This window comes from Tauraco erythrolophus, chromosome 22, assembly GCF_009769465.1.
Source record: "Tauraco erythrolophus isolate bTauEry1 chromosome 22, bTauEry1.pri, whole genome shotgun sequence".
In the NCBI taxonomy this organism is placed as follows: Eukaryota; Metazoa; Chordata; class Aves; order Musophagiformes; family Musophagidae; genus Tauraco; species Tauraco erythrolophus.
This window is the reverse complement of record NC_141486.1, coordinates 2,193,814-2,317,864: the sequence shown is the minus strand read 5'-3', so window position 1 is coordinate 2,317,864 and position 124,051 is coordinate 2,193,814. Positions and strand designations below refer to the sequence as shown.

The 124,051-nt window shown below is 49.1% G+C and overlaps 1 protein-coding gene across 2 annotated transcripts; it reads right to left on the bottom strand.

Annotated features, from left to right (window-relative positions):
- Nucleotides 1-8,098: 8,098 nt before the first annotated feature.
- On the bottom strand, nt 8,099-87,347 carry EHMT1 (euchromatic histone lysine methyltransferase 1). Of its 2 annotated transcripts, XM_086625460.1 has the most exons (29): nt 87,255-87,347; nt 73,622-73,633; nt 70,937-71,024; nt 58,427-58,983; nt 55,792-55,833; nt 48,333-48,510; nt 46,790-46,926; nt 45,693-45,881; nt 44,940-45,020; nt 42,789-42,909; nt 40,993-41,124; nt 39,018-39,163; nt 36,161-36,304; nt 34,369-34,595; nt 33,090-33,254; nt 32,531-32,613; nt 31,122-31,228; nt 29,130-29,252; nt 26,612-26,713; nt 25,726-25,830; nt 23,154-23,308; nt 22,162-22,329; nt 21,630-21,774; nt 20,580-20,657; nt 19,309-19,424; nt 16,868-16,954; nt 11,992-12,070; nt 9,040-9,215; nt 8,099-8,282 (listed from the first exon to the last, which is right to left on the bottom strand). In XM_086625460.1, exons 1-29 carry the CDS (start codon nt 87,345-87,347, stop codon nt 8,099-8,101), a joined length of 4,020 nt encoding a protein of 1,339 aa, XP_086481586.1. The 2 variants fall into 2 exon arrangements, with proteins under 2 accessions (XP_086481586.1, XP_086481587.1); XM_086625461.1 differs by lacking the exons at nt 73,622-73,633; nt 87,255-87,347 and adding an exon at nt 80,925-80,987.
- Between the last annotated feature and the right edge of the window lie 36,704 nt (nt 87,348-124,051).

The following is a 124,051-nucleotide window of genomic DNA, read 5'->3' as shown; positions in this document are numbered from 1 at the left end:
AGCCCTTCAGCAGCAGATACATTGCATGGAGAGACAAGGATGGAAAGTCTACAGGTCATTGGATATTCTCTTCTCTTCCCTGCAACAGGTTAATGAAGTTGGCAATAGTACTTTCACAGAAAAAAACCAACCAACCAACCAAACAACCTGAAAGTATATATCTACCTAAAAAATTGAGTACGTTTTCCAGAAGAAACTTGATTCTCTTAAAAACCAATGTTATATCAGACTCTCTCTTTATCGTCCCCAACATCTTTGCAAGTTTGGCCCCAGATCTCTTTCTACTCTATTTGTCTTCATAGGAGAGCAGGAGGGTCTCCTCTCAGACACGTGCAGCACCCAGCTCAGCAGCACCCTCAGTAGCTGTTGATGACACAGGGTGAGGTTTCCAAATGCCTGTAGGCAAGTCAGGAGCACAGAGGACCACACAATCCATTTTACTGATGGGAAACAGAGGCAAAGAGGTATTCTCCAGCTACTGAGAAGATGTGCTATGTGGATGGTTGGGAGGAGGATCCATGCCACTACTTAAAACATTCAAACTCCTTAAAATGTCCAAAGCCTTCACATGGGAGGAGGAAGAGGTGAGGTGGGGGATTGCTCATCCCCCACCAAACAAAGCCCACCCCAGGCAGAACAGGGCACGGTCATGTCTCAGAGCTGAGCAGTTCAGCAGCACTCGAGTTCAAGAAGAGCATTTACACCCCAACAAAACTCAGGGATCATCACGTATCTGCCCACTGAGTCATCAGCTCCTGCCCTTTCTCTGCCCCGTGGTGCAAAACTCCAGCAGCCCACTGGGTACCCCGCTCAACCCACCCTCAAAGCAGCTCCCTGCCCCAACGGGAGGGAAAACACAGACCATCACCAGCAAAACAACATGCTGTCGCGCCACAAAAGTTCCCAAACTTCTTCCAACCCGAGCCTGTGGCGAAGGGATGATCATGACATAAATGAGAATATTCTCCCCAACCCTTTTTTACTCATTTATAAGGTCACTTTGTTAACGCTGCAGCCCATGTTTGCTGTTTACAGATTCCAGAACAATATATTCCAGTTATTTTCCTCCAACAGCTGCACAACTAGAGAGAAATTCTCTTCCCAGCACAGGCAGAAGAAAAGGATATTTGTCTTATTATGTCTGGGTAAAGCTTATCTGCTTATTTGCTGCTTGGAATTATATTTACAGAGCACAACAAAGACAAAGCCAAGTGCACTAATTGCTGTTGCTCAGGTGGAATATTTTCTGCCCACCCTGAGCCGCGCATCAGTGGGGCTTTATACTTTATCTAGCAGGAGGAAGCCACGCAGACGGCGTTTGTTGTTTACCCATCACTGCTATTTCATTGCTGCTACACTTTCTGAAAGAAGGAAGAAAACCCTCAATGATTTCTCACAGGCTCTGCTTTTCAAACAAGGATTGCTGATTATTATTTTTTTAAAGCTTATTACACATCACAGACAAATACATCACCATTTAAATCAACCTCACTCTGAAGACGCAGATGGAGGCTCCTTCCAAGGACAGGGGAAGCTCTCAACAATCAGGTGCTTCACATCCTCAACACAGTGGGCTCCAGACACCCACCTTCCTGGGTTCCCAAGGGATGAGCACAATGCAGAAAGCAACTTCCCAGCAGAGAAGACTTCTAGCCACAAAATCTTTGTATTTTTTCCACCTTATCATCACCACAAATCCTTACCTCACCTCTGCTCCAGCTTCTTCAGCTACAGATCCCACCAAGCCCCTGTTCACAGAGCAAAGCTCAGCTCAGGCACCAGCACAGAGCTCCCCAGCATGAGTGCTTTAAAGGATCCCCTGGCAGGGTGGCAGCAGTGTGGAATGGGCATTAATTTGTCTGTAAGGAGGGTCAGGTGGCCACACTCTCCCTTTCTCCCCTTTCATCAAGGAAGGGAAAAACATCCCAAATGCAAAATGCAGCTGTGGATCCTTTGATGTCCTCATGGCCACCTGTCCCTGCTCTGCTCCTCAGCCACCTCCTTCAAATTAAGTCAGCCCAAAAGGCACTTGGCTCTGCCTGGGCTTCGAGGTGGTTTATGCCTTTTGTAAACCCACCCTCAGTGGTTTACGGGGCACGCAGGATCTGTGTGTGTCCAACGCTTTCTATTCCTGCAGCAGCATTAAAGACTTCTGCAGCCAGGAACGCTGGCTAATGGATCCCTCTTAAAACAGCCAGCCCTTTTCCTGATGGAATCACTTGTCGTCTTGTTAGATAGCAGAGTTCCAAGTATTTAAACAAAGTCTTGGCTTACTGTGCTGGTGCCCTGCTCCGACCAGGTCAGCTGTAAGGATGAATTTAATCTCAGCCAAACATCAGGCTGTGGTTTAATGATGGCATTGGCAGCCTTGTGCATAAACCCCCTGGTCCCAGCAGGTCTAGGGAGGGGCAATGGCAGGGGCAGGGGCAGGGGCAGGGGCAGGGGCAAGGGCAAGGGCAAGGGCAAGGGCAAGGGCAAGGACCTTCACCTTAGGTACCAGCAAATCCTTCAGGCCTCCAAGAGGATGGATGGCAAAGAGCTGCTTGACAAACCCCGGGTGTTTTGGCCACCTTTGCTGGTCCTGAGCACATGCTGATGAGGGTGTAACGTGGTCAGGACTCTCTTGTTGCCTGAATTTCCTTCTTTCCACTTCCCCATCCATCCCAGAGGAGCTGGGGGGTATTTATTCATTGTAAATACAAATTTTCCAGGCACAGGGCTATTTCCTTGCAGCAGGGGCTGCTGAGGTCCCTTTGCTGCTGCGGAGAAGAGGTGAGCCGGGGGTTCAGCTCTGCCCGAGGCTCGCCCGGCTGGGCACGGGGCGCTGGGCAGCCGGGGCCGGGGCTCGGCGGAGCCCCAGTCAGGTGCTGAGTCCTTTTTAATGGCTCTCACACTGGTTCAACAGAAATTACAGGGCAGAATCGAGTGGCAAAACTCAGGTGTGAGGCTGACCTTGACCAACCCCCCCCCACCCCCCCCGATTATAATGGCAGCATCGCATCCCCGCTCGCAGGCAGCATTAGGGAATATTTGCTTTTTCTGGGCATTTTTCTAGGCATTTGCTCCATTGGTGCTATTGCCTAGGGAAGGGACTGGGGGTGCTGAGCCCGACCTTCCCCTGGCATCAACACCTCTCCCCTCGCCTGCTTCTTCGCTCCTGTCCTGTCCACAGACTTCTGGCTCGAACCCCAGCCCCACGCGAGGCTCCGGGAGCCGGCGGCCGGAGCACCAAGGCCTTTCCCTGCCGACAGCGCCGACGCCGTTTCTGTTTCCTGCCTCTTGCCTGAGCTTAGACACAAAGTGATCCAGATGTGGTCTTATAAGAGCCAGACAGAGGGAAACAGTCACTTTCCTGGACCTTTTTGGCTATGGTCTTGCTAAGGCAGCCCAGGAGGTGGTTGACCTTCTTTGCAGCAAGGGCGTGTTGCCCTTGTTGCCCACCAGATCCTTTTATGCACGGCTGTTTCCCAGACAAGCAGCTCTCAGACTGTCCTGCGTCCATCCCAGGTGAAAGGTTTCCTTTTACTGAACTTTATGAGGTTTTTGTTGGCTCATTTCTCCAGCCTGTCCAGGTTCCCCTGAATGGTGGCCCTGCTCTTGACTGTACTGACTGCTCCCCCCAATTTGGTGTCACGCACATGCTTGCTGAAAGCGCGCTCTGACCCATCATCCAGATCGTTAATGAAGACGTGAAGAAACAGTACTGGTCCCAGTACTGCTCCTTTAGGGACCCCAGTAGCTACTGGCCTCTCACTGGCTCCCTCAGTTACCGGGGGAGCGCCAGCGCCGCATCCCGCCCCGCGGCACTAGGAAGGAAATTAAAAGGATAAAGCGATAAAGCGGCTCTCGCGGCAGACGAGGGAATATTCCGTGCTATCGGCGAGATAAAATACTGTTTCTTCCAGCTCTGGCAGAGGCTCGGGAATGAGCACCTTTCCTATGAGGACAGGCTGAAAGAGTTGGGGCTGTTCAGCCTGGAGAAGAGGAGGCTCCGGGGTGACCTTATAGCGGTCTTCCAGTACCTCAAGGGGGCCTACAGGAAAGATGGGGAGAGGCTGTTCAGGAGGGCCAGTTATGATAGGACAAGGGGTAATGGTTTTAAAATAGAGGGAGGTAGGTTCAGGTTGGATATTAGGAAAAAATTTTTTACTATGAGAGTGGTAGAACACTGGAACAGGTTGCCCAGAGAGGTGGTGGATGCTCCATCCCTGGAGACGTTCAAGGCCAGGTTGGATGAGGCCCTGAGCAACCTGATCTAGTTGGAGATATCCCTGTTCCTTGCAGGGGGGTTGGACTAGATGACCTTTGAAGGTCCCTTCCAGCCCTAACCATTCTATGATTCTATGATTCTATGAGCCACGGGGTGAAACTGCACATTTGTGGAGGTTTTGTAACGCCGAGCTGCCGCTCCCGGGCTGCGGGATAACCATCGTCCTCGCTCGCGTTTCCCCAGGGAGAGCAGGAGAGATGGAGGCTGCAAGGAGGAGAAGCCAGCTCAGCTCCAGTATTTCAGGGTCATTTTATGGCTTCGCTGGGCTGGTTCAGCTGCAGGGTCACGGCCGGTGTTTTCGGGTGCCTTTCTCACCCCCTCCATGCCCAGCAGCCCCTGGAGACAAGAACCAGCATGAGCGTGATCACCAGCTCCACCACCTGCTCGGTGCACAGAGGGTTTGCACGGGGAAACGCCTTGCGATCCCGTGCAGCTGGATTTGGTCCACCCACGTCTTGTCCCCTGGCCCCGGAGCAGGAGCCGGGCCCCTGTACGATGCTCCCCTATAGCTATAGGGGGGCTGATGCCCGCCGGGAGCGGGGTGCAGGAGGGAGGGGTGCGTGAAGGAGCCCAGCTCAGCACCACGGCCACGTTTGGAGATTACATTTCTCGGGGGGTTTTCCTCTTCTCACCTTAATTAAAGCACATTATTTTCATTATAATGTTTAATTATACAGTATTGAATGTACTATTGTAATGAGCATTAGGCCATGGTCTTGATGTGCAAGAGCATGTGAGTGTCTTCAAGGGTCCTGCTGGTTTTCCCCACCAGCTCTGGCTATTCCTATGGGCACCCTTTGCAATTCCAGCAGCAAAACCCACCAGTTCTCCTCAAACAAACCCAACCCAACCCACAGCCATCGTGTTTTCTTGACCAACTGCCCTCAGGCCACCCGACTCAGCTGGTCTGGGGGATCTTACCTGCTCCACAACCAAAGCACCCGGTGAAAGGAGGATGATGGTGAGCCTGGAGCCCAGCTCGGGCCGGGATGGCGCCGGGTGAGGCTGAAGCCAGCAGGAACATCCCCAACATTTTGGTGTGACACAGGTTAAAATCAGCTGGGAGCTCCCAAAGCTGCCGGCAGGATGGGGATGGGAATGGTGACAGGGATGAGGACGGGGACAAGGATGGGGACAGCCAATCCATGCAGCTCCCAGCCACAGGGCTGCGGAGTTGGAAGCTGGGAGCAGGGTTTGGGAGCAGCCGCTCTGCCCCAAAGGGACCCACAGATGAGGATGATGAAGGCACCGCCGGGGCTCTGCAGGCAACGAAGGCTCCTGCCGGGTGGGCAAGAGGTGGGCAAGGCTGCGGCCAGAGCCCTCCCCGCTCCTCCCAGCCCCGGCCGACATCGGGCTGGGATTTTTCTACCATTTATGAATATTTTTACGAGCGATCGACTGGCGGTGACTCAGTTCCTCGTTTTCCCGACGTGGCGGGTTGATGGCAGGGGCCGTGCTTAGTCACGCAGCCTCGGCAGCCCCCACCTGGGACCTGGCACCCTGGGGCTGGGGGGGACCCCCTGGCACCGTTCCCCTGGGACCTGCCCCCGCGCCCAGCCCCTGCCCAGCCAAAAACCCGCAGAGCCTCACGGTTCATCCCACCACCTCCTCCCGCCGCAGGGAGCATCCCGGGGGTTTGCCAGCAAGTGGGAGGTTCTCCCCCTCGCCCCTTTCCTTGGCCTTTTTTATCTAATTATATTTAATTACCTGCACGCAGGTGCCAGGGAGCCAACCCGGCTCCTTCGGGGCACTGCCCACCCCGCAGCGACCTTCCAGGCTCCCAAACAGGACGATTTTAAGGTTGAAAAATCAGGCAAAATTGAAAAACCAAACTCAACCTCCCCATCCCAACAAAAGCAAACCATCGGGCTGCTTTCTCCTTGCCTGAAAGTACGTGGGCTTGGGTATTTTTTTGCTTTCTGAATTTTCCTTTCAAGCCAAAGGATGAGAAGCTCAACCCCAGCTGGAGGTCCCAGTCCGGCCCCCCCTGCCCCAGCCCCGCACGGTGCCAGCCCAGCAGACAAACAGACCAAACTCTTTTTAAAGCACTTTTTTTTTTTCTTTTTTTTTTTTTATTGATTTCTTTGAAAACAGAACAAGAAAATGATCAGAGCCAAAAGACTGCTCCTTTAAAACTGTCAAAAACATTAACAGAAAAAAAATAATAATAATAAACATGACGGCATTATGAATGTTCTAGAAGAGATGAACAAAAAAAACCTGTTACTGCACTAATTACAGTATTTAAAGATATATGCAAAAAGAAAATATTAAGATAATGACCTGCCCAGCCACCACACAAAAGGTGATGGCGAATTTATTCACACTACAATACTAACAATTTAAAAAAAGTTTTGTGTTTTTTTCCTGCGTTTTTATACTAAAATCACTTTGTTCTTTTTATACAATTGATAGTTTATATTCACGTGGTGAGCAAAAATCACACCAGAATCAGCACCGTTTTGTTTTGTGGTTTCTTTTTGTTGTTGTTTTGTCGTTTTTTGATTTTTTTTTTGTGGTTTTGTGGTTTTTTGTGTTTTTTTTTTTTTTTAATGCTAGTCCCCAATGTTTCAGTAATGGTAAAAAATAAATCAGTTTATTGAAACCTCATAGCGTGTGGCTTAAAAATTAATCGAAGGTGCCCAGCGTTGAGAAAAGTGATGGGAACAGACGAGCTGGTGGCATCTGAGATCTTCTCGCCGTGACATGTCCTGTCCGCTGTTCGCCCCAGCCGGCGGACGCGAGTCGAGGTTCTCTATAATATATATATCATTCGCTTTATTTTTTTTTGTTTAAAAAAAGAGAAAAACTGTTTTTTCTTAAGAAGTTAGTGTCTTGTACGATCCCCTTCAACCTTCCCTCTCTAAAACCACTAAGGCGACGGGGAGAGGGACATCCTTCCACGGACGAACCGAACACTGAGACAGTAACGGGGCCAAGCGGCGCCGCCGAGCGCTGGTTTGTAACGGAGAACGGCCGGGAGGGAGCGGGAGCTGAGGGGAAGTGTCTCCGGTCGGCTCGGGAGAGAGCCAGGGACCAAAGGGATCGGAAGGACTGCGGGTTTCTTCTCCTCGGAAGAGAAAAAAGCCGGTGGATTTGGTAACAAGGAGGGTGTTTGTTAGAAACGCCCTCCAGCTCCCAGGGAAAGGCCCCACCGCAACGTCCTGCGAGATGCGGGAGAAATTCATGATTAAACAAATAAAAAATAAAAAAAAACAACCAAAAAAACCCAAACAAACCAACAAAAACCAACCAGCAAACCTGCCCCGGGGCTGTGCCGAGCACACCCAAAGGCCAGCACCTCCCTCCCCCTCCCCACTCCCGCCGGCTTTCGGAAAGAAAGTCCCATCAAGTATTCAGAGTTTATTACAAGCGAACTGGAGATGCCTTGGCATGAGTGATCCATTCAATAACAAGATTCGGAGGACGGGCGGCTCTCCCTTGGCTCTGACAACACTTAGCACATTAAGAGACGGAGGCCGGGACAGCTCGCATGGGAACAAAAAAAAAACCAAAACCAAACGCAACAGCCACCCCTTCACACGCAACTGTGAAAACCAGCAGCTTTCCAGGAGCAGGGAGGGGAGAACAACATCTCACGGAGGTGGGATTCGCTTCCACTTATTCCTCAAGTAACAGTCGGTGGCACAGCCCTAAGTGTCACGAACCCTTGGCTTTCCTTGAGCGGGTTTTTTTTTTTCGTTTTTTTTTTCTTTTTTTTTTTTTTTCCAGTTTTTTTTTTTGTTTGTTTTTTTCTCTTTAAATGGAAATTCAGACAGTATGTGAATCTATAGGGTTAAAACAAGTCAGTCTCTGGGGAGCGGAGCCTCAAAAGGGGCCGGCTGCTGTGGCAGAGCTGGTGTCGGGGAGCCCGTTTTCCGGCGTGTCCTGGGACGAGGTGCTCGCCTGCCGCTGGGCCAGCGCTGAGCTCGAGTGTTTGCACTTGGGTGAACCGCACTGACAGCTGAAGTATTTGCCTTTGATGTCCCAGAACCTGTCTCCGTAGTCAAAGCTGCAAGAGAGAGACAGAGACGGGGCTGACGGCAAAGCGGCACGCGGCGGCCAAGGGGGCCGCGAACCGGCGCCAGACGCCGCCGCGGTCGGCGCTTCGTACCGCTGCCACCGTCCGGGGTTTTGCAAAGCTTCAGCGGGTGGTGGGTGTTTGTGGGATCCCCAGGGGACCCTGGGGACAGGGCGCAGGGAGTAAATCATAGAAACACAGAATCGTAGAATGGTTTTGAGTTGGAAGCGACCTTAAAGATCATCTAGTTCCAACCCCCCTGCCATGGGCAGGGACACCTTCCACTACACCAGGTTGCTCAAAGCCTCTTCCAACCTGGCCTTGAACACTGCCAGGGATGGGGCAGCCACAACTTCTCTGGGCAACCTGTTCCAGTGCCTCCCCACCCTCAGAGGGAAGAATTTCTTCCTTACATCGAATTGAAATCTCTCCTCTGTCAGTTTAAAGCCATTGCCCCTTGTCCTGTCACTATACACCCTTGTCCAAGGCCCCTTTCCAGCTTTCTTGTAGCCCCTTTAGGCACTGGAAGGCTGCTAGAAGGTCTCCCCGGAGCCTTCTGTTCTCCAGGCTGAACAGCCTCAACTCTCTCAGCCTGTCTCCATAGCAGAGGTGCTCCAGCCCCTCCCTTGACCTGCTGGCTGCGGATGGAGTGAACCAGCTCAGGAGCAGCAGAGCTTTTGTCCCTCTCCACCCAGGCCTTCCCACAGTGGCTCCCTGTGGGAAAAGCAGCCCTGGGGACAGCACGTACCCGATTTCTTCTCCAGCTTCTATATGCCTCGTGCTGAAGAAGGCGATCCTGGGAAAGCGGAGGTCCTGATGCGACATGAAGACTCGCACCGGGATGAGGTTTGGCTCGCAGAGGTGGTTTATAAAGCGGCTGATGTTGCCATAGAAACGGGCATCTATGCAGTACACCTCTCCATCCTGGAGGAGAAACATTGCATCTTTCATTAGATGAAGTTGGATTTAGTATTATTACTGCTACTTGTTGAAACAAAATAAATGACCAAACTATTGGTCATTCCACTACAACTCTGGAGAGCTTCAAGAAGAACAACAACCAGGACATTTTAAAACACTGCCGGTGCTGGCGGGCACCCTGGTTCTCCCCAGCCCTGCTCAGCCAAAGCACCAGTTTGGCGTAGTGGCATTGATGTTTGGTGCAAACACCTTATGGGTAAAAGCCACTGGACAGGGGCATGGGCATCTGTTCTGTCCTCTAATTGAACATGACAGCTGGGAAACACAAAGCCAGAGCCTCAAGAAAACAGTTTTTTGCAGATAAAAGTGAAAGTGAGAACACAGAAATTCCCTTTCCAGAGAGCAGTAGAATTTTGTTTTCCTTGAAAAGAAAAGAACCCCCCTCAGGGCTTTTTTATTCCAGCAGAGAATGACTGTGCAAAGCAGAGACTTTAATTACAGAAGCTAATTTCAGTTGCAAAGAGGCCAAAAGCAAAAGCATCCATTAGCAGTGCTCAAAGTCCCTTTTGGGCAAGCACCTCGCCATCGTTAATGGACGGGCTGTGCCAGATCACAGGCCCCACCGGTGCAGGAGCTCAGGGAAGATGTCCCACCGACCTGGTGAAGTGTCACCCCACATGGGCCCACATCACACACAGCCTCACCGGCTCTAATTACAAGTTTAAGTAATTCCCATCACCCTCTCGCTTCTATCCATGGAAACGCCGTGGTTGGTGAGGACAGCACCCACTACCACGTCTAGTGACCGTCTGGAACCATCCAAGCTCTCCACCACGCAAGTCAAGATGTGTTTCTCAGGAAAGGAGCTGCTGCCTTGACCAACACAGGCAGCGTCCTCATTGTAAAGCTGCTGCTGAGAACAAGGCCCAGAGCTTGTCCCAAACCTGCTTCCCACCTTGCCACGAGGGGATCGGGAGCCAAGAGTCACACAGTGGCAAGCAGAGAAGAAGAGGAGAAACCATGAACCTGCTCTGGGGTGAGAGGAGGCTCCTTCTCAAGAGCGGGAAGGCACCAGGGTTTCTCAAAAGGGAGGATGCTCAGAGAAAGCCCCTCCTGCCTGCGGGCAGGCAGAGGCCACACGGAGAGAGCAGGGGCCAGCCCCAACTGCCGCCTCCCGCCGACGGAGCGGAGCAGGGCCAAGGGCGCGAGCAAGGACTGCAGAGGATGGGCAGAGGGTGGCTTAACATGAACAGAAAACCATAGCTAAAACTCATCCTCGAATTTCCCAGAAACAGTGTGTTTTTTCCAGCTCTCCAGTACAGAGACAAGGAAACCATCCCGTTAACCAGTGGAAACCCAGAGAGCATCTGCTGTGCCACGTCTCCCTCCCCGGAACCCCAGCAATGGCAGCAAGTTCTGGCTGCTCGATGTTCAGACGCGGGACGGGATGTGGCTGCAGGACCTGGCACGCTGAACGATGCACCACGCACGTGGCCTTGAGTGACAACTCAAGGTACAGCCACATCACAAACGACGTCCTCACCACTTTCTTTCACTGCAACGCGAGTCCATGCGAGCCACTCCTTCAACACACAGCAGGACCCCAAGGCTGCCCCTCCCAGGGTTGGGGTGCACACCCTCAATCATTTCCCATCGCTCAGGAGGCCGCGGGACCCGGCTGGCTCTGCCCTGCCCTCCGCCACCATCCCGATGGGCTCCTCTGAACGAGCGCTCAACGACTTGGTGCCTGCTTTTCTACAGATGCACCACTTTGAAGATTCCATGAAAACAGATGACGTGCTTGTGCTTGTACTGAGGTCTCCCTCCTTGCTCCACTGAGGGCTTCAGAAGAGCAAACGCAGAGGTTCTCCCTCAAAGTAGCCAGCCAGGGGCTAACTTAGAGGCAAGGCAAGGCCCAGGCAGGCTCTTGCTCATAAACACACAAACCAGGTGGAAGTCCCTGCTGCTTTTCAACTTCTTAACTAGAGTTTGACCCCTCTGTTTTCAGCCCGACTACAAGACTCATTACTTGTCTTTTTTTCAGTTGCTGTATGTGTGTTGTTTTAAAAAGAAAATAAAAAAAGGCACAAAAATAAAGCAAAGCTTCTTGCTGATGACAGAACCAAGACAGAGACTGTTTTACAGCTTTCCTTGGAAGCTACCCCACTTCTCCGAGTCCCCAGCTCACCTTTCTCCTCTTCTCCTCCCTCAAGGAAAGCCTGAAGTGATGGTCTTGCTTAAAAGCTTTAGATTGCACTTTTCAAAGCAAGATTTCTGCTCCCAGACAGCCCTTCGCAGAGCAGCGCGGGGTAACTACCAGCAGAACGAGCCTCAGGTCCCTGCCAGGGTGTCTGATGGATCCCTTTGCAAGTGAACAGGGTTTTTTCAGTCTTCCAGCTCATGTTTTTATGAAGAACTTACAGAGCTGCCCATCAGCGCAGCCACAAGCCTGCACATGCACACCTGAGCATCAAAAACTGAACACCTGAACTCGGGATGCCCAAAGGGTTTTGCCAGAAGAGCATCTCGCATCGGCACTGGTGTGGGCAGCACGAGCCGTTGTGGCCCAGCGCTGCTGGGCTCTGCTGCCCTTTTAACAAGCCCTAAAGCCTGACCTCCACCACTCTGTATTTGGATTAAAACGCAGCGAGGACGCGGTCCTCCTCTTTGCAGGCTTTCAGACCGTGCTGTACGTCAAGACGGAGACAAATATTCCCTCGGCTCACTTGGAGAAGCAAGGCCTTGGGTTTGTCTCATTAGACCCCTTCGGATACGGTACCTTGTTGTCAAGGTCGAAGAGGTAGGAGTCCTCTTCACGGACGTCGGCCTCAGAATCGGATATCAGCTCACCGACGTACCTGCAGACAAAGAGGAAAGGCAGAAATAAGATGCTCGTGCAACCACAAGCTGGGGGGTTAAACAGGTCTTTCTGGGAAGAGGGGAAAGAAAGGGATAGAGCCGAGCTACAGACGGCAACCCACAGCTTTGGCCGTGCGGAGCCACCCGGGCAAACCGCGCTTTGCCAGCTCACAGCAGCCAAAATCTGGCCCCAAACTCAGTCTTTTCAGGGCAGTACTGTTCACATGAAAAACGGAGTCTTACTTCCAACAAAATTTACTTTTCCCGAGGACTATGTTTCTTTTTGCAAATCTCTTTGTTGGCCAAGACCAACGCATTAATCCAATTCTCCTTATGTTCATGGAGCAGACTCAGCCACGTCCTGGCTCTCCTCTACACCACTGCAACGCTTGTGCTGTTTACAACCCAATGCAAAATGTTTGCTTCTGTCCTTCCTATATTTTCCAGGGTACTTCGATCGGTTACATATCTTAAAAAGTTTTGTTTCAAAAGTCTTAGGTCTAACCTAACCTGGCAGGATCCCTGGCAGGATCCAAGTTTCTTTGCCAATCCCTCTCGAACCAGAATAAATCAGAGCCGTGACCCGCGTAACAGCCACCTTGTTGCAAAACCTGGTGTGAGGCACATTACCAGGTCCTCCAAGCACTGTGAAGCACGTGCTGCTCAGTGCCTGGACTAAATACAGGCACCACCCTTCACACTCCAGGCAGATGCTGGTTTTGATGCAAACCACCTTGTTGCAGGCATCCTGCTGCACTGGTGCCCCTGTCTCTGCCTTAAGCAGTTCTAGATCGTCAAGGTTCAATGTTTCCTGCCCTGAGATGCTTGCAATCAAAAGGACACAAGAGGAGAGGTACTGAGCCAGAGGGAAGATATGAGAAAGAAGCAACAGCGCAGTAGATGTCGGTATGTAAGTCTTCCCAGCCTTTAGAGCAATGCTAATTAATTATAAGCAAAGGATTCACAATACAAAAAAATATTCTTTGCAGCATCAACAGACTTCCACGACCAGCAGCCGTTACAACAGCATTCCCCTGCAGCTCTCCAGGCCTCTTCAACGTGTGAACCAACAGTATCCATTTCCCCTGTGGCTCAAGGCAGCATTTGACTCCAGGGCTGAGGAAGAGGAGAGTCACGAAACGTTAACCTGGAGAGGACCCACGCGCTCCGTGACGCGGGATCGTTTGGCTGCAGCTCCCCAATCCAAGCGATGTGGCCAAGTGGCTCTGCCAGAGCAGGAGGCTGCCGCCGCGGGCGACCCTCCTGTGTGCCCCCACCGCACCTTGTTACTTATTGAGCGCTCCCGTAAGACTGCGGCGTTACTGGAAATCACACGCTCGTTGGTGACCTAAAGCAAGAGGAAGATGATGGCCAGAGAGGGAGAGAAATCGCTGTAGCACGGCACAGCAGCCAGCAGCAGCTGAGAAACGGCTGAATAACGCTGCACGGAGAAGCACTCTGCTCAGGGACAGCCACTTCGGGTTTACCACTCAGCGAAACAAAAAACCACAATCTAATTACAAATGGTTGTTTTGATGTTCCTTTAAAGACTATTCCTGTAACTCATCTTCTTTTCAGGACTGCTTACCGAAACAAATGGTTCCCTGATTTCCCAGATCCAAAGTTAGGGAAGGATGTGCAAGAGGTGCATTTTCCTACCCAAAAAAGAGCAGGAGCATCAGCCCCTTCATTTAAGGACTCCTGAAGCCAAGCCAGTATCTTTCTTCTCAGCGAGATGCTCAGCACCCTGATGGCAGGTAACCACATCTCAGAGCTTCACACTGCCACTCATCACTGCAAGATCCGAGCATGCTCCATGCAAAAATCAGGAGCAACAAGAAGTCCCCAGCACAGGCTCCAGTGTTTTCCACAGGGTGTGGGAGACGGGATGCCTGGGGCTTGCCCAGCTAAAGGTGTGGCTAGAATACCTGGCTCGCTGCAGATGGCATCTGACTAGAGCATCACTGTTTTGTACAGCAATGAAATATTTGGCAACCACAAAATAGACATGCACCGAAAGGAACAGACCAGATCCTCACGAACCTCTGGTTTCTGCTTCCCACTAACTCACAGCCTCTCCAATAAAAGCCCTTAACCAGCTGTGCCATTTCCAGAACGAGCAGATACACCATCTACCAACCAAGCACGGAACGAGGAGCTTCAGAACAACCCACAGCAACGTCAGCACAGGGCGAGCAACCCCAACTTCGGAGCAGCGACGAATTCGGAGGCCAGGGAGAAACCTGCACACGAGCACACTCCTGAGCATCCGCGAGTGGAAGAGCCTAAAAACTGCGTGGGAGCCCAGTGGGGCAGGGAGGGTGACACTGCTGCATCTCCCCTCACTAAGCTGCAGCTGCCAGAACGGCGCTGAAGGTACCGGAGGCCGTTAGTGGGAGGGTTGGGAGCAGCTGAAGGGTCGGGAGCCACTGGGGTGTGGGGAGCTGTGGGGACCATGGTGGGAGGGCTGGCTGGCCACCGTGCTGGCAGAGCCTCGCTCCCAGCTGCCAAACTGCTCGGAGCGCTGCTAAACGCTCCCTGCAGAAGCTGCTGCGGGCTGCCAGAGGGACAGTCTGCAAGCAGAAATGGAAAGGGAAAACAGTTTTGGAGCGATTACAGGGAAAAGTTGAAAGGTATCTGAAGTGACGGAGCAGGCTGAAAAGCAGCACGGGTGTAAGAAAGGCACTTACACCCAGAAACAGTCAGGACCAGCCGAGTTTTGCAACATGAAAGTGGTGCTGAGAACTATTCCAGGTTTGCCCCCCACGCAGGCATGAGTGAAAAATTATGGAATAAAAGTCATCCTTACACCAAAACAATTATCATCCTTCCAAAGCAGAGTAATAACCGCCGTACAAAGTGACACCTGCTCAGGGCTCTAATCCAGATGTTTAATGGATCAATTTTGGAAAAAATGCAAAATGCTCTTCCACAAGAGCCAATCCCGGGAGCTGCTATGTGCCAGCAGCCCCCGAGCACCGCTGGCACCGGGGCTTCTTTGCCAGAAATGAGGAAAAGAAGAAACCAAATCTACAGGTTGCCCATAATAAAATCACGGGAAGGACATCGGTGCAGATGGCTTGAGGAGAGGAGGACTGCGAGTTGGTGAGCTGAGTAAACATCATGTGCGTGTGTGAGTGATGGAGACAAGGAGGAACATGCACGGGCAAGACATCAATCAGCTCAGCTTTTTAGTACACAGCCCATTTAGATAATGAAGATCGTGCCTACCACGGAAACCACGTCAGCAGCGCCTGGCGAGGGCGAGGGGAAGAGTCAAGCACGGCTGTGGTATCTGCACATGCTCTGCTACGTGCCTGCGTGAATTACACCATCGTGCAGGGCTGCCTGGTCACCACTGCTTATTCCTCTCACATGTTAGTGTTCCAGTAGGATTTGGTGAAGCCAGTGCCTTTTTGCTTTGGGAGCAGTTTACTCGCGGGCACTGGCTCATCCCTGGGTGCTGAACCAGGACACGGGACCTTCGGTACTTCACCGAAAGCCCCACCTGAATCATAGAATCATAGAATGGTTAGGGCTGGAAGGGACCTTCAAAGGTCATCTAGTCCAACCCCCCTGCAAGGAACAGGGATATCTCCAACTAGATCAGGTTGCTCAGGGCCTCGTCCAACCTGGCCTTGAATGTCTCCAGGGATGGAGCATCCACCACCTCTCTGGGCAACCTGTTCCAGTGTTCTAAAACTCTCACGGTAAAAAATTTTTTCCTAATATCCAATCTGAATCTACCTCCCTCTATTTTAAAACCATTACCCCTTGTCCTATCACAACAGGCCCTCCTGGACAGCCTCTCCCCATCTTTCTTGTAAGCCCCCTTGAGGTACTGGAAGACCGCTATAAGGTCACCCCAGAGCCTCCAGAAGCCTCCTGCCACCTGAAGGCAGACTTGAGACGCTCCCCACAAACAGCAGTTCTAAGCTTCACCTCTGAAAACATTTTATCATCTGGCAGCTCCTAACATGGAAGAAATACTTGGCTGATTCACTGCAGATTTTTCTTTTCCTTCTTTTTTTTTTTTTCTTTTTAAATTCTGCAATAACCTTCCTCAATCCCCCACCCCAATTCTATAAAACTTCAATAATCAGTTCTAAAAAACCTGAGCACCTATTTCCATGAAGGGCATGAGTTCAGCCTTCTTTGGAAGGTCTTAACTTACTGTAGTATTGTGATGAAGAAAACACTTTCCGAAATATTTAATGAAGTACATATACCACTTTAAAGCCTAAAACCTGTGGGGTTTGACAGCAGTTTTTTCACCTGACATAAATCTGAACATTTTTGTTCTTAAGTACTTTATTGAATCAGGGCCGAAACATGTGCTTAACGCCAAGGGCTTTACCATTTTGCTGAATCAGACCAAAGCCAGAGCTGTGACACTGGAAAACCTCTTGAGAAGTCAGTATTGAAAAAGATTCAATACGAAAAAGTTGTTCCAAATTGCCTTGGCCTTAAGTGTCCCACATCCAGGGCGAACACGTGAGTTGAGCGCATTTGCAGCACAACCCAAACGTGTTTTTCTCCCATTGCTTGGTGTTTCAGAGGGGTAGCAGAGCTGAGCAGATCCCAGCGAGACGGAGAGGGGTGGAGAAAGCTCCACGCTATGAGGAAAAGGACAAACAGAACAGGAAGTGGAGTCAGGAAACCTCGGACTAAGGGCAAGCAGCTCGGCTCGATGCCAATTTCATTTGCATGAAAACCTCCCCATGAAGAGGAGCAAACCATGGTGGCCCTGGGGAAGCGATGCGTTTGTGTGAGCTAACGAAAGCTGAAGAACTTACTCGCACACAAAGGTTCCCAGTGGAATGTCTTGCATTGTTCGCACACCCCAGCCCATCTTTTGTGTCCGATAAAGCTGCAATCGAGTCCTGGAAAAGAGGAAATGAAGCCACGTTAGTTGCAGCAACTCCACAGAAAGAAAACACATTTTCGTAGAGAGATGAGCAAAAAATCCAGCAACCTTCCATCAGCACAAACTCAAAAATGATTTCAACAGTCAGCCCCCCTGAGTTCTCACTCTGGCACCACTGTGGGTACGCTCCACTCTCGCTGCTGCTCTGAGCGTGCAGGCAGATGCTCAGGTGGGACCTGCCTGGGGACAAGGGACGGGCACCCATCAACCCCTTCTCCCTGCCCAGCAGCACCTGGCACACCCAGGCGCTGGACATGTTAAGGACTGGGGAAGAGGGTTCAGGACTGGATGCTCTGTGTGGTTACGCTGTTGATGATCTACATGTAGGATACCAGAATTCCACCACCGGCATTTCTTTTCCCTTCCATGCACACACTCAGCACGCAGGGGAAGGCAGGGAAGGTGGAAGGGGACTTAAGGCAGCGTAGCTCTGCAGGGATGGGTGCTGCAGGGGGAAGGGCAGGGAGCTTACGGTGAATTAAGAACACCTTGAGCTAAGTGCTCTGATCCCTTTGCCCTCTGCTGAGGCCAGTGCATTTAGCAACTCCATCATATCCAGCTCCCTGGCTGAAAGACAAGGAAGAAACGCTGCAACTTGAAACTTCTTGGTGTAATAGCTGCTCTGTGGAATTTTACTGATGGAGTTTATAGGCAGAGAAACAATCCTGTAAGTCATTCTGCCTCCTGCTCAGCCAGAACTTGAGTTAAGTGCAGGATGAACAGTCTCCAGGGCTAGGGAAGGCTCGCTCTGTCCCCAAGGGAACCAAAACCCACTCTCAGCAACGCTGTTACCGGAATACAGAGCAAGCCAATGCTCACCTGAACTTCACCCTGTTGCTTTTCCAGTACTTTTCTCCTCTTCCCCCCACCCCTTCCCTCCTTGCACCGTCAGCTCGAACCAGGGGCTGCGTGTTTTCTCGTGTTTGCTCACAGCTCCCACAGCCTTCACCAAGGCAAAACAGGACTTGGTGAGAACGATGGCTCTCAGAGAAACCAGTATTTCAGATCTGAGGAAGGGCCCCCATGTTCCACCTCGTCCATCACAGCAGAGCAGACCGCCGAGCTCAGGTTCAGGTTCAGGCTCTGCTTTCAGGAATGACACGGGCAGCAGCAGGACCATGGCTCCGATCTCCGCTTCCCGGCCAAGCTGGGTCAGTCAGCCAGATGGAAACGTGTGCGCTGCCGAGCAGAGTTAATTTGGTGCAAATCTGATAAAGGAAGTACTGAAAACGGAGCGGGAGCACCCATGTGTCACGCTGCAGCCCAAGCGCAGGAGGTTTCCTCCGGTGCCTCCCCAGGGACATCAGGCACAGCCCTGCCAAGCACCTGCCCTTAGTGCCAGCTTCCCGACAGAGCCACTCTCCCAGGCTCAAGGTTGGGTTTCCAACCCTTCCCATCTTCCAGAAAAACGCTTTTAAAGCAAGGCAAAAATGCAAAAGCAACAGCTCTAGCTGTACAGCTCCTAAATAAACACCCACGTAGACACCGGAGCTCTGGAGCTTGGCAGGGAAAACCAGAGAGGGGTAAAGTTCTGTGGAAACGCATCGAGCCTTTTCCTTACTTATTTTTAACGTTGCAAAATGTCATTGAAACTACAAAGCTTGCAAAAAAAAGTGTTGTTGGGCCTACAAAAAATTTGCAGAAGTCTTTTTTCCAGCAGGATTCCTTTGAAGTTTGTCCTGATACATTTAGCGCAGCGGCAAACTTCTCCATAGCAGAGGACCAATACAAAACATTTACATTTTTAGCCTGGCACCAAAACCGTAACGGCCTAACCTACAGCAGCGAGGCCAACAGTTCTTCGTTCAGGTACCCAATTCAGGGGCACTCATGCCAATAACTTGGAAACTTTCAGCAGCCAAGTCTGTGCACACTGGCCTATATCTCTAATACAGACTGCTAGCTTACCATATCTTCTAAATTAAGGCTTTGCAGTTTCTGTTGCTGTTATTTTCTTCAGAGATCTCATATGAGAAGTTACATCCAGGCTGTTCATGCCAACCCACAAGCCATTTATATGTTTTAGGATAAGGCAGATGAAAGAACGCCGCAGCTCCCGCGTGACGGCGGCAGGGGCAGGGTGCAAATATTGAGTCATCAACCCGCTGCTGCTTCATTCCCACCAGCAGAGCAGAGCAACCTGCCTGCATCCCACCATGGTGCAGTGGCACCTGCCCCAACTTCTGTCTCATCTCAGAAAGTACTGGGTTTTTGCGGGTTTATGGGTGAGCTGACACTGGAGAGCCAGAAAGCTCACGAGTTAGCTGTTGGTGTCTCCAAGAGAACCTGCGTTTGGGTCCTCCTTCTCACCTGAGCCCATTCTGCACCACCCGGTTCCTACAGGTTCGCCAGCACGAACACGCGTGATTACACTCAAAGATCAGCGGCGGCTCAGCCATGTTGAACTCCGGCAGGAGTCGGCCGTCCTGAAGAGGAGAGGCATTCAAGACTGGGTTAGTTGTCTATTCCAGAGGCAGGCCAAGAGCAGAAATTCCCCCACGTGTAAAAACAGGCCAGAGAATCCCAAGGTGAAGGCATGTCCCGACCTCCCCAAAACCAGCGTCAGACCTCAACCTCTGCAGTGGTTTTGCTCCACCCCGACAGTGATGCACTCGCCACTATCACCAACAGCTGACGAACAGCAACAGACCGTCTAGGTTTTTGCTGCCTGGCATCACCCACCGCACCACCAAAAAAGATATCTTACGGTGCCATGCAAAAAGCGGTGTGCATCATCAGTATTATCGTTTTGCAGTGCTGGAGGGGAGAAGCGGATGCTTAGTCTGCCTCTGGAATAAAGCCTAAAATTCCAGACTACAAGGCCAGAACACTCAAGTTCTGTGAACCACGTTATCTTCCCAAACAACACTCCCTAAAAAGCTACAATTCAGTAATTTACCAACCATACAGGATTAAGGAAGCGACAGACGCGGTTCATCATATTCAGCAAATTTGGCTTTTGAGGCTTGAAATGTGTAATCACTCATTAACGTGCAAACAAAACGGCTACAAAGCAAAGAAAGAAAGGTGCCAATACTCCCCCTGGGAGAAACTTGCAGAGATTCACAGAACTTCTGATCTTCGCAGAACCTGTCCAAACATTAACCTCAAAACCTCCCTGGAGGACTGAAGCATACTTACCCAAAACAAACCAGGCTTCAGGCGATGCTGCAGTTAAAACATCTTTACTTTGCCTTCATCCGGGAGGATCACAATAAATAAAAGCAGGCAGAAACCTCCCCTACTACCCTCCCCTTGTTTATATATTACAGCATTTGCTACTGAAATGGAAGTTGATTTCACGCATGGATTATTAAATGCCCTCTATCACATGGGTATAATTAATGGCCCAGTTGGCATGACAGTAACACAAATAAACACCACCAGAAAAGCTTCCCCGAGTACATATTTTGTTATTATCACACACGCCTCAAAGCTGCGACTACAGCTTTAGGCATTTTAAAACAAAAGGTAGAGGAGCTGTGCAAGGAACTGGTTTTAGTACTCTTATAAACTCTGGATTGCGGAAAGTTCAGCTGGCAAACACGGATCTAGCCCGACACGGGGCTCGGTGTCCTCACCTTGTCATACCAGCAGCGCATGCTGAGTTGGCCACACATGCAGTTACTGGAGGAGCAGTCGTCTATACAAACACAATACTGGAAGAGAAGGAAAGGAGTTAACTCCACACCACTCACACGTAACTGAAACAGCAACTTCTGTGACTGGGTCGCAGAGGAAACCACAAGTTTTCGCCTTCTGCAGCTGCAGCTCATTAGCCAGAAAGACAACCAGCCTCATCGGTTCAGTGGCATTTTTACTCCATTACTTATTTCTGCGTGCAACGAACGTCAAAGTACTCCGGCTTGCAGGAAAGGATCTCGTACTGAACCATCTTCCTTTCTCATAAAAAGATGTTCCTTCGTGTTAACTAACCTTCCCCCATGCCCTATGAGCTGTACCCCACGCTCGAGGACAAGGAAAGCTCCGAGGAGGTACCAGAGCTGGGAGATGACGCGACGTGATGTCTCAGTCCTCCCCTGCTACTTGCTTCTTCCCACACGGCTGCTCCAGCTGGCTGCTTCCCCAGCACTCCCCGAACCAACACGGTCCCACCACCAGCTGCTTCACAACAGGGTTTGGGCATGGGAAGTTCACTTCAGCCAGCTCAGAGCTGTGCCCAGAGAAAGGTCACCCTCACCCTACGCTTCCCCACCTCTGCTTCCATAACCCAGACCTTTGAGGACTTCCAGTATCACAATGAAGACCTTGGCCTGGATGCTGCAGTCAGAAGAAGACAGCATGAGGAAGGTCTCCAAACAACTCACTAACTCTCCAGATACAGAACAGAGGAAAAGGATAAATGAGGGCCACATCAGCCAGCACCAGATGGCTGATGTTACAACACACATCTGAACAGAGGTTAGCTTAAGCCTCAGAAAGGAAGAAAAGCAGAATCCCATCTCCTAGAGCAAGAGCTGGAGTTCAGGACTACAGCCTTAGCAGGAATTTGATGGCAATACTAGGACTAGACATTCTCATTCTGAATGCAAAATCTGTTCTGATTTGCAGTCGCCTGCAACATCCCTGAATGTGTACACCAGGACAGGGAAAACCACAGGATCCCTCACCTGTAAATGAGTGATGTTTCTATCAATGTCCATCGGGGAGGTGACGCAGTTCTGCGAAACGTATTTGTAGTTGCTAGGACAAGGCTCGCTGTCCACTGAATTGATGCAGGGAATCGGGATCCGCTCGTAACCCCGGGCGATGTCTCTGTCGGTGGGAGAAAGAGAATTGTCACAGAAGAAAAGCTCCCCCGAACATGGGGTCATTCAAATGCCATCCTGGGGCAGAATTACTGTCTTTGATCACTGAGCATTCAAAGCCTGAAAGCAATTCAGATTAGAACAGAGTTCATTTTTATTCCACCCTGCCTTACAGACTGGTCTTTGTGTTGGCGAATATTTCCATTTGGAGGATGAATTTACAAACCACGGTCTCAATCAGCACGTGCTTAGTTCTTGCTAAGCTCAAACTGACCTTCACACCAGTTTAAAAAGCTAAGCAGGCACTCACAGTCCTTTCTTAAACCAGGGCCCCAGCCCACCCCGTGCACAAGCTCTATTTCATGACCCATAGCAAAGCCAACCATATTCTCACCTGCTCACAACCTTCTCTATCTGGGCAGGCTTGTCAGTAGATGATTCTTTGAGAGTCTTGTTCATCTGTAGGGCCACCCAGACCTGAGAGTTAAGGCTGGAGCACTGGAGTGGGGTCTCACCCTCCTTGTTCTTTAAAGTGACATCCGAGCCACGGGAAAGAAAGAGACTGCAAAACAGCAAGAAAGGATAAGCATTCCCCAAGAGAAACCGCGCAAGGGGAAAATGAGCTGAATCACATCCTCCAGCCAGCCCTTACGGGACAAGGAAGAATCTGCAGTAGTGAATAATCACCTGAGTTTTCTTTATTAAGCATGGTTCAGTGAATCCTTCTACGCGAAGGTGTTGGCAGAAGCCACAGACTGGAGCTCTAGGCGCTCACGAGAGCTCTGGGCAAACCTCGCCTTGCTTCAGGCATGACAAGTACCATGCTGGTACCAGCCTAACTTCAGACAGGCTTGAAACTCTCTCTGGCAGGGAAAGATATGGGGTGGGAAGAGTAGGCTGGAAATGGAAGAGTCCCACGGGAAACTGGTATTGGATTTGGCCCTTGTTTATACTCACCAGCTTTTGGTGAGTACACATGATGACTTTATTCATAGCAGTGATGAAGCAAAGGAAAAGCCCTGTTATCATATTATGCCACACTAGTTGTAAAAAAAAAAAAAAAAAAGCTTTAATCAAGGACGCCTGACGCCTTTCTGCTGGGAAGCCCAGGCTGAGCACAGCCCCTCGAGCCCTCTGCCCAAGACTCCATGACCACCCAGTGTTTTCTGACCTTTTTTTTTTTTATACCAGCTCTGGCAGCAGCTGGTACTTCAGACCCACCAGCCCTACGAACAGGGCAGCGGAGAAACAACCCCTCCATCCCACTTTTGGTTTGTGCTTAAACGCCGACGGCATTTCAGTGATGTCCCGAGCCTGCCAGCCAGCACTGGGAGAGGAAGGAGTGACCAGGGACGGGAGGGAAGTGGGGGCTGGAGCCGTACTTACACGACACACTCGTAGCGGTTCTCTCTGGCCGCGATGTGCAGGGGCGAGTCCCCGTGAATGTTCACCGCGTGTAAATCACACTTGGCAGCCAGCAGTATCTCCGCTATGTCAACACAGCCAGAAAAAGCAGCCCAGTGCAAACAAATATTTTCCTCCTGGAGAGAAAGGAAACAGAGTAGAGGCTGTTTAGTGCATTAAAACCCTTTGGGACTTCACCATCCCTAGCTGTACACCTGCAGCACTCAACATGTGGCTTGCAGCTTCCTTCCCTACGTGGCTCCTTCTGGCTGGGGCTAGCAGGGCGGGTGGGGAAATCTCCGCGCAGACAAGCAGGGAGTTCTCACTCCAGCCGCCTCCGCGCACCAAAGAGGTCCATCGCCTTCCATCGTCTGTCTCTGAGCCACAAAACAATCTGGATCAATCCACGAGAGAGGTGGCAGACATGAACCAACATGCTGGAAAAGGCTGGAAGCTGAGCTTCCCCAGCCCAGACACACGGCAAAGCTACCACGTCTGCCAGCGCTACAAAATCCAAGCGAAAAAGAGCACAGCACAAGTTATAGGGTACACGAAGGGGCCGGAAAGTGAACCACGAGCCACTGGGAAAGCAATCAATCCGACCTCAGGCATCTCTTCAATACTGTATGTCTCATCTCTCACCAGCAGCACTAGAAATAGCTGAACACTCATCTTTTTGATGGAGCTATTTTAAGCGATGATACTGTTTTCTGTTACAGTGCAATTTGCAGCACGCTTCCAACCCTTCCCCACGACAAGCTCTGAAGACGTCGATTACGACAGTGCAATGATAGTAACGATCACCTAACTTGTCTTTTTTTTTTTTAAAAGCAAAAATAAAGCACATCTTTTAGTCATCACAACTTAACTTAGAGCCTTCCTTAAATGGGGAGGCTATTGGCACACACCAGAGAGCAAGGAGACTTCTTCTATAAGGCTTCTGCCTCTCATTCAGCCGACGGTTTTCTTTCAAGCAAATTGTTGACGGGGCCGATTTGATTTTCATCGTTTAACGTGCGAGCTTGTAACTGGTAGCCAAAAGGCTTCTGTGACAGATCAGACAAGCCAGTTCTGTTCAGTGTCAGCACCAGGGCTCTGAAGCAATGCAACAACCCAAAAAGCCCCCTCGCTCGCCTTGAATTTTGCTTTGAGGGACAGTATGAGATCCGGACCTGCCTGGGAACTATCTAAGCTACCAAGGAAACACAGGCTCCTATTGAGAAGGAGCTTTCAGACTGGGGATGGCAACTCCTCAGGAACTCCTCCTCCTTTCTGAGGCCCAAGAGACAAGCATGTCAACATCTACCCCTGCTTGCACCCAAGACACAAAATGAGGTATTTGGGAGACAAATACAAATCAGTTGCTTATATCCCTTGGATTCAGAAGAGCACTGGAGGCCTTGAAGAAGAAAATACCATGAGGCATGCTAGAGGGTGAGCTGATGGCAGGGTAAGAACTTTGCTGTAACACCTCTGCAGAAAGCAGTGAAGCCAGTTACCTCCCATTTATCAAACTATCTCAAATCTACAAGCCAAAGCACCCCAGTTCACATCCAAGCTTGCCTTGCAGGTACTTCTGGGGTTTCAATCAGAGGTTTTCAACCTCTCTAGCAACCTGGCGTGGTGCAGGGTGTCCCTGCCCATGGCAAGAGGGTTGGAACTAGATGATCTTTGAGGTCCTTTCCAACCATCCTATGATTCTAAGGCTTCTTCTTGGAGACAGAACGGAAAAAATGAGAAACACACAATTAGGAAAGAAAAGGAGCAGAGCTGATACAGTGAGTCTCCTGAACAGAAGCCTGGATGCTCTCTCCTTGTTCCCCTAGTCATCTCTCTTGCATCTTCTCTACGTACTCGAAAACCCCCATAAAACCAGCCGGCACAGGCCAACATGCAGAGCTGCCGGGCCCGTGGAGCTCCCAGGTACTCCACCTGGAGTCAGACTCCCTCAAGTACAGAGTATGTCAAGTAGGATTTACGGAGATGAAGAGCAGACTAAGAGCCAGCTCCAGCACACTGAGCTGCCCGCCTGGGCATGCTCTCTCCACTCGAGGCTCTTATGCCTGGGAAAAGCCAGGCTTGCGATATTGGCAGAGCATCTGCCCAGTCCATCTGGAAAACAAGAGTACGAGCTTGTGCCCCCCAAAAGGCATGCAGGATGCCCCTAAGCCATGCTCAATGCACACTGGCCCATTACCAACATGGAGCTGTAAGTCTGGACTCGAGGGGGATCTGCCTGGTGCAGTGTCCAAGAGGCAGCACAGTGGACCCAGGTGGATTAGAAGGCACAGAGCTGACGACAGGCTGTAGCATGGCATACAGCATCCTTACGGGCTACATCAGAAGAGCTGGTGGAAAAGGACTTCTTGCCAGCTTGTAAACTTCTTCCGAGAACATGGAGGAAAATTCTCCCACCAGAACCTGCCCCAAATCACCTGTGTCAAGGGACCAACGCATCTCCCCGCGCTGAGTCCAAAATCTGCCTCCTTGGGCTTGTTTGGTTTTTAAAGAGATTGTGATTAATTTCTGAAACAGATTCCAGGAAGAACCTTACATTGTCACGGATGTTGATGTCTGACCCTTTCGCAAGCAGCAGCTTCACCAGCTCGATATGCTTGTACTCGGTGGCCCAGATCATCGGCGTCCAGCCTCCGTCGTCCTGGGGAGGGAAAGGAAAGGGTGAGACATGCACAACAGGCGAGACAGTCTCCTGCCAGCTTCACAAACCCCTTGGCAGCCGCAGCAGGGTGCACCTTGCCTGGGAGCCACACACCCCTTCCCCTCCCACATCTGTCTCATCTCTCCTTTGGTCTACGCTACCGCAGGGAGAGGTCCCTCAGGGTCCTGCAGAGCCCAGTGTGACTCTGACCTCCACACCTCAGCAGGCTGGAGTTTATTTGCAGCTCAGCACACTGGCAATGGATCTCCAGGGCGTTCAAATACAGGTCACTGTCCAAAAGGCATAACAAACACCCAGCTTGTGTAAAAAGCTCTTAGAAAAGCTCCGTGAGCAGCCTGGGAGAGCTGGCCTTCTCCCAGAACAAGGAACACCGATGCAGCGCTGCCTCACTCTACAGCAACGGAGAAGCTCTGCGATGGCAAGTGCCAGACTTGACGCATCCCACAGCACGTCCATGATCCCACCACCCCCCCTGCTAGCAGGAGAACATTGGCACCCTTGAGAAACAGGCTCCACCAGCAAATTCAGGGTCAAGGAGAAACTGCAAATCAAGACAGAAGGTAGGAAAGTTTCTGTGAGGTCAGTGGAGAGGATCGTCTTCTCGGGCAGACCTGGACGCCCGCAGCACTGTCACCTCATATTGTTTTTCAGGTGTCCCTCAGCAGCAAGACTATATTTGCTTGACGACTGTCCAAGACAGCACGCTGCTGAGACTTGGGTCCCTGAAACGCAGCTTCTGCCCCTCACAGAAAGGCCTCACCTGGCAGTTGACATCCATCTTCCCGTTGGAGAGGAGGTACTGAACAACGTCGTAGTGCCCCTTCTTGGCAGCCAAGTGCAGACACGTAGAGCCCTCCGCATCCTGGACACAACCACAGAACAAGAGCTCAGGGGACATCCCTCCCCAGCGTTTTCCATGTCTGCATGATACCAGCAATACTTAGGAACAGCAGAGAAGTTCACGGATGGAGCAGAGGACTCCAAAAGGCCCCAGCTCGCTGCCAGGAGGGGAGAGAAGAGCAGCAACTAACTCCGGCATGGAGCAGAGGGAGCTTCACACAAAGCTCCGAGGTGCAACCCGTGCAGAGCAGGAGGCTGAGAGCGCAAAGGCTACAGAACAGACACCTTTGTAAAGCCTAGGGATGGCACCAGCCCTGAACTCTGCCAGACTGATGCTCCACTTCCCCAACAGACCCTCTCCAACTCTTCTCCATGTGCTGGAGAGCCAAGGGGAGGCAGAAATCCCTTACAGAGGCAGAGCTTGCACTTTACATTAGGAACACAGTCATGTCTCAACCCAAAATGCTCCGGTTACACAACTTTTTTGCCGTGTTTTATTAGCACAAGGCCTTATCCCAGCACCTGGCAGCAGGGCAAAGGGGTGTTCTGCACGGAGCTAGAAGCCTCCCATGAGACCAAGTCCCCAGCGTGCCCACAGCCATCTGCTGAGAAAGTAGATAAAAAACGACCATGAAAGTTGAAAGGAAAAACGCCTTTGGGAGCTGCAAATACAGGGTCTGGTAGAGATGGACAGGCTGTGCGTCACGACACAGACACTCCCACACTAACACCAAAGATCTTGGCTGCAGCCTGATTTTTATCAGGCATTTATATCCCAAGAGTTTAGCACATAGCAAGGCCCAGAGACCAGGAAATGGGGAGGAGGAAATGAAGAGACTGAAAAACCAAAATGACCCCTTCCTGCTAAGCCCTTGGAAGCAACACCAGAGGCGAGAGCTTTTGGATGGTGTCAAGTGGAGAACACAGCACAGGGTGAGGGAGCAGCCCTCTGAGCAAGAATGGGACATCTCAGGTCAGGGATTACGCTGTGTGGGCTCTTGGGGCAAAGAAGGGGTTTCTACTGCCCAAAAGCATCTGCCACATCTGACTAATGCCACAGCTTTCCCCTTAGATTAGTATGAGTCAAGTGCTGCTACTCAACCCTACGGAGATCAGGTGTATTTTAACATGCAGCTTCCGCAGGTTTTGAGCGGGGTTTTTACATCCTATTAACAGGATCAAGAGCTTCGTCCTGGGGTCTGAGAAGCCCCCATCCACCCACCCCACCTTTGCCCTCAGCATCCTCTCCATCCAGCAGTCCCGCAGCGCCCGGCCGGGCCGGCTCAGCGCACACCCGCAGCACTTATGTCCCGATTTCTCATCCAAATGGCTGGAGATGAGTTTAAACTGCAATGTTGCTGCTTTCAAAAAGATGAGTAATTTGGTGCAAGAAACTAATTAACATAATAAACTAGTCTAGACTTCAGACATGATCTCAGGCTTCTAATTCGCTTTTGCAAGCTCAGGATTTTTTTCCTTCCCTTTACTTTTAAAAGTAAAAATCCTCTTTTCTCCTACACATGAACAAACCAGGTGAGACACATCTGGATTGCTCCAAGACACTCGGGACAATGGTCAGCATGGACCCACACGTGCCTGTCCTGTCCTTTCTCCCTTCTCGGCTCAGAACCAGGCTCCCAGGGATCCCTTCAAGGCTCGGGGTGGGCAGCCCTTGGTATCTTGTGGAATCCTCCCGGCCCTGCCAGCTCCTTCGCAAAAAGAGCGTCCCGGCCCTGCCGTGCTCCCCAGCAATAGCGGAGGAGCGCACCAACAGCAGCAGGTTGTGACAACACGTTCACGTGGGGAAGGCTCCTGTGCTCCAAATAGCATCTGATTTATGGGACTGATAAACGATTTGTATATTTTCCAAGACTGCAAAGTAACCAGAGTGTGCTAAAGGCAAACAGACAGCTGCATTTCATTGTTATTTGTTTAAATTAAAGGGTAGAGTTTAAAGACAGGGTCCAATTTTGCCACTGCGGCGTGACTGCAAGAAACCACCCATCAGGCCTTTGGAAAGCAAAGCTTCCTCTGTCATTTTCGCTGGCTTGGCAAGCACCTCATTATCAGCCCATTTCACAATGTCATCTCGAAAGTCTCGTTATTAGAGCCTACAGAGAAGGAAACTCTGAAATCAAACTCCACATTCACTGCGATGGACTGATGGCACTAACGCTTAGTCGCCCCGTATGAAATTACATACCCCCTATGTTTGGTGCCACAAACCAGTGCAGCAAGTGGCAGCACTTGCCCCAGCCTGCTCACAGCCAGGACACTGCATCATTAAAATGATACTACTGATAAGCACGGCCTTGCCAAGCCTTTGCACCCAAAACAAGCAAGTCTGTCTCCCCTCTGCCTGTGCACTTCCACCTATCAAGAAAGAAATGGTGGACAGAGGCTTCTTCAGGAGAAAAAGATACGGAATAAACTGCTACCTTAGGATCTACTAGTGCTCCAGCCTTGATAAGGTATTTCACAGTTTCCAGATGGTTGTTTTCTGCTGCTTCCATCAGTGGGGTCCTCTGGTCTTCAGAGCAGGTGTCTATATTAGCACCAGCCTGTTAAGAGGCCAAGGCAAACACAAGGACAATTACAACCATTACTGGTTAGCACAGGAATGATGTGGGAGTAGAGACGTAGGAGCAAGTTTTGAAGGCAGTCCAACTTCACCTGTTTTGGAAAGCAGCAAGTACTGCCTGCCTTCTCTCCTGCCTTCTCCAGCCAGTAGCTGGGGCATAAGGAAGCCAACAGCTGGTATTAAATAACTTCTGGTTATTAATACATTTTGTACTGTTACTTCCTGCATATTGTTTGTGTAATGATTTGGAAAAATCGGTCTCCTCCTTTTTCCAGCAGCTTTGTTTTCGGTCTGTCATTTCTATGGACACAATGAACAAAACAGCCAGCTCTTCCCAATGTCACAAGCAGCAGGAACAACTTGCTGATTGCAAGAGGTAGGAGCTGTAAAAAGCTCTGGAGATTGGCTAACTATTCCTGTTGAAGTTCACAGAGGTCTCTGAGCATACGTTCAGTTCAACACGGAGTGCCTTGGACCAAAATGTGACTTTTTTCCAAGACACTACTGTGTCATGTATCTTGCCTGCTTTAACTCTTTGGCTTAGCTCAGTAAGTCACCTGGTGTTTAAACCAAAAGAAAACCTCAGAGACAGCACAATGCCTGGCAGGCCACACGTGCTTATATACACGCAAAGCACAGGTCTGGTTACAGCAGCAACACGCTGACTCAGGTTCACCTGGCAGCAGAAGTTGGCCCCACCGCCTCCAGGTGCCTCCCACTGAATGTATTTGTTTTGATTACCTGTAAATAGTTAGAGCTATTTAAACCAGACCAGAGAAGAGGCATTTCAAGTTTCACAAGCTGGGGACGTTCCCAGCCAAACACTGTGCTACTGCAGTAGCCAGACATCAGGGAAGAGACAAGAAGATGAAGGATTCTGGAAACAAACCAACCCTACTGATACTCAATTCAAATTGTTTGTAGTGTCTTGCAAATTTTGCTCCTTTTACTCACTCCGTTGTCTTCCCAAGCAGTAATTTAAGTGAGTGAGAGCAGCAGGGTAGGCCTGTAGCTGCACCTTCAAACAGCACTTTGAAAGCCTCTGACTCCAGATGCTGAAATGCAACATCCCAGCAGGCTCGTTTTCAACGCCGTGGCACTGCTGCTTTCTCAAAAGCCCTTTCAGGTTTCCCAGTCACACAGGGTAAAAACCCCATACTTCCAGTCACTCCAGATGATGGATGCCAGTATCAAAAAGAAAAACTATAACTTTTAAAATCTTTTTTTTCTTCACATCATTTTGGAGTGGGTTCAACAAGAGCACCCCCATGTCTCTGACCATATTCCCTCAATTAGAATCCGCACGTCAAGCAATAAGCCAAAGTTGCATCTTTTCTTCTCTCCTTTTCACATGAGGGACATTTACACTGTCGAGGAAAATCCTGCTGGAGATACCAGGTTTTGACAGAAAGGAAGACAGGGCCTGCTAGGCTTCCAGGCTCCAGAGCCTGCCTGCCCTCATTACAGAGAGCAGCTGGGCAGCAGCTTGCAGACCACCTGCAGTCTGCCAGCGGTCAGCCTGTGCTGGCACACCTGGCAGGGCACTGCTCTGCGCGGTGTGCTTGGGCATATATAGGTTCCCGCTGCCCGACATCGAAGCTTTTTCACATGCTCATTGCCCTGACGGTAGATCTTGCTTGGAGAACAGCCTAGAAAGACAGCTTCGCTCACGTCCTCTAAGACCCCACATTACTCTCCACCACCCCTCCCTCAGCAAACCCTGAGAACGAGATGGTTGATTATAGGAGGGATGTTTCAGTGCTGATTTCCAAGTGTACTTCAGCCATGTGGAGCAGGAGACCAAAACTCACAGAAAATTGCTTGGAGAAGGATGTAAGTGGAGACAGACCTGAATGAGCATATGGCAGATGTCCACGTGGCCAGACTCGGCGGCAGCATGGAGAGGGGTTCTCTTACTCTGATGCTCCATTTTAAAATTAGGGTCAATTCCATCCACTGAAAAACAAAGCAGAGATGCTTTCAACGACAACTGAGAGATTAGAGAAAAGTGTAACAGGAGAACCAGGTCTCAACTAAAGGCTTTTAAAGGACGAGTTTCCAGCCCATCCTCAGCCTTCCTCACAACTCACTACATATTCAAGCCAGAGAGCTCTCAGGGTAGTCCCATGGACATCTGATATGCAACAGCCCTCAAACCAAGAGCTTCAGAAACACCATGGAATTTAATACCTTTAAAGCACTGCAATTTCTACACAGGGCACCTCCTGGATTCACAATTCCATCTCCCAGTGCAACAAAACCAACAAACACCATACAAGGATAAAAAGAAAAAAAAAAGTTGCTTTGTTTAAAGCAACTCAGAGGTTGGAAACAATAAAGACGCAGTATTACCTGGCGGTTTTGTCTCACCATTATTAACTGCAATTAATACTAGTGATTCTCATTGCATTCCTGCAAACACAGGGCTACAACGTGGATGGAGCTTCTCCAACTAGCACAAGCTCAGGATCTGGCCAGAGACTCTCACAGCTGTGCAAAGACTGACAGATGATGATGACAGTCAGACAAAGATGTCTGGGCATGATAACATGCTGCGTATGATGAGTTAAATAACCAATGAATACAATTTTTGTGCTATTGAAGATACAAACAATGAAGCTACATTCGCTAGAAGAAAAAAGAAGAATCTGATCAACTAAAAGAACGGAAAGCATCCAAAAAATGTACTGCAAAGTACTGGAGTGAAAAGGAAATAATCCCAAGGAAACATTGTGTCCTGAAAAGGAGGAGAGTCCTGGGGAATATCTGTTGGTAAAAACAAGCTCAGTAGCTCAAAGTCAGCTGGTGACAGACAACTACATACCCTCCAAACAAACCCTGTGTATTGAAGGGCTCTTCCTTTCTGCTCTCTTGCTGATGGGTCTCAGCTTCAGCTGACTCCCATCTTTTTACCTCTCTACTGGATGCAAATACCTAACTATCCCATTGCACGGAGAGGAAAAGTTCTGTCAGGCTGGAAAAACCACATGTAGGTCGTTTGGGGACAGAAACAGCTTCCATAGATACAAAGGTGCCCAAACGCAGAAATAAGTTGGGAACAGATTCACTTTTCACAAAAAGATGAAGACGTTTCCAATGACACATCACTTGCAGAAGTGGCTTTCTCCTCCAACTCCACTCACAAGGGGCAGTGGGGAATATGACGTGCTGCCATGCTGGGAACTGGACTCTGGCAGCTGCCTGGCAGGAGCTGGGAGTACGGCCAGACACGCAGTGTCCTGGGAAGGAGCCACCTACCCAACATAAGCAGGACCTTTTGCAGCTCCCCTTGCCTCGCAGAGAAGTACAACTGCTTTGGATGGAACCGTAACTTCTTGGGTCTGTAGAAGTGAGGAAAAGAGGCATAATTAATACTCGCTGAAGAACACTCCTGGCATTCCACCCCACTCCACTGCTACCCCATGTGCATGACAAAGTCTGTTCCTATGGTACAGCTCCAGAGTGCCAGCAAAACATAAGTCTGCAGAAGGAGGTCTTAAAACTTCCAGCTCTGACCACAGACAGCCTTGTTCTAACAAGGGCCGTATCTGTTCAGTGTCGCTCATCTACAAACCCTGGGTCTTACCACTAAAATGGGAACTCCAGGAAGTTACAGCTGCAGTTGGAGGGCCAGGGAAAAACTAAATCCTCCCAAAAAATCAGTGACATTTAGAGCTATTAAGTGTTCTCTTGAATCTGTTTGGGGTGAACAAAAACGGTCTGAGTGGGGCCAAAATCCAAAGAAGCTAAATCTCAGTTTTCTCTAGGTTAAGCAACTTTGCTGGAAACTAGAGAGACCCAGTGGCCGCCGCCTTACTTTTCGGAGTCCAGGGCAATCAGGGCACTTTCCAGAGTTTCTTTAACTGGTCCCTGGGTCAGGCTAGTAGAAGGCTTTGGATAAACTGAAGACCCAGCCATGTCAAACCCCTCAGCAGCCGAACTTTCTGGCTTGTCTTCCTCTGACAATCGCGTCCCAGTGCCACTAAAGAGCAACAATGAGAGACAGCCAAATCACAACCATTAAAAATACACAGCAGTGAGCATCTTATGCCAAAGAAGAAAGGAAATGGATTTTAAATACAGGTAAGTGACATCGAAACACAAACCAATACGTTTTACAGCCTTTTCGGTAAGAACTCGCCCCAGAAAGGAGGAGCACTGCCCTATGACTACACTTTGGTGCACTCTGGCCTACAGGAAACCCAGGAACATGGGGCAAGTCATAAAAGCCACCAGAACAAGATCAGATTGGACAGGAAGTCAGAGCACTGCTCAACGCAGGGATGGTTCGATTTGCGTTTTCCTCTGCGTTTTCATCCTCTTCTTTACACTTGTACCCATTGCTGCAAGTCAGGAGCTACAGTCAGGTACTGCATGAATTTCCCTGTTACTTAGAAGACCTGGCAACATCAACTCATTCCACTATTATTCCATTCCTAACAATAAGAGGAAAGAATTGTTTTAACTCCTGAATGACTTCTATCTTCATAGTCTCTGCCCCAGCAAACCCTGTGGCTGTCGTGTTCTTCTCCAACACAGCAAACAACACAAAACACACTTGCAGATTCCTGCAGCTGAGTTTGGCTTGTCAGAGCAGACCAGAAAACACTTTGCTCCATCAGAAGGTAGACAAGCATTCAAATGCAAAGCACAGTCTAGCATGAGGTTTGAGATCATAGAATCATGGAACGGTTTGGGTTGGAAGGGACCTTAATCATCTTCTAGTTCCAAGCCCCCTGCCATGGGCAGGGACACCTTCCCCTAGACCAGGTTGCTCAAACCCTCATCCAGCCTGGCCCTGGAACACTTCCAGGGATGGGGCAGCCACAGCTTCTCTGGGCAACCTGGTCCAGTGCCTCACCACCCTCAGAGGGAAGAATTTTTCTTAGATCTGATCTAAATCTCCCCTCTTTCGGTTTAAAGCCATTGCCCCTTGTTCTATCACTACATGCCCTTGCAAAATGTCCATCTCCAGCTTTCTTGTAGCCCCTTTAGGTACTGGAAGGCTGCTAGAAGGTCTCCCTGGAGCCTTCTCTTCTCCAGGCTGAACAACCCCAGCTCTCTCAGCCTGCCTCACCATGTGCTCCCAAGCTCACCTCCCTGTCGTGGTGTCGGCCCTTCCCTCCACAGCTGCTGTTTTCTGCTGCTCATAGGTCAGCAACACCGTCGAGGTTGTGTCTGCTTTTGCTATTGTCACCTCCTTTGCCTTGGAGGCCTCTTCCCCGCAGTGTGGGCAGTAGCTCATGTCGTTGACCTGGGAGGCACAGTTCTTGTGGAAACGGTGGGAGATGCTGCTCTCCGGCTGACACTCCATGAAAGTGCCCTAAAAAAACCACATAGAAGAAATTCAACCCTTGATCACTACGTGCCTTACCCCTTCCACATGCTTCATCCGCAGAGCTCTTAAATACTTCATTCATCACCACTCTTGTCCCTGGCGCTTCCAATACAGTAAGCAAGCACTGCCACTTCTTTAGAAGAGAACAAAATCAAGGTAACAGGGAAAAAACTCACTTGGTTAAGGACTGCAAAGCAAGTTTTTAAATTGTGCTTGGGAAACAGAGCCAAGAAGTCCCAATTTCCAGCTCTTTCCTCTAACGCTTGAAGTTCTCGCTTATGTTTCTAGAAGTGCCAGTGTACTGTAAGGATGCCCCCAAAACTGGAAAAGAAAACTTCAGACCTGTGTGCTGAGCCAGTATTAAAACTACCTAACAAAGCTGCGCAGAAACCATTCAAGGACCTACGTGAACATAATTAAATCAGCTGCTAACCCCAGTGTCCCCTAAAGTATGCATCTCCTCTGCTCTGACCAGCCCCGTATGCTGTTTAACCCCAATAATGAGGCTGACTGCTCCATCAACAACCTCGGGCAACTTTTCTTAACATTGTTTCCCCTTTCCATCACAATCCTTCGAACTGACCCGAAGGCATCCCAGAACTCATGGCCCTGTGATGGCAGTGCTACCTGAAGCCCTACTGTGCTCTGTGTTACTGGTGACGGACAGCACGGACAACCACTCCCAGGTTCACCTGTGTGAACTATGACATGCCACTGAGAGATGTACAAGCGTGTAAGAGCAGGCTAGTTGAAACCCACTCTTCTCCTGAATTCACGGCCCTCCCAAGCAATCTAATTAACTCTATCTCAGCTTTGAAAAATGCCTTTAAGGGTTTTGAGGATTTCATCTTTCAAATGATCTTTGACTCAGCAGGAAGACCCAGGATGGCTCCATTTATTACAACAATGCTTGAGACTACTGTAGCATCTTTCATTGAGTCATCTTGAACAACACTAGCTTCAGAGAATTAAGCCTCCTCATCACCCCGCGAGGCCCTCAATTGGTGTTTTTCAGCTTTACCAACAGGGAAAACAGGATGCTGAGAACTTAAAGGACTGAACCAACACTATTAAAAGCCTCAGTGGCAGAGGAGGAAGAAGCAGCAGGAGATCTCAAACACTGCCTTGTTCCAGTGCCATCATTCAGGTTCCCCATCTAAACCATCACGAGCAGGTGGAGGACAGAGATGTGTGTACACAGATTCATTTACAAACCAAGCTAATACAATTTTTGATGTGATTGATCTGTACAGAGAAAGAAAAAAAATCACACCCTCGTTTCAAAGAAATTCCTAAGGCAAGACTTCCACCGTGTGAAATCCCAGTGAAAACCCTTCAGTAACATCCCTTGGGGTCTCCAGGAAGACAAAGGTGACGATTGCAGCTACCCTCACACACATTCCTGTTGAAAACACCACCTGATGTGCTGTGGAACGAGGTGGAGCTGATGCCAGGAAGTCAGTAAACCCCTTTAGGTACCATCTCCACCTTCAGCTCTTCCAGCTACTGCGACAGGTACCCCCTTCCCTAGATTGAGAGCACGGACTTACTGCAGTGCAAAAGTATCCACAGCCAGGGCAACACTGGTGTTTCACCATCCTCCCTCTATGGTCCTCACACAGCACCAAAAGCTGGACTTTGTTAGACGGGCGCATCAGTTCATACTTAACCACACTGTTTGTGCATCGGCCCAGCTGGAACAGGAGAAATTAAAGGAAATGAAATTACTGGAGACCAAAACACTCTCTGTGCTTGTGCGGAGGAAGATTTTGCACACTGCCTTGATGAGCCCTGGCTTTTTCACAGTAATTCAGATGTGTGCCAGATAGCATTAGCAGTGCAGCAGGAAGCTGTGAAAGCTGCTCTCACAGGAAGAAATGCATCATTTACTAACTAACATGCACGTGGACCCCGAGTCGTTTGCTCCTCGCCAGAAAAAAAAATCCTAACTGGAAATACGCAGCAGCCAAGCAGCGGCAGAAGGGGCATCCCATGGGCCTGACTCACACAACACACGCTCTCCTTTCGCCAGGAAGAGCGGGTGTTGGTGACCAAGAGAACGAGACCATACGCACTAAATCTTGTTACTGTTCAAAAGTATAAGTCACAGGAAGATAAAGGGAAAAATAATTGCTCTTCATTGCCAGTGAAGTTATCGTCTGTACTGGTTCCAGCACTGGCCCCTGCCCAGACCACAGGGATGAACAGCCAGGCTTTCACAAGAGCTCAACTAAAGTCCCATTTTGAGCATGTTTTCCGAAGGATTTCACCAACGTACAGCTCTGGGCTTAAAAAGCTATCTTCTCGTGCACCACTTAGTTCTGTTAACGACGGCAGGCTCCGTAACTGGGGTTCACTTTTCCCCATCAGTGGTACTGTCTGCTGCGTCAGAAGGATCAGCGCTTCCTTCTGCTGCCCCCACTCCGACATCTACGACACGTGCACATCCCAGTTGCCACCTGCTAGCATGCCACGACGCTGTTTGGGTTCTCTGAGGTCCTCTGGATAACAACCTCGCTTCCCCCAGATGCTGGATAAAGGACATTTATAAACTAGAAATACAAACGTGAAAGGCTGCTACGAGGAAACATCCCTACCGAAATCTGCACGTGGTTTTACCGTGCGCTGCCGCCGTGAGCGGGGGAATCAGTCAGCGGCACGGTGCCTGCTCATCACCAACAGCCTGTCCCTCTGGACTAGCTGAGGTTTGATTTGCTGCTTTTTCTCAACAAAACTAGACTTCCTAATTTTTTTTTTTTTTCAAACTTCACTTCTCCTGTAGAATCAACACGCCTACAGAAGAAGGGAACGGGTTTTAACCTAGGCTCATCATTCACCCCTAGCATCTCTGATTCAACCTACCCAAATTCCAGCTGCAAAGTCTACCTGTGGCGGCTGTGACACCTTGGCTACGCTGATCCCGCTAGCACACAGACCCCAGGGGCTGCAGGAAAGGACTGTTGCATGGATTTTTACTTATGAGGCGAGGAAATCTGATTAACACGTGAAAAGCTGCACTGTCCATGTGAGGAAGTCCCTGCATTATTATGTCACACTGTACTATTTGTTAGAAACACTAAAAAAAAGTATGAAATTATTAATCGCTCCTTTCCAGCCATTAGAGAGTGCAGCAGGGCGCGCATAACTATTTTTAACATTCTCCAAGGACAAGACAGTCTGGAGAACCCACTGTTCACACGTGTAATATTCTTCTAATATCTATGAGTCACTTATCCCATCATGAAAAAGAATCCAACACAAAGCATGGCCTTTGCTATTCCTCCCTCTGGTTTATCCAGGGACAGAACTGTCAAACCACCGTACGCACGAGAACGAACTCTTTCATGTACCTTTTGTTTATTCGGGAACCCTGGGGGGTCTCCCTCTCTCCTGCAAGTCTCCAGGGCATTCTCTCTTTCACACATCAATTCTGCCACGCTTTGGAAATTCCTTTCTCTATAGGTATCAGCACGGACTAACAGAAGCAGAGCTGGGCTGCAAATCTGATTATCCCTTTCTCCCTCCATCCACCCTTCTCCTGGGATCGTACAGGACAACTAGGGATATTCTCACGCCTTGGTCTACTACCAGCAAGTATGAGAGCGCTGCAGTGTGACTGCAGCTCAGTTAAAGCTTAAAAGAAAGCCAGGTGCCTCCCAGTAAAAAGGAGGATCTACCGAGCGTGTTTCCGTCCTGCAGTCTCACCTTCCAGACTCTGGGAGGGAGTCACTTCTGCCACTTGCTTCCACACTTCTGCAACCAGTAGAGCCCAACTAGCCCCGCTGCGATCGACTGAAAGGTGCCACGTGCACCCGTTTTCGGCCAGCCAGACCTGGAGGCTGCGCAGGGCTGCCAGGACATAGGAAGCTTTGTAACAGAAGCCTCTTGGGGGAGAAGCAGAGAGGAAGGCTGGGGCAGACGGAGCGGGCGGAGGGCATGCCGAGTTCCCAAAACTCAAGAGCTGGCTACGGAAAGGTTTGCATCAGCCCCTCTGTAGTCAAGGAAAACCCACTCCAAGCTTCCTCTGACTGGATTTTCTCACTTTGATGCACGCTAACGTATTTTGGCCCGCTTGGTCTGACGTGTGCCTGTTACACCAACTCGATCCAGCCACAGAGGCCAGGACAAGCAGGAGAGACCCACCCAGAGCCTCTCCAACTGCAGACCGCACCATCTCCTCCCTTCTGAGTGGCTTCAACCCGACTGTAGGACACACACAGGGTGCTGGAGCCCTCAGCTTAGCGAGCCAGGTGTCTGCCCTGCCATTCCCACACACCAGTGTTCCCAGACTAGCAGGCTGCCGAGCCCCTGCGTGACCCGACACATGTTCCCGGCACACTCTTTTTATTCTTTATGTCTTTGTCCTCAGCAGAAAAGTCTGCAAGAAGCTGAAAGACAGGCTCCTACCTCGTTATCCACACTCTCCGTGGCCATGCACTGGTTGTTGGCTAGCGTGGTGATCTCTCTGCTTTTGGGGGTTTCCATCCGACAGCTACAGAGAGGGACTTCCTGAAGACCATCTACTTCCATTGCTTCGGGACCATTGGAAAGACCTGGAGCACAGAAGACGAGTATATCATCTCTGAAATTCTCTTCCAGGAGAAAGGCTGCAGTCCATCACCACCACCCATCTCCTGTGGCATCTTCCCATTCCATGTCCTGAAATGCTTTCAAGGCATTATCTAAACCCTGCGAAAAAGACCCCTTCTTACACCAGCTGGAGCTTGCAAAAGCATCCTGTTCTTTTCTAAGTCCAGCCACACTACAGATGACTGTGCTGAAATCAAGAATAATAAGTTAAGAACAGTTTATTCTGAGAAAACCTCAACAAGGAAAAGCAATGATGAGGTAAAGATTTTTATCAGCCTGCCTCCCCTCCCCACTTGCCCTAAAACTCTGAGCTTCCAGCACCAGAAAATTTGTAGGAAACCATCCGGAGCTGGAAATTTGAATAGTTAATGGAGTGATAAATAGAGAAGATCAGGACAGCACAAACTTCTATTTGCAGAGACTTATTACACAGATGGGAAAACAAAATTCCTGGGACTATTTGATCTCAGCCAACCAAGAATTATTTATTTTGGAAGAGAACAAACCAGGGAAAAGCAAGCAGCAAGATGCTCAGATGTTCTTGCCTTCTCCTCATCTCTTTCTCTCAGATTTTGAACATTTTCAAGGTGGACAATAGCTTTTGAGGGGGCTCACTGCCAGGTGTGGGGGCACGGCGTGAATGTTCTGTGGCTCCTCTGGATTCAACTCAATCCCTAGGCTGCCGTGATTGCAAAGCACTGGCCTAACGACAAAGGGGTTGCTTTTAGCACGACACTCCTGTCCTAACCCTACACTGTCATAACATCTCTGCCACGTTTTCATTACAGAAGCAAACCCGCAAACATTTGCCTTTGGATTGGTTCACCCTGAAGCTTTTGACGCAAGCTTTCCCGACCCGAGCCAGCTATGGGATTGAGTCCCAGTGAGAAGGAAGCGTGCTGCTATTTTTTAAGCTTTTGAAAGGAGAGTTATTTTGCTGCAAAGATTCAAAGATTAACTTCATTCCTGAGGGAGATTCCTCTTTAGCTGCCCTGGCAATGGCAGCACTCCCCTCCCCAGCAGCATCCTGCCCATGGCTACGACCCCATCAGCCGAGCGCAAGCCCCTTTCATCTTGCAAGGAGTTTCCTTTAGCCAGCAAGTTGCAAGACCAAGCCTAGAGAAGGGATGGGATATTTCAAGACATACAAGCAGAGGTAGTAAAGTCCTTGCAGTTTTCCTGTAAAATCCTGTCAAGATCTTAAAGGTTTAAGAGCTTTTTCTTCAACCACAAATCACAAAGCTCATTCCTCGCCTTCCAAGCTGTCACTTTCATAATCTTTTTGACATCCAGAGACTCTGGTGAAAGCATCCCTCATTCATCCTGACCCTCCCTTGGTGGTGAACACTCCCACCCGCTCTTTGATGTGTCTCTATCAAAAGAGCCAGACAACCTTTAAAAGTGAAAGCGGATGGGGGGACAGACGGACAGATCCAGGTCAGCCAGGAGGCACCGGATCCGAGGCAAGTTCAGCACTGGGAACAGCGGCCGGGGCTGAGCGCCCAGAAACCAACATTCCCTCCTCTTCCCGGGAAGGCTGAACAAGAGGATCCCGGGGGGCACTGGGGAGATGCTCCATCACCATCCTTGGAAGAAGGGAGGGGAGCTGCCGAGCGGGACAGGCGGGCTGGGGCAGCATCCTCCCCAGGCACCGGGCTCCCCCCAGCCCCAGCCCCAGCGCAGCCGGCCCCCGCCGCCGCCAGGGGGCAGCCGGGCCCCCGCCCGCCGCCCGGCTGCGCCCCGCGGAACAAAGGCCCGGCCCGGCCCCGGGGCTCCGGGCGGCACCGCTCACCTCCCCCCGGCGAGGAGAGGATTCCCTTCACCCGGAGATCCAGGGAATCCAGGGACACCTCCATGTACTCCATGCTGTTCTCCTGGCCGGGGCCTTCTCTGCTTCCCAAAGATGGTTTGTAGGCTTCGGCACCTGGATGGAAACACGCGCGTATTTACACAGCTTAAAAGAAAAAAGATAAAAATAATAATAATAATGCAATAATTAAATCGGATGTAAGGGCCATATTTAAGCGAGCAGGCTGTATGCAGGCTCCTCAGAGAGGCCGTGAGGACAGATGCACATGGAATTATGAAAATGCAACATCTGGGCGTATATGGCACAATGGATCTCTTATTTCCTCCCCTGTCTGATCAGACAGATTTTTTTAATTTCCACTTAGGTAGGTAACAACAAAACGAAAAGAATAAATGAGACAAATAAGTTCTGCCTCTGAAAGGCACATCTGCCTGCTGCCATACTGCGTCGGCAGCAGAAGCTTAAACGGCACGAGGAAGGGATGAAACCAGGGCTCAGCGCATCCTCCTGCCTCCGACCTGCTGCAAAGGGCTCCAGGTACGCTCCGGCCAGGCAGAGCAAACTGGCTGATGGAGTACATCGTGAAGAGGACGTGACAGGTGACATTCAGCTTAAGAGGAGGGGAAAAACATAAAAGCCAAGTTCTGGCTCTAAGTGAACAAAGGTGCTGCTGGAAAGAGATTGCATCGGGATCCCTCGCTGGGAAAAGATTGCATGGGGACCCCCGGGAGAGCTCGTGGGAATTGTCAATCTCTTTGCAACTCCCTTGGCTTCTCCCACTCCAGCTTGGCCAAGAGACTTTCGTTAGACTGGCTGCCACCTTTACTGAAGGGGCAGAAAACCAGTCTGCATCTGAAATGAAGAATTAGCTGTTTGCTCAGAAAGGGATCAACGGCCCCTACTTCATCTTGAGGAGCAAGCCAGATGACTGACAAACCCCAGGCACAGACCCAGGAGCTGAAACACGGTCATTTGGCTCAGAAGTAGCCACAAATGCTGATAAAAAAATGGTCTGTTTGCAAAGAATTAGCAAGAACAGAAAAATAAACCCTTTGATGGCAATGGATGTGTGAAACCTTAGTAACGAAGCTGAAAGTTTCAAAGACCATCCACTTTTTTTTTTACCCATGTTGTTATCTTTCCTGAAGAAGTAGTATCACATCCAGCCTGCACTCCTGGCTCTCCCCACCCCACAGCTTTCAGAAGACAAAGGCCACCGAAACCTTCTTTTGAGTGCTGGGTAACTTAGGTCAAGCAAGAATGACCACCTGAATGACGTCCACACCATGAGATGGGCCAGAGGTAGCTCATTACAAACGTTGTGGTGCTTTCAGAGTAAGCAAAGACAACCTGCACGTTCCATTCAGCTCGACAAACAGCCATCCAAAAGCAACTGAGCATCACTCTGAGGTGGATCTTCCTTTCCCTTCTGCATCTAACCACACTCCCCGAGCTAAGGGGATATGAGTCCACATGGACATGAGTCCACGAGGTCTTTTTGGATACTCTAAAATAAAGGGAGCTCATGAACAAAAAAAAAATATTTCTCCAGCATGCCAAGGATAAAGCCACTTCACATGTATTCTGCTGTTCAAGTACGCACACCAGCAGCTACTGTCAGTGAGATGCAAGTTCACACTCTGGTTCATCATACAGCCCATCCTGGTAAAGGAAGAGCGAGCTCTGCAGCCAGCCACCGCCTTACTGGCCTCAGGTCCTTACCTCTCCACCTGGAAGCTAATAACTGTGTAATTAAGGAACAAAACACAAGTAGTTACCTAGCATACTGGCTTGTTTCTTTTTATTCCTCCGTCTCCTCTTGCGGGTGGGTTTCAGCCATGGACTGTCCGTCTTTCCTTTCCTCTTCAGCAGCTTCTTCTTGACGCTGGACTCCGAGCTCTGAATAACCAGAGAGGCCACGTGCATGTAAGGCATGTTGGCATCAGCGTCCCAGCAGTCCTTTGCGCCCATGGGAAAGAGCCTTCTCGCAGCGTGGGTTATGCGAAAAGGCCTTAAGGACTGGGGGTTTGAAATCAAGGAGTGCTAAGATGTCTTTATAGCGCCGAAAAGGAAACACAAGCACACGTGTGGGTGTGTTTCCTGTCATTTCAATAGTGCATGCTTCACTTTCTCTTCCATGTAGGCTCTTACACCACACTCATCACAGTAGTAGCTGAGCAACCCCGCGCAGCAATGCATGGCACACGCACACTTTTAGCTTCTCCCCAGAGTAACTGTCGTTTTTTCAAACTGACACATTCACGTTGCTCCACAGTCATGGTAGAAAACACCAAAAAAAAACCCCACATTGCACCTGAAGAGCCATCTTACAGGGATAGGATGGACCCAAGGGAATTGAACTCAACAGTGGCAGACCAGCCCCCTCCCTGAGCAAGGTCCAGAGTAGCACCAACTAACCAGGCAGCAAACATTCACACACATATACGAATCCAAACAGCGTTTGGGTTTAAAAAAATACAGTAGTCTGGGGTGGGTTTGCAAAGTCAACATCAGAGCAGGGAATCAGGCACCGCAACCCTGTAAGGCAGCCTTCAAAGCACCCATCATAAAATTCACGTTCAAATTTAAACTGCCAGCTCCCGATGCTTATCCATCTCCCACAGAAGCCTGTGCAAAACCTCCTGCTACCGTTAAGAGGGGCTGGATCAGGCCCTACCTTCCCAGGAAGCTGATGTGGCACCATGCCCTGTTATCAGAGTGAGCGAGGCCGGGCAAGGACGACGCTGAGCCCTGGCTCTCCGGGGCAGCTCTACGGCGTGTCTACGCTGCCCCTGATAACGGTCCCCAAGCGTGGGCTCGGCTGTGCCCTGCCACGTGGCCGTACACCAATGGCATCACACTGCTCGTGGGGGAGAGGTTTGCATTTGAGCCACTCTCTGTCTGGGGAACCGACTGACTCACCAGATACGAGCAGAGCAAAAACCACCGTCTAGGATGTGAAGATATGACTTGGGAGTTTGAACTTGACTACAAGTCATGCTACAGACTGGCCTCGGCTACCTAGAGAAAGGGGCAGGCTACCCAGCCCCTGTTGCTCAGTCCTCTCTGGCTCCTGTAGTGTCAGGGCACGAGGAACAAGACCCTGAAGAGCTTCAGTGATTCACTTGTATACTCATGTCTACCTTCAGCTCAAAACATCAAAAAACTGAAGCCAAGAATTTTCTCAGGGTGACTGAAGAGTTGGGGTGCCTTACATGCTGCCCCCTCAACTTGGGGTGCTATGGAAAGGGAGCAAAACTTTAAGTGAAAGTGGAGGGTGGGAGACAATCAATGAACAACAATTTAAATAAAAATCTGCTTCTCTTCACCAGCCAACTAAAAATCATCACCAGTTGGTGAAAGTCTTGCTCTAGCACTAAACAAGACAACCTCCTAGGGAGAGTGTCTGTCTGTCTGGGTGCTCCTTCTACGTTTCCCTGATAAGAGCTGCCGGCTCATCTGGCACCATGAGGCAGCATGTCAAATCGATGTGAATTTAGGCTGCGGGCTGGGCCATGGGATTTGTGAAAAACTCCGCCTGGGCTCCCAAAAGCCTTGCTGAGCTTCAGGTTGTTAAGAAAACATTGCTGGCTCCTACCACTTGCCAAGTCGGCATCTGAAGAATCTAAGCACCCTTAAATATTTCTACTAACACTCAAATGATTAAAAGCAGTCAACACCTTGTTGAAAAAACACCAACGAAAGCCCATTAATTAGCATCAGAAAGCAGTTAACTGTATCACAGACCAGGGTTGAGCACCTTGTGGAAAACAATACTCTGTGTGGGTGGTTTCAGAGAGTGAGTTTTGTCAAAGAGACGTTAAACTATGCGGCTTCCCTCTCTCGCTGGCTCTTTCGGCAGCAGTGCAAAGGGGAAAGAATTATCAACAGGAGAAAGGCTGAAAGGCACATTTAGCAGTCAGGCTTACCAAGTCAGACTCATCTCCATCCTCCTCCTCCTCCCCAGACTCTCCAGACTCCTGTTCCTCCTCAGACTCGCCATCATCAATCTGCAGCCACCATTTGCCCAAGAACAGAAAGAGTCAGGCAGGTCAGGTCTCTGGAAGCAGGGCATGCCCCCAGGCATCCCCCTGCCATCCTGCTGTGCCCTTCCACCCAGCAGAGCACAGCACTCAGCACCCAGTCCCAGCCTGCACATGCACTGACACAACTTCCTCTCCAGGATGAGAACTCCAAGGCTGTTAATGCACATCATGGTACATCCATGGGGATGGTACAGGGAAAAAAATTCAACCCCAGAAGACAGTTTTCCAACCAAATCTCAACTTCTGTGATCATCCAGAAACAGCCCCGTGTCTGCACTATGCAGATTTGGGAAAACACGAACTAAACCCATTTTAGTGCTTTACCAGCCTGTTACAAGCAAGATTGGGAAGATGTCTCTTACTGGTTCAGTGAATCCTGTAACTAAACGTGGTGGGGGTTCTGCACATATACTGGACCACAGAGCGTTATGTAGCAAGGGAGCAGGTGAAGAGACTCTCATGGGAGCAACGGGGAGCAGGCAATGGTCATCAACAACCCTCACTACCACTGCTGTGCTTTCTGCTATCTCGGGGGCTAAAAAACCTTAGAAATTGCCTCTACTCATGCTGCTCCTATCCCATGCATACAAGCAGTGTCCCATCCCACTCCAAGTCCTGCACAGGGCATGTGAATACCTTTCTGGCATTGTCTGCATCGGATGCGCTGTCTTTAGAAGTCCTGTTATCATCTGCAGGAAACACAGCTGCCTGTTCTGCTCCATGATCGTCATCATCTTCCAACTCATCAGAGTCTTCCTCTTCAGAGTCTACCTCTATGCTTTCCCCGTTCACGTGAGGGCTGGCATCACCCAGATCTTTTTCACTCTGAAAGTTGTCCAAGCACATGAGCCACAGAGACAACATCAACTCACAGGACAGAGCAGCCGAACCCATCCTGGACCACCTCTGTTCTAGGAGCCTTAGAGCTGTTAGGAAGAAGCTGGCTCTGTCCCTCCAGAGCTCCTCAATGCTGCCTGCAAAGCCGTGCTGAGAGCCTGCCATGTGTCACCTAACCCTGCCGACCTGGGGAACGAGGAGCCACAAGGAGTCATTCCAGATTCACAGTTGTACAACGGGGAGCAGGGGAGAAGGGCTGCTGAGCAGCTGGGAATTAGACCCTTGCAGTCTAACTCAGACATGGAAGGGCAGCTCCACCACAGCATGTCAAGGGTACATGAAGGTTTCTAGGGAATGGAAAGGGAAGTTAAATCAGAGAGAAGGATTTTCACTCCTCTCCATGAAAGCCTAACACTGTTTTCCTTGAATTCAAAGACTAAAACTTCAGGGCATGGGTTGCAGCAAAAGCAGAATTTGACCAGGAGGGAGTCCCTGTCTAAGCTTTTCTACGTAACCGGTCGTTTTGCTGTACAGCCTCAAGCAGTAACACTAAACAGTTACCTCAAGGGTTCTGAAACAAAAAGGTTACCACAAGGAGTGTGCTTGAAATCTCTCCAGTTCCACAGGGCTGACAGGACAGAAGGGGAACATTCACTGGAAAATGTTTGTTTCAGAGCTGGATATCTGAACAGCTCCTCTCAAAAAGCCCTTTTCAAAGCAGCAAGGCTGCTACGGGCAGGATGCTACTGCCAGAGAGAAGATGTAGACTCAGAACAGAAGATGCCAACTGCACCAAGCCAGCACATTCCTGTGCCTATACATGGGGTTGGTGTGCCAGGAAAAGGGACGTGTATGGTGACAACAAACATGTTCAGTGGGCTCAGCACTCCCCTTACCTTGGCACCCGCAGAGGAATGAGTTATGCTCTTAAACATCTCAATCATTGTTCTCTGTTTTAACACTTTGGTCTTTTTCTTGGGAACCAGGCTATAGGTTCCCATTCTCCGTTTTTTCTTCCGAGATACTGCAGCAGCTGGAAAAGAGAAGCAAAAGAAACCTGAAGTTTGCTCAGGAACAAAAAGAAGAATGGATAGAGAGTAGAGGCTGTACTGGGGGGAAATCACATTTGAGGGCACGATCTGAGAAAAAGACTTCCCACTCCCAACTAATTTATTTACAAGCCAACCAGAAGGTGACACACACACGCACACACGTGCAAACACATCAAGAGCTTTCTGCCAGCGTTGCAAACCCACCCAAATTCTCAGTGTCCTCTCCACACTCCTTCCAGCCCCTACATCATCATACACAGTACCAAATCCTTAAATTAGCCCGCGTTTGGCAGTATTGCCCATGCCATGGGAGGCTGAATAGAATCCAACTTGCTCAAACAGATACTGCAAGGCTAACAATGCCGACTCACAATGAAAGCGATCGTGCAGTAATGAAGAACACACAGGGAAAAGGCACTTTAAATAAAGAGCCATTTGCCATTTAACCTCATTTCACACCTATTATGGAAGTTTGTTTGATTCCTTTCACTACTTTGATAGGGTCTTAATTTGTTAAGTCTCCCTCCTGGCCTTCTAATCGAATCAACCATCACACCTCGCTGCCTGATGCTATCTTTGGTGAACACACACCAGAAGGATGCTTAGTGCAGGCTTTTTTGAGAATAGTGTACAGCAGAGAACAGCCAGCTTCAGCACCAGTTATTATCGTTCGCAGCTGTTCAGCCTGTTCCTTGAAAGCATTTCTTCATGGCCCACTACGATGAAATTTTACCAAAAATCGATGAAGAGACCTCTCCAAAAATCTGTTAACCAAATAAAATCTATTTAAAAGGATGTAGTTTGCGGTAACCAGCTGTTGCGGTGATATACAAAGTCCCTCAGAAGTGACAGAAACACCTTTAGGATATCACACAGGAAGATGGGATGAAAGTGTCCCCTCTAATACAAAGTTTTAGCAGAAGAGTGATCCTTGCCATGGTGGTGCCTGACGGAGCACGCCTACCTACCCATGCTGCCTGGGAGGGACCTGCACCCCGTGAAACGAGGCAGCACGGGAAGGACCGCACGGCAGGTGCTCCCTGCGGAGCGGAAAACTGGTGGACATCACTTGGGAGGCTACTTCAACAGGAGACTGCAAGAGGGTACCCTGGACAACATCCAGAGGTGACCAGAAGGGGACACAAGCCCCCCTCTTGCAGTGCATGGCCATTGCAGAGCAGGGGCTAGGTGAAACAGCGCCCGTCACACAAGGTCTACGGCAGCAGCCCGACGGACGCCAGCAGGAAAGGAAACCCCAAAGCAGATTTCAGTGGGAAAAAGGTACTAACAGAGGTTTCAGTCCTTGTTCACCTGCCTCATCTCCCACTCAACCACACACATGTCTGGGAGGTGGATGCTGTAGGGATTTTAACTCTGTCCTTTTTACCTGTCTGCGACTTTGTGGTGGCCACATAGCTCTGGTTCTGAGGTAGTGACTGGTGAAGGCCCGGGAGAGAGGGCAACGGCAACGGCTTCCCAAACTCCAGGATGGTTTTGTTGCCTTCCTCCTTGCATTCTTTTTGATCTCTGCTGTCTCTCCCATCTTTGGGGTCTTTACTTGCGTGCTGGAAAACAAAATGCAGTTAAATTGAGCCTCTGCATTAAAAAAAAAAAAAAAATCAGAAAATAAATTCTATTACTTTCCCTCAAGCATAGTAACCTTAATTTGAGGTCAGGAGCACACATTCAAAGGAAAAGCACACAGTCACACCTCTAGCACATAATGCCACTTTGCCTAAAGACTGCAAAACACTCCCAGCCTGCAGCTCCTTCCCTTGCTGAAGGCGGCTGCCTCTGAAGGTGGAAGCCCACCTCGCAGGGGCAGAGTGGCAGATCCAAAGCAAAAAAAGGATCAGACACTATTTCCACAGGCATTTGGCTGCCTCTGGGGAAGACGAACAGCTGCAACAAATACAGCTATTCCCTGAGACACATCCCGAGCACGGCCGTCACATCAAGCATGCACGAGAAGAGTCTGGCAGAGACGTTTCAGAAGAGCAGGCAGCAACGGGATGGGATCCTTCCTTTCGGACAGCATTTGGCACACTCCGGTCTCAGCAAAGGTCCCACCTCTAGCCGAGCACACAACAACACAACGCGAGCAAAGAAGGAATCTGCTTGACATTGCAGGTTCACCTACAGTGCTGCCACTGCCGCAGCGAAGACTTGTCCAAGCTTACTCTAAACCAGCTAGGGCAGGTACTCCTGACCAAGCTGTTGCAACACCAAACACAGGGCAGGCTGCAAGCTGCTACCAAAAACCAAGAGCGTTTTGTAGTTGCTGCTGCACTCCCTGTCCCTGGAGCCAGGCTCCCAGGCCCCAAGGCAGCCTACATCCACTCTGATCCCAGCTTGTACACAACGCAAAATCTCATCCAGCACCTTTGGTCACGGAAGCAGGGTTCCTACAGGGTTCCTACAGGGATCCTACAGCGTTCCTACAGCTCCACATCCCACAGTATTGCACCCTTTGCAGCAACCACTGTATTAACAGAGAGTGGGGTAAATGCTGTCACACTGATTTGACATTTCACACTGGATTTTCCCTCTTATGTATTTAACAGATGACCTCGCTGCTTCCACACCTCTCCATACTGTCCACTCAACTGACAAGTAGGAGGCAAGCTTGGCAGAGATGCCCCAGAAAACCGAGAGCACAGTTTGCAGATCACAAGCTCTGCAGTGGCAACGTTTTAGTGCTGCTCTGCTTGCAAGGAAAATACTTCTTATGGGACTTCTGAAGCAACAGCTGAAATACCAAAACAGAAAGAGGAATGCAGGCAAAAGAAAGAAAGGAATAAAAAGCAGCAAGCAATAAAACCAGTGTTCAAAGTCCGGGTTCAGACAGGCACTCAGACACTGCTTTCAAGTAATGTGACCTTGTGAACAAACAGGGAAGCGACTGATTCTCCTAATTACAGCTCTGCCACGTGCACGCTGCTGGCAGAAGGCGACGACTCGGTCACGGAGAGAAAAGCTGTAATGATAATCAAAAATGACCCGCACAAAAAGGCCACCAAATTGCCAATGACTCCTGCATCAAGCCCATAACTTATGGCTGAATTGCCACATCTTTTCTTAAAAGGCATCTAGTCTTGGATTAACGATTTCAAAGACAACAAATCTACCACAGCCTTTGATATGTTGTTCCACTGCTTAATTGCTCTCACTGTCAAATAATTAAATGCATTACGCTTTTTCAACTAAACTAAAAAGCCCTGTATCATCAGAAACTCTCACTCCAAGTCGATACTTACAGACTACGATCAGCCAACTACTTTTTAAAAAAACAAACAAAAAACCACTTTTGCTTCAGTAAGTAATAGAATGAGCAAATTAAGTACCCATAGGATCATTTTCTGGACACTGGATCACTCCTGAGACTGCTTCCAGTTGTTCTACCCCTTAAAAAATGTACGTCAGGAGTGCTGAGCACAGTATGCCAATAATAGTCTCAACAATACTATTTATACCTCTTAAAAGTCCCTAGTTTATAGATCTAAAGGTTAACAGTAACTCTTGGCTACATGATTATTCTGAGAATTCCCAAGTCCCCTGGAACATCTACTGCTTTCCATTTTTAACTTAAAAGGAGAAAAATGAGCTTGGGAGAGGCAGATCTGACACGGGGCTGCCTGCAACAAGTGCACATAGGGCTGCATTTTCTGTCCTTTAAGTGCAGGTTCTTGCAACTGGTCTCTGATAAAACATGCTGTTACTCCCAGACATCAAGAATTCACATCCAGACCATGCCAGACTGTTTGGAAGAACATAATCAAATTTTAAATGAAAAAGTAGTATGTTACTAGCTTGGGGTTTTTCTCTCCCCCTGTAATTACAATATGGAAATAATTTAAAAAATCTTCAATAGGGCTGCATGACAACTGTTAAATATGACTTTTTCACAGCAATTCCATTAAAACTTTTTTTTTTTTTTAATCAAATTAAGCCTTTTGAGATCTGGATTATTACTTGGAGGCATATGCAGCAATGCTGAAGAACAAGAATTCCCACAGAGAGGTGACCAGATCTCTCAGGAAGCCTGATGGCATGGGAAGCTGAGCAGGCCAGCAGTAAAACATATGTATATCTCTCACAGACGTGTATATGTATATAAAAACAATACTACATCTAAGGATTTTAATGAAAAGGATTAGCAAAGATTTGAAAGCACTTATACTCAGTTTTCTCATCATCGTTCTTCATTCTTAGCTAGAAAAAACAATTACTTCTTTGCTATTCTTATTAAATTTTAGTCTTCCAGCAAGTAGAGTGTTTAGCGGATGAAACTTCATTCTTTTCCAATTTCTAACGTCTGCGAATCCTGCCAGTTCCTTAACTCGAGCCTGCAGGTACAGCCCATCCTGGTCTCCTGCACCGAGCTTTTACGCTCTGCTCTATCTGCTCCAGATTTAAACACTCCCAGAAAAGAGGCTTTGCTAATCCCGCACACTGGTCTGCTGGGAAATTTCTTCTTCCTTAAAACCCCAGCACGCTGGCTAAGAGCTGGTGCAAGCATACCCTCACAAAGATATCCTGCAACCCTCGCTGCCCACATTGCAACCAGCACCAGACACGTCTCCGCAGAGGAGAGTGGGCAGGTTCAAATAAAAGAAGCAAAGGCGAAAGACGGACTGTGGATTTGGGAGCGGGGCAAGTGGGCGCTCGACTACAAAAAATGACAGTGATCCATTGAAACACAAAGCTCACGGATCCAACTGCAAACCCCCAGCACCACCAGAGGACTTCCTAAAAACGCTACACGTCCACGTGGCTCCAGCACGTTTCCTGCGAGGGAAAAGGCTGCCCCAAGGAAAACCTCAGCCGAAGGTTTCTCCTGCAGAACAGGCAGGGCAGGCAGAGCAGCTGCCTCCAGCCCTGCCACCCCACACCCCAGCCCAGGGTTGGCAGGACCCAGCTCTAAGCCACCTCCATGGGCTACGTGGTCACTGGCACAGCTGATTGCAATTAATGCTCCTGGCACGTGCCACTTTCTTCCACTTCCATGATGGATGGGTTCCTCCTGCCCTCCCTGTTCCTAGCACAAGACACAGCATCAAACAGGTTATCTATAAAACCACTAGCACCCCAGTATCTATCCAAGCAAACTCCTGCTTCTTGGCTGACAACCTCTCTTACCTCCGCGCAGCAGAGGACACTCGTGTGTCAAAGCACAAACAAAGGGGGCTGCAAGTAGCAGGTGCTTCAAAGACCCCAACGGAGTGGATCACTACTCAACATCTACTCATCCACTTCACTGTGACAAATCCTAATACGCTCCAGCTTTGCTTCCTGAAGATCCAGAGTCCTCTGCTACAGGTGGAAAATGCCAGACGGGCAATGCTGGAGTAGAAGCGATCACACCGGGTTCAGCGATCTGCCAGGCGCAGACTAAGGACGCTAACGAGGGCACACACACTTTGAGTTGCCCACGTTCTTAACTAAATAGACTCCTCTGCTCAGAAACTGGATGAAGATCATCCTCCTTCACTTAAACCAACAAACGCTCAAGAGAGCAGAAGTGATTTCATCTAACACCTGCATGGGCTCCACTGCAAACAGCGAAATTAGAGGCAAGAAGCACTATTCCTGACCCTAAATAAACTCTGTTACTGTATGTTATCCCTGTCCAAAACAGCCATGGTCATCTTCTTTTTTCCTCAGTTACCCTTAGATTCTTAACAGTCCACCACAGCTCTGTTCTCATCTACAGATTTAGAGAAGTTCAGTGAGGAGAATCCCATGCAAAGGCAATTCCAGGATGCTGTATGATCAACCTGGGTTCCCATGTTGTCCCAGTCACCACGTGTGTGGACCACTGGAGGCCAAGAAAGAACCAAAAACAGTAAGAGAAAGAAACCACATTGCTAATGTCTTCATTTCTTGCAGCTTCTCATGTGGTATCAGGTCACCATAGGCAAAAGGCTGTAAAGTCACTATTTCACGTTGGGCATCCCAAGGAATAGTCAGGAAGCTGAAGACAGCTATTCCAAGGCTCAGGCCAACGTGTCCAGAGAGGCTTCTGTCTGGAAACAGCAAAAATGGGACAACTATGTCCAACACCGCTGTGAGAAAAAGTCAAGAAAACTGCTTAGACTGGGACAAGAACGCAATATTTTATGTGTTTATAAAATTAAACTCAAGTGCTTTCTACATTTTAACGGGATCCACCATGTTTCTATTATTGGCACAGAATTCCCCTAAAGCAGCAGGGAGAAGTTACTAAAAATGGCAAAAGACAGAATATCCTCCTTTTTTTTTTTTTTATTCCAAAAGCAAACATACAGAACAAACAAACCCTACTAATTAAACTCTGTGTTGCTTCGACAGACCGCACATGGCATTCTTCCCACAGCCCAGCAGTTAAGAGGTCTTTCCATTACCAAAGCAAGCAAGCTGGCAACAACTGAAACCAGACCAGAATTCCAGCCGTGCATTGGTGCAAGGACATCAGCAAAGGTCCTGCAGGTGCCGCCTCGGAGCAGGGCAGCTTTGAAGAGCGCTGCGAAGGGACCACCGTTCGCTCCCGACACCTGAAACCATCTCCAGCTTCGACATACGAGCTGTCTGATTCCTCTTTTTTTAAGGACTTTCATCTCCGGCACAGTACGAGCCCGAAACCAAAGCTGACTAGCCAGGAGGGCTAAACTAACCGCCACTGCCACCGGGCAACACAGCAGCTGTCACGGAGCAGCCCTCTTCTCTCCATCCATCATGCAGAGGGGTAACGAGATTTGTACCGAGGCGTTGCCTTTGAAGAGCACAAAGCAGCAGCTCCCAGGGGTATCTCCCTCTAACAACTGGGGAATGATATTTAAGCAAGAAATATCAGTCTGCTGTAAAAAATTTATCACAAGCAGATGACAGTGCCTGTAGGAGCTGCGGCGGCGCTACCCTCCCTTTCCTCCACTGCTGCAGAATGACACTTTTCATCCCAAATTTCAGCTGCTGGGGGATCCTGACCACTGCCTCAGCCTCACCTTGGAGCAACAAAAAGAAACCTGCGTGGCTTTGGTCTGAATCTAGATCAGACAAGCTGCAAGGCTGATCCACCTGTTAACACCCCTTCATCTGCAGGTTAACTTGTGCCCATTAGCAGAGGGATCCTGGTGTGGCTCGGTTACAGCTGCACTGATTGGTGTGCAGTCACCTATCTGTATAAAATCAAAGTGGTTTAGGCTGCCAGGCAGACTGTGTTTAAGTGTAGATGTTCCTAAACTGGGCTACAAACCTGTATTTAATGGATTTCTGAACCGGCATCGTTCAGAGGTGCGGACTCTGCTGGGTCAGAGGGGGAAATCCCACTCCTTGTCCCTGTCCCCTCCTGGATCGAGCAGCTCCAGGGGAAGGGGGTGCCACACATCAGTCAAAAGAAAACAGGGTAGCTCAAACCAGTTTCAACAGCAAACCTCCCGACAGAAATGGGTCTCCTGGGGACCTGGGATGGGGACGGTTATTTCTGCGGGCTGTGGTTGGCAGCTGGGGCAGCCACCTTCAGCTGGCACGGCCCCGTCAGCAGCGCCAGTGCAACCACTCCAATAGGAAATTAAAAGTACTGCACGATATAAATTCACTTTCTACCTCCCTCTGCTGCAAACCCTCTCTGTAAGAAGTCCAACGGGAGCGTATGGCCTCGGCACTCCCAAAGGAGATTTCCCATCGGGGACACTTCACTGTGGCCAAGCTCACACACATGGTCTTCACACTTTCAGTCCACCCACGCACATCTGGGTACCCCTCTGGAGAGGGTCCTCGATGGCTCAGATTCCAGGTTCAGACACGCTGACAGCTGCACTTGCAATCAGATGGAGCGCTCTATTTCACTATGCCCTGTACTCTTCTTTTTTCCCCTCGAGTAGACAATATCCCCATCACCATCCCCATTAGGACCTGCCCTTTGTTTTGAGTTTTCTGCACATTAGAGAGTCTGAGCCTGCTAAGCAATGCCAGACCCTCACAAACGACCAACTGCCACCTGCCTGGCCCCAGGAGATGAACACAACAACATTCTTAGGCCAGGAGCTCCTGCAGAGGAACCCACAGACCACATCAGCACACCACCACGGTACTGCTGGGCACTGACATGGAAAATGACACTTTACAGCAACACCTGTGTGCACACAGAAGGAGAGCAGCTTACCAGTCCTGGGATCAGATATTTAGGGGCAATGCTGCTTAAAGGTACGGTTTGAGGAATATTGGTAGAAACACCAAGAAAAGCAGAGCGCCTCCTGCTCCAACCTCCCCCTTCCCACTCAGGCTTTGTCTCCTCCCCGTTAAACTGGTACTTTATGTTTTGGGCTCACACTGTGAATCAGGATGAGATACTAATTTCATGGATTTTTGCACTATTTCTTCTGACAGTTCAGTCCTCCTGACCCAGTCCTCTGCACAGCATAAAAAAACACCACCAGAGACACACACCTCAAACTACAGCACAGAACCATAACTTGGGATTCCCAGTTCAGCCATCTGCTCCTCCTATCTCAAGAGATAACCAGGGGATGCTTTCACTACCTTTATCACCCTTTATCCCTTCCAGACACCCCTTAGTGATGTTAAGCTCAGAAACAGGAGCTCTCAAGCAGGAGGGGCCTTCCCCAAGCACAGGATACACACACACACACACACACACTTGCCTTTCTGTCACCTGGCCCTGGAAACTTTTGGGTTCTTAGCAGGGTTATAAAAGGATTAGAAAGGAAGGAAGGATTCTTCAAAAAGGTGCAAGGCTTGTGTTATTGCACTATTCAGAAGGAGAGCAGAAATGATGCTGCCAACAACTCTTCTGAGGTCTCTGTTCAAAAGCCACCTTAACATGCGACAACATCAATTAAAATTGTCACCTGTTTCAGATTCAGCTTCGATCCCAATTCAGGAAGCAACTCCTAAACAGAGAAAAAGCTGGTTAAATTTGTGAAAAGAAAAAAAAAAAAAAAAAAAAAAAAAAAATTCTTCCTTTCAAAGACCAACCCAGATGTACAGGAAAAGGCTACCGAGGTCCTCTGACAGCTACTGCATTACAGAAAATAATTTTTTGGCCCCAGTGGGTTTCTGCAGGAGCTGGGGGGAACAAACATCTCCACTTTTCAGGCAACAAAATACATTCCTCCCCTCCTTCTCTCAGGTCTGCACTAGCAGTCTACCAAGAAAACAACAATGCTCTGAAAAATACTAGCAAAGAAAACTACTGTGTCCTGTAACAGTGATTCAACTCCTGGGTGATTTCCACCAGTTAATTTCCTGGAATATAGCACCTGCTATCATGGTGTTTTTGAAGGGGAAAACGTGTGAACATAGAGGCCAGTGCATGAAAAGTTACTGCAATGCTGTGCTGACGAGCCTCTTACGAGCAGCTCAACAAAGAAACAATCAGGACAGAAAAAGGACAACTAGCAAGGACTCTGCTAGTCAAAAGAAAATAGCACATCAATTCAAAAGACAATGGGGAAAAATTAGGTAGTAATTATCAGGAAGGCTGAACAAAACAGATGTTTTATTGTCTTGCAGAAATGAGATCAAATCTTGGGTCCACTTTCAGACGCAGAGGCTTGGAGAACATGGGAACGGCCTCTTCTTACCACCCTTCTTGTGAATTCTGTTCCTCTCCCCGGTTCAAGCCCAAGGGAAACGGCCACCGGTGCTGAGGACAGGCTACTCACTTTCTAGAGTGGCCCAACAACCGCGGGCTTTGGCTTCTGAAGTCGCTGTGACTGTGAGAGCAAAGAGCGACCAACAGCACCGTCACAGCGCCCCGCGGGCTTCGCAACCGCTGCACGCCGCGTTCTAGAGACAAACCTTGGAGCCCAAGGGGCTGCGGAAAAACATCCTTTTGATGCATCATAAAATATGAACGAGGACAACGCTCCCTCCTAACCCAGCAGTCGTCTTTTAGAAGGGAATCGCCTCTTTCGATTGCTCGGCCCCAAGGGATCTCTCCCTGTCAAATTCCACAAGGGTCTGGGGGTTTGCCCACCCTCAGCTCAGCGCACACAGGCTGCTGGAGGAAAGGTGCGAGGCAGTGTCGGTTGCAAAGCCTTGTCTGGGTAAGAGACAGCCTGACGTGAGATTTTCACCAGGCTGCATGGACTGCATCTGGGCTTCCCTGCTTGGTAGCCAGAAAACACGGCAGGGGTGCGGGAGAATTCAAATGCAATCAGGGGAAGGCAGAGGGGAAGTCAGTGGTTTGGGAGAATGGTTGGGAAATCATGGCAGGTGTGGTTTCTGCCCTACTGTTGAGGCTGGGTGCCCGTGAGGTCTGTAATCTTGATGTGCTCTTTGGACTCCCACCTGCTTCCGGAGGCACAGGTGGTGCTGTGGCCAAGGGCACCGTTCCCCATCTGTGCCTGGCTAGGTGCCACCCATCTCTATTTTTTTTTTTCCCCCTCTCTCCCCCTGCTCCAGACCACAGCGATTCACAGCTTTGAGACCTTCACATCATATTACTGCTGTGCTGCAACACGTGGGTGACATCTGAGTATCGCTTGGTCCGTAACACGCTGGTGGCTAACAGCAATCCGTCGCACCAACCTTTACAGAGCTGCAGCAGCTTCCCCTTTACCTCCGGGTGCCACTCACCTCGCCAAGCAGGGCCCACAACCCTCTCCTGGACCTAGGTGCAGGGTACCTAAAGGCCAGTCTCTCTCCATCATTAGACACAGCACAATGAGAGGATCTAGCTCATTAGAGCTAAACATAAAGCATCACAGGGCTGGAGACCTAGTGCTCATAGCAGAGATCTGCCTGTTCCAGTATCTATTCCCTACCTTTGGCAAAAGAACCAAAAAAATAACCGAAAGAACCAAACTTGGCCAATGACGAAGAAAGGCACGTTTCTTTTCACCCCACTCTAACACAAACGCACCAGATGACTTCACATCTTTTGCCTCCTAAAAAAAAAAGGCAGAGCTCTGTTTTATTAAGTGATGGTAAATACACCCCTAAGGATTCTAGAATGAAGATTTCTGAACAAGTTGCATTACTGCAGGCAACATACAGAGAGAGAGAAAACATCATCTGGTTTACTACTATAATGACACAGCAGTGCAATCAAGTTGCCTAACGTATCAGCTCCTTGACAGCTTCCAAGCTTAGGAGAAGCCTCAAGTTAACATGCTATGCTTAATTTCCTTTGGGTCGAACCTATAAGAAATCTAATTTGTTTCACAAGCAGCTCTGGATTTCGGCAGACGGCTGATGTGCAATACAGCCAAGAGAGAAAGGCCATTTAGTGTCTCCTATAGATCTGCTGGAGAAGGTAATTGAGCAATTATGTATTTAGAAACACACTTGGGAACAGAGCTGATGGTGGCCATGTGGCTCTATTTTAACACCTTTGTTTCTTTGTAGGAAAACAAAACAAAAATCAATCCAGTCAGCAGAACACCTCCAAACTACGTGTGCTCCCGTGCAGGTAACCCTCTAACGCAAAGAAAGCCAAGAGCAATTGCAGCAGCACTGACTGCTGGGCATATACGTTACCAGGCTGGGGGTGGGTTTAGGCATTGTCTTCCGTGCTCTGTGGACCTTGACTTCAGTGTTAGCAGCGGTGGCTTTTTTAGCATCCATGTCCTTACTGCCCTCCCCGAGCTTGGCCGGCATCGTGGCTTGCATCTGAGAAAAGGAGCCCATAGTTCTCCCTTTGCTTGCTCCTCCTGGAAGGGTTTTTGCAGCATGGCCGGTGAGAGAAGCAAAGGTGCTGGTAGTCCTTAGAGGTTGCTCCTGTGCCATCTGCTTGGTTAGGATATAACCATTGCTCCCCGTTACAGAAGTCTGTGTGAAGTCATTAGCTTTCATATGGTTTTGCTTCCCAGTCTCGCCATCTCGTTCAGAAATGCCGTTTTCCGCTATCCTATTTAATTTAGTACTAGAGTCCTGCTGGCTCACTTTCGTATTGTCCTGAGTGTTTTTAGCTGGGTTTGGGTGGCTACCAGCTTCGCTGTGCTCACAGGAACCATTGGTTTCACCGTCTACTGCCATTTTTGGTTCCCCCGCTTGCTTTTCTGTAGCACTTTCATCTGCAGCCATGGCATTAAACCCTGGAGAAAGAGGGAGGAGAAGGAGGAAGAGAGGAGAAAGAAAAGGGTCATGAGCGGTATCAAAACTCCGAAGAGAAGGTACAGCTACTTCCAGTGGCTAACAAAGAGCAAACCTCTCCCCAGAAAACTGCCTGCTACATACATCCATGTAGGTTGCTCACTCACCTACCTGACCAGCTCGCCTGGATCCTCAGATGGTGAAAACCAGGGTGGCTCGGATGAAAGCAGCGCACTCATTCCCACTTGCCTCAGCTGCGGATGTGGCCATTTATTCCCAACTATGGATTTTTCAAGGTAAATATTATCTTTAGCTTCTCCAATAACTACATTTATTGGACCATATGTCAACACCTTGCATGTCAAACAAAACGCTCCCCAGTCTTGCATTCAGATCTCTGGCAAAGCCCTTCATGATGCCAGACTGACACAAGAAAAGCTTGCTGGTAGGGCTGTATGGGTGAGCTTTTGTGGCACAGACACAGCTCAGCAGCCAAAGATCTACAACGGGGCTCCGCTGGCACACCAAACATTGCAAGCAGTAACTCCCTGGCAATCACAGCTCTCCTGGCAATCCTGGCCAGCAGAGACCGGCTCATTTGCTGGGATGAAGCAGCACAGGAGCAGGACTCACGGTGTCATTTCAGAGGCAACAGTCGGAGTAAACACAGGGGTGAGGTGTGTTGTAGGCAATTCTAGACTAAAATAATTACATGAGTCAAACGCAGCAAGACTTTTGCAGACTGATTAAAAAGCTCACGCACAGATAAAACAGGAGTGTCCATGTAGAAAATTTTTTTTTCCTCCTTTCCAAACATTTCCATGCTCAACCCATCAATGAATTTGTCCCATCAGAGATTTCAGACCCGAAAAAAATCCAAGCATGAAGGCCATGTACCTGCAGAAAGGTTTCCAACAGGACAAACCAGCAGCTCCCCAGGCAAGCAGGAGTGATAACAATTCACTGGCACGTTCAGTAAAACGACTGAATCAACCTGCTGTTAGGGATTCCTTGTACTGTCTTCCTTCCAGAGGCCAGACAGTTATGAAAAGCATCACAAGAAGTACCAGGGAAAGCTTTGTCCAAGTGGGCTGTCAAAGCAGGCAGGACTGATTTACAACCAGCTCGAATCAAAGCACTTTTTGCCTACAGTACGCAGAAGGGCCCAGAATCAAACTGGAGAACAACTTCACAAGCCAGACCAGCACGCTGGGTATCAGCATCTCTCTTCATGCTGCTCTTGAAGTCCAAACACTCAAGGAAAACAACATTGTGAATGTCTCTGCTGACCTGGCAAAAACCTGATGCAAGGCTATGGCATGGAAGAGGAACCGAGATCCTGCATCCCAAGATGTCAAGTCCAACATACCTGGGCTAACGGTTCAAAGCTGAGCTCTGCAGGGCTTTGCTGCGTGCCCCTGAGCACTCGCAGCTCAGTGCCAACACCAGCAGGGCTGGATGAGTCCGGAGGAGCAGCGCTGCACAGCTTACCAAAACTGCTTTTCCCAGAAAGCACCGAATTCCCTTTCCAGTTTGTGGCAACTGGGGAAAAAAAATTTCCCCCCATTTCAGGGCCCGCTCATCCCCTTCTTTCCTCCCCCTTTTTAATGCATTCATTCAGTTTATCTCCTTACCTAGTGTTGACCTAAAAGACCTATTTTGATGCAGATTTCGGTACAAACAGCACTTGTAGATCTAGTCTCTAAACTCAATGCATTCTACTACCTGCAATAACCATGATGCTCCCCAAAATTCCTGGTTTTTGGTGTTCATCTGAGATTTAAAGACAAACATTTCCTGCATCAAACTGAAAGTCCTCTTGGAATACACTTAGAACATCCAATCCAAACTCCAGCTTGAAGCATGGTCAACGCTGAATTTAAACCAGGTTACTCAGGGCTCTGCCCAGATGAGTCTCAAAGACCCTTTGCAGTGCTTGACTTGCTCCAGTCTGGTTCTAACCATAAACTAGAGGAGGACAGTCCTAGTCCTACCCCATGTTTCTAAATGAAAGGCACAGATGTTGGGCACTAAGTATGTTACTGGAAAATGTCTTCAAAACCTGATGACGAGTGGTAACTCTTCCCTGGGGTCCAACTTTGGCCATTCTCCCTGATGATACACCTGCACTAAGCGGTCTCTTCCCCTCAAACCCAGGTGGCTCAGCCTGAAATTACCTCCCACATGGGCTCTGCCAGCTCAGAGACTCCAAGACAAGCTCCAAAACCTCCAAAGAGAGCTCACCAGTGCTTGCTGGAGCACACGCAGGAGGGCAGAGGCAGAAACCCCACTCCAGTGGGCAGTAATTCAGTGCCTCTCCAAGCACAACTCAAAGTCATCACCTCCATCTGCTGCCCTCTCACGCCACCCAGACCGCCTTCTGAGTACTGAAAACTGATAAGACATATGAGGGTTTGTTCTCGACAGCAACGACTCTGGCAGAAGATACAGTGCTATTTTTTTCACTGTTACTTAACTATTTGAAAAGTCTTGGGCGGAGGGAGCCAACTGTTATGCCCTTATTCTATCAATCCTTGTTTCTCTTTCTGCATTTGGTGTCTTTAAAAGACCATGCTGTGGCCATTTAACAATTATTTCAGCAAAGCCAGTGCCAGAAGAAAACAAAAAATGAGCTCCCTAACCGCAGCACTAGGCACCTGGCTGAATGAAGCCTTCAATGTTTGTTGATTTAAATACTGTGCATTCCCACCAGAGCACTCAAGTAACTTCAGAGGCTGACTGTTAGATAAACTGAATAAGCAGAGGGCAAGAATTGCTCTACCTGCCATGAAGGCAACCAAAACAAGGTAAATTAGAGCACTGCCCTAGGGGAAATAATAACTGCGTGACTCCAGAAAGCGTCACGGACTTTATGAAAAATCCATGAAGCTACAATTAAAATCCCACATAGAGTTCCCCCCCACACACACACTCTTACTAAGTGTGCAAAATGCAATCTGATTGACTGCGGAAGTGCCATCAATCCCCTATGAACAGCACCAAACTTCCAAATCTGTATGACTCGAGATTTGACAAAACAAAGATATGAAATTCCATAGTCCCTGAAGTCGCACAGAACTGGAGAACTTAACAGCAGTCATCAGGGGTATGGTTCTGATTTAAGAGGATTACGCACGCACTCTGCCCCGCCGTAAATGAGTGCTCATGTTGCAGGGCAAAGCAAGGTCCTGGGGCTTCCAGCTGCAGCCCCGAACATCAGTGCTGCCACTGTGCAGCAGTCTGAGCGAAATGAGTTGTAGGGTGTCACAATCTGGTGCCTGTCGGACAGGCATCCACACAACAAAAGCTGTTGTGGCAACTGCCATTCCCACTGCTTGCTGGCTGGCAAGAGTCAGCAGAGGCCAAGGACTGAATGGGAACAGAGACTATGACCTTCTCCAGCCCCCAAGTATGAGACAGGCAGGACTGTCCTGAGCTGCTGCTTTCTTTGTTGAAAGATCACAGAATCACAGAATGGTTTGGGTTGGAAGGGACCTTAAAGATCATCTAGTTCCAACCCCCCTGCCATGGGCAGGGAAATCCTCCACTACACCAGGTTGCCCAAAGCCTCATCCAACCTGGCCTTGAACACTTCCAGAGATGGGGCAGCCACAACTTCTCTGGGCAACCTGTTCCAGTGCCTCACCACCCTCAATGTAAAAAATTTCTTCCTTACATTTAACCTAAATCTCCCCTCTTTCAGTTTAAAGCCATTGCCCCTTGTCCTGTCACTACACGCCCTTGTCCAAAGTCCCTCTCCAGCTTTCCTGTAGCCCCTTTAGGTACTGGAAGGTCTCCTCGGAGCCTTCTCTTCTCCAGGCTGAAGAGCCCCAACTCTCTCAGCCTGTCTCCATAGCAGAGGTGCTCCAGCCCTTGGATCATCTTCGTGGCCCTCCTCTGGACCTCATCTCCATCCTCCTGCTCTCTTTTCTGGCAGCACTAAACCAAATTCATAAACAGTTTGGAATAGCATTGTTTTCTGCAAATTAAGTTCCTGTACAGCACAGGACTCCTGCGAGAGGCACCACAGCCAACCCCACCGACTAGGAGCTCGTCACCCCAGGGTCCTACCTGACCACCAGATTGAAGAGACCTCCACGAAGAACTAGTTTACATCAGGAGCCACACTGCTTAATAAGCCGTGGTAACCCAAGTAAGCTAGTCTGGTTTTCACAACCAAAATACCTGGTCTGGTATCAGGAATTTAGGAGTTGCCACCCCAGGCTCGGCTACCGCTCCACTTGCCACGATGTTCTGCCTCTAACTCAGTGCTCCATCGTAACAGGACACGTCTGCAAGTCTGACCACATTCAACAAGTCTTAGGTAAGGGCACGTTTACAAGCATTGCTAAATAGACACAACTCAATAGAGATTTACATTTTTCCTGAAATACGGCCTAAAGATGGGGATGGGAACACAAACTAGAGACAGCAGGAACATCACAATGGAGAAATACTGAATAAAACAGCCTACAGAAGCTCTTCAACAGCACCAGACAGCTAAAGAAACGCTTGTTCCTGACATGGCCTTTTCATCTCCCCTATTTCATTACTAAAAAAAATAAATTTCACAGCAAACCTGCTAAAAATCTTCATTTCAAATACACCTCGTGGCAACGAGTTCTCTTCTTGAAAATGCTGTTCAGCAGCTTTTCTGCTCTTGTGCTGCAAGTGCAAGCGAATAAAACCCTAAAATTGGTATTTCTCTAAAACTTTACAACTTGACAGTATTCATTCCTTCTAAATGGAGCAAAATTACATTTTCCTCTGTATTCACTTTTCTCTCCAAGTCCCTCATTGTTCCTTAATCTACAACCATTCTTTCTTTAATTAAAAAAAAAATGGAAGGTAGATATAGCCTAGGTCCACAGAAGTATAACCTCATTTTCTTGAAGCATCCTGGTATTTTCAGAGCTGCCTTATGCGTTTCCTACGGCATATGCAGCACCAGTAAAAGCTGGTGCATCCCACAACGCTGCCTGCATCCCGATCCAAGCATTCAGAATTAATTTTTAATCCAGCAACATGCAGGACGAGTAACTTGCCCAAGAGATTTCTGTTATGGTGCCCGTTCTGCCAGGCAGGTATCTGAAGTTGATACCAGCTTCACTAAAGGTGTATCTTTTAGGAGCTGTTTACATTTTAGTAACATAAGCAATTTAAGACTCAGAAAACTAAGTCGTTATCCCTGCAACTCCATGTGGCAAAGAATAATTAGGAATATATTTAAATCACTTCTCTGAATTACCAACTCCTTGAAAGCCACGCAGAGTTCCCAGCCCTCCCACCTCGTCCCAGGCCCAAGCAGACCCTCTGCAGAAGTTTCAGTCTTAAGCTTTCTTCTCAGTATCACAGTTATTGAAAATTGAATCCGAATTCCCGTGAAGAGAACGGGATCTTAAGAAAGGAGAGGAGAAGCTAAGTCAGACAGGATGAGGACACCTCATCTGATTTTAGGTGTCTAAAGGCTCTCAAACTCCAGGGTGCCCCTAAGCCACTGCTGCAACCAACGGAGAGAAGACCACAGCTCAAAAAAGCACAGTGTGACTTTAGACATCTGTTTCTGGATAAACTCATCGTGGCCTGGACATGCCTACCACGTGTAAGCAGAAATGAGCTGGACTGGTTCAGAATTAGAATGATAACTTCAAAAAAAAACCCTAAATTAGGCAAAATGAAACCCACCTCTGCTCTCCCAGCCCAGACTCCCGCAATACTGGTTCCTCTCCACAGTCTTTGCCTGTTGGGTTTCCAGCCCTTTCAGCAGAGCCAGCTCTGGCTCCAGTCCTGCCCCAGAGCTCGGATCAGCCTGGCAAAACCTGCCCGTGGGCAGAGCCTGCCTAACAGATGCGCTACGGCCCCGCCAGCCGTCCCGGCCGCAGCCGGAGGGAATCGAGTCGCCTCTGCGGAGACCAAAGGGAATGAGGAGCCATCAGAAACGTTCCATGTGCAGGCAGCCAGATGATCAGCTCAAAGCTCTGTATTACTTTGAGAATGCTCTGAAAAAAACAAAGTCTTAAATATATTTTTTTAAATTCAGATCTCACTGCTCAGCGAGGCAAAATAAGAAAACATGAAAGTGTTATGAGATCTTATACTCCAGCCCAAAATGCAATCACCAACTAGCGCTGAGAAAAGAAAAAAAAAAAAAAAGAAAAAGGGAAAAAAAAGAAAAAAAGGAAGAAAGAAAAAATATCCTACAAGTGAGTGCTCTGTTATCTGATCTGGAACTTTTACACGTTTTTCTGAGCATCTTGGTGCTGAGCACCAGTAGAGGTGAGACACCCCACTGCCCATGTCTTGCACAGTATTTTCCACCGTTCCGAGCACAGAGCACGGGGCAGCTCGGCAGAGCCACGAGGCTTCAGCTGCTGCAAGGCAAACACCAAACTCTGAGCTAGGCGAAGACGGAGCTTAAACAAAAAGCTCAGGATTTTGAAGCGCAGCACAAGTAAGTAGTACATAAATTTGTATTTATATACAGCCACATTTCACAGCTGTTTCACCTTAAGCACTTTGCAGATGATCTTTAAAACACCACAGATATCACGGTCATTTACTCAATACCCAACTGTCCTGCTGGCTAAATTTTTAAAAGTGAGAAACGCTCCTGCTTATAATCCTTGTGTTACAGCAGTTCCCTCCCCTCTTCCTCCTCAAAGCCAAATTGTAAAGCAGAGAGGAGCCCAGCTGACATAAAAAGGTTGCGAAAGGGATGGAGGCTGAAACTCTACAGGCTAGGGAGAACTGGTGGCTGGAGATCCTGTATCCACTGGAAAGGGAAGCACCGCCTCTATCACTGAAGCCAAAAAGCAAAGCATTCTGAAGCCAAGAAATGAAGAGAATTATGTTTTCAGGGCAAAGTTCCTCTCTGGAGTGAATTACTGATGGTTTCTTCTTCCTCCCGCCCCTTTTTATGTCTGTGAAGGAGGGTGATACCCATCCAAGAGCCTGGCCCTGTATTTCCAAAACACAAGTGCCACTGCTCCCAATGCCCTGGAGCACTGTCACCCTTCTCATCTCCCATCAGAGTCAAAACCGGAACGGAAAGGAAAAAAAAAAAAAAGAAAGAAAAACCAAGAACAACTTCTGCTGTGAATGCTCAATACTGAGATCACACAGGTCGGGTAAATGGGATTCAGCATCTCGCCGGTGGGCTGCCTGTGAATACTGGTGGTGGCTCAAAGCAGTTTAACAGCCCGTGTGAAACTAATCCATTTCTTTGTCGTGGGACTGGGTCCACGGGTTACAGCACTGGCCACGAGGCCTCAAGCCCACCCGTGACTGAGGGATGCTCCTGCTCTGGGGCTGCCAGGCTCCGGAGCAGAGGTCTCAAACAAGGGGAGCATCTGGGGCAACATCTAAAACACCTCAGCCTCATTTTGCTCTGTCTGGTCTCCTGGCTGCCAGTCTCAGCAGGGGATCCCAGTGCTGAGTACAGCCAGGAGACCATTCTTCTTCTCCTTTTAGAGCTGCCAGCTCTGCACTGGGAATGCACAGGTTGCAGCTCCTCAGTGGAAAGCAGCACTTGCCTCACCCTATCTGCAATTAGAGGGAAAAAAAGAAACAAAAAAAAAATAGAGAAAAAAGGCCCCTCCAGGAATTTAAAACCGTGACACTCTCTAAAAGCAGTTTTTAGATTATTTGAGAGCAAAGTGACTGTGCCTGTCTTGTTCAGCGCCACGCTCCAGCACCGTGGCTCTTGTACAACGGCTGCCTCGGGTGAAGTCTCAGAAAGGCCAAGGCTGATGGAGAACTTCGTCACCAACTCCCCTTCCCGCTCCTTCGTGCTGCTGCTCTAGTGGAACTTTCCATCTCTGGGACTGAGGACTCGGAAAAGGAGCCGTTTGCCTTGAAAGGTCAAGCGAGATGCAGCACTGAGCGAGGAGCCGCGTGCATTAGGAGGAGAACTGAAATCATTTGCAATTCTTGCAAAGGAAGCACTTTTTAATTAGTTTCTCTCTGAGTCAGACTAAAGACAATGTGGCCTAAAAAAACCACCAGAGCTACTTTTTTCCACTCATCTCTTCCATCTCCCTGCCCCTCTCCCCTCCCTGTCAAAGGGAAAGACGGACCTAAACTCACACCTGCATGTAAAACTGAACTGGAACGTTTCCCACGGATAACAAAACGCAGTCTCACCCACAGCTTTTTTTCTATCTGTATTGAGCAATTTCTCACAGAAAGGGCCGCTGAGTCCAGCACACAACCTCCACTAGGCTTTATGCAGGCTGGGACTCAATCCCAGAATTGGAAATTGAAGTGCTGGGAACATGCAAAGATCTCGTACCTACAGATGTATGTTAAACTTATAGTTCAATTATTTCTCTTTCTCAGTGTCAGGATGAAGCCAGAAGAGGACTTCCCAGCTGGTAACAACAGCACATTTCTGCAACACCTTCCACTCCAGGGAAAAAGAACAAAACACCACGACCCCACCCAAGGATCCCCTACCTCCAGGCTGCTCCCTGAGAACCCTCACCGAGCTCCCAGCCCCAGCCCCATGGCACTGCCAACGCATTCTCTGGGGCAGCAGCTACTGAGATGTCACAAATGTATAAACTGGGGCAGCTCAGCTCTTGCCCCACAACAGTATGAGCCTTCCCTGAACAGAAGGAAGTCTTTGTGGAGATCTCCAACATGATGATCTTCATCAGTGGTGGAGCCAGACAGAAGTCACAGGCATGACTGCAGCGGTGCCGATGCGTCTTGCTTGGGGGACAGATCCCTAGATCTCATCCAGGGCTGCAAACTACCTGAATTTCCTGGCTCATCTGGGACACAGAGAGAGCTGAAGTTTGTAGTAGAAGCGTAACTCGTCAAAGGCCATGCAGAGAGGCAGCAGCTGAGCTATGGTACATGCTAACATGGTGCAAATGGGGATCTGATACTGACCTCAGTATCAGTACCCTTCTGAGCCAAGGGGGAGTAAAAAGAAGGAAAAACACAGTAATTTACACTAAGTCTTTAGCCCAAACAACACCTTTAGTCAGTCTTTGGATCTGCAAGTTCGAGCCTCTGAAAATTTTAGATCCCAGGTTCAATATTGACAGATAACTTGCCAAGGGGATTTTCCCAAAGGGAACAAAATCCAGAACAGATCTGTCTTATGTTACAGACCATGGCTCCCACCAAACACACAACCGGTACACTGCAGCTTCTGTGTCCTAGTTTAGAACCAAGTTCTAGTTCTATAAGCACCAGCAGACTTGTGTGGGTTCCCATTCCCACGCATCATAGAATCATAGAATGGTTTGGGCTGGAAGGGACCTTTAAAGTCACTCAGTGCAACTCGCCCTGCAGCAAGCAGGGGCATCTTCAACTAGATCAGGTTGCTTAAAGCCCCATCCAGCCTGACTTTGAATGTTTCCAGGGATGAGGCACCTACCACCTCTCTGGGCAACTTGTGCCAGTGTTTCACCACTCTAAGCATAAAAAATGTCTTCCTTATCTAATCTGAATCTGCCCTCTTTTAGTTTAAAACCATTATTCCTTCTCCTACAACTACAGGCCCTTGCAAAAAGTTTGTCCCCATCTTTTTTGTAGGCCCTCTTCAGGTACTGAAAGGCTGCTAGACTTCTCTTCTCCAGGCTGAACAGCCCCAACTCTCTCAGCCTGTCTCCAAAGCAGAGGTGCTCCAGCCCTCGGATCGTCTTCGTGGCCTTCTCCGGACCAGCTCCAACAGATCTGTGTCTTTCCAGTGCTGAGGACCCCAGAGATGAATGCAGCACTGCAGGGGGCTCTCTCCAGAGCAGAGCAGAGGGGCAGAATCCCCTCCCTCGACCTGCTGCCCACGCTGCTTTGGATGCAGCCCAGGACACGGTTGGCTTTCTGGGCTGCAAGCGCACACTGCCGGCTCATGTCCAGCTTTTCGTCCACCAGCACCCCCAAGCCGTTCTCCTCAAGGCTGCTCTCAATCCCTTCATCCCCCAGCCTGTATTGACACTGGGGATTGCCCCGACCCAGGTGCAGGACCTTGCACTTGGCCTTGTTGAACCTCATGAGGTTCACAAGGGCCCACGTCTCAGGCTTGCCCAGGTGCCTCTGGATGGCATCCCTTCTCTTGGGAGTGTCAACTGCACCACTTAGCTTGGTGTCACCTGCAAACTTGCTGAGGGTGCACATGATCCCACTGTCTATGTCACTGCTGAAGATATTAAACAGTACTGGTCCCAACCTCCTCGCTAAAGGATGACTGTTCAAGCAAACTTAGAGACTCTCAGACTTCAGTGCATGCATTCCAGCTCCATACATTGCCACCCACCCTTGAGTCAGGAAACAAGGCTCAAAGAAACTATTTCATGCCACTTTGGACGACTGCTGTTATGATTTCATGTTCACGGAACACTTAAAAATGTAAATTATTTGCAAACACTAAACACTGTTATTAACAGACTTCAGGGACATTAACTGAAGTCCTATGACGATCACAGCTGGGTAACAAAGGTCAGGGAAGAACAATGCATATAGCACAACGACCACGCAAACCATTGTCTTTTACACATATGGTATGCTTGGGAAGAGGAGGATACAATTCGAACGTTACCACAAGAATGGACACTATGCAGTTCACATTTTAGGACCCTTCTTTCCCCAGTAACAGAACTGGGCAATAAGCTGAAGTGCTGAAAGCTGAGCGCTTTGCGAAGCCTCGAGACTGCCTCTGCACAGGGAAGGTTCTCAGCTTCCTTTTGATACGCAGCATTTACTATTAGCCAAAATCAGTCAAGATACACAAGGTACCGCAATGCCTCGTCCCACCCTCATTCTGGCTTTTTACCTTCACAGACTCTCCACACTCACCTCAAGGATCATCCAAGAGCTAAACAAACCAGCTTTATAGTCCTGAGCCAAGCAAGGCACAGGATCAAAGGGAGAGTCTCCTCCCAGAACAAGGCGACCTCCCACCGACACCTCAGACTTCGTCTCCAGTCTGCCCAGACCAGAGGTCCACACACGACCAGAGTCAGCAGCACTCACGTGCTCCCAGTTAATACACAAGCACCACAGCCATGTCTGACACAGCATTCAATATTTCGCCTGTTCTGAGCTTTATTTTCTAACTAGAGCAGCTTGACAAAACATTATGCTGGTCAGAAGAGCAACGCTCTTTTGCAAGAGCAAAAAGCAATGCCGTACTCACACACATATCCGAATTAAGTCCAAAATTCTGTTTCTAGATAAGACTAGGTGTTCTGATGGGACCAGTTCAGTGCTTTTCTAATGCTCTATGACAGAGAGGAGACCAAAAACGCACCAAATCCCTGCAGAGCTATGAGAAGTAACTAGTCAAGGAATAATAAAGCCATGGAAAGAAAGGAGGGCGGGGGGAAGATAAAGGGCAGTGTTTTTTTTTCCTAATCCCACTGACACATTTATTAAATCCTCAGATTTACGTGCAGACAACTCACGGACAACCATGCAGGAAAGACTCCGTCAAATTAACGTGTGCGCTGCATCCTGCGAAGTAAAAGCAAGCAGGAACAGCACAGAAGCCACGAAGCATCCCCACAGCAAGGTGTGGAGTGTCTAACCCCACCGCGATTGGTGCCTGTTCTGGAGCAACAGAGAAACTCCCAGGAAAACAGAAAGTTAACTTTAATAGAGAGAGGAAAAGGGCTTGGTCATTGTGTGGTGGGGATCAGAGTCCAGTCAGAACCAGTCACACAGGAGGTTCAACGTCACTGCCTTGCACTTCACAGCCACACCAAAGCAGAAGTGAAAATTAGATATCGTTCTCTAGGTGGGTGGCGATGGATGGACTGAAAAGCAAGTTTGCATCTTCTGGGGAAGAACCCTGCTCAGAATAAACTCGGGAGAACGGAATCACTCTGTTCGTGGGAGCACGTCTGAGATCCTCAGGGGACAGAGCACATCTCCAGGCCCCCAGCTTTGTTCCCACCACATGCTGACCTCATGAGCAAGGTCTGGCCCTCAGTCAAGGCAGGTGCTCACCTTCCTCTTTGTTGTTGGTGATATCTTTCAGCAGCTCAGTCTTCATGCAGGCGTCTTTCCTTGTCTCTCCTTTACTCAGCACTGTTCGCTAGGGGTGGGAAAAAAAGAAATATGGTTGAGCTCAACGTTCACACTCACGTTGCACTTGAAACAAGAGACAATCATGGACACATCCTGTTTACATCACGGGCAAACCTCCCTCTGCAAAAAACGCTGCCAGGAAACTGCCACCAAGGCACAGGTCAAGGATAAAAGCAGCAAGGCTTGCCCCAGCCGACAGCCCGCCTCGCCCGAGACGCGGGGAGGCTTCAAGCTGCGCCCAGCGCCAAGACCTCACAGCTCTTTCGAGAAGATGCAGCCAGACAGATGTTCTGAGTGCAACGTGCTTGGGAATCCAGCTGTGTACGTCTGCGCAGACAGAGATTAAAATGGTCATGAAAGGCATCTCGAGAAGGTGACCCTTATTCCCCCCCAAATTCTTAGGTTTTGGGTGGGGGGAGGCAGGTCTATCAAACTTCTCATGACACATCACTTATTGATGTTTACAGCCCATGGTGCTTTTGGTCGTTTTGGTTTCTTTTGTAGTTCATTCAAATGTAACTTATAAAATGCAAACTATCAGTGAGCTACAGCTAACTCATCACTGAGAACATCCATGTTTATTAAAGTTAATGAGCTCTATTTTTAATTCTATAGAAAGTAATTTTTCTTTTTTTCCCTCTTTTTATTTATATTTTTTTTTGTAAAAAGGGAACACCTGCTCGTCTCCTTTGCCTTTCACATGCCTGGAATCACATTGCTAGATCAGGTTTGTAGCCTTAATACCTTCTCTTTTTTTTTTTTTGAAGCGGCAAGACAAAAAAAAAAAAGCTACCAAAATCAAACAAAAGGAAAAAGATATAAAAGAACTCCAAACACACACACAAGAGAAGGGGCCCTTTGACACAGCTCTGTATTTAAGGAGACAAGCTGGTCTGAAAGGTGAAGATGGCGACGGCACTGCAAAGCTGCCAAGCGATGGAGGCGCCAGCGATGCCCGGCACTGGGGCCAGGCCGGGTTCACCGCACGCTGCCTGCGTCGCAGGAGAAGAATAAGCCCAGGTCAAGCCAACTGTTGTAGGCCAGCACAGAGAGCAGATGGTGCCCGCAGCCATGCAAATCACGAGGTTTAAAGCTCACTGAGTGATAAAGAAAGAGAAAAAAACAACCTGCCCGTCTCCCATAAACCAAGCGAAAGAGAAGACGCACGTACAAAGCCCCGCGTATCAGTTCCCAAACCATTCCCAGCAGCAGCTCGCCCTTCCCCACAGCAGTGTCTGTCCGAAGCTAGCAGGGCAGATGAGCTTTGGCGTTGCTACTACCAGCCACCCTGTCTTTTTTGTTCCCGTGTGAACCCAGCTGCAATGCCAGGCACTGGCAGGTAGTGCAGCGCAGGGTCTTCCTTCACCCGGATTTCAGCAGCCCCCTGCCCTGTGCAGCCAGGGAGGGCTCACCCAGCACCGGGTCCCTGCCCCTGGGCCACCGCGGTGCCTGCAGGCCCACCCTGCCCTGCACCTCAATGCCATCATCTGCAAAGCAACACACGGCACACAGCTGATGGGAAGGAGGGAACAGGGCACAGGGTGCTGGGGAAAGCCTCCGCCACCCACGCAGAGCTAAGGGCACCTTAGCTAAGGGCTAAGTGCCCTTTTAGCGTGGAGGAGGAAGGTGGTTGTGGGTGGCTGCCTGTCCCAGAGCGCAAGCAAACACCAACACGGCCTCATCTAGACGCTCTCAGAAGAGGGAACTCGTGCCCCAAGCGCACCACCTTCAGATTTTCAGACACACACCAAAAAGCGAGCCGTGAGCCTTCGAAACCTCAGCTCAGCCAAGCGATCAGAGAGCCTGAAACTGAACAAACCTCCAGCAGACACTGGCCAACAGCTTCCATCAAGAAACAATCATAAAAACACAGCCGAAAGTTTCAATAGAGGTCAACGTGGTTTTTTTTTTTATTTGCTAAGTCTATAATATACATCCTTCCTGCAAACATCTGCTTGCAAAACCAACCTCTCCTCTACCGGACTTTTTGTAAACTGGGAAAAACTTCATTTTTCTCATGGACTTACCCTGCTGCAAGACTAATGCAAAGAGAACCGCAGAGAGCTGGGGCTCAAGCGCAGCCCCACGGCTCCCACCATGGGAAGGGCCACAGATAAAGAGCCTCAGTCTAACAGGGATTAACTTGTTTTCCCAACCTTTGTTGCAAAAATGAAAGGTCTTGATATTCCTGCTATTAAACTGACTCATACTGGAAGCCCCAGGACTTCCAGCAGGTCATTCTTACCCACTCAATTCTGAGTTTTTCTTTACTTTGTAAGCAGCAACTCCACTCCACAAATCCTCCACGTTCTCCCTTTCACAGAGGTGCTGCTGCTGCTGCTCAGCCCATGTAACGACCACCCTCCCTCCTCGCTGCAATTACCAGGAGCTCGGGGCTACTCTGGGTCCCGGCCAGTGGCCACAGCTCTTGAAGTAGAATTTCTAACGCCAAGAGAGGTCAGAGAGAAACCATTGGTTTTCTCCTGTGAGAGTAACAAAAAGCTGGGTGCCAAGGCAAGGCTAACCGAGGTGGCACCTGCTGGGCTCTCCTGCTCCCTCTCTCAGAGACACATCCCTCTCTAGCAGCACCGGCGGCTTTACAACTTCCATGCCTTGCTCTGAAACACACAAAAACTCAGCATCAAGGTAGAAAATAAAGTAATAATTAAAAAAATAATAATTAAAAACCACCAGCTGTGAATTCCCAAGAGTTTTGAGCAAAAGGAAGCTGCAGGAAACCTCTGCTCGAAGCCTCTTCCCCCCAGGCCAGCGCTCTCCCCTCCTGGCTCCATCACCAGCCGGCAGACGCAGCAGCCGGCACCCAGCACCCACGGGCACCCACGGGCACCCACTGCCCATTCATTCCCACCAGCCCTCGGCTCCACCCAGCCAACTCAGCAGCAACTTCACCGCAAGTGTCAATACCTCCATTTTTTGTGTGTGTGTGTTGGGTTTGAGGGTTGGGTTGGGTTTTTTTTTTCCCTCCCTTCCCTTCAATCCCGAGCAAACTTCCCGTTCTCCTCGCACTGCCCGTGCCCCCATCCCCCGGCTCCCGATTGGCAGGAAACCCTATACCCACCCTCCCGCCGAGCGCTGTCTGCTCCCGCAGCAGCCCCAACAAAAGCCAACTGCCAAAGCTCCGGCTGCTTCACAATAAAAGTCTCACTCTCGCCATGGTTTGGGTGGTTGTTTTTTTTTTCCTTCTCCTTTTTCCCTCCTTCCTCCCTTTCCCGCAGCCTCCATGCCCTCGCCGACCCCACACTGTGGCTGGAGAACCTCCACGAAGGGTCCACACCACCAGCAATTCAACATGATCCCCCCCCTCCCCTTTTAATTTTAGGTTTCCATAGGAAGAAAAAATTATTGCATCTTTCAAGAAAGACTGATTAGGTCTTTGAAACGGCTTTAAAAGCCATGAGGATCCAAGCAGAGGAGCTCGCGCTGGTTTAGTTCTTCCTCTCCACCCCTGTTTACATGAAAACAGGCTTCCTCTCCTCAGTGAGGTCTTTGGAGGGGATGGAAGATGGGTCACACCAGGCAAGGAAAGGCTCTGTCTGCAGTAGTTCCAAAGAGATGACGACTAGAAACTACAGTGGTGCCTTTAAAGCAAAAAAAAAAAAAAAGCCCATAAAAAATAAAAAAAAAAAGAAGAGAAAAAGAGCAAAGCTGGGAAATACAGAAAGAGCTTTCTCAGCCTCCTCCTTGGCATTTTCATCAGCCATCCGGGTGCCCTTCACAAAGGTCCAAACAGGTTTTATAGGCAAAGGCAATACATGCACAGCAAAACTCCAACATATTGCAGCTTACCAAGCCCAAGAGACCAGTGAGTTACATCATGAACCAGAGCTCTCTCCAAGCAGAGCAGGAAGGAGCGGAGGTCGATGTGCTAAGATGTCTACCTTCACCAGGGTCTCTTTTTTTTTTTTTTTTGTCTTAAAAAATCAGCCGTCTAGGAACCCGAGGCTTTGCAGCAGCGCTGTTCTGATCGGAGCCATGCAGCTAAAGCAGGTCAATCTGACAGAGCGCTGGGAGCAGGAAGACCCCTCGGAAACTCTGCTTGCTCCCATCCAGGGCAGCTGCTGCACCAACACATCTGCCTGCAGAGCCGGCGGGATGGGCAGGACGGATCCTGCCCGGCCTGCGAAGCTCTAGCTGGGTGGACACCGGCCCCTCAGAGGTGACCCCACTGGGCACCGCTCCCCACGAGCGGCTGGGGCATGCACCCCAACGCCCGCTCCCCGGCAGAGCTGGGGCTCAGGCCAGCCCTTCAGCCAGGCAGGATTTCACCTCCTGTGCACGGCGGCGGTGAGGTTTGCAATACAGGCTGGAGCAAGGCGGAGAGGCAAAGCTCTCAATAAATGATGCAACCCCAGCAGCAGCAGATCCTCGTTCACATTTTTTTCCTCCCTTTTTCTCCTAAAAAAATTATAAAGTAACGCAACCCGGGCTAACTTGCTTTTATAATAACCTTTGCCTTAAAGGGAAGACAAACATTTTGTAGTTAATTATATAGGAAGTGATGATTATGAAAACACTTGTAGAGAGTGTTTCTTTTGTCAGCATGTGAAGGCTGCTCATTTCAGACCTCGGCGCTGCTCAGGTCCCGCTGTGCACAGGCAAGGTCTGGGATCACTGCTCCTGGGCACGCTGACCACGGGCCTGTCATTAGAAGCAGCAGAAGCATTTGATCTGGAGAAGGAAGGAAACGTAACCACCAGCGTACCTGGCCTACAGAGCAGTCACCAGTCTAAAGCTTCTTTCTTTTAGGTTAAGGCCACTTCCTTATAAGCCTCGTGCAATGTGCAATCATGTGAACATGGAATTTTATCTGCAGCTCAGAACAAGCACTACTCTCAGCCTGAAGCTTGTCCCCAAATCAAATTCTTTGCAATTCTTTTGTCTCTTGAATTCCTTTCATCCAGGCTCTTCCCAGAAGAAAAGAAACATTTCCTTCTCTACCTCCATGTCCTCTCTTCCTATTCCAGCCGCACAAATCAACTCCCGAAACACCGGGAAGGGTTGAAACGAGGCGCAAGTCCCTGCATGCAACAGCTGGGAACAAGGAGACACGTGGATGAAACACAACAGACTTAACATGACTTCTCATAAGACAACGCGGTTCACAACGGTGTGGAGGCTTCAGGCAAGGGGGGTTTGCAAATCCCATGCCCCTCCTGTAAAGGGAAGACTGATTTACCAGACGACAGCCCTAGCACGGAGGCAGCTGCGCTTCCTCACCGCTTCCACGCTGGGAAGCGTCGTACCCATCTAACCGGGTCCCAGTAGAGTTAAAGCCAGTGCAACTTGTACGTGCAGGCAAGTGTAAATCCAGAGCAGACAAAGGCATCTCCTCCTTCCACCGGCTGAGGTTAGCAAGGAGTACAGCTGCTGCCTGCCTTCCCCTAGCACCCGGGAGGGGAGGAGGGGAAGAAAACCCTGACATGGAGACCAAGATTCATCACTACTTCTAGCAAAAGTAAACCAGCCACTTCGAAAACACCAAGTCCCCGGCAAGGTTCAGCCAGGATAAAACCGTAGCACCAAGAAGGGCCTGGAGCGAGCAGGCTGCAGCAGCCCAGGGCAGGGCAGCTCGAAGGCAGCTCACCCCACTGACACAGCTCGGGCACCTCTTCAGCCTCCGCGCTCCTCTTCCTCCCACCCTCAAACCACCGCAGCCAGCGGAGCAGCTCCCTCTCCCCCTGCCCTTCCCAACAGCACCTGGCAGAAGGGCTCATCGGGATGGCGGAGGAGGGAAAGCGCCGCGCGGGCTGCCCTTGGGACCTGCGCGACCTCGCTCAGCTGCCACACCACCGCCATCTGGGCCACCTCCGGCCACCGAGGGGCCACCGAGACAGCCGCACCTGCGAGCCGGGAAAGCGGACAGGAAAAGGAAGGGAAAAAGACAGTAGTAATAATAACAACAAAGGTTGCACCCTCAGGCCTGTCCCTCTAATAACTACGGCAAAACCTCACCAAGGCTTTACTCTGCTGGAGGGTGACAAAGCGGCACGGCGCTGCCCAGCACCTGCAGTCCTGGAGGCGGGAGGTCCTCGCACCCTGTCCTCCATGGCCTACGGGCTTCGTCCCCGGTCTGGGGCCTTCTGTTATATTTTTTTATTTATTTTGTTCCTTTCCTGCTCTGTCATTAAGAGTGGAGCCCGGTCTTTCCCTTCGATCCCAAGAATTGCCGGGAATTGGCTCGCCCGGCGGGGCTCGCCTCCCCCTGCAGGCGGCTCCCGCGCATGCGCGGCGCGGCGCGGCTGCCATTTCACAACCGCGCTGTTTACACACGCTGACCTGCCATTTCTCTGACGGGAGAGGAGAGGAGCCGCCGTCCGCCTCCCCCCCTTCTTCCCCGCCTCGTAATAAAAATCCGCTTTGGAGAAGGGAAATCGCAGAAGTGTGGAAAAGTAGCAGGCTGTGGGGTTGTGGTGGTGGTTTTGTTGTGGTTTTGGTTTTTTACTGGTTTGTTGGTTTTGTTTTGGGTTTGTTTTTTTTTTTTTTCCTTTTCCCACCTTGATTTAGGTCAAGATCCACCTGTTTTGGAGGGAGGTGTTAACCCCTTTGGGGGCCGGGGGGGAGGAGAGGTCTCGCAGAGCTCGATGCAAAATGCCAGCCATGATTTTTAGCTTCTTGGAATCACAACTGTGCTTCGATGTCACCTAAAAACATAATACCCAGCCGCCATCCTCCGTCACGCCTTCCTCTGCGAGAGAAAGGGTTGGAAATATGGTATTTCCCTCGAATAAACAAGTTGGCTTAGTCCCAGCACATACAGTTTTCTCCTTTAAATGCAAACCAGAGTGGTTTTGCAGGCACACAGGGAGAGGAGGAGGGGAAAAGTCCCTCCTTTAACACCAAGAGCTCCATGAACAGCCTTGCATGGCTGCTCCGAGCCCTCTCCGTTCCAGCCCTCTCCGTTCCAGCCCTCTCCGTTCCAGCCCTCTCCCCGTCCGTGCTGATCATACTTTACAGGTGAAAGCAGCTCTGACTTATGACGGACAGAAAATGCCAGAAGAGCTGGAGGTTTCCTCATCCTTGGAACAAGGACAAGTTGTGAAAAGCTTCCTTTGCAAGAGGCACTGTGCTGCTCCGACACAGTATGGCAGCGTTGCAGGGAGGACGCTTGCACGTCACATCTTCTTAACCCTCACCACCTCGACCCTTCTCCAACACGTCCACCAGCCTTCCCCCTCCTCATAGGGATTGAAGGAAAATGATAAATAAATTACCTGGTTTGGGGGAAGCAAGCTGTTATGTTGGATCCCAGAATATTTCCTTAAAACAACTTGCTCTGTATTTTGCCCCCTTTTCTTTCTTTTTTAAGGATATTTTCCAATTAGCTCGTACAGTGTTGTGAGCTTCGCTCCTGCTGCTTTCCTGACTACTGTAAATCCTGGCAGGCATTCCTGTCCATCCTCCTTCTCTGCCTCCGTCCCGGACCAACGCCACTGTACAGCAACGCCAGACATTTCCTCCTCCACCCAAGAGACCGAGGAGCTCGCACAGGCACAGGGAGCGACGGATCCCACGGGACCAAAGGAAACACGAGGGGACAGAGGGGTCTCCTCTGCAAAGAGGGGTTGGTGTCAAAACTCTGCATTCACAAGAGCCAAAAATAACTGGCTGAAAATGGTAGTTAAGGGTTATAAATTCAAGATTTGCTTCCAAATCACTGACATTACATGTCACTGCAGGAACATATGGTCCTCCCAGCCTCGCGAGCTGCCAGAGCACCGAGCCTTTCGGCTGAACCAAAAGCAAGGTAGCTCTCCCACTGCGGTGATTCCTCGACTGCTCTCAGCTCCAGGAGCGGGAAGAGGAGCCGGAAAAACTTCAGGGAAAAGCAGCAAAGGACAACAAAGAGGAGCAGCAGGAATCAAACCATCCCTCCCCCAAACCAGCTGGCCAGGAGGGTGAAACTCCTTAAAACTCCTTGTTTACCTGAACAAAATAGCTCCCTGCCATTGCACAAGATGCACGCAATCCTCTCACATTAGGAGATGGCCCTGCATGGGAGATGGCAGGGGAGCCAGGCTCCAGCACTGGCAGAAGGAGCCCCGGGACGACCACCGCAGCTCGAGCCCCCAGGTCCTGGACCTGATCCTGCCCACTCGCACCCCTGCTGTCAGGCACAGCTAACGGGGGTATGATCAGCACAAAATATGCCCTATGCACGCTGCAGAACCCAGCTCTGTCCAGATGTGTTCTTGGGAAAGGGGAAGAGCTCGTGCTGGCACTTAAAAGTCAGTTAAATATGTGAAGGGGGAAAAACTGAAGAGCCCAAGGTCCCAATCCGAGGCTCTTAACCCTTACTGAAAAGCAGCGCCAAGTCCAGACCTCGCGTTTCTCTCTTCCCTCCAAAGTAGGTCAGGCTTTTCAGCGTCTCTCTGCAGATGCTTTCAAAGGACATCAGCCCGCAGGGACGGAGCATTCCGTGTTTTCGGCTGGCTGTCACACCAGTGTCGTCATGGTCACCCCACACAGGAGCACTCGTTGCACACCTCGGTGTTTTCCTGGTTGCTTGTTTCCTCAGCCTTCATCGAACCCAAAGCACATTTTTTTCCCCTGGATGGGAGCTGATCAGGCAGCACGTCAAGGCCTCTGCTCTTCACTGTTAAAGAAATCGTGTTTCTCTCCTTGTGACTTCTTCTGATGCCTTTTCCTTTAGCACGCATCTTCTAGATGACGAATAATGAGTACATTTATAGTCCAGTGGAGACACGATAGATACTTAGATGGGGTATCACAGACCGTCTTGTAAGCTCCCTAATCTTTTAAATGCCATCTTCATGTCTCACTCCTCAAATGAAAATTCAATATCATGTCTGCACGGCAGCTTCAGAGGTCTCCCTCAAGCTCAGCAACCTCAGGCCAGTGTTTTGCCCGCTGGCAGGGGTGCCTGGACACCCCCCACAGCTCTGGGACCTTCGGTGTCCGACCCAAGTCCCATCCAAGTCTGTGGCAGCCAACAGAGCTGTTTGCATGTAACATAAACGACAGCAAAAAAAAACTCAAGAGCACGGCAGGGCCAGAGGTCTGAATTTTAGGCAACTTTTTAAATAAGCTGCAGACATGGGCCTCCTGCCATGAAATCAACCATGGATGTTTCATTTTAATCAGCTGCTCCCTCGGATTGCAAGCTACTATTAAAAGGAGAAAAAAAAAAAAAAAAAAAAAGAAGAAAAGAAGAGAGAGGGGAGGAAACCACCCCAAAATAAAAAGGATTGTTTCTTCCTGGTAAAATAACATTTGCTCTTGCCTCCGCCCAAAGAAATGAGCTGCAGGCTTGCTTAACACAAGCAAAGGCTGTCAAAGGAGACCTAGCGAGGAGGTGCCATGTGGCCACAGGCCCTCTCCTCCCCTTTGGAAGTTCAGTCTTCGAGCAGCTCGGACACCCCAGGGTTTGCTCTTCTTGCTTACAACAGCTGCAAGCAGGGAGGGCTCCTGGGAGAACCAAATTTTCCAGAAACTTCACACTTCAAACAATTTTAAAAAGCACCAAAAAAAGCCCCCGAAACAACCCCAAACAAGCCTCCCCACCCCAAATGCCAAATCAAAGACTACCCAGACACAAGGAAACAAAGGCCGAGCTTCCCCGGAACCAGGCGACGCCGGATGCCGCGGTACCTGCGAGCCCACGGCACAGCACAAGGCAACCACCAGCCTGGCACAGCCGGAGCCTGGGCAGCCTCCTCCGGCCGCTCCCCAGCGCGCCCCGCCAGCCCTCCCGCGCACGGGGCAGGAAAACAAACGCACGTAGAAACAAATAAATAAATAACCCCCAGCCATGATCCCCCAAACTGTCGTCCTCCACTCCGAGGTGTCTCCTTCCCCAGCGGGAGACAGCCTGCCTGCGGCCGGGGCCGGCGGGGAGCGAGGCACGGGGAGGTGGACCCTGCTGTACCTGCGGACATCTGTTGTCTTCTTCTGGTGAAGACTCAAAGAGTTGCATATTCCAGATCCTCATGAGCAGTGATTCAGTTTCTGCTCATGTGATAAAAGCTCCCTCTACAGAGTGAGCATGCCCAGAGGAGACCATTTCACTGCTCCCTCCAAGCTGCAGCCATTTCACAGAGAACCTGCCGGCTCCAGGGCGTCCATTGGAGCGCGATTATCCCGGGCATCCCGGGGACGCACCGGTAATGCAGATCATCTGTCAACTTTCTGACAGGGTGCCAGGCCTCAAAAACTGATCGCTCGCCTGAAAAAAAAAAAAAGCCTTTTAAACCATAGAGCGAGGTGTTCTGTCTCGGTGGCCTTCAAGAGTAGCCCTCACCCGCAGGAAAAGGAGAGGCAGGAGGGACAGGGAGGGATGCTGCGCGGCTCGGGGACACTCCGGTGCCGATTTCGTTCTGCTTAATGAAGCGCCCGACCTCGGAGCGCTGGGATGAAGGCACACGGGTTAAACTGGTTCAGTGTCCAAGTGCATTCGAGATCCGATCTGCTGAGCTGAAGGGGAGCTACTTTTCCCTATGGGGATTAATGAGACAACCTGACCTGGCACAACCAACCTTAAAAGGGTTATCACAAACACAGCCGTTAAAAAAAGGGGAGGGAAAAATCTAATGAGGGAGCAAAACTCTAATGAAGTGACAGTGCACTACCAGTGCAGGAGCTCCGAGCTCAGCCTATGTCAAACCATACGATACAGCTGGTCCAGCCAGCAAGATAAAAGAAGAAATTTTAGCTTCAAAATAAAAGTAGTTTGTCTCTGTTCCACTTAACAATAAAGCATAAACTCTTGGCAACCTTCGTATCTGCTCAAGCTCCCAGTAAAACTGCCGGAGCAACTCGCAGGAACATCTGTAAGCAGAGATCGGCTGGAAGGGATTCAAGCACAAGAGTGGTATTTATGGGAGGCAGGAGCAGAGGAGGCTGCTGGAGCTGGGTGTTGAGCTGGAGAACCTCCCACCCGAGCAGGGGGAGGGCGGCCGGCAACCCCGGAGAAGAGGCCAGAAGGAAGAGGAAACTCAGAAATGGACTGTGGCACCACCCACTTGTTCGTGGCCAAAGAAAAAACAATTTCCCAAAAAATAAAGAGCACAGAAGACAGTTCTCTTTAAGAGCAGAAGTTAAAACGAAGACGAGCTGAGTGTAATGTTTGACAGTGGGCTGGGGTGGGGGGGCAGGGAGCAGCCTGCACTGTAGGGAGAAAAAAAGCCATCGAAATTCACAGTGAGGTTTTGAGGAGGCCAAGGATTTCGTGTGCCTTACACCCAAAAGCAGGTGTGCAGCTTCAGGCCTTCAGCACAAGCACAAAGCCGTCACCTGCTCTGTCCTACCCATCCCCTCCTCTCCGCTGAGCATGGCAGGAGCGTGTCCTGCCATGGCATTACTGCAGGCTGGAAACATCAACCAGCCACGTTTTGCAACCCAAGCAACTAATCCACCACCTTGTCCAGGCACTTCTGCAAAGCGGCGGTAGTTAAAGCAGCAGAAGAGCCTGCTTTGAATCCGGCTCGGCTACGGGGACATTGTTTTTCTCCCCACGCTCTAGAGAAGTTTCACTACTAAACAGTTAAAACACACAAGGCTAAAGCGAGATGACTGAAATTCATAGGGAAGGAATATTTGAGGTGACAGTATAAAGCAAGGATCTCTTTCACCCACTGGGGTTTTGTTTGATGTAAATCTTAAGTTTTAATATATACAAAATGAGATTTTCCAGGCCTTTCTATCAGTCGCTGAGAGGTGTAGAGGTAACTCATTTAAGACCAACTCGAAAATCCCCAAACAAAAGCAACAAAACCCAACTACACAGACAGCAGTTGTATTATCCACCGCATCAAAAGATTATTGTAGTTCAAACCAAAGATGGCTTTAAAACAGGTGACGCGATGCCCTTCCTTGCAGCATGAAATTACCAAGCTTTCATTAAACACCCAGAAATAGAAACCAAGATATTAGCAAAGGCAGTGTCAATGAACCACCACAGTCAACATCCCCTTTCAGAGATAAAACGACGGAGCACCACGCCGCCGCTGCCTTCCTACGCACGCAGAAGGGCAGCACTCCCCACTGCATCTCAACACTAGACATGTTTTTACTGCTGAGGTTAAATACACACAAAGAGCAGGAGCTACTAGAGATGGTTTTCACATCTCATGGCCATCCTTGAAAGCACTGAACACTGTTTAAAAAAAAAAAAAGAGAAGAAAAAAAAAGCAAAGCTGATCAGGGCATTGCAGATGCTTCAACAACCAACTCAAGCACAGCGATCGATTGGCGTCGTACCAGCATCTCTGCACTGCGCCATGCTCGTGGGGGATGCTTGTGTGTTGATTAATAAGACTTTACATTTATGCCATCAGAAAGGAGAAAGAAGCTCCCAGGGCACAGCCACTCCTGCACCCGAGCAGGGCCAGTCGGCTGTCAGAGCAGTGTCTCCTGCCCCAGGACCCCCAGGCCCCCATCGCCCCCATTTTGCAGGGTCGGGTGCTGCACGGGCACAGGTTCTTTTCTAACCAGCTGCTTAGAGACCCATGGCCAGGCTGGCCGAGGAAGCGGTGCTCCTAACCATGTAGGATAAGAACTAGCCCGTGCCCCACGAAGCCTTCCCCTTTATTTAACCCCAGTACTCTCCAGCAGCTTCCCCCCCAAGCCGGTACGAGACAGCGTAGCACCCCCCTTTCAAAACACCTTCTACCAGGGACCATAAAACAACAAATATTTTTATTCCAGAGCTCTCTGGCCTCCATCCTCCAATTCGAGGCTCGAAAAAAACAATCAGAAATCTCACGTTTTGAGGAGGAAGGCAGCAGCACAAGGCCTCCCTTCACAAAGGGCACCGGGTTCCTCAGGGCTTTTGCTTAATTACACCATTAGTACGGCATTTGCACAGCTCCTTTGCAGACGAAGCACAAGTGGGAGGCAGGGGAGGTTTTTCTTTATAGGAAAAATAATATTTAGCTCTGCAAAATACAAGGGCTTTTCCTGATTTCCATCAAGCTTCTCTTCTTCCAGACCGTCCAGTTGCTCAAATCAGAAGCTCCTTTTCAGCCTCTTCAGAATCGATCCCAAAAGCACAATAAGCTGAAGGGACTTTGGACACAAGACGAGCATTTCTGCTGGAATCCTGCTTTGTTTCTGCACTGCTAAGAACTGCTCCCCAACTCTGCTGCAAGCTGTTAAAATGCCTCCTTCTCTCCTCGACCATTAGGTACGATGTTTCCTAACCAGAATGCCCATTCCCAGGACACACTGGAAATCATCCTCAGCATCCTCTGAGGGAGCCCCAAGGTCCACCTCCAGGCTCAGGTTAACAGCCTTAAAGGAGCAGGCAGTCATTAATGCACACTTGTGGAATCACAGCTCTCTCCACCTTTCGAATCCTGTTTTTCTTCCCCAAAGTTTCCAAGCCATCTCCTTCCCTTCCCGTCTTTCCCTAGCAAAGCTGAAAAACTGCTTTTCGTTAATAGGAAACATGAAATGTTCCCTGGGATGCTGCATTGAGTACATCACACACACCAAGGAAAAAGAAAAAAAAAAAAACACAAAAGAAGAAGAAGATGCTGCTGCGACAGATGTTGATATGTAAGCTCTCTGGGAGATGTTGCTATGTTTTGATAAGAATATGCATCGAGTATTTCATTTACAGGGCAATCCCAGGACTTTATTTAGAAGCATATTGGCCAGACAGCTGTAATTTAGAACATACTGTATTCCTAACAGCTCCCAATTATAAATTCCTTCAGCTTTAACTTATAGTAACCACGGCTCCTTCTATTTTGGAACTCCAAAACCACCATTTCTCCCCTTCATTCGGCTATCGCGTATCAAGAGTTGCTACCGTACAAACACAGCCTTCCTCGAGAAGGGTCCTAAACGCAGCACCCCTCACGTAGCTGGGTGTCTCATCGCTTTGAGCACACTCACCGCTGGCTCCACTTGGTTTATTGTTTTATTTGGGGGCAGTGGGTGGGGTGGGACTCGGACCCATGGCAGTGCAAAGCCATCCTGCTCATTAGGAGTCTTCTGCCAGCAAAGCCGGCTGCAAAAATGGCTGCTCGCATGCAATCTTGCTTCTGCTGCAGCTCCTTGCCGGAACGAACGCTGGTGTAGATCCTGCCGATGAGCCTCACATGTTCTACGTGTCCCTGTTCTTTGACCTCACGCCTATTTTTTTTTTAAGGATTAGGGCATTCACGTGAAAATAAGCAAGTTTCTTCCCTGGAGGAGAATCAGAGCTTCATGATGCTTTTGTATCTCTCCCCAAATCATGAACTTGCCTATGAAATATCGCGGTCGATGGCTCTACAAGCGATTCCGCTGACGTTCTAAAATTTTTTTGCAAGGAACAGAAGGAGCAGATGAACTCTTTAAGAACAAAGCTCCTGCCTTCATGCAAATATGACTAGTTCAGAAGAAATAAAGCAAGCATGATGCGTATACAGAATTGGCTCTAAAGAGGCTGCTTTTCAGCAACTGCCATAAGGTGGCAGTGGGTCTTTAAGGCTACCTTACACCTTTCACACAAGCACAATAGGAAATTATCACACGAGTGGTTTTCCAACATCTGAAATTGTTTAAGTCAAATTTCCTCATCAATGGAGCCAGACCATACATGAAAACTCAGGGCTGAGATCACCACACCGCCAGAGTCACACAAGGAGAAAAGGCTGCCAGGATCGGTTCTGAAATGCCATAAACGCAGCCCCCATCTGAGCCAAAGAAAATCAAACCCTTTTCCTTTCACTCTACGATTATAATGCCATTTATTTTACATAAATGCTTTTCTTTGTGCATTCATCCAACCATAAACAAGCCAGCGTCCATGAAAGAGTAAGAGAAGTTCTGCATGGGCAGCAAATGGGGCTCCAGCAGACTTTTATGCAGGGACTGTAAAAGCCACACCAGTAAGCAAGCTGGTCACCAACCTCGCGCAGGGCTGATGTACCAAACAGGCTCAGAAAGCGCTGTGGAAGCGTTGGGTACGCAAGAAATGCAGAACTGGGCAATAAACAGGCAAGTTACTTTAGGCAATAAAGTGACTCATCATGCAGATGGACCCAACTGTGTGAGATCGTCACCTGGGACGGAGCGACACAATAAAAATCTTCTGTTTATGTTCTGCTCTTCGCCAGTCGCCCCCTGAACTGCGCGATGAAAAGCAGCCAGAGTTGCCCTGAAGAAAGAGCTCGTCTACCTTACTGCACGCAGGCTACGGGCAGAGCGTGACCACAGAGATTTCTCTTAATAAACACAATAATTTTGTAACGCCAAAGCAGTCACAAAGCCCTAAGTAGACCAAACCTCTTGCCTTACCTTTACTTAGAGCCAGGCTCAAACAAGCGTGGACACCCAATAACACACCTCCCGTGGGAGACAGGGTCTGCCAGGGCTGGGGCTCGCAGCCGACGTCTCTCCCCCGGCTCCACTCCAAGTCAGATCTTCCCTACACCTCGCTAAGACGAACGGAACGTCGAGAGCCAATGTAAATGTTTTATTGGCACTTCACCATGCAGCTTGCTTGTACGACAACTGGAGTCAATCGGCTCGTGCAGCACATACCTGCTGGTGCTTACACATTCCTTGTAAAAAGCTGGCAACTGCAGACGAAATCCAAAAGCCCAACCTCGCACAACTCACAGAGTCCCCTTCCTTCCCCCAAACCCACTCGCCAACACGTTAAACCCCTACAAGAAGCACAGAAAATCTCTCAGCCAAAGGAACAAACACATCTATATTCCCTCCTCTCCTTGCCAGTTTGGAGGACCTGATGTGGCAAGGTTTGTTTGTAATCCTTGGAATGCAAAATAAGCCTGGAAAAAGGGAGTTTGAGTTTTACATTCTTTCGCCCTCCTACAATCGCAGACGGATCTAGATTTAAACCGTGGCGCAGGTCTGCGCCCTGCAAGGCTCCCCATTAATAATAATTAGCGGCCGAGCCGCGCAGCCCACGACGGAGCCGGGATCACATGCCTTCCAAGATGAAGGCACGACCCAGCGCGTCCCCGCGGCCCTGGCTGCCAGCCCCCGCCTGCTGTCGCCTCGTGTCACCACCCCAACGTCAGGCAGGTCCCTTCCTTAGCCAGGTTCGCCAGGAAAGGTCAGGATTTTCAAACCCCTCCCCGCCGATCCGCAGGAAGAGGTTTGAAGCCATCTCGTGTCAGTGGTTAACTATGCTGCTTTTGAATCAATTCCAACAGTTTTTACTCCATCCGGTCTCCTCGCTCCCCCGGCCCAGGAAGGAACCGGCCGGATTTGCCCTACCTCCATCCCGTCTGCGGGGAGCTGCTGGGTCCTTCCAGATCCTGACTCCAGGCCTATCCCTCCTCCAGCCACAAATCCATCTCATTCTATGGGTGCAGCCTCCACCCCGGAGCATGCTCAGTACCGGCTGATCTTCAGCCATTTCAGAGCTTTAATGAAATGTAAGCATAAGGAAGTGTCATTAGCAATAAAAAAAAAAAAAAAAAAAAAAGGTGCAGGATTCATCCCGATCTGGCCAACCTTCCCGTATCCATCCTCTGTCAAGGAGGTGAAGCTCTCGCTGCGGGGATCGCCGGCGTTTTTAGGCAGCCAGCATCCCGGTTTAGAACAAAAGCAAGGAAAATCCTGTCTCAGGCAAGCCTTGCGCAAAAAGGAGCATTTCCTAGTGGCACTCAAACCAGCAGATTTTTCACTCTGGGCCTTCCACAAATTACAATATTTTCATGAAATGCCATTAATATTATTTTTTCCCCCCCAACAGGCTTCCGCTGAGGTTTTTAGCTCACAATGCAGATAGCGTTTCCCATCCATCTTAAAGCTAAACCTACCCTGAGCTACCTTGTCACCTTGAAGATTATTTTAACCTCATTTGCAAGAAAGTTAAAAAGCAGGATGAAAGAGGGGGGAAAAGAGACTTCAGTACAACAGGCTTCACGCCACGTTTTCCTGAGGACCTGAATTTTAGGAGAGGTTTGTTTTTCGCTAGTCAGCCCTGAAATTACTCCGTTGTTACTTTGTCTCCTCAATGCAGTAAGACTGTTTCAAAGAAGAATTAACAGGATTTTTTTTTTTTATCCTTTACAGTTTTCCAAACAAAATACACAAAGACACACAACGCCAAAGTCCACCGGGCACTTCCCCTGCTGGAGGACAACGGCCCCGCACCCTGCGAGCAATCTGCACATGGAACTTGTTTTAAGGAACAGGTTCCTTAAAACCTTTTATTTCCCTACGTATCCTTTGGATATCCCCTACAGATTCCCTACCAGCTCGCAGAACTACTCCAGAAAGCAAAGAGAGCTGTTGCAGAAGTTTTGCAGGCCAGGACAAAAATTGGCTATTAAATCCCAACAAAGTTTTAATGTATACCCTACCCCTCATGCTGGGCTCAAGCCAAAAAAAACTCCGGATGTTCAAATCCATTAATTGTGTGTGCGCTCGGTCGAGCAATGCTCGTTTCCCATGCACACATGGCTAATATTTCTGCCATGTATGTACAGTGTCTGCTTCAACCTTGGAGTTTTGATGCTTCAAAGGAAGATTAAAGAAAAAAAAAAAAAATCACGTTACTTTATCAACACAGCATTTCAGAAGAAATCAGGATGACAGATGAATGCCAAAACCCAGCTTTTTTCCTGAACCAAACTTCCAAAGTAATCACAAAAATACTAAGAGACTTTCTGTAAAATGCAGTAAGCCAAGTTGAAGTCAAGATTTTCATCGGTCCACAGCACATCCATGTCAGATGCACTACGCAAACATCTCTTAATTTTGTTCTTTCATCTCTTCCCTGATGAATTCAGTCCAATACTGAACACCAAGCCACAGCTTTTTAGCAAATCATTTGGAATAGTATTCGCCTTTGACTTCTGAATGCCGGGCAGCCTGTCACGCCAAGCACTGGCGAGTTGCATTTTACTAACATATTTTCAGAGCACGAAACATTTGGTAAAGTGACCCAGGATAAACCATAATAATTTGGCACAGAGAGCGCGTGCTTAGCTCCCCTCAGACCGCTCTCTCTGCTGAAGGATTCCATCGAAGGCCCGGGACCGGTGCCCTGCGGTAGCCGTTTGGCCCCGGGCTGCCCCTTCTCCGGGGATGTTCCTTAGGGACCTCCATTCTCCATTTGCCACATTAGGCAACTCCGAAGATACCGCACGGTGCTTTCCCTACGCACAGATTGGTAAACCCGGCTGACAAAATTCTATTCTCGTCCTCTCCCTCGCCTTTAAACTGGAGGTAGTTTAAAAATAATATTCAGCCCATATAATCCCGAGGCATGTCTGCTGAATCTAGCAGTGTTTGCATCTAGCACAGCTCAAGCATGTCAAGTTTGTTTCCTTGGAAACAAAGACCAATTTGCAAGCATTGCTTTCTTCCTTTTTTTTTTTTTTTTTAACGTAACGAAGACGCACCTGCAGCTCTTGTTGATACAAAGGAATTAAAGCTGATTCACTTACCTACGAGGTTCATAAGAGAATTATTAATATATTTCACTAATGAACAATTGGCTCGCGGCACTAAGGGAAAACCACAGCTCATCACTATTTAAAAATCCCTTTTTCCCTCAATAGATGCAGACTCCAGGCACGGCATTTATATTGTTTCCCTGGGGACAGGTAGGGGAAAAAAAAGGCAAAGCTGGAGTCATTTGCTTACCCTAGGCTGGGTATGCTGGTTCCAGTGGAGGAACAATCTAAGAGGGAAATCCTGCATTGCTCCAAACAATGCACCAGCACAGCTCAAGGCGCACCTGCTTTCAACACAGACTGAAGAGTCAACACAGACTGAAGAGTCAACACAAGCTTAGTAAGAAGGAAAGTGCTAACGCCTTCTAGATACGCTTTGCCAGTTTTAAGCCCAACTTTTTCCCATCGAGGGCAAGCATTAAGGCTTAAGAGGGAAGCCAGCCTTCCCATGCAGCCGTAACTCTTCCAGAGCCTGCTCACATCAAAGGTCCTCACGCTGGAGGCAGTAAATCCTACGGCGATGACACGCGACCTCTCCGCGCAGGCAGGAAAGAGGAGCAAGGGCAAAAGGTGTCAGAGCTGTGTTATCCACAGCCTCCTTTGCAAAGGCAGTCAGCACCTCCACCCTCCAGAGCCTTCGTCAGGAATTACAAGTGCTCAGCACCTTCAAAAATCTGTCAGATAAGGAGTAAAACGGACACACATGAGAACAGCAAATAAAATTATGGCTCCTTAAACATGCGCTGCCAGAGGCTGACTCAGCACAGAGCTCGTTTCCCAGCACGCTTGGGCTGAAGCTGGGCTGCAATCTCTACTTGAGATGATTACCTTCATGTCCAAGGGAGCAGAGCCCAGATCTCTTGTTTGCAGCAGAATCACCGTGTAAAAAAAAGCCAAGGGAGCTGCACCAACGGAGGCTGATACAATCAAGAAAAGCCTCCGTCCTCCACACAAAGGACAAAGCCTTGTGATTCCCTGTCCCTGTTGAATCCCAGAGTCATTGCTAGAGCCAGAGTCCAGCACTAAAGCTGATGCGAACCCCAGATGCTTCACACTTCTGAAAGTCAAGCCTTGGTCTCCAACGCATCAGATACTGCAAGAGGTTCAGAGCTTGCAAATGCCACTTGACTGACGGAGCAGCCTTGCTGCTCTCTTGGACGTGCTCACAGTAGGACCAATGCAGTTGCCTGGAGGGTAAACTGTAAACAAAAAGCACCAAAACCAACCCAAACCCTGCAAATGTCCAGCAGAATTGCCAGAGGGTCTCACCCTAGAGCTTGAAAAATTAATGTCTTTTCAGTACGCTGACTTTTCAAATGTGGCTGAAGAGCATTCAACTCGACTCACGCAGATTTCCATTCCTACTGCAATCAAATAATCCTGGAAGAAAAATCTCTCGGCCTACACTGCAACGGTGTGCACTCTTTACTGAGTATTCTAAGTAATTAGTGTTATTCCAACCAGTGCCACGGTCTTAAGGAGTTGTGAAGACTGTTCTAGCCACCATCAATTCTGAGGAAGGAGCAAGGAAAACAATCTAGTTCTTCCTCATCAAAAGCAGAGCATACACTGAAAAAAGCATCTAAACATCACCAGGTAAAAAAGAACCAGAGATACACTGTGATTTGCTTAAATGTATTGCAACAATAAAAACACTTAGGACTTTTTATAAAGCAAGTTATAATAAGAGATGGGAATAGTAGGTAATATCAATATCTCCATTTTACAGATGGGAAAATCGAGGCTTGGAGAATTAACTGCCAAAAATTTCTGGAGTGGACTTTCACAAACCTATGGAGAAGAGCAACATGATACAGGAGACCTAGATGTGAAGTCATGCTCTACTGCAGATTTACTGAGTCACCTTGGCTGGCCAAGGTGGGGCAGCAAAGAATGTGTTGGGACAGCCTGTTCAGGATGACTCAACTTTGAACATCCGTGAAGTCTGAGCACTTTAATTTAAGCTCCCTTGAAAAAATTCTCATCCTCCATAATTTAAAAACCACCCAAAACCCATCAAGGTACATAATAAACATATCAGTATTTGCTCCCTCTGTATAATATTCCCTGTAACTAACATGGTTTTGAAGAGGAGGGCAAACATTTATCCAAAGCAGTAAGCTTGTACTCACTTACGGAGCTTTTTATGCCCATCGCCAAGTTTGAAAGCAGGCGGATGCCATGTGGGTGACTGTGACACCACGACACAGTCCAGACTCATACGAGAAGTCAGTCACATCTGAATCAGGAGCAATAAATTCAGAGAAGTTACTTAGAAAGTTTTGGTTGGGGAACTGGGCTGCAAGTCAAAGCCCCTGAAGCCAGGGCACAGAGCTCTGGTACGGTTCGTTAATGCAGATGCGTTAAACACCTGGCAAACACTTTTTGTGAAAATATTGTACCGAAACACAAGCAGATGTGGAAATAGAGTGAGATTACACCGCTTACTAACAAACCTCACTGCTGCTTCCCTTCCCTTCCCGTTCCCCCTCCAGCCCGGCGGCTGCTGCAGCGTGCTACTTGCAGGTGTCAGAGGAACAAAGAGATGATGGATGCCGTGAGCCCCACGTACCTCTAGAGATTTCTGAACAGAGATTTAAATTTGGGATGAGTCATGGAGTTTATTTTAATGCTCAAATCATTAATCACCCTATGCGCTTGGGTTCTCAGAGCTACAATGCTGAAGACTTGCTGTGCTACGGAGGACAAACGGGAGGATTGGAGTTACGGAGGATATTTAGAGCTCAAGTCTAAGACTGACGAGCTCATTCTGATGCTTTCCCACACAAAAGCTCTCTAGAAAAAAACCCACCAAATTTCAAATCAAGAGTCACATTAATTTTGGGTGGCCAGCTCAGGCAGAGTTGTTCAAACCTGCTGAGAGCCTGCATCTCCTAGAGACACTACACCACGAAGCAAACAGTCAGTACACTTGAAAATTAAGCACCAGTTTCACGTCAAAAATTAAACTATTTCAAAAAATTACTTCCCACAAATTCTCCCATCTTTTTTCACCCCCCCTGTGTATAACACCCTTTTACTTGCCTCACAAGGAACCACAGAGCTTAATTTTGTTAATATTTTAAACAGAAGGACTCAAAAAGGACAATTCTATGAAGACAGGCTGAGAGGGTTGGGGCTGTTCAGCCTGGAGAAAAGAAGGCTCCAGGGAGACCTTCCAGCAGCTTCCAGTACCTAAAGGGGCTACAAGGGAGCTGGAGAGGGGTTTTGGACAAGGGCATGGAGTAACAGGACAAGGGGCAGTGGATTTAAACTGAAAGAGGGGAGATTTAGATTAGATCCAAGGAAGAAATTCTTCCCTCTGAGGGTGCTGAGGCACTGGAACAGGTTGCCCAGAGAAGCTGTGGCTGCCCCATCCCTGGAAGTGTTCAAGGCCAGGTTGGATGAGGCTTTGAGCAACCTGGTGTAGTGGAAGGTGTCCCCGCCCATAGCAGGGGGGTTGGAACTAGATGGTCTTCAAGGTCCCTTCCAACCCAAACCATTCCATGGTTCTATGACAAAATATAGCAAAACACTAGAGGAAAAAAAAACCTCACAAAATGCTCCAGTAATGCAACCAGCTTTCAGAGAGGTGAACCAGAGAATGGGAGAAAGACAAATGTTGCAGAGTGTCTGCAACTGAGCACAGCAGCCCCTCTGCTCGTTTGCCTGTTCTTGGCCACAGTGGCCGGACTTTGTTTTGGAGGCAAAGCAGGGGAAGGCAGAAATCTGCTGAGGAGAAGTTTTGCACACTGAAAAGAAAAAAAAACCACACACATTTGCACTATTTTTATTATACAAGGAATGGGAAAGGGCTTTACCCTTCCAGTGCTGATCTCCTGAATTCAAATATGCACCAAAAGCATCACGGACCTTTGGAAGCTCCTCCTCTGCTCTCACGCAGCCTTACCCCAGAGGAAAGGCAAGCAGAAGTGGTTGGTTCTGCTTCAGTAATACCACCAAAAATAAAATAACCCAAAATATAACAAAACAAAAAAATATATAAAACAAAAGTGGCAATAGGGAAAAAAAAAATCCTGAGTATTATTCTTCAGCAAGAGGAAGCCAAGTGTCGGCCTTCAGCAGCTGCTTGGTCGCTCTCGGGCTTCAATTAAGCAAACTCAAGGACTGTGGAAGTCAGCTTCCTTTCCTCCAGCAGTTTTGTAAGACATTTGCTCAGTAGCTGAAAGCTCTGGAGTTTCACACGAAACTTATTAGTGGCTGGATCATCCCTGTCAGTGATTTCACAACCCAGAATCAGAGCATCGCACCAAGGCAGCTCGTTCCCGTGTGCCTTTAATTACTGACTCCTGCTACACTCGGAGAACTGAATTCCCGCGTTGCTTTCAGCCACAAGCCAAGAAAAAACAGCCAGCCAGGCAGAATACGGCCCTCTAAGAAAGATATTTCCAGGATTCCCTGCTAGTCAGCAGCTGACAATATTCAGCCAGACACCATCGGCGGAGCGAGGGTGTTGCACGGCGTTCCCGTGGCACGTTCGTTACACCCCGCGCAGTCCGCGGGATGAGCCTTCCCCAGACGGGTGAGAGCCAAGCCAAGAGCTGCTGCCTCACCTGGCAAACGTCACTTGCCTTTTTTTTGTTGCCTCCTTGGCAAGCTCGGCTCTCGCGAGAGAGACACGTCCACGTGGGAGCTGCGGCTCTGGTCTGGCAAAGCAGCTGGGAGCTGCAGGCACGGGGCTTGCTCCGGATGCCATCCTCCAGAACAGTCCCGGCTGGCATGCATGGAATTGCTTCAAAATCAACGTGCCCTCGTTTAGGTTTAGTGATAGGTTGGTTCAAAGCAAACGCTCTGGGAGGAAGCAAAATCCTTTGCAATCTTTCGCACGTACAGGCACCCCGCGCCGCTCTTCTGCCCACGATACAATCGCGATATAACCACAGCCCAACCAGGACAGATGCCAAGCACGGACCCAGGCCGGTGGGAGAGGGACCTTCCCAGCCAGTCCAGAGCACCATCGCTCTGCAGCCTGCCCTGGAGACATCTGTCCTGTCTCCTCCTTGCCAGAGCAGGTGTAAGGTCTCAGCAGACACCCGATATGAACACAAAAACACAAATATGCTTCTCAACCTTGACTGCTCACAGCCAGTATTCCCATCCTAGCAGGAGGATTGCTCAGTGGCTTTTTTTCCCCCCTTTAAGAAACGGGGAGGGAAAGGCCCACTCAGATGATGACGATAACCATGTTAGCCCAGATGGTTATAATGGGAACTTCCCTTGGGTATTGCCATCAGGACAGTAATATTTTCCATATTCCCCTTTCCTGACACACCTCAGGTGTTGGTGTGAAAACCTGCACGCGTGGGTATTTACAGGTCAATATGCTGTGACATGCCTGGAGCACCAGTATTTTTTTCTAAGCCCTTCTTTAGAAGGAACAGAATGAAGGATGAGCTGTAAAGCAACCCGACCCAAGGTGTCTGTCATTTCAAACTGCACTTAACACTCTTTTTTTTTCCTCTCTGTACTGAAAAGAGCATCACAGAAGTTCGTGTAAAGCCCTGCATATCCCACTGCTAATCTAAATATGCCCCATTCCCAAGGGGGCTGAATGGATGTCGCAAATCAAAGTTTTACTTGAAGCTATAAAACTCAAGAAGAGGCTCCATGCACTGCAATGCACGAGCAAACAAAAAAAAAGAAAAGCAGCGTGGTTTGTAGGTAACACAAATACATGCAAATTTTCCTGCAATGGTGTAGTTTGTATACACCAGCCTAAATAAATGCCAGTCTTACGTGTTTATACAGCGAGGCTAACTCTGCAGGGAGGGGTGCCAGAAAATGGGACCCTCTGTTCAGGTCCGAGTGATCCAAGGTGCATATAAAGTAACTAAGTCCAGCAATTTGAGGGATTCTTATCCATTTATTTTTACCAGGTTCTTATACCTCGTTTCTAATCCCCGTAACGCTGCCGTGCACTCAGCAGTTAACTTCTCCTTCAGGAGTCTGTCAATCTGCTTGGGAAGAAGGAAGGTTGCTGCCATCATTTTGTTTTAAAGAGCTACATCCCAACGCATCCAGCTGTGTTGATTTGCACGGCTGCATTACAACAAGCTCCTTACAGAATTAAGGTCAACTCAGCCTGTATCTCATCACAAAAATCACCAAATATTTTGTCAGATACACATAATGCATTTGTAGAGGTGAAAGCCAAACTTCTCGGTAAGAGGCAAACTCTTCCGAGCTCACGCCTTCCAGACCTGCAACGTCTATCAGTGACACAATTAATTTCTTTCTCTCGGTGTAATTGATGATTAAATGAAGGATCTATCTTCACTGCAAAAGCCAATGCACATCTGTGCTAAAAAGGCTACGGTTGAAGATGGGTTACATGAAGGTTAAAATTAGATTACCTCACCTTTGCTAGTCAGTATACATAGGACGAAACTGCAAATTAGCTTAAGCTAGCTAGAGAGGTCAAAAAAATCCTTTGTTTTGTCCTCACTGGGCAGCAGTGCCGATACAGCACCTGTCCTGATGCGAACACGGAGCTTCCGGCACTGTGGACAGTGCCAGATTGTGACAGATGTGGGAAACGTGACTTACACGATGTCTTCATTCATTAGCCAGGTACAGGTGTGCTCCATTTCCTCACCCTTCAACCACTCACGGTTTTGTGGGAGACCTTCAAAACCAGACGTTTTCTCAGCCTGGTAGAGCGCTGCCTTCTCCAGCGTCTCCTAAATGATGGGAACCAGAGACCCTCTGAGACACTTTCCGTGGAGAACAGAAGGGTCAGTCCTTCCCATTCATCACTCCATCCACATTCAGGGCTCAGAAGACTTTTTTGAGTCACTTTTTAGTTGCTGGCATAAAGGACAATCAAAGCAAACCTCCTGCAGCCTGCTGCAGAGACAACAATCAGCACTTGCCTCTGAATCCCTCATTTTGTTTGCCATGTTCACCTGTTTCCCATCTTCCTGCCTACATAACCACGTGCCTGTCCTTTAGCCTTGCTTTGTGATCGGAGTTTTTTCTGTTTGCAGTTGTTCACATGCACAGATGCCCAATCCCTCATTTCGAAGCTTCATTGTCCATGCCATTTTTTCCTCTTCTTTTTTGAACTCTGATCCCCTATTTTTAATTCCTGTATTTTCTTTCTCCTCTGTTTCTAACATTATCGTCTCCATCCCCCTTCTTCCTACTCCTTTCTTACTACCCTCTTGGGGCACATTTTAAAACAAAGATCCTGCTGCTGCTCACCTCGAGGTGCAGGCAGCAACACGGCCTAACTGCTTTGTTCTGCAGAGTCTGAAAGTGAGCGAACCCGCATGGCAACAACCAAAACCCAAAAAACCTTGCCAAGGTCCCTGCTCTAGTCTCAAAAGCCACCAAATTTACTCCAAAGATATACACACGCCCCACTGACCCAACATACAGGAAAGTACTGCTGCCACAGGAATGGTCTCTGGCACCCTAACGTAACCTGAGGATAAGTCTAAATACTCTTCCCCATTAATGCATGAGCAATGAAAAGTGATAATGTGTGTAACTCTGAACATGTATGTGCACACAACCATGTATGTGGAAATACAAGGAAGAGTTTTCTTGCTTCTCTGTCCTTTATTTAAGATTTTTCTACAAGCTTGGCCTACCTTATCCTGCCTGGCTAATGATGCTGCTCTATTAAATGCATATTGGAGCTTGTCTGAAAATTCAAGCTTTAAACAGTCCAACAACAAAAAGAAAAACCCCTTTGCAAATAAAATTGGTGGGTGAAACAAGCCATGAGTCTGAAGCCTCCCCTCGCACACCGCAGCCCACTGGGAGCCCTGGCCCATCCTGCCACACGGCTGCAGCTTCCCAAGTCCACAGCTTTTAGCCAAAGGCTCAGGCAGTATCAGATGCCCTTTCTCATACAACGCTCACAACTGCAGGTAACCCAGGCTTTATCGCTTAGGCAAAACTCCCAAAGTCCAGGCTTACCGGGAAAAAGAGAACATGCCATAGGTGAAGGAGGTCTGGGCAAGGCAGCGGCACAGTCGCCCCGGGGAAGGGGGCCTCCACCAGCTCTGCAAAGCTAACATGGACATCGGGGGAACAGGGTGCCTCTGAGCCTCTCCTGCGTATCGTAGCCTTCACTCTGCGAGCTTCAAGGCACTTTGGTCCAAGATAGCAACATATTTTAGAGTTGGGTTGTTCAGACCAAACGAGAAGGCTCCAGGGAGACCTTCCAGCAGCTTCCAGTACCTAAAAAGGCTACAAGGAAGCTGGAGAGGGGCTTTGGACAAGGGCATGTAGTGACAGGACAAGGGGCAATGGCTTTAAACTGAAAGAGGGGAGATTTTGATGGGATCTGAGGAGGAAATTTTTCCCTCTGAGGGTGGTGAGGCACTGGAACAGGTTGCCCAGAGAAGCTGTGGCTGCCCCATCCCTGGAAGTGTTCAAGGCCAGGTTGGATGGGGCTTTAAGCAACCTGGTGTGGTGAAAGGTATCCCCGCCCATGGCAGGGGGGTTGGAACTAGATGATCTTTGAGGTCCCTTCCAACCCAAACCATTCTGTGATTCTACAAATAAACCTGCTTAAATAAATTAAGGACATGCTTGAAGAAGTTCATTTGTGCTACAGGGTACTTACAACAAAGCTGACAGCCAAGAAAAGGACAACAGGATGAGCAATCAAACAAGCAAGCAATGATTGAGCCATCAGACCTCCTCCCAAGGACCTTGTTGGGGCTTGGACCCTCTACGTGGTACATTTCACAGCCACAAAAACGAGCCAAAAGGAGGGTTGATGCTGATTTCTCTTCTGACTCCGGACCTCTGCCTCCCTCCCCAGCATGTCCACTTGCTTTTGCAGAGGACATTTACAGCAATGACCTCCATTCCATTATGCTTTATATTTTCACTTGCTTTCTTCCATCATGAATCATTAACCATCCCTATTTATCATCATAGAGTTATTATTCTTTAAATTAAAATAATAAAGGAAATTGCCCTGAAACTTCAGGGGTTTTAAAAAAAAACCCCAATCTATGCCACAGAAAAGTATGCACTTTATACCAAAAAGGAAAAGAACAAAAGAAAAAGTAAAGCATGGCTAAATTTTGAGCCTACCAATCTTTTACTCTGCCCTTTTTGTGTCTGACAACAAAGAGGCGTGAATCCTATCCAGTCACACAGGTACTGGCGACGCCATCCTGCTGGCACCGCTCTCCAGCGAGGTGCTCACTGTAACACAGCACCAGCTGCCGTGCAATCAAAAAGGCCTCGAAACAAAAGGCTGCAGAAAAAACTGCGAATTTACCCAACCACCCTCAGTTTTAGCCTTAAACAACGACCACGGCGCCAACCCAGAACTGCTTTTGCAACGTGTCAAGTTTAAAACCAAACGTTCCCTGGCACCCCATTAAAAACCCGCCCAGCGGCGACATTGTCTCCACACTACAGATTCTGAAGGTGTGCCAGGGCGCCGCGGACCACGAGCAGCGTTCCCGGCTCCCTTTGCCATCCGCTCCGACACCCGCAACAGCGAAGCCCTTCCTCGGCACAGCCGCCTCTCAAGCGGAAGGGAAAAAGGGGGCCCTGCCTTACCACGAGGCAATTAATCGGGGTATTAAAAATAAATAAATAAAGGAAGGAATACTTGGCCAGACGAAGCACCTTCGCAATCCGTGGCCTTTCCCGCTGGGAAGGGGGAGGCGCAGAGGGAGCCCTGGCAGTGGCGGCACACTCGGCCGTGGCCCTTTGCGGAGCGCGGCTGGCGAGCGCGGGGGCTCCCCGTGCTGCCGGAGCCTCCGGCACAGGGGGATAAACCAGCCAGGAGACAACCCACTGCTACGTGCCGTTGAAGTTTAGAGGCGTTTTGTCCAAGGCAACCTTTAGGAAACCCCGACAGAGTGGAGAAGCGGCAGTGAAAACCTCTCAAGGAAAGCCTGGCGTGATGCATACCTCTCTTTGGCCGTGCCGGCTTTTTAAGATTCCCATCAAGGATTTCGGATGCCTACACCGGCACGTCCACACGCTCCACACCACGGGAGGTGGCGAGGGGCATGCTCAAAGGGAGCAGCGTCCTCCCGGCACGCCGCGGCTCCATCCCATCGCGGCCCCGCGCTGGAAGGATGCTGCGCCGCTCCCGGAGCCTGGCGGGAGGAACAAGGCGAGTGGAGGAGAGCGGGGACAGTTTTTAAGGACTCTCGATCATTCCTCAGGACAAAATAAAATAAAAAAGATTACTCATCGAGCGATTAAAATGTGCAAACATTTTGCTTGGTGTTCCGACTGCCACATTTAATATTTCAAACAACATCCAGGCCAATATTGTTGCTTAATTTAACATAACTGGATCCCGAACGCATTTCTAACAGATTAAACCACAGAAATATCCACATGTTTTAATGAGGATTTGGCACTACTCGGAGCCAAACAGATTTTAGCAATATTTTTGGACTACAAATTCTTTCAGAAGAAAAGAAAGTCCACTGGTAATGGATCTGCATTCCCTACATTTCCAGCTTTTTTGGATTCAAGTGTAAATTGAAAAAACGAAATATTTAGTGCCGTTATAATTTGAGCAACATCTGGACAATTTCCTTTGCCTCGAAAAAGATTTTAGCCAGCATTGCCCAGGCTCAGTCCATGCTGCTCAGGCAGAATGGCTCCTTTTACACTTGCATGCTTCGCTCCGATTCTGCAGTTTCTATGCCAACAAGCATTTGTAACTCTTAAAAAAGCACATTTAGAAGTGGGGGGAGAAGAAAGATTTGAAATGTGATAAAGATTTTTTTGTTTGGGCATTTATTGTTGTTGTTGTTGTCTCTCCCAATATAAATCATCCATTCCTCTTTTTTTTTTTTTTTGTTCCTCCACCCTGGAAACCTCAAAAAGGTCCAATAAGCATCGTCTCAGCCATGGCAACTCTTCCACCTGCTTCAAAATGCAGCAGTGACTCAGAAAGAGGAAAGTTTGTTCAGTCAGTCTGATGTATCAAAATATATATACACATGCATACTCACACATATATATATATATATATATAAAAAACCACCCTCTAGTTCTCTCTCCAGACAAAGAATCATCAGCAAACGTCTATCGCCGTCTCTTCAGACAACAGCTCTGTGGGGAGAGCAACAAATGTGCAGCACTGGGAAACGAGCCCTCCAGATGTACCCCAGCCCGACCCCAACAAGCCACCAAACCTCCGTGCAAACTCCCGTGTCCAACTACTGCCGCGGGCTACAGCGCCTGAGCGAGCTGCTGCATCCCAAGGAAGAGTAAACAGAGACAAGCAGCTACTTCTGAACTGTCACTCAAAATCCAGCAGTTTGGTTTTTAACTGGATTTTTGGAAGGGATGCCTCCCCTCCTTCCCCAGCCCCAGACCTCACAGATGGCTCCAATTTTATGGTGAACCCTTGTGCTCAGCGCTGTGACGTTATAGGTGCGCGGAGACAAAGAAAACCACAACCACGAAAAAGCAAAACAAAACATTCAAAGCAAACAATATTGCCCATCTTACAAAAATAAGAGAAAAAGATTTTTTTTTTTTTCCCCATAGACGCAGCCTACTGGACGCATGGTCATTGTGAACTCCGCTTCCACCTGAAGTTCGTACGTGGGACCTAGCGATGCCGTTGGAGCTACCATCTCAGGAACACCAGCTCATCAGGAAGGTGCCCACCAGAAAAACCAGTCAGCCCAGCAAGGACAGTGGAAACAAGCTGTTGCCACTGAAAGGCAGGACTACAAGGGTTTGCTCACCAGGAGGGGCTGAACGGGCAGCACTGACCATCACCTGCTCCTCAGAATTTGCTTGTCCATGAGCTCCAGAGGATGAGAGCAGAACATACAGTGATACTGCCGGCACTAAACGTTCGTTTACAGGCTCATCGTTAACGATGGAGATCTATTAGCCCCTTCCACCCCCTCCTGTGCATATGTAATACATAAGCTGATGCGCTGGGAGGGGAGAGGAAGGAAAGGCTGATGATGCTGTGCAATAATCAATCCTACCCACAGGACCAAGACAAAGAACTCTTGAGGACTCGAATTTAATAAACATTTCTTACTTCTGCGGGATGAGGGATAGAGAGAAAGGAAGACTGGACACCTGTAGCCGAAGCACAATGTTTAATGCGCTAATCCAGCAGGGCACTGGCTCCTTTTCCCTGCCCATGGCAGGGGGGTTGGAACTAGATGATCTTTGAAGTCCCTTCCAACCCAAACCATCCTGTGATTCTATGATTCTTCCTTCCCCGCGCGCTCACAGATGATGCAGTGCATCAGACAACCGATTTCATCAGCAACCCGGGATTTGTTTTTGCAAGCAGGGATCAGGATGAGATCCAGGAAAGGCAAAAACTCCCTCAGGGAACAGGAGACAAAAGGACAAGATTATCAGTATAGTGGTGGCGACTAAAAAAAAAATGTATTAATTTTCAAAAGCAGCATCATCTCACGGGACTAGTAACAGCCCCCAGCTACCAAACACTGTCACTCCTGCAAAGAGCCATCAAAAGATCAGGAGAAAAGGCTGTGTCTATAAAACTCTTCTCGTTTGTAGAAGGCCCACAGGTCACTGCCGAGCACGTGGAACGCCTGGAGCGCGAGGAAGGTGCCGTGCAGAACGCAGCCGTTAACAGCCGCTCTTCCAGCGGGACGGGGCACAAGCCCTCCTCTAGCCCAGCTCCTGTCCTCTCGTGTTCCTTGCCACCATTTCACAACGTTTGCCATTTCAAAAGCCCTTCAGGCAACCACGCCAGCAAGCATGGAGCTATTTTACACAAGACTCTGCGTGACTGATAAATTCAGGCCTCTCCCTCCGCATCATGCACACGGAGCTTACGCTGCCCATGGATCCGGCCCATAACCGCTGCAAATTAGAGTATTTTCACCTCCTTCAAGGAACTGTACGGGTTTGTACCAGCTGGAAATACAGCTCCATGTGTGATTTAAGGGACCAAGCTTAAAATACTGAAATCAATGGCAGCTTTCGACAGATGGGAGGTGGCCACCTGAGTGTTCTCCATCTGGGATAACTTCTTCCTTGCTATGCACTATGAGCCCAGCACACCAACAGCAAGAAACAGCAATCCATACCAGCTACAGAATGAACACAATCGGGCGGTTTCGTGCTGCAGCTGACACCTACACCCCTTTGGGACTTCTGAGCGGGGAGGAGAGAAAGATCTCTCCTGTTAAAAGTCGGGAGAGTGATTCGAAAACAATCTTTGGCAAATCAAAGCCTATCAGGAGTTGTTTTAATGAACTCCCCTGCCAGGTTTATGATGTTTAATGGAAAACACAAGGCTGTTGTATGCACGGTATGGCAGGTGAGAGCTGAGGAGGGTACTCACACACCTGGGTTTATGTTCCCTAAGCTCACTGTGTAACCTGGGGAGAGGCTCCCTCCCTCCCCTGGCACTAAGTGACATTTGGGCAATGAACTGCTGTCTCACCTGGGTACGGTGGTCTCCTGGAGTTGGGTGGTATGAAGACACCTCCACTGCTCTTGCGCTTGAGATGGCAGCACAAAACTCTGGCTGTAAATGCAACAGATGATCACGTGCTCTTCAGCTAACGAAAATACCCAGGGGCCACGGGTCCTTCGTGCCGAGCCTTCTCCCAGTGGGTCCCTTATGGGATTACTGCAGCAGCCAAGTAAGACAAATTACTATTAGCTGGACTAAGTGCTATGGAAAGATCAGGAAAATTAATTAACTCCTACTCTTCTCTCTTCCATGATGGATCACACTCTGCTCCTTTGGAGCAATTTCATGTAAGGGAAGGGGGAAACGTACGACAGATATGAAGAATTTATTGCCGTGTGGTTTCATGTGTTGAAACACAGCACTGAAACTGTCCCCAACGCCTCTGGTCATGCTGTGAGATGAGGAAAGAGCCAGGGCCACATCCAGGTCTGGTGCCAGCACCTTTTCCCTGAATACAGTGGAGATGAGCTCCACCTCTGCTGTCCCTATGCCTGGGAGCCCACACCTGGATGTACAACGCTTACGAGGATGTGAATGACCAGGCAACAAACCATTTTCGTTACACAAGACTCTGTGTTTAACACATTGTGCTTTTCCTCTTCGCCTGCCCTCGACGTAATCCCCCATCGGAAGCGCAGCCATCCCCAGCTCCAAGTTTTTATGTATTTCCCAAAGCTTGTGGGAGTAAAACTGGAAAGCGAAGCGGAGGGCAGAACCCCCGCTCCCCTGACGCAGGTCTAGATCTGGAGCTGTGCCACTGCTTCCACGCCAGCTTTGCCAGCGGGCCCGGCCAGCCAGGGGCTCTGAACGCACAGCCTGGTGCAAAAAATAAATGTGTTAGCTGATAAAATATGAAACTCCCTTCCTCAGCCAACGCACCCACAAAAGCTCTAATTTAGCTCTCAGATTCATCACTGAATATTATTACATCACTTTTGAGCCTTTTAAGGAAGCACTCCGGCATTTTCCCAAATTAATCAGGTAACTTTTTTTTTTTCCCAGTCGGACAAAGTTAAAAATAACCAGGAGCCAGGCAGGTGCCAGTGAAAAGCTCTTGTAGGGCCACCTGTAAGGAACCAGGTCCTCACCCATCTCCAGGCACTGAAAATGCAGCAAAGCCACGTTGCCGGCAAAACGAGCACAACGGAGCCCAAGGACAATGCTTCCCATTAATGCCGGATAATTTTAGGGCTCCAATTGCAGGCAGTCCATATTGCTAGCAAAATCCTGCATAAGACTTGCACTATCTACCACAGCAGGCTTGACCCCGCTCTCATGTGCAGAAGAAGAAAAAAACCCTCATAATCCTACAGAACGCAGAGTAAATAGCACTCCCTGGACTATTTGAACACCACCCTATTAAAACACAAACGTGTTCCTACAGTCCTCAATGATTTTAAACATTCACCATCTTTTCATTTCAGGTTTTAAGCACTTTGCCTGGCAACTGTCTGAAGGGCAAATCATTATGGAAATAGGAAGACAATTAATTTTCCTTTCTTCTGGAAGAGAGGATTATTGGAATAAATAAAATAATCAGCTTAGACAAGAGCACAATTCGCGACTTATGAAAAACAGAGGACTTTTTTTCATTTTTCTTTCCAAAGAAAAGATTTTCTTGGATGGAGTTTGCAAGGCAAGAGCAGAAGTTTTGGAGTTAAATAACCTTGGACTGCTAACTCACAAATAACTCCCTATATGCCATCAACAGGAGGAAAGCTGCCATTTCAGGCACTCTTAGAGCCACTTTTTTTATTTATTTAATACAGCAACTTAGAACACCCAAAACCAAAAAAAAGATACAAAGGCTACTTCCCCATCTCATTCCGTACAGAGGTAAATCTGAAGCAGCCCCAGGTGAGGTGCAGCCCTAGTCCGAGCCGGAAAGGTGTCATAGAATCATAGAATCACAGAATGGTTTGGGTTGAAAGGGTCCTCAAAAATCATCCAGTTCCAACCGCCCTGCCATGGGCAGGGACACCTTCTACTACACCAGGTTGCCCAAAGCCTCATCCAGCCTGGCCTTGAACACTGCCAGGGATGGGGCAGCCACAGCTTCTCTGGGCAACCTGTGCCAGTGCCTCACCACCCTCTGAGTGAAAAATTTCTTCCTTAGATCTCATCTAAATCTCCCCTCTTTCAGTTTAAAGCCATTGTCCCGTGTCCTGTCACTACACACCCTTGTCCAAAGCCCCTCTCCAGCTTTCCTGTAGCCCCTTTAGGCACTGGAAGGCTGCTAGAAGGTCTCCCTGGAGCCTTCTCTTCTCCAGGCTGAACAGCCCCAACTCTCTCAGCCTGTCTTCATAGCAGAGGTGCTCCAGCCTCGGATCATCCTCGTGGCCCTCCTCTGGACTCGCTCCAGCAGCTCCATGTCCTTCTTGTGTTGGGGGAGTGTCACGGGAGTAAAAGCAGCCACAGCACAACAGTGGGTCACTGCTTTTTAGGGTCCTTTCCCCATCCAAAGCTCTGCCCCCAGTAAATCCACATGGGCCTATTGAGATGAATGAATTTATCTGGATTTCAAGCACATGCAGAATATACTGGGATAGGTTTCAAAATCAAGCAAAGGAAGGTTATATGCTAATGGGTGCTGATGAATGCAAAGGAGAAGAGCCACTGTCTCATCAGTGCCTCTATCTGACACCAGGCTGTAGCATCACGATTAATACAGTTCAAGGAGCACCTGATACACTGGGACAGGCACGTATACCTACATATATGTATGGAGTTAAAGGTAAGGCATTTCACTCCCACGAGTTCATCCCTACGAAGTGAACAAGAGGAAAAGGAGAGCCTTCGAGTTCATACTAGCAAGAGAAGAAGTTATTATTTACTAAGAAAATTTTGGGATATCTTGGTAAGAACTGCACAGTTACTTCTGAAGAGCTCCTCTAATATGCAGTGCAAGTTATAAAAATAGTATGGAAACTGTGGTTCAAGGTTGCTACGGCCTCAAAAAAGAAATACAGATAATTGATGGAGGCACAGATTCCTGGGAACACTAAGGACTGCAAAAGTACTGAGAAATCAAATTGATGATCTGGAAAATAAGATGAGATTAAGAATGATCAGGTTAGTGGGGGCTTCTGAAGGAGCAGAAGCAGGAGAAAGCAGGCTCTTAGTTTGCAGTGGATTATTAAGGAGGTTTGGGATGAATAATTTCTACTGTTCCTATCGTGCTCCTGGTGAGCCGTGTCCCCAGACAGGCCACTTACGCAGTGCCCCGCACCCCTCCCCGGGAAGGAGCTCGCTCGGGCATCATGGAGCCCACGTGTTTAAGCCAGCTCATAAATCTGAGCCTGGTTCCAGGATCTGGCACGGTCTCCCTCCACCGCTGGGACACCAGAGGGAAACGCACGGCTCAAAGCTGCTCCCGCTGCTTGGAGAAAGCTCTCCAAGCTCCAGGTGCCCAGCCGCAGCAGCTGCAAGAGACACCCCTAGAAAGAGCTCCCACACGTACTGGCACCCCTGCCCTTCCCACAGGGATCAGCCATCTCTTCTGTTTGCTTCTCTAGCTGCAAATCACTGCGGCAGCAAGTAGGTCACAGACTGGATGGCGCTTGAACAATCACCTGCGGTTCATTTCCTCTTTTTTTTTTTTTTTTTTTTTTTTTAGGAGCCACCAAGTCACTTCACCAGCACCTTCAAAAGCCTCCTCCAGTACAGCCCCATCCATCCATCCATCCATCCATCCCTCCCCGTTCTCGCCTCCTCCGACTGCCACGCTCACAGCCCTGTCTCCTGCGTTTCTGCTCTCTCCCTGCTCTGTTGAATTCCATCGCTCCTCTGCAGATAGATGCAGGATTTTTCTTCCATCTTCCCTTTCACCACAGACCACACTTTTCCAGCCATAACGGACCGCATTGCGTTGCCCCCCTAACACTCAGAAGCCCAGACGTATGTCCTCCATGCTGACCAATTCCTTAAGCCTCATCCACCACGGGAATGGAGTTATTCTACTCACTTCACCGGTTAAAAAACGCAGCTCCTTCCCCCGTGCCCGTAACTTCACTTATTAATCCTCAGGGAGAAGGGTGGTAGGGAGTCACCTTTGCCAGCTCCTGCTTCCAGGCTCGCTCCGATCCCCTCCCAAAGCAGAGCTCCACCGGCCTCCCGGGAGCACAGGGGTCCCACGGGATCTGCCAGGGAGACGCCGCAACACCCTGCTCTGCTTCGCCCAGGGCATGCACGAGACCTGGCAGCCCAGGCAGGGGGAGAGCACTGCGAAAGGGCACGAAGCAAAGCTGCAGCGGCAAGGAGGGAGTGCAGGAAGCTGAAACGCAGCTGTAAGCTGGATTTCAAAACAGCCAGGAAGGCGGGAGAGCAGGAGTAAAACTTCTTCTCTGAAGCGAGCATCAGTAAGGCATGAAGGTGGAGAAATGCTGAGCGTTAGAGAAAACCCTTCCACACAGCTTCACAGCAGAAAGAGCGTTCATCACAGCAAATAATTAGGAGGCTTATATCATAATGTCTGGTTTTAAGGTCATTGCCAATTGACTAAAGGTTGGCTGAAGCAGCAGAATGAGAGAAGCAAAGACACCAGGCTTTGGAAGTGGTCATCATTTGATTATTGAAGACTGGGATCTCAGTGTTACCCAGCCCAGTAACTTTCTCCTCCCTGTGATTGCCAGGGTTGCATAAAGTTTCTTTAGATCATAGAATCATGGAATGGTTTGGATTGGAAGGGACCTCAAAGATCATCCAGTTCCAACCCCTGCCATGGGCAGGGACACCTTCCACTACACCAGGTTGCTCAAAGCCTCATCCAACTTGGCCTGGAACACTTCCAGGGATGGGGCAGCCACAGCTTCTCTGGCCAATAGAGAAGATAGAATAATAGAAGAAGGATCTAGATACACCTGTAACATTCAGTTCCATTTTGTTTCTTCTATTTTGAGTACAGTCCTCGGCTGCTACAATACCAAAGAGGTGAGCAAGTCCCAAATTCAGTTTTCAGCTCCTCCACTGAACAAAGTTATGCTGATGGAGGAGGAGACAAAACTGGCCAGACGGGCAGAAATTTTTTACAGAAATCTAAAGAGGAGAGCCTCTAAATTCGGGCAATGAATCCTGCAGAGCCCAAGTTACCCATCTCAATAAAAGCATCCAGGAGTCCCCGCGCTGCGTTCCCTGCACGCACCACGGTCCGCACAGCCCCATCCGCACCGACCCGCAGGACACGTGAGTTGAACACCCAGGGTAACGCTTTTGGGTGGGATGACACCTCTGCTCTCCCCAGACGACTCCAGCCCGAGCACCAGCTGCTGCCTCCCCCACCGACAGCCCCGTGCCCTGCAGTGCTGCTCCTCCAGCCAGCGCAGTGCCCCGTGCCCTCAGCCACCGGGTTCACAGCCCGCCTCACCGCACACCTTGCGCCCATTCCAGCGGCCTGTGAGCTTCCAGGCTGGAGAACTGACCTCCGCTCAGTTCGGCCATACTGGAGGGCTGGGGGGGCTCCCACGGGGAGCAAGGTGCCCACTCCATGGGAACAGCCCAGCGGGGATCTGCAGAGCTGCTCCAGCAGAGCCCAAGAGCACAACTGCAAAGTTTGAACCAAACAGAAATTAGATTTGGATGTAGCTATTTTTTTCCTTTCAGACTTATCAGTTCCAGGGCTTGCTGCAGAGGAGCAGAACGTCTTCTCGGCAGAGAAGAGCCCTGCGAAGGAGGGAAGCAGCTGTGGGCTGAGGCTCTCACAAAAGCTGCTCCGATCCGAAGTCCCCACCCAGGTCACCAGTCTTGGAAAGGCTGAAGCACTGTGCTCCATGCTAGGGGCTCTCCCCAGCCACTGAAAATAGCTCATTTCCCCCATTTTACTCTAAAACAAGAAGAGGAGGAGAGCATTACTCTCTGGCTTCGAGCCAAGAGGCATGGCATTAAGGAAAGTGTCACCTTTGTCCTTTTGTTGAGCCTTCCCCCTGTTTTCTGGGGCCAGAGATGCCCACCCTGGTACTAGAGACCAAAGGATAAAGTTTAAAGCTGGTCCAAACCATTTTAGGGATGAACTTGATCCCATTTCCCAGTGAGACTGCAATAAAGAATGAGATGACGGATCCAGGCTCCCTAAAGTCACCCACTGCAAAAGCGAAAGACAGCCGTGACCTGCACTGGGGGAGAGCCAGCGACAAGGACCTCGTTCCAGCGTACGGACCAGTCCTGGTGCCACGGGACCTCTGGGTCCTGTGCTGGTAAAGCAGCCACTCCCAGCTACATACTTTAGGTTAATTTTTGTTATACCCTGATCAGAAATAAATTTTAAGGTTTCTTTTAACTTTCTTGCTTTCACCTTTGCTTTTCAAAAAACTATTTCCCAGCCCTTCAAGCAAATGCTCTTTCACCAGAATTTGATCATTTTCCTCTGAACTGAAAAACTCTTGTGGTGACAGATACATCACTGGCATAAGATAAAAATCTGAAATAGAAAACATTCATCCACCACTGAGAAACACGTAACCCGGCTGGATCCCAACAGAACCACGGTCCTCCAAGATGACGAGTCTTTGTTCTCATGATTTCCAAAACAGCATTCTGAAAACAACGTCCCTCCCTATATAGATTGATATTGCTATATCTCTATCATTTTCCTTACACCCATCAAAACGAAGATATAATTAACCCATCCTCAACAGAAATTACAATGATTTTGAAACAGCAAGAAACAATCTATATGCATTTGGTAGCTAATTATTCCCCCTACGCACACAACCATCAATGTTCCCTAAAACCAGCCACGGAACAGACAATCTGTGCTAGCCAGAGCTTCTGGAAAGGAGGGGAGGAGGGACTAAGTGAAAATCCCCAATATTGGGGTGGCAAAATTCTCTTCAAAGACGCAGCACCTCGAGCTCAGCCAAGTCTGTAACAGAACTGCCCTTCTGAACTCACCCGACAGCATTAGCATCCACCTGTGCACTGCACGTAAGCTGACAGCTACCGCAGGACGCATCTAGTGGGAGCCACTGACATTTGCAAAATTATTGAATTATCACCCCCTTCTTCACACCACTCCAAGGAAATACTAAGCCATCTTCCAACACACAACATCACAAACAGATCCTGCTGCCATTGGACATGAATTTCACACCGGGTAACACCAGGACTACCGTCACAGCCATGCAACACACGGATTTTCAGTGGCACAGGCAGAGTTGCATCTATTATTATTATTCCCTCCTCGAAGAAGGAAGGGTGTGCCCTTCTTCCACTCGCACACAGTGCTGGAGACTTGCTGAGGAGTGATCTCTAACAACTCGAGCTCGAGGAGAGCAATTCATCCCAGTTAGGTACACAACACTCAAAACGATGCCCTTCCCCACCGTCCCCCCCGCCAAGCCAGGCAAGTTTTGCTGACAGGTCACCTCCATTTCCTCATCCTTCAGAAGGATTAGTTCGACGTTTTCAAGAGGTAAAGACACAAGCTGCGGCTAGTGAGCATTGCCTCTCCCAGCTCGAGCACTGCGCTGAAGCAGCCTGAGAAAAATCAAGCCTCCCAGTTACTTGTGCTCGACGTCCTGGGAGCCCCCAGGTTGGCCCTCCACCGCTTGTGCTGTAGGGATGTGGAGGAAGCTGCTACAAAGCATCAAGGGCGGTAAATTACACCCTCCTTCGCCCACCCTTTCTGGAGGCGAGTAGATAAAACGCTGTTTGCTCACTAGGAACTAAGAGGTTTTCCTTCCTCCAGGATGCAGCCACGAAGCAGCGACTGGGAAGGAAGGAGCTCGCTTTCACCTTGACGCAACCCGGGTGCCTGCAACACTTACCTCGCTGGCAAGGCATTCCCTCCTCAACATGCGAAAAGTGATCGTCCTTTAAAGCAAAGCCAAAATATCTCAAAGATTATATTTTTTTTTTCCCCCCATCTGATACAGGTTTGCAGTTCCTCAGGCATGGGGAGGAGGGGGAGCAAAATCAAAAAAAAAAAAAACACAAAAAAACCAAACTATTATTCTGTAGGCAATCAAAGCTAATCCCTTTACAGATTTTCCTTCCAACAGAAGCATGATCTATCAAGTCCCACTGGGTTCTGATCACAACTAAACAGGACTAGGTGTTTTCAGCTCCCTTCTGCCAACGCAGCCCAACGTGCAGCAGGCCTCACCTCGTATAATCATTCAACTCAACACGAAGTCGCCCTGGTGCTCTACCCCAGCTCTAGAAAGTCAGCCCGTGCCTCAGTATGGCCTTGCACGGAAATAGGATTACTTTGGCCTGGAGGAAAAAAAGAAACCACAACATGAAGGTCACCCATAAAATCATTACACAGATCCCTCTTCCCCAGCTCTTAAGAGAAAAACCTTTATCAAACCCTCAACCTTAAAGTAGAAACACAAAAAGATATGCACATTAATCCCATATACCTCCGTCAATTTTTTTCCTCGTGTCTTTAGAGCAGTTGTTTACTGCAGCCAACTGCAGAGAAATTACAGTAGCTTAACTCTCCAACTCCCTCTAAAGGATTAATCTTCCAGCGAGCATGCTCACGCGAGATCTTTTTTCAGCAGTTGCATCCATTTCATGAAATGAGGGCTGCTGCAGACATGAGGAAATGCCATTTCAGGACTACAGGCAACGTTAAAGAGCCCCCCAAAAGCGGGGCTAATCCCCTCCTGGAGCTCTAGAAAGGATCTCTGCCCAACCCTCTACCTCCAACGAGGTTAAAAGATTTCACGTTCATGTGCCCTTTCAGGAAGAGGGGGGGTTAGTGGTTTCCCTGCGACACACGTTTTAAATGTCTGCCCTTGGCTTTTCTCTACAAGCTGGTGGACAAGACATCCACCGAACCTGAAGTCAAAAATAGCTTCTTCTCACTGGCAGGTTTTGCTTTTGTATCACTTGTTGGCTCATCTTTGCTTTAAAAAGAAAAAAAATCGGGGTGCAGGGAAGGGGGGGAGGGGCAACATTCAAATAAAAAGGAACAGCTTTAAAAATCTCGTTCTCAACTCTGCAGCACAGTAGATAACAGAGCCACAGTAGAGACACATTTAACTCCACAGATTAAGGACCCATGCAAATGAGGATTTGCTAGTAGACAACAAATCCAGTATCTAAACAAGGCTGTTCCAGTAATCTTGTCCATTCACTCCTAGACCACCGTAGATTACACTGCTCTATTTAAGGTATTTCTCCCTCACCCCATACGGAGCACCTTGAATCAGAGCTTTCCTGGTGAAAACAAAGCTCCAAAATTAAGGACAAATACTTATATTTTAGAAACAGATTCTTCCATTTTCATCTTCCCATATTACCCGGGTACAGCCGCTCCCCTTCCCATTTATCTATTTTATGTCCTGTTGCTTAATTGCTCTTTGTGGCTGATAGGGATCCAAGCCTCCCCCTCCCCCACGAAAGGCTCTTATTTCAAGTTTCAAACCCTGCTTGAGTGCAGGACACATCCGACCAGCCTGCAACCCCCGAGCGCTGGGGAAAATCCGGAGTGGGCGACAGCCGAAGGTGTGAGATTCGCTCCGCAAACCCAGTCGTCAGACTTCACCCCAGCCATTACGAAGATCTAAACATTTAGTTTTTGTAAAAGTCTTGAATGCCTTTGATGCCACGGAGCCCCTTTTATGTTCTAAGCCCTACATGTGACTCTGCAAAAAAGGCAACATGTCACGATAGTGTTAAATAAGGGCTATGTCTGCTTTTTAAAATGAACGCTCACCATAGCGACCGTCTCCGTAAGGAACGATAAAACGTATGGTGACACTGGATATTTTGTTCTGTTGTCACCTAAATAGAATCACCCACAGAAAGGAAATCTCTGTTACCATGCATTAAAATAGACGCTTTGTTTTATTTATAAAGCATCCAAACTGGTTGGTTGGGATGTGTCACAGCACAGGCTGTTCACCCACCCCTCCCTGCTCTGTCCTTTGGGGAATCATGAATGATGCCTGCGCTCATCCTGCCCTCACCTCCCACTCATCTCCGGTGGTGCTGAGGCTGCTCCAACTTCTCGGAGGAAGGTTTGGAGTGAGGGTGGGATCTGGCCCTGATAATCCCTGCAAAGAAAAATCCCAGACTTTAAAGCAGGCAGATGTGAACGCCTTGATGCAGGAAGATCATGTCCTGCACTTCCTCCTCCATTGCAGGATTACACCCAAACATGAAGTTGGGATATCAGATATGGTGTTATCCTGACCTGTCATTCCCAATTTGGAAACCAGTCATACTCCCTGAGAGTTTAGACTTTGAAGATTGACTGCTATTGATTCTTCTTCAAGCAAACGGCCCAAGCTGGCAATCAGTCAATAATAAGCAATTACTCGACAGCCTCTTATCTGCAGATGCCAGCCCAGACAGCTCGATTCATAGAGGCAGCAGGTCAATAAATCAAAGCTGTTCTCAAATTTTAAAATATCATCATTTAAAATCCCACGCAGCCTCCAACCTGGCTGAAAAAGCAGCCAGGACAGAGAGACTCCCACAGAACAGTGTGGTGGCGTGTTACTAATTTACCAAACAGGAGATAGAACGTGATGTGGTGAAACCCACCTCTGACACTCCTCATTTGTCATCAGTAGCATGAAAGTTGCAGCTGGATGAAGATGATGAGAGAGAAAGGAGGAAGAGAACCCCTTCCCCTTCAAACAATCACTCGTAGGGAAGAAGCAGAGCAGGGCAGCCTTCCTTGAACGCTCATCGTTCCTGGCTGGCTCACTGTGACCCACCTCGCTGTTCCCTGGGAGCCTCAGAAATACCAACAAAAGCTGCATTCAACACCACCGTGACAGCAAATTGATGGCACCTTCCTACTACCCCTGCTGTGACCTCTATACCCCGAGCATACAATCAATCATTTCATCCTAGGAAATGCACTTCTCTGCTCTTACATGGAGGAAACATGACACACACGTGTGAGCCAAAGGCTCCTCCTGTGCATTTCGGTGTGACCCAGAGGCCATGCCGTAAGTCCAGTGGTGCCAACACAGAGCAACAGAGAAGAAAATCAGCCTTGCCGAAAACTCACGTAGGCGTTTTACGCTCCCAATGCAGACTCCCTTTAAAGACTCATCTGCAGGAAAAGAGCTAAGAATCACCTATGTAATAATTTGCAGGAGATCACGCAGCTGGAACACAACCCTGGTGCAACAGCAACCTTCTATCTAGTCCTGCAGAACCTAGAAACTCTGGTACCTTCACTGTTTATCCATGAGTTCTCACAGAAGACCTGGAAACAGCATAAAAGCACCAGCAGAATGGAGTAATACTCAAATAATTCTGCTTCTGCAGCTAGAGGAGGTGGGTGGCCTACGGGATGCCGTATCCTCCACGCCAGGTGTTAACCACTGGCGTGGAAGGAGGTACACAAGGTACCAACGAGCTGCACAAGCACAGTAAATCCAAGCTTTCTGCTCATGCTGCAGAAATGTCCCAGATTTTTGAAGCTTGGGGCAGCTCCACCCATGTAGTGCAGTAGAGCTGTGACCTCATCTAGGCAGGCTGCCTGGGGTCCAAACAATACCAAATATATAAGAAAACCAGGAGAAGAAGGTGTGACCTGGGAAAGTGGTATCTCTAAGTGTGGGGGACCAGCAGCTCCTGACGAACACAGAACACGGAGGCTTCTTGCTCCATTTGACATGACCACTGGTCCCAGGAAGGAACATATTTGTATAATGATTATGACCAAATCTTGCAGACTGGGCATCTCCAATCACACTGGCTTGAAAAAACAAGATTTTGAGCCTGATACCTAAACAAACAGAGGTGACCTACTGGAAGCAGGATCAAGCTCATGGCTGGAACTCACACTTCACACCCTATTTGCCAAAAAACGCAGGGATCTGAGGACATGGTCTAAATGTCCTCAGTCTTCAACACCTTTCAGAGGTCTGGGAAGAATGGTCAGGTGAAAGGCAGCAAATAATGAATTACTTCAATCGTACTCGCCAGTTGGGTCAAACATCTTGTGGAAGAGCCTACTGAGGTTTTCATCTCCAGCCACACACAGTGCACTTGGATCTTCGTGTCACGAGTGGCTGGGACAGCAGGAAGCTGTGGGAACGTGCCCAAAATATGAAAAGGATTTCTCCTCCTCTTACCCACAGAGCAGGTGGCTTTTACACTGTCAGTCTAATCTGCAACATCGTGGCAAAGCATGGAAGAGCACTCGGGAGGAAAAAAAAAAGCGTTACCGCGCAATACTGTACCACCATCCCCATTTATAGTAAAGCCACAAAACGCCAAACCAGCTGACGGGATCCCACAAACCACACTGCAGAGCAGCAGCAGGCTCCGGCGTTTTGCAGCTTACCAGAGTTATTTTCACACAATACCTGCATTTTTCTGGTATAAAATATGGTGCCCTTTTCTCTCCCCCTCTAAAAGTACAGATGAATTTTAGGTCAGTGCCTCCACGCTGTAAGGAGAGTCTCAGGGTAGCACAGCTCTGCAGAGGCGCCTGCACCACCGAAATGGTTCGTTCTTTCCCCCCAAAGAAGAGGAGCAGCCGTGCTCCCTGCTATTGCCATCTCTGGCCTCAAGGGATGCACGGCCTCAGCCAACTTGTGCCATCATCATCCCCACTCCCCAAAAGGTAAATAATACAGCGACACTACAAACCAGTCACACGAAACTGTTTCTCATCTTTTAGGACAAAACCAATGCCAGTGGCAAGACGACAAGATCTCAACCTGCCGTTCATCCTCCCCATCTCAAGGCGTGACCATTTCATGCAAAAGCTGGTGATCACCTCTTGTGCTCTGCTTCCTTTTTTTTAAACCGTAGCCTTGTGTTAGCACCAGGATCCTGCTGCTTTGGGTCTGAAAGTGCTGCTGGAGCAGCAAACGCTAGAAACTGGGGCAGAGAACAAAAGGGCTCCATGACCACACTGAGGATGTTATCAAGGAGACAGCAACAACGGAAAATGGGACCAAGGCACCTCTTCTAGAACAAGGAACTGCCACCTCCAATACGCTGGTGGGCAGAATGACAATTTAGCAAGTCCATTATCTCAGGAAGAAATTACAGCAGCTCAGTCCCATGTCTGCTTCTTATCAGGAGCCCCATGACTGACCAAGGCATTGCTCCTCTTCATGACCCATTATTTCATGCTCAGCAGGAACATGCCGTTGCAGCCTGAGACCTCACAGCTGACTTTGGTGCAGAGAGGCAGGAATGAGGGACAGACTCATCTGTCAAGGCAAATCAAATCCCTGCTGCATGTCTAGCAAGCTGCCTTTGCAGGAGACCAGGTCAGAGTACCTCTCACTGGACAAACCAAATTTAGGTTAAATTCCAGAAGTTCATTGGGCAGGGTAGACAAAATTCATCTCTTAACGGGATCTCACTTTATTCCAGGCACTTTTCAGGACTTATCAGAGTGGCCCATGCAGCTGCAATGAATATGGATGTTTTAGAAAATAATCCTCAAAGCAGATTGATCCAGGGACTTTCCTTTGGCCCTTCTAGCACCTTCCACGTGGATACACCACACCAAAGGTATGTGCACAGTGCCCTAATTGTAAACATTACTCACTGGAGTGTGGGAATGGGGAGGACAGTGAACAGCAGGCTTCTGTGTGATTGCAGCCCACTCTCCAAATCAGTCCATGGTGCTTTGTGTTCACTGCATCACGCTGTCTGCAGCACCAGTTTCGATCCTGGAGAACTTTGGAAGAGCTCAGAAGATCCTCATACTTCCACACACACGGATTCATTTTGCCCCGCGCTGGCTGCAAGCATCTGACTCACCCTGATTTGTCTCTCGAGATAAACAAACTGTTTAAGAAGGTCCTTTTTCATTTAGAAGCGTTAGCACAAACTGTCCCTCTGCATCTGGTCTTCCTATCACCTACACCAGTGGCTTTCAACCTTTGGTGTGCCAACCACCTTCAGAGGGCTCCGAGAGGTAGCTAAGAAAAGCAAGACACCTGCATTAGTCATATTTGCTATAAAGACATTTACACCCTACTGGCATGGGATTAAAAACCACCCAGACAAACTAAGCAGAAGTAACAGAGGAAGTCCTGGAGGCATCTGGCTTTAAGTACGAAAGCAGAAAAATTTTTTTTTTTTTTTCAAAGCTTAAGCAAATGGTCTAACGAAGCTGGCAAAGACAAAAATTCTCATGGTGGCTTATGAAAATGGATATGATGGCTAGCAATGGTGGCACCAGCTTCAAGGAAACAAGGCTCAAAGCCTGGCTCCGAGCTGGCCTCACCTCCGGCTTGTAACACCTGCACAGGTTACAAACCAAGCGGTGAAGAGGATGAACATCATTTCTCCACCCTCTGGATTAAAATTCAAGGGTGGAGAAGTTACACGAACTGCTGAGGATCACAGGACCAAGAGGCTGCCTTGCTCTGGGAACAGATGGTCGGGCCCCACGCTCCCAAGCCTGCCGTAACACACGGTGAGAATCCAGACCTCAGGAAAGCTCAAGGGTTTTGCTGCAACTTAATCCAACGGCCCTGATAGCACAAGACTGTGACCGTGGCCTTCTGAAACAGCCAGGTATTGATGCTCAAATGCCTTCTAGTAGGGTGCCTGCTCACAACTCCAGGAGAATCATTTGTCTCCTCCATGCTCTAAGCCTTCCTGTTTTGCTCAACAACATACCTTTCACATGGCCTGCAAAACAAATGAGCAGTGGGATATGGTCCAGCCCTACCTCGACTGGCATCTACTTCCCGGCTTTTCATTTGCAGGTTTCCGAAATAGCTTGTTCTCCATTTCACCCATTAAAAAAAAACAACCAACCAAACAGAAAACCCCAAACACAGAGACATACAAACACATGGAATGACAAACACTGAAATAGCATCATGTAAAAAAAAAGTAAATTAATTCAAGGACCTGATTACATCCACAATTTTTGCATCTTTTTCACTGTCCCTGATAGAGGCATCCTTTACAGCATGACAGTTCCATTGAGACAATTCAAAGCGTATTTAAAGTTATACCAACATAGAATCATCTGGTTGGAAGAGACCTTCAAGATCATGGAGTCCAACCGTTCACCGAAGCCATGTTCCCCAACACCAAATCCACCAATGTTTTTAAACACCTCCAGGGATGGGGACTCCACCACCTCCCTGGGCAGCCTGTTCCAATACTTCACAAATACTTCACATAAATGTGCTTCTCTCAACATGACTTTGGTCAACACACGTGACATGCAGCACAGCCATGTTCACACCAGCGCAAACGTGCTTATATCAACATGGCTGAGCCCTGTGTCTTCACACGAATTAGCCACACCAATACAGAAGTGCTAACTTCAACTGGCTGTTAATTGGGATGAGCAGAGGTTCAGTCCGTATGTGCTAAGAGCTGCATATCAATGAGCTGTCGGTAAAGTCTTAATTAACAATCACAGCTTTCAACAGGCAAAGGAACCACCACCATCATCCTGTCAATGGTTATTTCTACAAATCCAGTGGCTGATGGCTGAAAACCTGCAACTGGTGTCTAAAACACCCCACCATCATCTCCTGCTGGAAGGTCTCCCTGGAGCCTTCTCTTCTCCAGGCTGAACAGCCCCAACTCTCTCAGCCTGTCTCCATAGCACAGGTGCTCCAGCCCTGGGGTCATCTTTGTGGCCTCTTCTGGACTCGCTCCAACAGATCTGTGTCCTTCCAGTGCTGAGGACCCCAGAGATGAACGCAGCACTGCAGGGGGCAGGTCTGAGGAGAGCAGAGGGGCAGAATCCCCTCCCTCGACTGCTGCCCACGCTGCTTTGGATGCAGCCCAGGACACGGTTGGCTTTCTGGGCTGCAAGCGCACATTGCCGGCTCATGTCCAGCTTTTCATCCACCAGTACCCCCAAGACGTTCTCCTCAAGGCTGCTCTCAATCCCTTCATCCCCCAGCCTGTATTGACACCAGGGATTGCCCTGACCCAGGCGCAGGACCTTGCACTTGGACTTATCGAACCTCATGAGATTCACATGGGCCCACTTCTCCAGCTTGTCCAGGTGCCTCTGGATGGCATCCCTTCTCTTGGGAGTGTCAACTGCACCACTCAGCTTGATGTTGTCTGCAAACTTGCTGAGGGTGCACTTGATCCCACTGTCTATGTCATTGATGAAGATATTAAACAGTACTGGTCCCAGTATGGACACCTGAGAGACACCACTTGTCACCGATCTCCATCTAGACATTGAGCTGTTGACCATTACCGTCTAGATGCAACCATCCAACCAAGTCCTCATCCACCGAATAGTCTATCCATCAAATCCATCTCTCTCCAACTTAGAGAGGACGTTGTGGAGATTGTGTCCAAGGCCTTACAGAAGTCCAGATAGATGACATCCATAGCTCTTCCCTTGTCCACTGACACAGTCACTCCATCATAGAAGGCCACTAGGTTGGTCAGGCAGGACCTACCCTTGGTGAAGCCATGCTGGCTGTCCTGAATCACCTCCCTGGCCTTCATGTGCCTTAGCATAGCCTCTAGGAGGATCTGTCCCATGATCTCCCCATGCACAGAGGTGACGCTGATAGGTCAGTTGTTCCAGTGTCCTCCTTTCTACTCTTTTTAAAAATGGGTGCAATGTTTCCCGTTTTCCAGTCGCCAGAGACTTGACTTCACTGCCATGACTTCTCCGATAATCATGAGGAGTGGCTTGGCAACTACATCAACCATTTCCCTCAGGACTCTGGGATGCATCTCATCAGGTCCCATAGACTTATGTATGTTCAGGTTCCTCAGGCAGTCACGAACCTGATCTGCTTTTATAGTGGGAGGGACTTTGCTCCCCCAGTCTCTGCCTTGTGGTCTATCCACTCGAGAGGTGTAGGAAGAGAGGTTGCCAGCGAACACTGAGGCAAAAAAGTTGTTGAGTACCTCAGCCTTCTCCTCATCCGTTGGTACCAGTTTGCCAGTCGTGTTCATCGCGGGGAGTACACTTTCTCTGACCTTCCTTTTCCAGCTGGCATCCGTAGAAGCCTTTCTTATTGTTCTTTGTATTCCTTGCCAAGTTCAGCTCTATCCATGCCTTGCCCCTCCTGACTCCATCCCTACGCAGCTGGGCAGCATCCCTTCTCTCTTCCTGGGATACCTGTCCCTGCTTCCACTGGCTGTGCGTTTCCTTCTTGTTTTTTAGTTGGACCAGCAGGTCTTGACTCAGCCATGTGATCTCCTGCCTTCCTTTCCTGATTTCTTCCACGTGGGGATTGAGAGCTCCTGTGCTTTACAGAAAGCGTCCTTAAAGATCTGCCAACTCTGTTTTGCTCCCTTATCCCTGAGGGCAGTTTCCCAAGGAGTCATCTTGACTAACTCCTTGAACAGTTGAAAGTTTGCTTTCCTAAAATTCAGGGTCCTGACTTTACTCTTTGCCTGACCCATATCCCTCAGGACCGAGAACTCCACCAGTGTGTGATCACCGCAGCCCAGGCTGCCTCCAATCTTGACATCACCGATGAGCTCACTTGCATTGGTTACCATCAGGTCCAGTATCCCATCCCCTCTGGCAGGGCTGTCTATTACTTGGCTTAAGAAGTTATCCTCAATGCATTCCAGGAGCCTCCTGGATTGCCTACCACGCGCCGTGCTACTTTTCCAGCAGGCGTTGGACAACAATGCTGAAAGAGCAATCTGTTGAGACACGCGTGGCTGAAAACCCAAAGAACGGGTAACGTCTGGCAGAGGCAGGAAGCCCTTTCCTCCTGCCTCTGCTCCTCCGGTGATGTAACACGCGGGGATATTTATAGCTAGCAGAAGCCATAGCCTACACTGGCCAAACCTTCACAAAGCTCTGATAACGCGGTGAAAAAACACTACTGGTTGATTTTCCTTCCATGCAATTTAACTTCTAGTGCTCAGTATAACACACCCCTTCCCGCTCTTGTGCCCAGCACCAAAGCCGATCCGCTGCAGAGCGAGGTTTAAGTAGGATTTAAGACATGCCTTGAACTTCTGACGGCAGTCCACGAAGGAGTGGATCCTATCCAGGCTGAGCAAGAGACTGTAATCACACGGTTTTGTCACGCACAGAAGAAAAGGAAGCATTGTGAATTCAGGCCAAAATATTAAGAGCTTTTTCTCATTCAAAAAAAAAAACCCCAAACGGCTGAATCAACCGCCAGAGCAGAGGTTTTCCCAGTGCTTTTGCAAGAGCAGATGCAGCTGCAGCCAGACCGGCTGGGAGGAACCTGCACCGGGTGCTCCTGGGCTGCGTGGCCGTGGTGCAGCCCACGGCAGAGGACGCTGATGGGGAGCTCCAGCCCTTTCAGTCCCCCGCCTGCTTTCCTCCACTCACCTGCACTGCGAAACTAGGCCTGAACCTCCAGCTCCAGCTGCTATGCTCTTGCAAAACCACATTAAAAAAAAAAACAAAACACAACAAAACAGATGTAAAAAAAAATAAATCAGGAAAGTTCACTCAAGTGACGCTTTTCCACCCAACATTTTGCTTTAGAAAAGTCAGCAACAGGTTGTCAAAGTGGATGTGTTTATTAAAAGGGGATTTTTCCTAGCAAGGAGCACAGAATGGCCACAGAATAGACACCACAATGGCATAGAATCACAGAATGGTTTGGGTTGGAAGGGATCTCAAAAATCATCCAGTTCCAACCACCCTGCCATGGGCAGGGACACCTTCCACTACACCAGGTTGCCGAAAGCCTCATCCAACCTGGCCTTGAACACTTCCAGGGATGGGGAAGCCACAGCTTCTCTGGGCAACCTGTGCCAGTGCCTCACCACCCTCAGAGGGAAGAATTTCTTCCTTATATCCAATCTAAATCTCCCCTCTGTCAGTTTAAAGCCATTGCCCCTTGTCCTGTCACTACATGCCCTTGTCCAAAGCCCCTCTCCAGCTTTCCTGTAGGCCCCCTTTAGGTACTGGAAAGCTGCTATAAGATCACCCCAGAGCCTTCTCTTCTCCAGGCTGAACAGCCCCAACTCTCTCAGCCTGTCTCCAGAGCAGAGGTGCTCCAGCCCTCGGAGGTTTGCTAATAACTGCATAGGCTGGAACAGGACACGTTAGCCTAATTTAAGAATGGAGTAAGAGAACGTGTGAAAGATCACAAATCGTACTTCCAAGATAAAGTCAATGTTGCCATCAGAACTCCAAAGCAGAGGTGCTGGACATTTGGAGTCATACTGGCTTTAATCACAAATAGTTCGTATGTTACAAAGTGCTTCTGGAAGAAGTCTTCTATTTCTCTTTTTCAGGCCCACCCATGATCTCAAGGAATGAAGCCAGAAACCAGAGCACAGAAACCAGAGCATATAAATAGCAAACATTTTGACTTATGTAACTTGCCATCTCTTACCCAGCAAAGATAACCTGAACATTTAAAAATTAACATTCTGTATTTCTACAATATTTCCAGTTAAAGGCTCTTACCACCAAGCCAAGTCTTATAACTTTGTAAAACTATTACCTCTGTTTTACACACGGGAAAAGCATCACGAGTAGCAAAACATCAACCAACCTGACCCCAGGACAAAGCCTGGAGAGCAGCACAGGCTGCAGAACCCAGCCACCGTGTTCAACTGGGACATTCAAGGGTGGGAACCTCTGCTCATCCCTGGGGAAACAAAAGGGACCAAGGACATGTCAGGACAAAGAGGTCACCTCGCAGATCTCGCAAGAAAGCAACCGATATGGATCCACACACCTCATCTCAGCAGACTCGAGGGACTTAAGGCCAGGTTGGATGAGGCTTTGGGCAACCTGGTGTAGTAGAAGGTGTCCCTGCCCATGGCAGGGGCATTGGAACTAGATGATCTTTGAGGTCCCTTCCAACCCAAACCATTTGATGATTCTATGATTCTGTGACTTCCAAGCACACAGATCCCAAACTGATCTGAAACAGCAAACTCAGAGCTGCCCACGCAGCACTCACTGGCACGGGCAGCACACGGCTGCACCTTCAAGGCAGAGGACACCGCATTTGCAGTAGGCAAAGCACCACCATGGCGATGCCAGGCCAATTAGCAGGGTTTCAATTCACTGGCATTTAACAAGACTACAAAGTCATCTTGGGCACAGCGGCTTTTCAGCAGGGACAAATTCTAAATCTCATAATCAGGCTCCGCCAACCAGCCTCGCTTGGATAGATCTTTAAATTCTTTTGTTTAAATTGCTGACTGCCCCACTGCTTGGGCACACTGCAAGCAAACTCCTCTCTCTGAAGCTGATGGCAAAGCTCTCCCCAGTTTCTGTGGGTTTGGATCAGGTCCCAAGATTCTTTTAAATGTAACACTCTACTTTAGTCTATGTAATCTTCTGTCTTATGGAGGGTCAGTGCTGCAAATTCTCCTTGCACTTAAGTCTTATGATCTGTCCGCACTAATTCTGCGCACAGGGCATTTACGGGTCCTTAGCTCTCTGCTCATGGAGCTCCACGTTCACCAGCCCCAGCCAGCCATGAAACCAGACATCTGCTAAGTAAGAGGGAAAACAGAAAACAACCCAGAGATTTACCTTATTTCAACATTCAAGTGCCCAGTCAGCTTTTCCAACACTCTCATTTCGCACGTGGCACAACACACACTTCAGAAACTCTGGGAAACAAGCAGGTTATGTTCTGTGCTGGCAAAGCAGCACCATCTATACTTGCAGGGCAATAAAAATTAGCTTAATTAATAATACATCAGCAAGAAAATGTTAGTGAGCACCCAGCAGGGAAAAGGACTGTTGTCTGATCTCCTTGTGGACTCCTTGCTTTGGCAGCCATCAGCAACTGCATCAGCATTCCCACCCCAGTGCAAGCTAAGATATCTGGCTCACCAGGGAATGCATGCAGGAACCACGGGCCTCGTGTTACCATTTGCATTTCTCTTTAAAAGCAGACACTGTTGCATCAGGAGCAGCTCTTGGCAGCTCCACAGCAACTTCCACTTGTGGAGGTTTTTGTCATTTAAAGAAGAATTTAGAACATCCCTGGACATCCAAAGTATAAATACACAGAGACGACGGGGCCTCCTGCCATCGGCTCTTTGGCCACAGCTGCAAAACACACGGCTCTGCCGACGGGGCCTGCGACCGCTTCGAGCTGCTGACACAACCGTGCTGTGCTGGATCACGAGCACGCTGCGGGGGAGCCGGAGCAAACCTCCCTGCTCCTGGGAGCTCACCGAGAACGTCCGAGCCGTTTCCTCGGGGCCCGCCTGCCCTCGCCGAGCAAAGAGGCACCGCAGGCTCCAACCGGCGCACGCCAGATGTCTCGGCGAGGTGCGTTTCCAGGCAGATAATGGAAATCCCCTCTTCCAGATGTTTTT

Excerpts from the sequence above, each read along its gene's own strand:
- EHMT1 (XM_086625460.1), bottom strand. The coding sequence starts at position 87,347 with ATGCTCCGGGGTGGAGGCTGCACCCATAGAATGAGATGGATTTGTGGC. Across the intron at positions 45,021-45,692 it reads ATGCAGACAATGCCAGAAAG|ATTGATGATGGCGAGTCTGA; the intron begins GTATTCACATGC and ends TGGTGGCTGCAG. Across the intron at positions 20,658-21,629 it reads GAAACATCACTCATTTACAG|TATTGTGTTTGTATAGACGA; the intron begins GTGAGGGATCCT and ends CTTCTCTTCCAG.